We start from the raw sequence: 144,179 nt of genomic DNA on the forward strand, positions 1-144,179 counted from the left end.
ATCCACAAGGTCATTTATGTATATTGTGAATAGCAACGGTACTATGACACTCCCCTGCGGCACACCAGAAATCACTGTTACTTCGGAAGGCTTTTCTTCATTGAGAATGACATGCTGCTTTCTGTTATCTAGGAACTCTTCCATCCAATCACACAATTGGTCTGATAGACCATATGCTCTTACTTTGTTCATTAAACGACTGTGGGGAACTGTGTCGAACGCCTTGCGGAAGTCAAGAAACACGGCATCTACCTGTGAATCCGTGTCTATGGCCCTCCGAGTCTCGTGGACGAATAGCGCGAGCTGGGTTTCACACGACCGTCTTTTTCGAAACCCATGCTGATTCCTACAGAGTAGATTTCTAGTCTCCAGAAAAGTAGTTAGTATTGGTCAAAACTTGAAGAAAAATTCCAACAATGATACGACAAGTAACCGATGTCTGGTGAGATAGGGCCCACTCTGTCCTCAGATTCTCAGCTACATATAAGTACACGTGTGTTTCCAGGCTTTTGAGAGCATTACCCCAAAGTGTAATCAGATGTCAACTAGTACCCTCTCCAATATCCCCCCCTCGTAAATCGACATTCTAAACTGTCTCCAAACTCTGCAATGTCCGATGGTACTGACCGACCGCCATGTCATCCTCACCCAATTGGCATCACTGGAACAGGTCAGCACACCGCGGTCCATACCGTTGTCAGTTTTCGTGACTGGAGCCGCTGCTTCTCAGTCATGTAGCTCCTAAACTGGACTCACAATGGTTGAATGCAACCCACTTGCCAACAGCGCAAGGCGGACCCTCACGGTCACCCATCTAAATGCTTGCCACGCCTCCCAGCCATTAACTTTGGCTATCTGTTAGGCACTGGTGTCACCACTGCAACAAGGCCGTTGACCTTTACTGACTGCAGCCATCATGGTTAATCTTGAGAATTGAAAACTATTTCCTTTGAACACTACCATTTTTAACATTTTTAAAATGACGAAGCATAAATGATACTTACTTTTCGTAGATGTCTTACTAAATCACGAAGTAATGAGTCAGTGAGACAGTTCGTTACGAAATGATAACTCATTTTCGAGTGCATCACGAGTTATCACTACAGTCCCTCTCAGTCAAGAAAACGGTACACATTGACAGTAGACATTTGTAACAAAACACCACTTTTCTCCCTACCAACATTCGTTTCATCGACGCCCTGCAGCCCTTTGAATCAAATTAAAATGTGGGTGCAACAATTACACCAATGAATGTAAATCAGATAATCGCTGGACTCCTTGCTTTCGAACTGGAAGATACTGGAAGATTTTTGTTTCAAATACTTTGTGTCGGACCACTGACACTGATAATTGTAATAATAATAATAATAATGATAATAATACACTACGTGATCAAAAGTATCGGGACACCTAGCTGAAAATGACTTACAAGTTCTTGGCGCCCGCCATCGGTAATGCTGGAATGCAGTATGGTGTTGGCCCACCCATAGATTTGATGACAGCCTCCATTCTCGCAATCAGGTGCTGGAAGGTGTCTTGGCGAATGGCAGCCCATTCTTCACGAAGTGCCGCATTCAGAAGAGGTATCGATGTCGGTCAGTGAGCCCTGCCACAAAGTAGGTGTTCAATTACCCAAAGGTCTGCTAAAGGATTCAAGTCAGGACTTTGTCCAGGCCAGTCCATTACAGGGATGCTATTGTCGTGCAACCACTCCGCCAGAGGCCTTACCTTACGAACAGGTACTCGATGTTGAAATATGCAATCGTCATCCCCGAATTGCTCTTCAACAGTGGGAAGCAAGAAGGTGCTTAAAACATAAATGCAAACCTGTTCTGTGATAGTGCCACGCCTAACAACAAGGGGTACAAGGCGCCTCCATGAAAGACACGATTACACCATAACACCACCTCCTCTGAATTTTACTGTTGGCACGGCACACGCTGGCAGATGACGTTCACCGTGCATTCGCCATAACCACACCCTGCCATCGGATCGCCACAGTGTTGCGAAAGGAATAATGAAGTGATACATGATCAATTTTGGGAACTACATATAACTTGGAGAAGGCATTTTCGTGAGATATTTAATCATATGTGGTGTATATGTCTCAGTTTTACTGTTATAGTTGTATGGTACAATGTATGTGCGCAGAGAGTGTAGTAAGTGAGGAGGATATTTTCACATGTTTCTCCCACAAACTGTAATCCCCATCACATTTTGTATATCTAAAAATTTACTGTTATTGGTAATAGCCTGATGAAATAGTGATAATAGCAATGATTAAAAGTAATTTAGTTTCATGATTGGAACACATGTTAACGCTTTGGTATTCACCCCTCATAATATTACAGTTTACCATTCAGAGGGGAATTGCCTCAAGTTTGTGGGCAACTGAAGTAGACACTAAAGGCAGAACTGCATATGGTAACCTTGCGCCATGACACATGCTCTAGCTGCTCTTCGGTGTGAATCACGCACTCTTTCGATGACACGTGGCTCTATTCGGACTGTGGCGCGTGCAACAGGTCAAAGTCCCTGCACTTTGACTATTGGTTCGGCGAGCACCAGTGCTTTTAAATTTCCCGTACTTTGTGATGACGTCAACGAATAACATCGTCCATTAAAGAGTGAGGTATAGTAAGTTCGCGCGATCCACAGAAAATACTGTTGCGTTCAGCCATGCTCAAAAAACAGTCTTTGTCTTTCTGCAAGGGTAACGTACTGCAGTAGCGCTTGTTATTTATTGGGCAGCTTAGTATAACAATACGGCCTGAAATACCGAATACTGCAAGTATAATGGCCCCTATGTCAACACGTATTAGCTTCTCAACATTTAATTATAGAAACTTTTGTAGTAATAGGGCAGGTAGGTTAGAAAATTTAAAAAGGGAAACGGATAGGTTAAAGTTCGATATAGTGGGTATTAAAGAAGTTCGGTGGCAGGAGGAACAAGACTTTTGGTCAGGTGAATATAGGGCTATAAATACAAAATCAAATAGGGGAAATGCAGGAGTAGGTTTAATAATGAATAAAAAAATAGGAGTGCGGGTAAGCTACTACAAACAGCATAGTGAACGCATTATTGTGGCCAAGATAGACACGAAGCCCACGCCTACTACAGTAGTACAAGTTTATATGCCAACTAGCTCTGCAGATGATGAAGAAAATAATGAAATGTATGATGAGATAAAAGAAATTATTCAGGTAGTGAAAGGAGACGAAAATTTAATAGTCATGGGTGACTAGTAGGAAAAGGAAGAGAAGGAATCATAGTAGGTGAATATGGATTGGGGGTAAGAAAGGAAAGAGGAAGCCGCCTGGTAGAATTCTGCACAGAGCATAACGTAATCATAAATAATACTTGGTTCAAGAATCATAAAAGAAGGTTGTATAGATGGAAGAAACCTGGAGACACTATAAGGTATCAGATAGATTATATAACGTTAATTCAGAGATTTAGGAACAATGTTTTAAATTGTAAGACATTTCCAGGGGCAGATGTGGACTCTGACCACAAACTGTTGGTTATGAACTGTATATTAAAACTGAAGAAACTGCAAAAAGCTGGGAATTTAAGGAGATGTGACCTGGATAAACTGAAAGAACCAGAGGTTGTACAGAGCTTCAGTGAGAGCATAAGGGAACAATTGACAGGAATGGGGGGAAGAAATACAGTAGAAGAAGAATGGGTAGCTTTGAGGGATGAAATAGTGAAGGCAGCAGAGGGTCAAATACGTAAAAATGATATCGACAGGAAGTGCAAAATAGCTAAGCAGGGATGGCTAGAGGACAAATGTAAGGATGTAGAGGCTTATCTCACGAGGGGTAAGATAGATACTGCCTACAGGGAAATGAAAGAGACCTTTGCAGAAGAGAGATTCACTTGCATGAATATCAAGAGCTCAGATGTAAACCCAGTTCTAAGCAAAGAAGGGAAAGCAGAAATGTGGAAGGAGTGTATAGAGGGTCTATACAAGGGCGATGTACTTGAGGACAATATTATGGAAATGGAAGAGAATGTAGATGATGATGAAATGGAAGATTGATACTGCGTGAAGAGTTCGACAGAGTACTTAGTCGAAACAAGGCTGCGGGACTAGCCAAGATTCCACTAGAACTACTGACAGGCTTGGGAGAGCCAGTGCTGACAAAACCCTATCACATGGTGAGCAAGATGTATGACACAGGCGAAATACCCTCCGACTTCAAGAAGAATATAATAATTCCAATCCCAAAAAAAGCTGGTCTTGGCAGATGTTAAAATTACCGAATTATCAGTTTAATAAGTCACAGCTACAAAATATTGACGCGAATTCTTTACAGACGAATGGAAAAATGGTAGAAGCCGACCTCGGGGAAGATCAGTTTGGATTCCGTGGAAATGTTGGAACACGTGATGCAGTACTGACCCGACGAATTATCTTAGAAAATAGAATAAGGAAAGGCAAACCTAAGTGTCTAGCCTTTGTAGACTTAGAGAAAGCTTTGGGCAATGTTGACTGGAATACTCTCTTTCAAATTCTAAAGTTGGCAGGGCTAAAATACAGGGAGCGAAAGGCTATTTACAGTTTGTACAGAAAGCAGATGGCAGTTATAAGAGTCGAGGGGCACGGAAGGAAAGCAGTGGTTGGGAAGGAAGTGAGACAGGGTTGTAGCCTCTCCCCGACGTTATTCAATCTGTATACTGAGCAAACAGTAAAGTAAACAAAAGAAAAATTTGGAGTACGTTTGAAAATACTTAGAGAAGAAAAAAAACACTTGGAGTTTGACCGATGACATTGTAATTCTGTCAAAGGCAGCAAAGGACTTCGAAGGGCAGTTTAACGGAATGGACAGTCTCTTGAAAGGAGGATATACGATGAACCTCAACAAAAGCAAAACGAGGATAGTAGAATGTAGTCGAGTTAACTAGGGTGATACTGGGGGAATTAGATTAGGAAATGAGACACTTAAAGTAGTAAAGGAGTTTTGCTATTTGGGGAGCAAAATAACTGATGATGGTCGAAGTAGACAGGATATAAAATGTAGACTGGCATTAGCAAGTAAAGCGTTTCTGAAGAAGAGAAATTTTATTTAACATCGAGTATAGATTTAAGTATCAGGAAGTCGTTTCTGAAAGTATTTCTATGGAGTGTAGGCATGTGTGGAAATGAAACATGGACGATAAATGGTTTGGACAAGAAGAGAATAGAAGCTTTCAAAATGTGGTGCTGCAGAAGAATGCTGAAGATTAGATGGGTAGATCACATATCTAATGAGGATGTATTGAATAGAATTGGGGAGAAGAGGAGTTTGTGGCACAACTTGACAACAAGAAGGGATCGGTTGGTAGGACATGTTCTGAGGCATCAAGGAATCACCGATTTAGTATTACAGGGCAGCGTGGAGGGTAAAAATCGTAGAGGGAGACCAAGAGATGAATACACCAAGCAGATTCATAAGGATGTAGGGTGCAGTAGTTGCTCAGAGATGAAGAAGCTTGCACAGGATAGAGTAGAATGGAGAGCTGCATCAAGCCAGTCTCAGGACTGAAGACCACAACAATAACAACAATGTATGACAATTTATCTTATAACAGGCTGTATTAATTGAATAATGCCACAAGTATGAAAGTAGTCAAGTACGAATTGGGTAGGAATTGATGTGTTGGCAGATGTGCCAACACCTTGTAGTTAGAGGAGGCCGAAATGCACGCTATAATCTAACGCAGACTGGCGTGAGGTCTGGAACAGGATATGTAATGAATGCTATAAAGAAAAGTACGTAGTTGCTGGAATACTTAACTTTAATCCATCATTTGTATACAGCATTCTTGATGATACAAGTGAGACTCTCTCTAGCAATGGTTAATGGCGCCTTGCTAGGTCATAGCCATGGACTTAGCTGAAGGCTATTCTAACTATCTCTCGGCTAATGAGAGAAAGGCTTCGTCAGTGTAGTCGCTAGCAAAGTCGTCGTACAACTGGGCGAGTGCTAGTACGTCTCTCTAGACCTGCCGTGTGGTGGCGCTCGGTCTGCAATTACTGACAGTGGCGACACGCAGGTCCGACATGTACTAATGGACCGCGGCCGATTTAAAGCTACCACCTAGCAAGTGTGGTGTCTGGCGGTGACACCACAGGAATACTTCCCACTTCTGCGGCACTATTTTACACTTTAGCGCAGCCTATGTCGAAGACGCACACAATTTTACAGAAGTGATATCGGTTCTTGCCGCCGACTTGTTAGCAACAGGCTGTTAAAGCAGTTCTGTGAGCCGAGTGTGCGTCAATATTTGCTGCCCACGACCGGATAATAGTCTGTGTGCCTGGAGCGACGTTAATAACGGGACAATGTGGATGGTCGCTGCAGCACACAACGGCGGGTGCCTCCAGCTGCGAAGCTGCGCTGCCGGGACGGCACACAAAACCGGCGACTGCGATTATGTAAATTTCGGCAGGAATCGGATATTCGAGCAGCGGGCGGGGGTGGCGGCGGCGGCGGCGGTGGCGGCGGCGGCGCATCTCCATTGTCCAGTCGATAAACAGCGCCGACAAACTCGGCGCTGCATACCGCAAACAGCGCCACGTGAGCGGCATTCACGAGCTGGCCGGCGCCCAGCCTAGCCTAGCCTAGACCAGCCTGGGCTAGCCTAGACGAGCTGCTTGCGTGGCCGTCCTGCCGGCCAGGAATCGATACGGCGTGGAGTGCCACGGCTTGGTGCGGTGTGGTGTAGCGTGTTGTGTGACGTGGCGCGGGGCAGGGCAAGGGACCAGCAGTGACTAACCTGGAGCGCTGGCTGCAGGTACCTGCTCAGCAAGACGCGCTCATCTTCATGTGCGGGGAAACTACGAGGACCATGAAACACTTTAACAAATCAGTATAGTAAACTTTCCTTTACCTCACGTCTATGGTAACAAATTGTTTTGTCATCAGATTACCGGTTTCGGTCTGTAATGACCATCTTCAGATCTGTTTTATAAAAACACGTCCTAATATACTGGAGCCATGGTGGCATCGTCAAAAGCTAAACACAAAATCAGCACCACCATCGTCAAATATATATGAGGTGCTGAGTTTGTGTTTAACTTTTAAGATGTCACTGTGGCTCCAGTATATTAGGACGTGTTTTTATAAAACAGATATGAAGACGGTAAATATAGGCCGAAACCGATAGTCTGAGGACAAAAAATTTGCCACCATAGACGTGAAGTAAAGGAAATTTATTCTATATTCGGGTCGCTGTTTTATTCGCTATCATGTCGCAGCTTCTGATTATAGTAAACTCTCGATTATCTGCGGTAATTGCGGCCTTGAAAACCGCAGATAATCGAATTTAGCGGATAACAAGCGCGGCGGCGCGGTTTTTTCCGTCCCTTTCCGACGGACCTGCACCTACCTGTGAACATTGTCTCAGCAGATTATCAGTAGGAAAGCCGAGTCAAACCTACTGTACTTCGACGTGAACCAGGCTGCAATTCAAGTCACTAATCTACGTTTAGGGAGACACACGAGATGAAAGTTTGGAAATTTTGTCCTCAATTAATATATTCTGAAACTTAGGTGAACAAGTATAACTGCCAAGCCCGTGCTAGTCTTAACACAGTCACTCACAATCCCTTTCACTCACGTTAGCAAGTTTATGGTGTTGCATTTCCCAAAAACGTAATAGCTACAAAAATACTGATTGTTTTAGATCGATAATGCCAAATAATAAGTCTGTCGGTACCAAATGTAGTCACAGTTTTTATCCACCGACATGCTCAAAACGCCCCGCGGAATTTATGTCTTTTCTCGTCATAAAATTGTTAAACAGGTTGCGTTAAACAATTATTTTCATATTAACCTTTAACCACACTCACGCATCATTCATACTGCTAAAACACATTTATAACATTTTACATACACAAAAAGAAATAATAACACTTTATAAAAATACTAGAACAGTTTATGAAAAACATTCTATTAATTTAGTGCACTCTAGTGGTCACAATCGAAACTATAATCACAGTCCCCCTATCCAATATTGTCCTCTATCGGCTGATACATAAACTACGTGCGCGTCCAGTCTCGCGTCACCATCTGTCACTCTCCAGCTCTGAGACACATCTCCCACTTAACCGCCTCCAAGGAAGGATCGGTATACTGCGCAACGCCTCACAAGGAATTAAAAGTACACAGTAATGTGCCATTAGCACTACACAACACAGCAATCTCATCTTTGCTTGATTTATAACCAGGTGCATTAAGCTCTGTCTAGAAAGCTATAGTCTTTTTTGCTAGACCATTCCAAAAAAGCTGGTTTCATCGGTATTTCATATTTCCTGCAGCTCTAAGTTTCCTCGTGCAATGACCCTGTGGAAATCGTTAGAAAATTCAGAAGCAGCCTTACTGTCCTCTCTTGACCGTTCTCCTTGGACTGAAACCTCCTGATTACCATGACGCTGTTTAAATCTTCTTAACCAGCCGGAAGATGCATTAAAATCTCCCTCTCTCTGGCACATTTTGGGCGAGATACTTGCGTGCCCTTTGCTCTTTTCTATTCAAACAAATCCAACATGGCTTTATCCAGTTCTGCGTTCTTACAGCCTTCCGCTTTAGAAAACTTTTAGTTGAGCATGAACAGGAAGCAGATTGAATTGGTTTGTCTCTTTGAACGTCACTGACCGTAGTTCCACCCAGACAGTACATCACTGCCACTTTTCGCGTACAGTGCCTTCTTCGACTTTCTGTATTCGTTTCACTTTCTGGTGTATATAATGTTCAGATCTATCAGAAACCAATGACTGTCTTCCGCAACACTCAATTTCTAGCGCTTGCAATGTTTGGACAACACATTGTTTACTACATTTCACAGTTAAATAAAAACTTTCAGCAGAAAAAAAGAGCCTGGGAGAAATATGCCACAGATAATCCACAATATGGATGATACATCCGCTTTTGATCGGAAGTTTATGTACAAGTAAAAGGTTAAACATGACGTAGCAAATAATACAGCACGTAAATGACATATTATCAAAGTTTTTATTCAATGCCGTGTCGAGAAGTTAGATCGGAAAAGCTCCAAAAAGTACGCCACCGACTTTACTAGCTGAAAATGATGATGAATTCGGCACAGAATACACTTCGTGTGCCGGAAGTTGCCCATTTCAAAACGCTAGTGAGCGTAGAAAGAGGTTTCGTGCCAAGTTTCACAAGACACCACCTCTTTAAAACAGCATGGTGAAGTATTACAAGAAATCCGAGGAGTATGGTTAATCGTGCGATGCAAGATATTCGGTCTGTCCGTGCTCGTCAGAAGAGATAGTGAACCTGGGCTGTTGCACATATACCGACCGCCACGCTTTTCGTATCCCATCCGGCCTGAATGAAAAGAGCTTGTCCCAGTTAGAGGGCTAAAAACATGCTGATAGGCTGTTGAGATCTGACGTTGCTATTCTACCCAGTATAAGACCTTGGGAAGGCATGGACTCTGCCATTGGGTCAGTGGTCTTTACTGTGTTTTTGCGCTCATCAAGACCACGAAGATGCCGCTTTGAACTGAATCAATTTATCCGCTGCCGCTGTACTGAACAATTTATTAATTTCTCTAAAAATGACGACAGCTGAAGTCTGTACGTAGAGAATTGTTACAATGTATCTTTCGCTTCTGGAATTATTTTGTTGCTTTAATTCGCCGTTGAATCTTCAGATACTTCCAAATAAAACTTATATGCAAATTCGGGGAGAGCAGAGGTTCGTTCATCACCGAAAAGTCCCGACTCTGTTACCTGATTTCTTATTCTATTATTACTTCTAGATTGATCCATTCTTTCCAGCGTTGTGTGACCACCTGCGCACTCTTCACTGCTCATGGTGTTGTTGACTTCGTGACATGATGTGTTGTAGACCATCGAGCTGGTGCAGAACGATCTTCCCTCATCCAGTAGTGTGGAGAATCTTTCGTAAGCGATTAAGTGTGAAGCGTCTTAAAGAAGACAAGCGCAGCCTCCACTTGTGAATTTACAAGCAGAACGATTTTGAAAATGACGACTTGGCAAGCAAATTAATCTTCAGTGACGAAGTCACTTTTCATCTTTGGGGAAACGTCAACCACTTGGGGAACAGAAAATCAACAAGCAACTGCCAAACACGTTCTGTATTCCGATAACGTTGACGTGTTCTGTGCGGTGTCCAGCCTATGGAACCAATGTGCTACCTAAAATGTTTGCCCATTGTATTTATTGTAAATATGACGCACTTGTTTCATGCTGTAAATCTTTACATACTGCGTGTTAATTAGAAATGTGTCAAGTGCTGTAATCTGTATAAATTATTTTGTATTATGATGTATTTACTCTGGATTAATGCCGTTACGCAAAGATAGGAAACAAATGTCGTTGGCAGAGAGTAAAGACGCGTAGGAGCGCTGTCTCTGGACGCGAATGTGACGTCAGAGCAGGGGGCGCAGAAGAATTAACTTCGTTGTGGAGGTAAGAGTGAACACAGATTCACACACACAAGCGCTCTCGCTCTCTCTCTCTCTCTCTCACACACACACACACACACACTCTCTCTCTCTCTCTCTCTCTCTCTCTCACACACACACACACACACACACACACACACACACACACACACATCGAGTGCAGTGCCGGGCCTGTGTGTGGTCAACTGTGTTACTAGCGACGCAACAAGAGCATGACGAGTGTGAGCATTTTGAAGAGCCTCCATAACATTGAGATACTGCCTCCACAATGGTCAATACGAATCGAGGTGTGCCCGCAGTATTATACGAAGCAATGGGAGCACTGTCGTCGACAACGAAGACGAAGGCTTAACATCTGCACTGAACTGTAATGTTCTCTCATTTTTGTTCACGTTAGAAACTTTGTGAGACATTATGCAGTGACATTTTCATTGAATTTTATGTCTATATTAAGTGTTGCACGTAAAAGCTGTAGGTAGCTGATCTTGTCATTATCCTCGATCATTGTCGCGCACTTAGGATCCTGCTCCTTTCCATTTATGGAGTACCCGAGTGAGGATGTTTAAATAGGTAAATGGAAAGTATTAACAAGATATTATTGCCAGTTTTGTTCGTTAGCTAAAAATTAAATTGGAAGTAATAATGAAGCCTCAATGAGTTAACAGTGTTGTTCAGTGACATTTAGAGGCAAAGTCAATCTTGCTGAATGGGAAGAAAGTAAAGTTAACTTAAAATTAGAGTAATGTAGGCAATTTCAAAACCAAGAAAAGAATAAATTAAGTTCATGTTGTTGTGACTTGGCAAGACAGCCAAGTCACTATGCGAGGATGCCGAAATGCACGCGCATAGCTCACGCAGGCTTGCGTGAGGTCTGGAACAGTGTAAAGTAGTTAATATAGCAAATAAAGTACGTAGTTGATGTAATACTTAACTTTATTCCATAACTGGAGAACATCGGTCTTGATGATACATAAGTGCAATCTCAATATACTGGTAATGGCGCCTTGCTAGGTCGTAGCAATTGACGTAGCTGAAGGCTATGCTAACTATCGTCTCGCCAAATGAGAGCGTATTTGTCAGTGTAGCTTCGCTACCAAAGTCGGCTGTACAACTGGGGCGAGTACTAGGAAGTCTCTCTAGACCTGCCGTGTGGCGGCGCTCGGTCTGTAATCACTGACAGTGGCGACACGCGGGTCCGTCGTATACTAGCGGACCGCGGCCGATTTAAAGGCTACCACCTAGCAAGTGTGGTGTCTGGCGGTGACACCCCACATGTATTTCACATGTGCGATTATTGTAAAAAATGCTATTGTGTACTGGCGTGGTTAGTATTTCGGTGTTTTGTACCTACTGAAAGCCAACAGTTACGTATTTGGTACAGTGACATTTCGTAGTAACTACACTCCATCCAAAATACATAGCTCGTGCCCCCTCGTAACCACAGCCCTTCCGTCCAGCAGCCCATGCGTGCTGCCAGTGGTACCGGCGTGTTCACGCACGGCACGGACCTGGCACCTCCTGAGTCCCCAACCGAACTGCAACACTCACACGACACGGAAAAACAACGACATCGACACGAAAATAGGTCACCGGTTACTACACATCGATAACCGTCGCTGCTGCCACTAGCAGACAGGCAACGCTTACGAAATGAGTGACGCCAGTAAACATGAGGAGTAGACAAACAAACGCAAGCATGCCAACTAAACGATACCGTCCGGCTTCCAACAGAGGGCAGAAACCTACAAACAGTATCAACGTGAGCCTCAGCACGGCTCTAACTCCCCCTCTCAAGGAAAAACTCGAGGGCTGTGCTAGAAGACTCAACTAGAGGCCCAACAAAATTTGATTAAGGTAGACCCGGTATTGTTTACCAGTACGGTTGTCCTTAACCTGAACATTAACTGGACCTAAAATCCGCATAATAGTACACGGACCCAGCAAACGAGCAATAAACTCGCCAAGGCAGCCAACACGCACCTCCCGCCAGGAAAAATTACGGATGTACTTCTGATCTCCCGGCTTACCCCTGAGGGTTCGTCGATTAAGGTTATAGCGACCAGCTTGTCTGTTGTGGACTCTGAGAATATTGCGCCTCGCACGATTCTTGTTTTCTTTGACGACCTGAGGGGTGATCTCCGCAGGAATTAGATCTTGAACCGCCCATAAGTTCGAAAGGCGGGAATTATCAGGATAAGCAAACATCAAGGAAACCAGAGTAGTGTTTAAAGCCTCGTGGCTGGCGGTATTGAAGGCAAAGCTAAGCCAAGGCAGACTAAAATCTCACTTACTGGGAGACTTCTGATGAAAGATAATTAGTGCAGATTTAAGGTTACGATTGACCCTTTCAGCAAAGGACCCCCGCGGATAATATGGAGTGATAGTCACATGGCTAACACCGTTTTGAATGCAGAAGGCCTTGAAGGGAGCCGACAGAAAGGCCGATTTGCTTAGGAGGTCCAAAAACACTAAATACGTTAGTTAAATGGGCCATGGTGGTGGCAGGATTCACATTACGACTCGGAAGAAGCCAGGCAAACCTCGAAAACGCGTTAATAATAACTAATACATAGCAATGGCCTCTTTTGGTGCGAGGTAAAGACCCACACAATCGATATAGCGCTTGTCCATGGGGAAAGATTCACGCTCAGAGATGAGGGACCAGTGTTGAAGATCGTTATTCGGTTTCGCCGCACGACACAATTGACACCGAGATACCATTTCTCTAACGTCTCGGTCCATAGACGGCCACGTCAGATGCTCCCTAATCGCCTGCAACGTCTTATAGATTCATAAATGGCCGAAAATCAACGAGTTGTGAAAATAATGGAAAACGGTGCGTACCAGGATGCCTGGTAGGCAGATCTTAATTTCCTTGGTACGTCCCACCCTTTTACACTGTAAGTAGGCTGTTTAGGTTCTTATATTGGTAACGCCGCCGCCACGTAGCGCTCTCTGTATGAAAATCTCTGGCTGTGCTGTGTGCAGTCTGTGGCTACTTTGCATTGTTGTCTGCCATTGTAGTGTTGGGCAGCTGGACGTTAACAGCGCGTAGCGTTGCGCAGTTGGAGGTGAGCCGCCAGCAGTGGTGGATGTGGGGAGAGGGATGGCGGAGTTTTGAAATTTGTAACACTGGATGTCATGAACTACTATATATATTATGACTGTTAAGGTAAATACATTGTTTGTTCTCTATTAACATCTTTGAATTACTAACTATGCCTATCAGTAGTTAGTGCCTTCTGTAGTTTGAATCTTTTATTTAGCTGGCAGTAGTGGCGCTCGCCGTATTACAGTAGCTTGAGTAACGAAGATTTTTGTGAGGTAAGTGATTTGTGAAAGGTACAGGTTAATGTTAGTCAGGGCCATTCCTTTGTAGGGATTTCTGAAAGTCAGATTGCGTTGCGCTAAAAAATATGTGTGTCAGTTTAAGCACAGTCATGTATAATTGATCTAAGGGGACGTTTCAACACAAAATGCGTTTCCGGATAATGTTGTTCCGGGACTAGTTGTATTTACTTAATTGCAACATAAAATGCACCATACTGATACGACTCCTTTACTAGAAAATTAAGCAACTGACCAGCATAAAAACAAGTGAGGAAACGTAAGTGAGAGACTGCGCCAGAGATAATAATTACAAATGGCAATCATTCGCACACAGCACTACACTGCACGTAACGCTGCACTTCGGTGTATTCATCCAAACGCACCCCCGCTGAAAGCAGTTCCTTAACGGGTCCCCAAGTGGGGTCCTCATCTTGACGGTCTGCAATGTCACTTAACAAATGAGGAGTACCGTCCAACACGACACAACTAAGATTGCCTTCCGATACTTCTTGGGTGCCCTCAATAGATGGCTGTTCAGCAAACATACGGCTGAGGACGTCCGCGAGCACATTCTCAGTGCCTCTAATGTGCTGAATCTCGAATTGAAACGCCGAAATGCGTACCGCCCACCTCGCGACACTGCCAGTTTTACGCGGTCTGGCTAGCACCCAGCTTTAAGGCTTGATTGTCAGTCTCTAGCTGAAATACTCTATGTTCGAGATAAAACCGGTACTTATCCAGTGTGAACAAGACGGCCAATGCCTCACATTCGTAAACAGATTATTTAAGCTCGGCGCTAGTTAACCGATGAGACGCGTACGCTAATGGCTGCCTTTGACCCTCGAACTCCTGTAGGAGGACGGCCGAAATTCCCGCATTAGATGCGTCGGTTCGGACAATAAATTTCTTATTAAAATCAGGCACTCCGAGAACCGGAGGATTGGCTGTAGCCGCCCTAATGTGCTCAAACGCAGGCTCTTGAGCAGGTCACCACTCAAAATGCACCCCGTTTCGGCGCTGTTCATTTAAAGGAGCCGCCAGCTGAGCAAAATTAGGGACAAAACTCCTAAAATAATTCGCCATCCCTATGAAGTTGGCAATCCCTCGGTTATCAGTGGGCGGCGGAAGGGCTCTCAAGGCCTTAGTCCGCTCCTGATCGATGCGAATACTGTCGCCTGATACTAGGTGACTTAAGAAGGATACCTGCTGACTGGCTAATGTCACCTTATTGGTTTTAACAGTCAAACCGGCTCCCTGAAACCTACTAAAAACTTGCTGAATATGTTCCAAATGGCCGGCCGTTGTGGTCGAGCGGTTCTAGGCGCTTCAGTCTGGATCCGCGCAACCGCTGCGGTCGCAGGTTCGAATCCTGCCTCGGGCATGGATGTGTGTGATGTAATTAGGTTAGTTAGGTTTAAGTCGTTGTAAGTTCTAGAGGATGTTAAGTCCCCCTCAGATGTTTAGTCCCATAGTGCTCAGAGCCATTTGAACAATTTTTTTGTTCCAAATGCTCTTGAAACGAACGACTATAAATTACCAAATCGTCCAGGTAATTGTAAACACAGACTAATTTCAAGTCTCCAAGAATATTATCCAGCAAACGAGTAAGAACGGCTGCTTCAGTGGCCAAACCAAAGGGGACCCTATTAAAAATGTTGTACAAAATTCTGTAACCTGTTTACATTCTTCGGCTAAGGGAATCTGATAATAGGCTTGATTCAGGTCCAGCACAGTAAACCAATTAGCCCCGGCAAACCAAGTAAAAGAGTTATGAAGATCAAGTAAAGGAACTGATTCGAGGATAACCTTCTTATGTAGGCGACGGTGGTCAACAACAGGCCGAAATTCCCGCGCCTGATCCTTAGGGCCGAGGAATATGGGGGAGGCATAAGCGGATGTGGAAGGACTAATAACTCCCTGCTCAAGCGTTTTGGAGATCTTGCCCCTTAGTATCTTCATCTTAGGAGGTGAGAGACGATATGGGGACTATAATCAATTATTGAAAACGACAGTTACAATCGCAATATTTATTTTGCCGCGATTGTGACTGTCGTTTTGAATAATTGATTATAAGTACATTAATCGCTGTTTATTTCCATACAACTATGTTCTCTAAAAAATAAAAATAATATGGGGATTGCCTGACGGGAATATGGTCAGACAGACGAATATGGTAGTTAAGAACATTAGTAACCCCCAGTCTATCACAGAGAAGCTCTGGGAACCTTTCCTACAAACCCCCTAGTTCAGAATCTTGCTGGGAAGAAAAATGGGTGATATTAAACTCACTAACGTTAGCATCAACAGCGAGCATTCGAGCATCTCGATCCACATTAGGTTTAGTACGCTCACAGAACACAAATTTCTGACCAGAAGCGAACTTAAAGATAAAGGTGTACCCCGAGTAATCCAAGACAAGACCAGTTTTACCGATAAAATCACATCCCAAATTCAAATCGACCTGCAGCTCCTTAACCAAGGCCAAAGACAAGGGCCAGGAGGAATCCCCGACCGAGATACTCCCTCGAACCCAACCATGCAGAGGCACCACCTGCCCACTGGCAATCCGACATCTCTGCACCGAAGAAGAGACTGGCCTAAGTCTCGCAAGATGACCAAATTCAAGAAACCATTCCAAGCTCAACAATGAAAGGAGCTACCAGAATCCAAAACACAAAAAGGTTCACCAGCTAATCGAGAAAAAAAACACTCCTGGAAATTAGAATAAGAACACCGTGAATTCATTGTCCCAGGAAGGGGAAACTTTATTGACACATTCCTGGGGTCAGATACATCACATGATCACACTGACAGAACCACAGGCACATAGACACAGGCAACAGAGCATGCACAATGTCGGCACTAGTACAGTGTATATCCACCTTTCGCAGCAATGCAGGCTGCTATTCTCCCATGGCGACGATCGTAGAGATGCTGGATGTAGTCCTGTGGAACGGCTTGCCATGCCATTTCCACCTGGCGCCTCAGTTGGACCAGCGTTCGTGCTGGACGTGCAGACCGCGTGAGACGACGCTTCATCCAGTCCCAAACATGCTCAATGGGGGACAGATCCGGAGATCTTGCTGGCCAGGGTAGTTGACTTACACCTTCTAGAGCACGTTGGGTGGCACGGGATACATGCGGACGTGCATTGTCCTGTTGGAACAGCAAGTTCCCTTGCCGGTCTAGGAATGGTAGAACGATGGGTTCGATGACGGTTTGGATGTACCGTGCACTATTCAGTGTCCCCTCGACGATCACCAGTGGTGTACGGCCAGTGTAGGAGATCGCTCCTCACACCATGATGCCGGGTGTTGGCCCTGTGTGCCTCGGTCGTATGCAGTCCTGATTGTGGCGCTCACCTGCACGGCGCCAAACACGCATACGACCATCATTGGCACCAAGGCAGAAGCGACACTCATCGCTGAAGACGACACGTCTCCATTCGTCCCTCCATTCACGCCTGTCGCGACACCACTGGAGGCGGGATGCACGATGTTGGGGCGTGAGCGGAAGACGGCCTAACGGTGTGCGGGACCGTAGCCCAGCTTCGTGGAGACGGTTGCGAATGGTCCTCGCCGATACCCCAGGAGCAACAGTGTCCCTAATTTGCTGGGAAGTGGCGGTGCGGTCCCCTACGGCACTGCGTAGGATCCTACGGTCTTGGCGTGCATCCGTGCGTCGCTGCGGTCCGGTCCCAGGTCGACGGGCACGTGCACCTTCCGCCGACCACTGGCGACAACATCGATGTACTGTGGAGACCTCACGCCCCACGTGTTGAGCAATTCGGCGGTACGTCCCCCCGGCCTCCCGCATGCCCACTATACGCCCTCGCTCAAAGTCCGTCAACTGCACATACGGTTCACGTCCACGCTGTCGCGGCATGCTACCAGTGTTAAAGACTGCGATGAGCTCCGTATGCCACGGCAAACTGGCTGACACTGACGGCGGCGGTGCTCAAATGCTGCGCAGCTAGCGCCATTCGACGGCCAACACCGCGGTTCCTGGTGTGTCCGCTGTGCCGTGCGTGTGATCATTGCTTGTACAGCCCTCTCGCAGTGTCCGGAGCAAGTATGGTGGGTCTGACACACCGGTGTCAATGTGTTCTTTTTTCCATTTCCAGGAGTGTATGTACTAATATAGTTATTTTGTGCCTACAGATCCAGTCAATTAGAAATTTATGATTTACTTCCAAGAAAACGAGGGCACATAAATAGACATTTCCCTTCACAGGAATTGCATAAATAATTTCTTTACGATTTGGTAACTTATCTGCTAGTGTAAGTTCTCGTGATGCATCACTCTAGTGTTAAGATGTGACATAGGTATTAAACACGGCCATTTTACTGTAATATTTTTTCTGCTTGAGCCAATGTGCAGTAACAAGAAAAATAAGTCATTAGTAAAACTAGCTTAACAGTGTTACACAATTTAAAATTCAGTAGCACTATGCCTGGCAAACAGCAGCAGAAAATATAAAAAATATAAAACTTATATCTATAATTCCAAAAAACTTTGTGAGTGCACAAGTGGTGGTTATGGACTTGCTATATTAACTGCAAGACTCTTCAATGCCGATTGTGCACCTGCACAGTCACAACAGATGGCTGCTGGCCATCTCTACAAGGAGTGCAGTGGGTCTACACCTATGATGACTCACCAGTACGACAATTTCTACAAGGACTACAGTGGGTCTGCACCTCTGGTGGCCCACCAAAAACCGTAACCTCTACCAGGACTACAGTGGGTCTGCTCTGTGATGACCTACCTACCAATCTTCTTCAAAACGTCGAATGACTCTGCTGTGGGTTTGCTCTGTTGTGGCCCATTACCTGTCAGCATGTCAAGAGTCAGCACTGTCTTTCCGTTGGAAGGACAACACTACTTCTTCAAGACTGCATGGAAATTCCCTACTTCTGTGTGCATTTCATTTAACTGCTCAGACTTTGAGAAAAACACTGCAATTTTACTGTGATGAATGATCAGGACTGTCTTTATGGACTGTGAGAAAATATTAGCCTTTGATCAACATTGTATTGATAAGTGTGTGCATTTAATTTCTTTGTTATTGTAATTATGAAAATTTTTTTCAAATATGTATTGGCCACTGCCCAAAACAATTTGTAAAATTTTTTGTGGGGAGCATGGGGGCTATGTAAGTAGATTGCATAGGTTTTTTTATTGGTAACGCCACATAGCGCTCTGTATGAAAATCACTGGCTGTGCTGTGTGCAGTCTGTGGTTGGTTTGCATTGTTGATGGCTATTGTAGTGTTGGGCAGTTGGCTGTTAACTGCGCGTAGCATTCCGCAGTTGGAGGTGAGCCGCCAGCAGTGGTGGATGTGGGGAGCGAAATGGCGGAGTTTTGAAATTTGTAAAAATGGATGTCATGAGCTGCTGTATATATTATGACTTTTGATGACTATTAAGGTAAATACATTGTTTGTTCTCTATTAAAATCTTTCATTTGCTAACTATGCCTATCAGTAGTTAGTGCCTTCAGTAGTTTGAATCTTTTATTTAGCTGGCAGTAGTGGCGCTCGCCGTATTGCAGTAGTTCGAGTAACGAAGATTTTTGTGAGGTAAGTGATTTGTGAAAGGTATAGGTTAATGTTAGTCAGGGCCATTCTTTTGTAGGGATTTTTTAAAGTCAGATTGCGTTGCGCTAAAAAATATTGTGTGTTAGTTTAAGCACAGTCGTGTATAACTGTTCTAAGGGGACGTTTCACAAGGGAACCTCCCCATCGCACCCCCCTCAGATTTAGTTCTAATTTCGCACAGTGGATAGGCCTTGAAAAACTGAACACGGATCAATCGAGAAGACAGGAAGAAGTTGTGTGGAACTATGAAAAAATAAACAAAATATACAAACAGAGTAGTCCATGGGCGACATAGGCCACATCAATGATGATGTGAGCACAGGAGTGTCGTGGTCCGGTGGTTGGCGTGAGCAGGTGCGGAGCGAGAGGTCCTTGGTTCAAGTCTTCCCTCGAGCGAAAACTTTAATTACTTTATTTTTGCAAAGTTTAGATCTGTCCGTTCGTTCGTTGACGTCTCTGTTCACTGTAATAAGTTTAGTGTCTGTGTTTTGCGACCGCACCGCAAAACTGTGCGATTAGTAGACGCAAGGACGTGCCTCTCCAATGGGAAACAAAAACATTTGATCCAGGAAAACACGTCTGATATATTCCATACGACACTGGTGACGGCATGTGCGTCACATGAAAGGAATATGTCGTCGACCCACCTAACTTGCACACTTGGCGAATGGGTAAAAAGATTCTTCTACCTTGCCCGATTTAGGTTTTGTTGTGGATGTGATAATCACTCCCAAAAAGGTGATAAAAACATAAGAGTGTGTCACATAAACTGCAACAAATGAATGCAACAGTTTCACAGTCGCACAGTTTTCTCTGTGCTCTGTCAAAACATGTTTTTAACGTTTTCGAATTTTTCCGTGTGTAGACTGTCAAATCCTGCATATGTCTAAGCAAATCTGAACATGTCCTGGAATTTTGGAGAGCGAAGTGGATTATGTGTGAGTGCCTGAAGTCTGATAATTGTCTGAAAATAAAAATTTAAGATTTTCACTGGAGGGAAGACTTGAACCAAGGACCTCTCGTTCCGCACCTGCTCACGCTAACCACGGGACCACGGCGCTCCTGAACTCACATTATCCTTGATGTGGCCTATGTTGCCCATGGACTACTCAGTTTGTATATTTTGCTTATTTTTTCATTGTTCCACACAACTTCTTCCTGTTTTCTCGATGGATCTGTGTTCAGTTTTTCAAGGCCTATCCACTGTGCCAACTTATAACTAAATGTGAGGGGGGTGCGATGGGGAGGTTCCCTTGTAAGGTATAGTAACTCGCAGACCAGATAGATATAGACGAAGCTGACCGGTCCCTCTGGTACGCACCTATTAATGCATTCTGACTACCGAATCCGGGAGGAAATACACATAAATTAACAAGCCTGTACAGAAATGTTGTTGGTCAAATACGCAATAAGTCGATGTATATATTAGACAAAATTTCGTTACGAGGCCAGTTTTCTCTGATACTGTCACAGAATACATAGTCTAAGACAAAAAGATGCCGCACGACGAAGGAATTATCAGAATGAGACTGAAATCGGTAGATGTAACGTACAGTTGCAGACTACAATTTCACAATAATTGGACGAGTTACTCAAGAGAAGGAGCGTCACAAACTGAGCAAGTCAATAACGCGTTGGTCCACCTCTGCGCCTCATGCAAGCAGTTATTCGGTTCGGCATTGACTGTCGGAGTTGTTGGATATCCTGCTGAGGGATATCGTGCCAGATCCTGTCCAACTGGCATGTTACATGGTCAAGATCCCGATAACGCTGGAGGGCCCTGCCCGTAGTGCTCCAAAAGTTCTCCAACTGGCAGAGATCCAGGGATGTGGCTGGGCACGGTAGCGATTGCCTAGAAACTGTTGCCGTGTGTCGACGGGCATTATCCTACTGAAATGTAAGACCAGGATAGCTTAACCACCGAGGGCAACAAAAATGGAAGTATAATATCGTTGACGTACAGCTGTGCCATAAGAACGCCGTGGATGTGAGTCAAAGGTGTCCCGCTATGGAAACAAATAGCACTCCTGTTGTAAGTCGGCTGTTTATGTTTTCTTTATGTAAGTAGGCTGTTTATGGCTGTGCTGTGTGCAGTCTGTGGCTAGTTTGCATTGTTGTCTGCCATTGCAGAGGGGCAGCTGGATGTTAACAGCGCGTAGCGTTGGGCAGTTGGAGGTGAGCCGCCAGCAGTGGTGGATGTGGGGAGAGAGATGGCGGAGTTTTGTAATTTGTCATGAACTGCTGTATATATATTATGACTATTAAGGTAAATACAGTGTTTGTTCTCTATTAAAATCTTTCATTTGCTAACTATCCCTATCAGTAGTTAGTGACTTCCGTAGTTTGAATCTTTTATTTAGCTGGCAATAGTGGCGCTCGCTGTATTGCAGTAGCTCGAGTAATGAAGATTTTTGTGAGGTAAGTTATTTGTGAAAGGTATAGTTGAATGTTACTCAGGGCCATTCTTTTGCAGGGATCTTTGATAGCCAGATTGCGTTGCGCTAAAAATATTGTGTGTCAGTTTAAGCATAGTCTTGTTCGTCCTCACCGTTTTCTCAAATGAGTCAAGACACATTTTCTGCTTGTCAAAATGTAAATGTTGCCGTTGAAAATGCACTGCCAAAAAGCATAGAGAAACAGATTCCAGACACTAATACATTATTATTGCAATTAATGCAACAAATGGAACAAAATCAGAGACAAATGGGATAAAATCTTCAAAAGTTAGACACAATGGAACAGAATCTTCTAAAGTTAGACACAATGGAACAAAATCAGAGACAAACACAGCAAAAGCTTCAAAAGTTAGACACAATGGAACAAAATCTTCACACCACACTTGAACAAACACGTGAAGATTTAACTACTGAGTTACATAACATTGAATCGAAATGTCAAAAAGTCTGTAATGACGTAAAAACACAAATTTGTGAGCATTTTCAACCTATTTTTTCGCGGCATGAAAATGCATTTGCTAATGTGAACACTTTCTGTCAACAGATCTATTAAGTAATTATTTTATGATCCACATTCTTTAAAAAAGGAGCACTTGGAAAGGAAAGAACAATTAGAAGGAACTAGTAACAGTAACTGGACACATAATTTTCTTTTCAAGTACATGGTAATATTTTTTTACAATAACTTGTTGTGGTGCACCACTTTAATTACATAGACATTAAGATGTGAACATACATTTCCCTTATATGCATTGTTGTTTTTACTGTAATATTTTTTCTGCTTGAGCTATGTCATGTTTAGGTATAAGTTGCTGCTGTTTGCCAGGCATAGTGCTATTGAATTTGACTTTGTATTATTCTGTTAAGCCAGTTTTACTAATAATTTATTTTTATTGTTTGCTGCTCATTGCCTTACATTAGTTGTAATATTACTATTGCTTTGCTAATTTCTTAATGCTGCTTGCTTCGCAAATCTGCGTTTTTCTCATTGCTGTTTATATTAATTGTTTTATGTGATGCTGCATTGCCTCGTCCCTTAGTTTAGCATCTGAGCTCAGTAGATTGCTTAAGAGGGGTAGACTATATAAGACACTGACTATGATGACTTGGAAGAAATGTATTGAGAAGCTATATGAAAATGATTTGGGCAAAAAAAAAGGATACTGTACAGTGGAGAAAAACTATTTTTTGACAGAGGATGTGGACAGAATACAGAAAGCAGGCTTAAGTAGGACTTTTGGGAATAATTATGAACGAAGGGAGATCTCCATGCAAAATACTGCAGTATAACAAACCCTGTCCTTTCCTTTTGTGTCATCCCTCTATATGTTTGTGTACCCTTGTTTATTTGTGTTTGTCCTGTCTTTATGTGTTTAGCTGATGAGAGCTATGTTGTAGAATTTTTCTAATACTCCGCTACATGAACTATGATGAGGAATACTGTTATCCTCAAATATAATTTGCATTAATAATATGTTATTTACTTTGTAAAGATGTTTAGACATTATGTCTTCTGTTTTATTTTAATGCTCATGTGTAAAGTTGATGTTTCAAAAGTGTTTCTGATCTTTTATGTATGTACTCATGTCATAATTCCTGTAACACTGATGTATATGTTTATTTCTATTCTGTTGTAAAGCCTGTACTACAAATGTTATCTGTATTGTTATGTTCTTTAATGATGTATTTTGTAACTTTGTAATTGTATTCTCATGTTATAATATTGTAATTGACACCAGTTCATCAAATTAAGTAACGTGTAAGCATTCATTTCACTGCACACATTTCTGTTGGTCATAGTATATGGACATTATGTGAGAAGTAGGGACTGATAGTGTTTGCACATGTGTTAATAATTCAGCAAGGGACTGGATAACAGCATTGCTGGTTCTAAGGACAATTCCAAAAACTTTGTGAGTGCACAAGTGGTGGTTATGGACTTGCTATATTAACTGCAAGACTCTTCAATGGTGATTGTGCACCTGCACAGTCACAACAGATGGCTGCTGGCCATCTCTACAAGGACTTCAGTGGGTCTGAATCTTTGATGACTCACCAATACCATTATTTCTACGAGGACTACAGTGGGTCTACACCTTTGCTGACTCACCAATACCATTATTTCTACAAGGACTGCAGTGGGTCTGCACCTCTGGTGGCCCACCAATACCACAATCTCTACCAGGACTACAGTGGGTCTACTCTGTGATGACCTACCTACCAATATTCATCAACTTCGACTGACTCTGCTGTGGGTTTGCTCTGTTGTGGCCCATTACCTGTCAGCATGTCAAGTATCAGCACTGTCTTTCCGTTGGAAGGACAACACTACTTCTTCAAGACTGCATGGAAATCCACTACTTCTGTGTGCAATTTCTTTTACTAATGAGACTTTGTGAAAAACAAAAACTGTAATTACTATTATGATGAATGATCAGGACCGTCTTTATGGACTGTGAGCAAATTTTAGCTTTTAACCAACATTGTATTACTAAGTGTGTGCATTTTATATCTTTCTTACTGTAATTATGAAAAAAATTTTCAAATCTGTATTGGCCACTGCCCAAAAAAATTAGTAAAATTTTTTGTGGGGAGCGTGGGGGCTATGTAAGTCGGCTGTTTATGTTTTCTTTATGTAAGTAGGCTGTTTATGGCTGTGCTGTGTGCAGTCTGTGGCTAGTTTGCATTGTTGTCTGCCATTGCAGAGGGGCAGCTGGATGTTAACAGCGCGTAGCGTTGGGCAGTTGGAGGTGAGCCGCCAGCAGTGGTGGATGTGGGGAGAAAGATGGCGGTAGTTTTGAAATTGAACTGCTATATATATTATGATTATTAAGGTAAATACAGTGTTTGTTCTCTATTAAAATCTTTCATTTGCTAACTATCCCTATCAGTAGTTAGTGACTTCTGTAGTTTGAATCTTTTATTTAGCTGGCAATAGTGGCGCTCGCTGTATTGCAGTAGTTCGAGTAATGAAGATTTTTGTGAGGTAAGTTATTTGTGAAAGGTATAGTTGAATGTTACTCAGGGCCATTCTTTTGCAGGGATCTTTGATAGTCAGATTGCGTTGCGCTAAAAATATTGTGTGTCAGTTTAAGCACAGTCTTGTACAATTGTTCTAAGGGGACGTTTCACTGTTTGTCGGGGCCATACGGTGGGCGACACTCATGTTGGTGCCCATCGCTGTGGGGGCCTCTCCAGACACCTCTTGCGACCGAAATCTCACTGACGGGTGTAGAATTGTCTTCAGTGACGAGGCCCGGTTCCGTTTGAGCAGCAACGACCAGCAAAGACTTATCTAAAGAGGCCGTGGACGGCACTGGGCTATGACTGTTGCCCGCCATACGGCACAACAACCAAAATGGTTCAAATGGCTCTGAGCACTATGGGACTAAACTTCTGAGGTCATCAGTCCCCTATAACTTAGAACTACTGAAACCTAACCAACCTAAAACATCACACACATCCATGCCCGAGGCAGGATTCGAACCTGCGACCGAAGCGGTCGCGCGGTTCCCGGCTGTAGCAGCTAGATCCGCTCGGCCACCCCGACCGGCCGCAACAACCAGGAGTGATGGTCGGGGGTCCCATTTCTTCTCACAGAGGTCTCCTTATGTTGTCATTCGCGGAACTCTTACTGCACAGCGGCACATCAAGGACATTCTACGCCCTGTTTTACTGCCATTCATGGCAAGCCATCCTGGGTCTCCATGTCAGCAAAATAATGCCTTCCCGGATAAGGCGAGGGAAAATCTTATGCTCATTACCTCTACGAATGTAGCCGATCTCTGACGCATGCCTCGTAACTGCAGACCATATTCAGCATTACTAGTGGCTCTCTTGTTTGTTGACTTATTTTTATTTTTATTTTTCAGTGAAGACAAGGGACAGCACAGCTGAGTCTACACGCTGGCTAGGAAAGGTAAGTCTTCTTAATGGAAACAGGCCACCTTAAAAATGTTGGTAGTCTGAGCTCAGGTAACCAACACAACATTCAGTTCCCCCAGCCCATGCAGACTGGGTAGCGGATAGGAAGACTTTTACCGCCGTAAAAAGAGCTGTATTCTTCGCAGAATCCTGTAGAAAGATAGTGAAACTATTGTCACGTGTCAATCTCCAGAGACTGCTGTGTTGACAGGCTTTTGCTTCCGCAGCTATGCTACAAAATAACGTTTAGTTTAAATTTCAGGAACAAATGTTCTGGTTGCTGTTACTTTCCATAGAGCACTCGCTCTGTCCGTATGTGTTGTGTCTCATAAATCCGTTTCAGAATTGTAGCATGGACTCGGAGATATTTTCTGCCTTCCTCCCCACCCCTGGCCACTAATAGTGAAATACAGAAAATATCCAAAAGAATAGGAGAGTGTTTAACCTTTTTACTTGAGTTTTACTGAGCGGAACTCGAAAATTCTGCCACCATTGGCTGGCGAGGTCAATGGTCTGACAAAAACACCGAAGTTTCAGAGCGATTTATTTGGATACACTGCCGATGCAAGATCACGAGGTAAAGACTTGCCATTGGGTGGTTGGTGAGCCGAGTCTTTCCGTCACACACAAAGATGTCGCCACTTGAGTGCTGAGTACAGTGAGCGAACTGAACTCACAGTCTTTAACCAATCGCGCAATTGAAAAGCAGCTACTTTTGCCTAGTAGTGGAAAGCGTCAGGATAAGATGGGGTACCTTTAAGATTCTAGAAAGAATTTGTGAAAGAACTTGCTCCCTTTCTACCAGTAATTTATCGTAGATCTCTAGAGCAACGAAAGGTTGGCTAACGACTGAACGACTGGAAAACAGCGCAGGTAATTCCCGTTTTTAAGAAAGGCCGTAAGACAGATCCACACATTCCTACACCTATATCGTTGACGTCAATCTGTTATAGACTTATGGAACATGTTTTATGCTTTTCGTTTTTGGAAAATAAACATCTATAAAAATCAACATGGATTCCGCAAACTGAGATGCTGCGAATTGATGCCGTGTTCCTTGATTTCAGTAAGGCATTTGACACCGTCCCGTGTTGTCGTTTAATGAAAGAAATAAGAGCTTACGGAGTATCGGAGCAGACTTGCGATTGGATTCAAGACTTTCTTGACGATAGAACTCATCACGACGCTCTTAACGGAACAAAATCGATAGATCTAAAGGTAATATCCGGAGTACCACAGGGAAGTATCATAGGACCGTTGATGTTTACAATATATGTAAATGACCTAGTAGAAAGCGTCGGATGTTCTTTAAGGCTATTCGCAGATGATGCAATTGTCTATACTAAAATAGCAACGCCAGAAGGTAGTAAGAATTTTGTAACGCCGGAAGTGCATATCCTCCTATTTCCATCCATTGTACTACAAATTTGTTTTCCTTATTTTTGTTACCTGAATATATGACATTTCTGTGTCTTTACATATTGTAATTGTTTTACTATTTGTACATATTTTATGTCAATGTATAATTGGTTTGTTTTGTAAATATTATTTGTATTTTTACGCTGGGTCTTGCCTAGGGAAAACTGCTATCGAACGATTACATCGATAGGTCGTGTGAAGAATCGAAGTGTTTAGGATCGTTGGTAGTGTTAACGCTGTCGCGTGCAGCGCGGGCAGAGGGAGAGTCTGGCTGGAGTAGTGCAGTGGAGCAGGTGTGTTGTGTGACGCTCCCGCGAGTTGCCGCGCTTTCAGGGTTTGGCAGCATGTAATTGCGCTCGACTTGCGATGATAGTTTCTGACATGGTGTCGCCGACGGGAAGCATTAGCTGGCGCACATCAAGAGCCCGTTTCGTCTCGTTACCGTGTCGAGAAGAAGGCGCGCCAACATCCAGCTTCTGCAACAGCGACGCCCGACAATGAGTGACTGTCGCCATCTCCTCGATCTACGGCTTCAAACCTTCAATCAACCAACAAGGAAGACTGGAAGCACGTTAAGTTTTAGAACTGTATGGCAGACCTCAGCTTTTCAAACTGTACGATTTTCGTAACTATAATTACAGCAACTTAGCATGAACCTTTGTTGCTCATTGTCCCAATTGCATTACCAAGCAGGATCCCTTCCTTTCCCGGAATCAACCCGAGTGTCGTTGAAATTCAGACGCCAGCATTAAAGTAACATGATTTCACTGCTTTAATTTCAAAGTTCAGTTAAGTTATTCATAGCTGGCTACAATATTTAGATTACGCAAGCACAAATTAAGAATGCAAGTTTTGTTACCGTGTTTTAGCTTACCCGTGACTACAGCTCAGCTTGTTACGTACTAAATTTTACTATGGTTATTTGTTCAGAATCATTTAATTCAAGTTCAAAGTTAAATCTCTTATTTCTAAATTGCGTAGATTCAAGTAGCTTTTGATATGATTGTTGAGGTAGTCCCAGACTAACCGTATTTTACTGAATTTCGATGTGCTTCAGAAATAAAGCTCACTATTAACTTCAGTCACTAAATTAACTTTCGATTTTCCTGTTTTATTAATTCTTTTGCTAAATTAAGTCAGAGTGTAGCGAAATTTATTGCTTCTGACAAACTTTCAGTTTTCACACTACACGTGTCAACCTTCAGTTGCCACACTTCTAGTGCTAATTATATGTGTAATAACCTTTCTTTTTCAGTTACTATAGTAATTGTCCTCAGGACTGGCGACCATAATTTCCCCCAAATCTCAAATATCTAATTACCGCTAGTTGATTGTTAACGTAATGGCCGGAAATTTACTTCCTTTATTAACTTTACCTCTTTTCAAAATTAATTTCCACCAGTTTCATTTGCATTTTTCCTTTCATTTAGATGTAGCCCTCTCCTCCCTCTTTACCGACAGGTTAACTTCGGTGACGATTGCTTTTCCCAAATTTCCATTAGGTACACGCGGTTTAATTTTTCACTGTCATTAAGGTCGATAAGTGAGGGGGAGGTTACAATTTGCAGAACGACCTACAAAGAATTGATGAATGGTGCAGGCTCTGGTAGTTGACCCTGAACGTAAATAAATGTAACATATTGCTCATACGTAGGAAAATAAATCCACTACTCTACAACTACAGTACTGATGACAAACAACCTGGAGACAGAGCCTGCTGTAAAATATCTAGGCGTAACTATCCAGAACGACCTTAAGTGGAATAACAACATAAAACAGAAAGTGGGAAAAGCAGATATCAGATTCATCGGAAGAATCGTAAGGAAATGTAACCCATCCACGAAAGAAGTGGCTTATGAGGCGCTTGTTCGGCCTATTCTTGAGTATTGTTCATCTGTCTGGGCTCCCTGCCACACACGACCAATAGAGGAGATAGAGGTGATACAACGAAGAGCGGCGCGTTTCGTCACGGGATCGTTTAGCTGGTGAGAGAGTGTTACGGAGATGCTAAACAAACTCCACTGTCAGACGTAACAGGAGACGCTTTGTCCATCACGGAGAGATTAACTGTCGAAATTTCGGGACAAAAAAAATGGTTCAAATGGCTCTGAGCACTATGGGACTCAACATCTTAGGTCATAAGTCCCCTAGAACTTAGAACTACTTAAACCTAACTAACCTAAGGACATCACACACACCCATGCCCGAGGCAGGATTCGAACCGGCGACCGTAGCAGTCCCACGGATGTAGATCTACTGCCGCTGCCTTCTGTATTTACGCCACAAACTCAGGTAAGATGGGCCAGCGTAGCAGCAATCGAGTCCATAGGGACGTGCTATCAGTTCGCTTACTTCAGGAGGCAGTTACTCAGTTTTAATGCTTCGTAACCAAGTAGTTTCTTTAGATATGCAGTTTCGTGATGTTACTGGCGTTCGAACCCACTTCTCTACGTTGTTCTCGTAATTCACTTTCCATGCTTACAGTCACTGGTCATATTCGTGTACTTTTCGCACAACTTTGTGTTCATCACGCTGACCAAACTTTGCCACAGTTAAGAGTTCACCATTAGAACCCCTTGTCCAAGTATTAGATGTTCATTTGTTTAACTCAGTGGGTAACTCGCGTGTTTCACTTTCCGATGAAAAACCAGAGTCTTATAATGACCATTTGTTTCTGTTTCACGTTGGACGATCCCTCTTCTCATTAACGTGTCTATGAACACAGTGTGGTAACCGTATCGTCATGCTTCGTTGGCCCACCTGTTACTTAGCTTTCACTAAAACGTTTCCATTAAGTTACATTGTCGTTTGCGTTATTAACGTGCATGGTCATATTGGGTACCTTCCGTTCTCTGTAGGTCACCACATATCGAAATCTATGTCATAAGGGGTAACCCACAATGTACACTTTCAAGGAAGGGATCACTTCCTCTAGTTCTCAGAGAATTTAAAACTGTAGTATGTCTGTTTTCATGAGCTTAAAATATCTGTGAATTGTCGTATAGCAATTGTGTAACATGATCGTCTTAAAAGTGTAATCAATTCGCAGTGAATCAGTCACATCGTTCATTCTGAAAGCAGAATTAACTTTACAAAAGTCAGTGAGACATCAAAATATGGTCTCAAAATAAGGTTGATCCTTAAATTAATTGCAGTAAACCATGACACATAGATTATTGCACTTAGAAACTGATATTTTTGTTCTTGAGTGATACTTTTGTGACAGACCGAAGGGCTGATCATGACAACCACCAACCAGTCATCCCCCCAGCGACTGCAAAAGTTTTTCAGTACATCAACTATGTCATCTTGGTAGCTCTCTCCCTAATTGCCGTTGATATTTTGACACTTTGGAGTCATAATACCACAGTACAGGCATTTACGTTGATGTGTATTTATATTCTGTACCATTTTGTCTACTTGTCACTGGTTTTGTACTTATCCTGTCACTCTCTGTTCTTCAGTGTTACTTAACTTACTAAACATAAGAATCTCATGTTCATATTTTTTCTGACTTTATCACTGCGGAGAAACTGACGATATAATTTCAGTTTTGATTTTCTTGGGAAGTTTCTAACAAAAGTGTAACTTAGATGGAAGTGTTTGTAGCCGGCCGGAGTGGCCGAGCGGTTCTAGGCGCTACAGTCTGGAACCGCGCGACCGCTACGGTCGCAGGTTCGAATCCTGCCTCGGGCATGGATGTGTGTGATGTCCTTAGGTTAGTTAGGTTTAAGTAGTTCTAAGTTCTAGGGGACAGATGACTTCAGCTGTTAAGTCCCATAGTGCTCAGAGCCATTTGAACCATTTTTTGAAAGTGTTCGTGAAACTGAAATAATATACCGGACTGGTATTAGGATACAATAGTTTCAGATTTCGAGATCACTGGTTATGCTTCAAGAATACCTACAATAATCATGTTGAAGTTGGAGCTCTTCTGTCCGTCTCTGTTTATAAATAATTTTTTTTTTTGCGAAGGGTTCTCCTTGAGCAAAACACGGTAATTTTTCGTTTATTATCCAGATATGATTTCTAAAGTTTCAGCACTATCAATCGACGTTTATTTCGTTTCTATTAAAGAACAGGAAAAATCCTCTTTACTGGCTATACGAGGGTCACTCCAAAAGAAATGCACAATATATATTTTTTAATCCATCTTTTATTCTACTCGTTTGAAGGTTTTACAGTGTGTAGATACATCCTTTTCTCCACATAATTTAAATCCCTCTCAACTGCATTACGCCATCTTGGAACCAGCGCCTGTATACCCACATGGTAAAATTCTGGATCAACCTGTTGGAGCCACTGTTTGGCAGCGTGCACTATCATCTTCAAACCTTGTTCCACGGAGAGAGTCTTTCAGTTTCCCAAAGAGATGATAGTCACATGGAGCCAGGTCAGGACTGTAAGGCGGGTGTTTCAGTGTTGTCCATCCGAGTTTTGTGATCGCTTCCATGGTTTTGTGACTGACATGTGGCCGTGCATTGTCGTGCAACAGCAAAGCATCCTGCTTTTGCCGATGTGGTCGAACACGACTCAGTCGAGCTTGAAGTTTCTTCAGCGTCGTCACATACGCGTCTGTCAGCAGTCACCAATTCGTTAACTCTCTGCACATTGTCTGGAGTGTATGCAGTACGAGGCCTGTTACTGCAAGGACAATCCTCAGTATTGCCGTGCCCGCTTTAATCACGTAACCAGCTTGCCTACCGACTAACTGTACTGCGATCGACAGCAGCATCTCCATACACCGTTTTCAACCTCTTGTGGATGTTTCCCACTGTCTCGTTTTTACAGCACAGGAATTCTATGACAGCACGTTGCTTCTGACGAACGTCAAGTGTAGCAGCCATCTTGAAGACATGCTCTGACGGCGCCACTCACGGGAACAGGTTGAGCTGTTTGAAAACAAGCGGGAAGGATGTATCTACACACTGTAAAACTTTCACACATGCAGAATGAAAGCTGTATTTTTACAAAAATAGTGTACATTTCTTTTGGAGTGATCCTCGTATGTATACAAATTCAAGCTTTCAAGGAACTATTTACGTTTTGCTGTAGGTGGACCATTTCTAAAAACAAATACCTACAGTGATTCAACAATAGCTCCCGCAACATTTACATATGCTAAATCTCAATTATAATACACCTTGCCTTTGTTGTTGTGGTCTTCAGTCCAGAGACTGGTTTGATGCAGCTCTCCACGCAACTTTTCCTTCATGCGGAATAATTTACAAGACATAAGACTTTAATCGGGCTCATGTGTACGCTCTACCTTGGCCTTTCCTTGTCTCGAGCCGGCAGCCTTTACCGGCGTCCTTTGCAGGATAAGGGGAACTGTGCCGCTCTGCGAATCGCACGTCCGGCAACGCTATTAATTAAGCGGCGGTCAAAGAGAATTCGAGAGCAGCAACAGTGCGAGCTTCATTTTGTTTCCGCGCATCTGGCCGTGGACTCCACAAAAGCCGGCCAGGCCTGTTAATTAGTCTTTTGTTCTTTCATCCACGTTTGCCATTAGCTGCTTCGGAATATTCCGACCATCTCTTTGCGCAGCAGTTGCGATATTCCGAAAGAACTGTACGGTACAATTTTGAACGTAAAACAGCAGACAACTACATAAAGTTCGGAAGCGTTTCCATTGAAACTGCTTTGGATTATGAATACGAACGCTCTGATCTGGAACAGAAGTCAAACAGCTTGTAACAAAAACCATGTACTGAAATTGTCACTTCTATCCCTAGTTCTGGAAATGGTGATTGGTGAAGAGGGGAGGGAGGGGTGCGACGAGGTGTGGCAGGACCAACCGGTACTGGAGTCCAGAAAGCCTCTGGTACGATTCTGCGAATTCGTTTAGTCAACAGGAGCGCCTGCGATGATGTACTCAACGACAAACCTGGGTGCACGAATGGCAAACTGTCGTTTTTTCGGATGAATCTAGGTTCTGTTTACAGCATCATGATGGTCACATCCGTGTTTGGCGACATCACGGTGAACGCACATTGGAAGCGTGTATTCGTCATCGCCGTATCACCCGGAATGAAGGTATGGGGTGCCATTGGTTACACGTCTCGGTCACCTCTTGTTTGCATTGACGGCACTTTGAACAGTGGACGTTACATTTCAGATGTGTTACGACCCGTGGCTCTTCCCTTCATTCGATCCTTACGGAACCCTACATTTCAGCAGGATAATGCACGACCGCACGTTGCAGGTCCTCTACGGTCCTTTCTGGATACAGAAAATCTTCGACTGCTGCCCTGGCCAGCACATTCTCCAGATCTCTCACCAATTGGAAACGTCTGGTCAATGGTGGCCGAGCAACTGGCCCGTCACAATACGCCAGTCACTACTCTTGATGAACTGTGATATCGTGTTGAATCTGCATGGGCAGCTGTACCTGTACACGCCATCCAAGCTCTGTTTGACTCAATGCCTAGGCGTATCAAGGCCTTTATTACGGCCAGAGGTGGTTGTTCAGTGAACTGATTTCTCAGGATCTATGCACCCAAATTGCGTGAAAATGTAATCACATGCCAGTTCTAGAATAATATATTCGTCCAATGAATACCCGTTTATCATCTGCATTTCTTCTTGCTGTAACAATTTTAATGGCCAGTAGTGTAGTTTATTAATGCAGACAGACACGGAGACGACCAGCGCTTTGTGCAAAGACTGACAGCAGACAGTCTCACATAGGTGTTGTTTCACAGTTAATGGCGAACAGTGAAGTGGGGGAGAGTGTACGACAATAGAAACAGAAACTTCCTGTACACATGGATCAGCCAGTGAGCCGTTTACGAGGTAACTGGGTATGTATGGTAAAGAATAGCTTTAGTATGAAGTGTATGACTTCACTAAATACTCTCATGTCCAGAAAAAAAATAACACCTTGGACGACTAGCGACAGGGCGTTCATATTCGCAGGACATTTACATTAGTATGTTCTCCAGAAATGATTAGCATTTCAACCATGTCAGCCAGCGGTTTCAAGGTCAACATCTATATCGCGGCGCAACCCCAGCTACTGGAAAAATGTGCCTGCAGCTTTCGTTGTCGCTGTAAACCGAAGGTAACTGTTCGCTTTCAAAATTATTCTATAGTAAGGGAAGACCGTCTCGATGGGTGGGGCGGCGTAGCTATATTGGTAAAAACGTCGCTGCCGCATCGACCACACCCGTTACACGTACCTGTCACCAACCTTGAATTAGTTGCTGTGGAGATACGAACTGCCCACAAAACCTTTACAGTTGTCTCGTTGTATAACGCTCCCCACCACAGTATCGTGGAAGATGACTGGAGACAATTAATAAGTCAGCTTCGTCCTCCATTTATCGTTGCTGGAGACGTGAATGCCCACCATGTAGCGTGGGGAGGAGACGTGACAGACACGAACGGCAGGACCTTGATAAGCGTTATCGAAGATAACCTAGTGATACACAACGATGGCTCTCCTACTATGATAACATCACCTCTCCGTAGACCCTCCGCAGTTGATGTAACTCTTTGCACCCCCTGCTTTACTGAAATATGTAATTGGTGCGTTAAAAAGGATTCAATGGGATCCGATCATCTCCCAATAGAGTTTCACATTAGCATCAACGTCGGTACTACGCACATCTGTTACTCTAATAGTAAGTGGAAAATCAAGGAAGCCAATTGGGCCTCTTATAAGGAAACGGTTCGGCGGGCATACGAGACGTGACTTACGGGACGAAGATGCATACCCAGTTTTACTCAATGCTATGAGCGTCGCAGCTGGCATCAGCATCCCTAAGAAAAAAGAGTTTACAGTAATGAAGCACCGTTCTCCTCCTTGGTGGAATTCTGAATGCTCTCGGGAAGTTGCGAAGCGACGACTCGCCTTGAAAACCTATCGTCAGAATCCTTCATTGGCTGTGCAAAAAGTGAATGCGCGAGTTAACAAATTCCTGAAGAAAACCAAGAAGGACAGTTGGAAACAATTTTGCCTGTCCCTAAATAACGAAACCAGTATGGCAAGCATCTGGCATAAAATAAAAGCTTTTAGAACAACAACACTGTCTTCCTCCCCTCCTGCTACCACGGCCTGGTTAGAAGAATTCATAGATACAATCGCTCCTCCCACGGTACCATTTTTAAACCATAGGTTCCCTGCTGAAGAAGACCGCTATCATGTTCTCCTTCGTCCTTTCTCTAAAGAAGTACTCAACGAAGCTATTAAAGGATCGAGCGACAGTTGCCCTGGCATTGATCATATACACTACTCTATGCTTGCACACCTGCCTATAGAAGTGAAAGACTTTCTCTTGAACATTTTTAATCAGTCCTGGATGAAGAAAGACCTGATATCAACATGGAAGACGCAAGTAATAATTCCAATTCTCAAAAGTGGTAAAGATCCAAATGTCGGTACTAATTATAGACCTATTGCGTTGTCGTCGTGTGTTGCAAAAACACTGGAACGAATGGTAAAATGGAGACAATGGTGGCTTGAAAAAAGTAATTTGTTGCCTCGGACTCAATACGGCTTCAGAAAAGGCAAAGGGACCATGGATAACCTGTTTTTGCATAATGTGGATATCACGTCAGCCTTTCAAACGAAAGAGACAGTAGTGGCAGCTTTTCTTGACGTTAAGGGTGCATATGATGACGTACAAATACCGTTACTCTTGGACAGTCTGGCAGGATTCGGAATTCCTTCACGGACGATCTACGGTATCAGTACCCTGACTACTCAAAGAACGATCTACGTCCGTTTCAAAGGCACCATGATCGGACCTTTGTATGTCTCCCAGGGCTTGCCGCAAGGTGCAATTTTAAGTCCTCTCCTGTATACTCTAAATACGCACGACCTAGAACGTATACTTACTCCCCCCACAAAACTCCTACAGTATGCTGATCATATATGTGTTTATTCTACTGCTGCTTCATATTTTCAGGCAAAAACGGCATTAACCACAACCATCGCACGGTACCAAACGTGAAGAAGGTTTAAATGTAATCAGATCACTCACTCGTGTCTGGTGGGGAGCGCACCAGAGTGTTTTACTCACCCTGTACCGAGGGATAATTCGATCTCGATTGGACTATGGCTGTCAATTCTACCACACTGCGTCAAAGATTCATCTCTCCAAATTAGATACTCTTCGATATAGAGCCATTCTTACCTGTCTTGGAGCCATGCGATCGACGCCCACCAACGCCCTTTTAATAGAAGCAGGGGAAATGCCCTTGAGCATTAGGCGCCAAATGTTATCGGACAAATTCTACATTCAAGGCATGGCCATTATGGACAGTTCCGTCTATCAAAGTAGAGACTGCATTTATCGACTGTAGATTGCATCCCACAGAAGGAATAAAGTGCCAGCCGTTTGTGCCAGCTTTGACACTTGGTCACCTGTCATACATTCTATACGGCGTTCAGCGCATCTACCTGTTTTTGAATATGATCTTCAAACACTCTGCTCCCAGATCCCAGTCCATTATTTAAGCACGACCTGGCTGGACAGTACTAATGTCAACGTTGGCTTCAATCGTCTCGTTCTAGCACAATGGCCGGGTTTTCTCTGTGTATATACCGATGGCTCCAAAATTCCGCAAGACGAGTGTACAGGATGCGCTTTTTTCTGCCTTCAGATCCAGATGCGCAAAACCTTCAAACTGCCTACGAGCACTTCTATTTTTACGGTGGAGACAGTGGCAGTTTTGGTAGCACTTAAGTTTGTCTCTAGCATTCCTTCCCCAAGATATTGATAGTATCTGACACGCAAAGCGTTCTTAAAAACATTCAGTACAGTCGATGGAACAAAACAACCAACAGTTATACCTTGGATGTGATATCTGAATATATTCGCAGCACACGCACGGGCCGGACGATCCATTTTTTGTGGGTACCTTCCCACTCTGGTATCCTCCATAATGATGAAGTTGACGCATTAGCCAAACAAGCACCGTCCTGGATCTGCACCTTCCTTATACAGACTACTTACGTGAAGTCAAGGAGCATGCAAGACAACAACGGCAGCAAATGTGGAACGTTTCTCAACAGACAAAAGTCGGTTATTACGCAGTGCTACAACCTCGGATTCCTTCACAGCTGTGGTTCATGAGGACACATCTGGACCGATCCACGATTTATACCATCATAAGACTCCGCTTCAACCAAGCCTCTTTCCCACAACGTTCACAGCTCACCAGCATGTGAGTGTGATCCTGAGTCGGAAGCTGATGTCAACCACATCTTATTTATGTGCCCCAAATCTGACCGTGAACGGTTGGTCCTTCTGAAAACATTGCTGAGTATGGGCTACCATCTGCCTCAATCAGCTTCTTGTCTTCTGTGTACTAAAGACGTTCGTCTATATAAAGTGATAGTTTGTAACCTCCCCCTCACTTATCGACCTTAATGACAGTGAAAAATTAAACCGCGTGTACCTAATGGAAATTTGGGAAAAGCAATCGTCACCGAGGTTAATTTGTCGGTAAAGAGGGAGGAAAGGGTTACATCTAAATGAAAGGAAAAATGCTAATGAAACTGGTGGAAATTAATTTTGAAATAGGGGTAAAGTTAACAAAGTACGTAAATGTGCGGCCGTTACGTTAACAATCAACTAGCGGTAATTAGATATTTGAGATTTGGGGGAAATTACGGTCGCCAGTCCTAAGGACAATTACTGTAGTAACTGAAAAACAAAGATTATTACACATATAATTAGCACTAGAAGCGTGGCAACTGAAGGTTGACAAGTGTAGTGTGAAAACTGAAAGTTTGTCAGAAGTAATAAATTTCGCTACACTCTGACTTAATTTAGCAAGAGAATTAATAAAACCGGAAAATCGAAAGTTAATTTAGTGACTGAAGTTAATAGTGAGCTTTCTTTCTGAAGCACATCGAAATTCCGTAAAATACGGTTAGTCTTGGACTACCTCAACAATCTTTTCAAAAGCTACTTGAATCTACGCAATTTAGAAATAAGAGATTTAACTTTGAACTTGAATTAAATGATTCTGAACAATTAACAATATTAAAATTTAGTACGTACCAAGCTGAGCTGCAATCACAGGTAAGCTAAAATACGGTAACAAAACTCACACTCTTAATTTGTGCTTGTGTAATCTCACTATTGCAGCCAGCTATAAATACTTTAACTGAACTTTTAAATTAAAGCAGTGAAATAGAATATTACTTTAATGCTGGCGTTTGAATTTCAATGACACTCGGGTTCATTTCGGGAAAGGAAGGGACCCTGCTTGGCAATACAATTGGGACAATGAGCAACAAAGGTTCATGCTAAGTTGCTGTAATTTTGTGATGCAACAATTTTAAAAGTTTGAAAAGCTGAGGTCTGCCATACAGTTCTAAGACTTTACGTGCTTCCAGTCTCCCTTGTTGGTTGATTGAAGGTTTGAAGCCTTCGATCGAGGAGGTGGCGACAGTCACACATTGTCGGCCGTCGCTGTTGCAGAAGCTGGATGTTGGTGCGCCCTCTTCTCGACACAGTCACCAGACGAAACGGGCTCTTGATGTGTGCCAGCTAATGCTTCCCTTCCGCGACACCATGTCAGAAACTATCATCGCAAGTCGAGAGCAATTACATGCTGCCAAACCCCGAAAGCGCGGCAACTCGCGGGAGCTTCACACAACACACCTGCTACACTCGCTACTCCAGCCAGACTCTCTCTGCCCGCGCTCCACGCGGCAGAGTTAACCCTACCAAAGTTCCTACACACTTTGATTCTTCACACGACCTATCGATGTAATCGTTCGATAGCAGTTTTCCCTAGGCAAGACCCTGCGTAAAAATACAAATAATATTTACGAAACAAACCAATTATACATCGACATAAATGCATAAATATATATATACAAACAGTAAAACAATTACAATATATAAAGAGACAGAAATGTCATATCTTGAGGTAACAAAACGAGGAAAAAATTATAGTACAATAGATGGAAATAGGAGGATATGCATTTCCGGCGTTACAAGTTAACTTCATCAAGATTACTGGTTACAATCTGTAAGTTTTAATCGTGTATGTAAATTATAAATATGTCTTGCTGATGAAGATATTTCAGAATTGGTGTCAATTGTAAGCCAAGACACTTTTAATTATTTTCCAATGAATTCAATTGAATTTTTAAAACATTATGTACAAAACTGTAACAGGTAAGCTTTGTATTCTTGTAAATATGCATTTCTGTATTTGTTTATTCGTTTATGTGCACATTGTCACTATCTGTTGCCGATGTCTAAATTGAGTAAACACTCAAAGGCCAAATAAACAAAACAAAACAAAAACCGAAAGTAATGGATCAGCGTGGCTTAAGCAGACGTGTAGCGGGTCTCACTTACGTATGCGCGTACCGTACCGTCAGATCAGTGAGTTTGAGAGAGGGCTTATTATTGGCACGAGAGAATGTGATGCATCCCCGCGGGAAACTGCTGCTAGTGTGGGAAGGAGTGTTTCTGCATTGCAACAGGTATGCGCAGAATTGTTGACGGGAGGCCGTAGAACACAACGAGATGTGTGAGGTCGCGCCACCCAGACCACACGCAGACATGATCGACGCCTCATTCGAATGGCATTGGAGGATAGATCTGCGTCTTCGCCCACTCTGGCGCAACAGTGGAACAGTTGTAAGTAGGCAGTTTATATGTGTGTATGTTGGCAGCGCGACAGATTGCATTAATAACTCTGACAGCGCTGTGCGCACTCTGTGAGAGACTCTCTGTGGCTGGTCGGACCAGCAGTTGGAGGTGAACTGCCAGCAGTGATGGAAGTTGGGAGTGAGTAGTCAGCAGTGATGAAGGTTAGAGGTTAGTAATTAGCAGTGTTGGAGGTTTTCAGTATTAGGGCGACGGTCTGAATGTGTATCCGTCATGGAGATTTATTACTGATTCTTTTTTATTATGAATTTGGCCAGCTATGGACCGCATACAACTGAAGACTTATGGTGTTTCTTTTTCTTCCGTTCTTCCCAGTACTTCTTCATTTTCTCGCCAACTGCTCGTCTCTGCTCATCTGTCCACACTCTCTTGGGTCGATGTTTTGGCGCATCTTCTTCATAGTTTGCGCTTTCTGTAAGTAGCCTAAAGTAATTCCTGTCACGTATAATTTCTTCTGTAACACCTACTTTGTTGGCGTCTTTCTTTACTGCTTCTAGCCATTCTACAGTGTTTTTCAGCTTACTAACGTAATTAAAAATTTTCTTTCTAATCCGTGTTTCTTCCATTCCTTTTAAATGTCCATAAAATTTTAGCCGTCTCTTCCTAATTGTATCTGTGATCTTTTCTGTATTTTTGTATAGGTCTTCATTTCTCCTTTTAATCCACCTATTTTCCTTGTTTTTCTCAGGACCTAGAATTTTTCTTAATATTTTTGTCTCTATTTTTTCCAGTTCTCTTAATTTGCCTTTCTTATTCAATGTTAGGCACTCTGATCCATATGTTGCTTGTGTCCTAATAATTGAATTATAATGTTTAATCTTTGCTTGTATGGATATTGATTTTTTATTGTAGTAGTTTTGTGTTAATTTATATGCAAATTCCAACCTTTTTGTTCTTTCTTTATTTGTTGTGTTATCCAGTCCATTGGCTTGGATCCACTCCCCCAGGTATTTGAATCTATCAACTCTTTTAATTTTTCCATACTTTGTTTTCATAAACTTTTCTGTATTATGTTTGTGTTCTATATACTCGGTTTTTTCGTAGGATTTTTTAGCCCAGTCTTTTCAGCAATCTCGTGTAACATATCAAGCATAACTGTTGCGTCTGTTCGGTTTTCAGTTATCAATGCCATATCATCCGCAAAGGCTAAACATTTTACTTCAAATATGTTCTTTCCTTGGCCCATGCTTATACCTTTTGTGCCTCTGCTTTTAATGTGTTTTCCCACGTTTTTACTACTTTATCTAAAACCAAGTTAAAGAGAATTGGGGACAGTCCGTCACCTTGTCGAACTCCTCTTTTGATTTTGAATGGTTCAGAAATTTCGCCTTGGAACTTAATTCTTGATGTTGTATCGGTGAGCGTTTGTTCTACAAGTCTTCTGGTGTTTTCATCTATCCCTGATTCATAAAGTATCTGGAATAGTGTTTGTCTGTCAACTGAGTCGTAGGCCTTCTTGAAGTCTACGAAAGTAACTACTGTATTTTTATTTTGTATAGCTCTCACTCTCAAAATTGTTTTCAAATTAAGAATCTGTTCTGCACATGATCTACCTTTTCTAAATCCTGCTTGATAATCTCCTATATTAGGTCCTGCTTGTTCCTCTATTCTATTTAAAAGTGCTTTAGAAAGTATTTTGTATGTCACTGGTAACAAGGATATGCCCCTGTAGTTGTTGGTGTCTGTTTTATCTCCTTTTTTATGGAGAGGGTGGATCAATGCTTGTTTCCAGTCACTGGGTATGATTCCTTTTGTCCAAATGTCTTTAATTACTTTGTGAATTTTCTGACATGCGGATAAGCCCCCTAGTTTCCACATTTCTGCCACTATCCCATCCTCACCTGGTGCTTTGTTATTCTTCAATGCTTTGATAATCTTTTCTATTTCTTCTATGGTAGGTGGTTCCGACGGTGGATTTTCATGTTGTGGTTTTTGAAATTTTTTTTGAACTGGTTGTTACTTGATTAGGGTAAAAATCTGCTAAATACATTGTTTGCTGTGCAACAAAATCTTTCTTTTGGTAACCACATGCTTATTAGTAGTTACAACCTTCAGTATTTAAATCTTTTATTTAGCTGGCTTTATTGATGTTTGCTGCATTGCTGCAGTTGGTGTAATGGAGATTTTCTGTGAGGTAAGTTACTTATGGAATGTATAGGTTATTGTTAGAATTTCTTCTAATTAAGGGTCATTCTTTTGTATTATTTATTTGAAGTCAGGTTATTATTTTTGAGCAGTTGCGCTAGGATATTGTGGGTCAGGCATGAATAGAATATCTTTGAGCTGCATTTGTTAGGCAAGAGTTCTGTAGGTCAGTGTTCAAATGATAATGACGAGCAAAGTGACAGTATAGTCAATTTCACTCAGCAGTTTAAGTAAAAATCTTTATTAAGAACTTTCACAGTTTACCACATTGTACACTATCAGGGGTGACAGACCATCGCCGACTATTACGGTATGGGTTACGTGCGCGTCATCCACTTCTCCACGTACCTTTGACGATCGTGTAGAAATATGCTAGACGGAATTGCTGTATGGAATGACGTCACTTGGGGCAGAAATTGCACCAGATAGTGTTTTCTGAAGAATTTAGGTTCTGCTTCTTTGGAAATGATGGCCACTTTTGGTTTCGCTGCAGACAGGGGGGAGCGGCCTCACAGTGACTGCATGCGCACAAGACATACAGCGCCAACTCGAGGCCTTGTAGTGCGTGGAGCTATTGGTGCGTGTCCAGGGCACTATGAGCAGCGTGACCTACGTGAATGACATCCTGCGACCCGTATCCGTACCCTAACTCCACAACACACCAGATGCCGTTTTTCAGTAAGAGATCGCACGACCACATGTTGCTGCACGAACACGTGCCTCCTTGGTGTCACAGGATATCAGCCTTTTGCCCCGGTCCGTCCTGTCTCCACACCTGTCGCCAACAGAAAAGGTGTGGGATATGGTGAAACGAGGTGCAGCGCTGTGACCCAATACCAACCACCACAGATGAACTTTGGAACAGGTGAGTACAGCATGGGTTGCTATACCACTGGACGCCATTCGCGCCTTATACGCATCGATGCCGTAACGTGTGGAACAAGTTATCAGGGCCCGTGGCGGAGCCTGTGCCTGCTAGGCAACAGGATACTTGATGAACCAAGGTGACTGAAATGCTCATAGTTTCTGCGGAACTTACTAATGTACATGTCCTGTGAAAATGAACGTTCTATCTATAGTCGTTCAAGGTGTTTTACTTTTTTCTGAAGGTGGATGCTGTTAGTACTGTCTTTTCCACTAGTGACACGTAGTACCAACCACATTAAAGGCTAGGACAATAACTAGTACAAATGTGATTGAAATGTAAGTTCCAACTTGACGTAAGTCCTCTTACTGTTGACGAGCCATTGCATCAGTAACATTGATAACTGAATGTGTGACCGAGGGTACTAAATAATCACATTAGAGTCGCAAACTAGCAAAATGTGAAGTACAGTTGAAGGTTCGGTATCTGCGGCAGGATCTTCTAGTATTGCTTTAGGACGTTCCCCCTACGCAACGTTAAGAAATGCGCATGCTTGATGGATCGATGCTACATTTCTTTGCTGACATAAGACATCTAAATTACCTACACAACGAAACAAACACAAGCGAACGTGCAGCGCCGAACGAATATTCTCCCTGTTGTTAACGCTAGGCACGCGTCAACAAACAGTAGAGATAGGTTCGCATTCGCTCGTGTTCGTGCGTGCTCCGCTGAGGTTCGCTGCGTTAATTCCGCTTCGGCGCTACAACTACTGAAATATTCGTCTGCTCTCCTGTCTGTTGTCGTTCTTGACATAAGTTGCGTCAATGATGAAATGGTGCTAAGGGCGTATAGCAGTGTTGCTGTGTTCCAAGAGAGCCACAGCACAGATGCTGAAGAAAAGGAAATCTGACGTGCAAAAAACTACCCAAATACACTCCTGGAAATTGAAATAAGAACACCGTGAATTCATTGTCCCAGGAAGGGGAAACTTTATTGACACATTCCTGGGGTCAGATACATCACATGATCACACTGACAGAACCACAGGCACATAGACACAGGCAACAGAGCATGCACAATGTTTTTTTTTTTAAAAAAAGAGGTGGAGCCCCTCCACGCCCACACCGGCATGATGGCCAACACAAAAGGTCTACTGCCATCTCTGCATAAGGGTTAGTATTCACTAAAGTGAGGTGTCGCAGGATGTGGGTACTGCGATGTTTGCGTACGTCTGGTTAGGATTAACCATTAATACGCGCTCATCTGGAGATAGATTGGTCGAAATCTGACGAAGGGTAGCGGTTTGAAGGGCAGAGGAAAAACAGTGCCAAGGCAAGAGCCAAGGGAAAAAACCTCTGCGAAAGTTAGGTCGGGCGGCAAGAGCAGTAGCGGTTATCTTGCTGCCTGCGATAGGTTGTGCAAGGATAGGCTTTGTTAGTAGTGGGTATCATGCATGTCGATACCTTGACGTTGTGCGCTTGTGCTGCTCGGCGGCTGGCGCTGGGTGCTGGTACAGAGTCCTCGTTCAGCGTCCTGCAACCTGCAACAGTTATGTTTGTTATCGGTCTTGTGTCCGATAGGTCATATACCGGAGGCACAGTGTGAGGGAGTGTTGGGAGATTGTTCGTGCGTCTGTGGGCGAGCTCGTCAGTGTCCCTGCTGTGGCCCGTTGGTCGGCTCTAATAGCAGCTGGTAGTTGCCAGTCAGTATTGCTGAAATGCAGGGGCTTACCGACGTTTGTCGCTGTTTGCGTATGTTAGTTTACCATAGGTGGTTATGCCCTAGCTAGCAGTGTCTTTGGACGCTTGTGTTTCCACCTGTGGTTGTGATCGTAGTTTCCCAGAGTGAGGATGAAAGGATTGTTCGAGTGTCTCGAGTTCCTGTATAGTCGTGTGGCGTGTTTCTTGAATACTTCCTTGAGGGTATCAAGGCGATATTCATGGTTAAGATCCACGGTGCGTGTGTAGCGTGGAGCATTGCTAATGATTCGTAGCACTTTGTTCTGTATGATCTGCAGGCGGCGCAGTCGTGTGGGAGCTGCATATCCCCAGACGGGAGCTGCGTACGTCATCAGAGGTCTAATCAGTGTCGTGTATAAGGACCTCGACACCCTCCTATTCAGTGTGCTTTCCCTGTTGAGCATTGGGTAGAGCTGTTTGAGCCTCGCGTGCGCTCGGTTGGCAACGTATTCGATGTGGTCCCCCCGTGTAAGTTTCCGGTCCAGCCAGACACCAAGGTATCTGACTTTCTCTCGGAAACGTATTGGGCGTGTATGTAGTGTTATCGGTCTACAGTGTTGGTGTTTGCGCAGTAGTTTCGGTCTGCGTGTGAACAGAACTGCTTCGCACTTGTCGACGTTTACTTTAATACGCCATCGCTCCAGCCAAGGCTCAGCTGTTCTGAGTGCTGTCTGTATTCGTGAGTTGATGTTCGACGGTTTCCAGTCTTGCGCGAGGATGGCGGTGTCATCCGCGTAGACGGCTAACGTCGTGTTTCGTGTCGCTGGGTAGTCATTAATGTACAGGTTAAACAAGATGGGCCCCAGGATGCTTCCTTGGGGTACTCCAGCTTGGATACCGTGTTGTGTTGATTGTTTATCCTGCACGTTAGTGTTGAAACTTCTGTTCGTGAGATATGAGTGTATGAGACGTACGAGTCCGTCCGGGAAACCAGCTTCGCTTAGTTTGCGTATGAGTCCGTTGTGCCAGAGACGATCGAAAGCCTTTTCGATGTCTAGGAACACGGCCCCTGTGGCTTTGTTCATGTTGTAGCCGTGTGTTATATGTTCGACTACGCGGAGGAGTTGTTGTGTTGTCGAGTGGTGATTCCTAAAACCGAATTGCTCCGGTCTTAGGGTGTCGTTGGCGATGCAATGCCTAGTGATACGTTTTAATATTACCTTCTCAACAATCTTGCTGAGCGAGCACAGCAGGCTGATGGGTCGGTAATTTTGTGGGAGGGAGTGGTCTTTCCCTGGCTTCCTGAACATCAGGACCTTGGCCGCCTTCCAAAAGTCAGGGAAGTGTTGGTGTGTCAGGATGGCATTCGTTAGGTGTGTGAGGTATTCTACGGCTTTATCCGTGAACTCCTGGAGGACACGGTTTTGAATGCCATCAGGCCCAGGGGCTTTTCTAGCGTTGGTGTGCTTGATAGCCCATGTGACTTCATTTGTGCTAGCACGTCTGATTTCGTCGCGCGAGGGCTGGGCTACAAGTCGTGTAACCTCCTGGTCCGTTTCAAGTGTGAATGCTGGGTCTGAAGGAACCAGATTCGGCATGAAGGACGCTGCAAGTGTTGTGGCCATAAGCTCTGCCTTCTCCGTCGCGGAGTAGGCCGGGCCGTCTGGTCCTTGTAACGTGGGGATGTAATGTTTCTCCCTGGTGAAGTGTCTGGCCAGCTGCCACACGCCAGGACGTGTGGTATCCAGCCGAGAGAGTTTCTGTCCCCATTGTTCGTTTCTGAATGTTTGGATTTTATTCCGTATTATGCCCTGGAGTCTGTTGACGTGCAGTTTATAGAACGGGCGCCTGGTACGCTGCCAGTATCTCCTGAGGCGGTTCCTCATTGAGATAAGGCCCAGGATTTCCTGGGGCAGGGCCGTCGAGTGTTGTCTTGGTGTTGTAAATGGAATGGCGTCAGTCATTGCGTCTTGGACGGCAGTTGTGAGAGCCTCCACAGCCTCATCGATTTGCTGTGTGTTGTTAATTTCGTGGGTGTCAGGAATGCGACTATCAAGCGTTTCCTTGAACAGTGTCCAGTTCGCACGCTTGTAGTTAAGCATCCTGCGTGGTTCGATGTCCTGCAGTGTCTCTTCCATGTGCAGTATTACAGGCATGTGGTCTGAGTCCAGATCGTTTTCAACCGTTAGGTTGAGTGTGCATGTGATGCCCTTTATGAGGGCTATGTCTAACACGTCTGGCCTATGTCGGGCCTGTGTAGGCACGAACGTGGGAACGTCCGGCCCAAGTATAATGTAGTTTCGGCCTAGTGCGTGTTCGTACAGTTTCTTGCCGTTGGAGGTTCGTATTCTTGAGTTCCAATCAGGGTGTTTTGCGTTGAGGTCTCCAGCGGCTATTACCCGCGGTGCTATGTTGAGTACTGTGCTGATATCGCGTGTTACTATGTGATTAGGTGGATTGTATAGCGATACCAGTGTGGTGTTGGCTCCGTTGAACTTGACCCTGACGGCCGTAGCCTCTAGTCTTTCAAGTGCTGGGAGCTCGATGTTCGTGTGATCTATGTCTCTGTGTATAATGATTGCCGTGCCGCCTCCCCTCCTGCCATCCGCTCGGTCGGTACGATAGACGCAATAACCTGGGAGGTTTAGTTGTTTGCGAGGCGTAAGCAGTGTTTCGTTCACAAGAGCGATTCGGATACCCTTTCGCTCCATGAACGCGGCCATCTCGGCTTTTTTGTTTGCGATCCCGTTGGCATTCCAAAACAGGATCTGTGTGATTGTGTTTAAGTCTGCGTTTCGGGGCTGGTGTGGTGTATTATCCATGTATTAGTGTAAAGAGTGGTGTGATAGTGGCTTGGAAGCTAGTCCAGTTGAGCGTACCCGACATGAACTGCATGAAGAGTTGTGAGACACACCCCATAATCTTCGTGACTATTTCGGTGGTCGTGCGTCCGGGGAATAATGTTTCCATTATTCTGTGGAATGTTGTTGTAATGTTGGTCATGTCGGCCTGGGAGTTGTTGGTCGTGTTAGCGGCCGCTTGTTCCAGTGTCGGCGTTTGGTGAGGGCTGGCCTGCGAGTCGTTTGTTCGTGTGGCAGTTGTGGGCGCCTGTGTATTTTCTGTGGTGTGTGGGTGTGTTATGTGGGTTGTTGAGTTGGTGTCCGGGATGTGTTCGTGGGTGTTGGTGTTCTGTTGACTGTGTACTTGTTGTGGTGCGGTCGTGTTCCTCGTGCTGCGGTAGTTTCTCCTTCTCCTCCTCCTCTGGCGCTGTGGTTGTCCCTGTGTGGGTGCATTTTCTGTAGCCTGTGGTGGGCTGCAGTTCGCGATCTCAGGGGGTAGGGTGGTGTTGTTGCTAGTTTCGTGTGGTGTGCCCGGTGCGGGTGTGGTGTCATTTGTTGTGTTTGTCTGTTGTGTGTCTGTTGCTGGGGGTGTTTGCTGAGCGTGTTCTGAGCTCTGGGGCTCCTCTGACCGTCCCGCGCTGCTGGGGCTGCCAGCGACCGCTCCAGCGAAGGATATTCCACTTCTTACTGGGCGCGGGGGCGGTTTTGGAACTGTGATGGCGGTTGGTTTCGCATGTTTCGCGATTTTGCGCCTCAGAGCTGCTTTGTATGCAATGCACCCTCTGTAGTTTGCCGGATGGGCAGCACCACAGTTGGCGCACTTGCGAGGTGCTGTATTGGGGAGTTTGCAGCGTTGGGTCGTGTGACCGCCAGCGCAAATGCGGCAGCGGGGTGCGAGACCGCATCTGATACCCGCGTGCGCATAGCGCTGGCAGTTGTGGCATTGTTGGGGGGTGCGCGGCGTGTTGTACACCTCTACATTAACGACCATGTGAAGAAATAATTTTAACTTCAGCAGGTCGCGGGATTTGGCCGTGTCGGCCAGCTCCGCCATGTAGTTATGTGACGGTCTCGCTGTGCCGAACTCCGACATCCGGTTTACCCGAATGCACTCCCACCCGAGAGCAGAGAGTTCGTTGTGTACCGTGTCTGTCGGGGTTCGTGAGTCTATCCCCTTAATCACGTACTGCTGTGTTTTTTCCAAGACTGTCCTGTACGTGAAGTGTTCTACCTTCCTTTCTTTGAGAAAGTCCAGTAGATTCGTGTAGTCTGCCTTGTTCGCCACGTACAGTGCGGCGTGTTCCCCGGTGAGTTTAGAGTAGTATGTTGTGGGGCTGTGCTTATTGCTAAATTCTTTGTTTAGGAGACTTAGGTCTCCATAGTTATGAATGATGACCGGTGGGAAGCCAGTCGCGGTGTTGTTTGTGTTCTGCGTAGCTGCGTGTATGTTTGCGGTGGTTGCAGTCGCAGGGTTGTTTGTGTTGGTCCCTGTGTTGTTATTGTTTGTTCGCGGCGTGGATGGTGTTGGCAGCAGCGCTCGGCCGTTGCCTCGTGAGTTTGTGGGCTCACTTGTTTGCGTAGTTGGCTGCTGTTTGCGCCTTGGGCCGACCTGCTGCCACGGCCCGTCTTGTTCTGTGTTTGTTGTTTCCTCTGTCGGCTCTGGATCCGGTTCCGTCGGTGCCTGGGCCGCCAGAGGTGAAATAGGGGGCATGTCCTTCTGTTGTTCAGCAGGTGCCTGTGTGTGTGGTGTGGGTGTTCCTGTTCGTGTGTTTTCGCTGCCCATCAGCTCTGCGATCAGCTCCAGCTGTTCCGCGATCTGCCGGTCCTTCAGGGCAACCTGCTCCTGGAAGGTGGACAGTGGGACGGAAATGATGGCGGGAGTAGCCGGCATTACCGCCTCTTGTGCTGCAGCTTTGCTGCGGGTGAGTGGTGGGGAAGCACAGGAAAGATCGGACATTTTTGCTGTTTCGGGAGTATTTATTTATTTGGATAGGGAAGGATGGAACACGACAATTTTGCTCTTTTTAAGGAGCGACAATATTTGCTTTTTAGCGAAAGCGCTGTGTACCTTGTTCCTACAGAAGAGGGGTGTCCCTACGACCTATCTGCGCGGAGTGCAATGCGCGGCGCAAGAGAGCGCGGGTTGAAGAGAGTGGCCTACAGTGCGCGGGGTTATCCGACGTGAACGGGCCCCTGACACTGAGATTACCCTACCAAAGAACGGGAGAGTCCCGCTGGGGAGATTTGCAACCGAAGTTGCAGGAAGTAGAGCCGAAGCTCTTGCCACTTAGCGCCCGAAAGCGTTAAGCAGCTTGCGCGGGTTCGTGCCGCTCAGAAGAGCGTCACTGGCAGCTACGCCAGTTGCAGCTTATTAAGAGACCACTCCAAGGAGCTATCCCGGGCAGCTACGCCAGGTGCAGAGAGCAGCGTTCCGCTCGGGTCGGCTGCTCGACTGCGAGTGCACAATGTCGGCACTAGTACAGTGTATATCCACCTTTCGCAGCAATGCAGGCTGCTATTCTTCCATGGAGACGATCGTAGAGATGCTGGATGTAGTCCTGTGGAACGGCTTGCCATGCCATTTCCACCTGGCGCCTCAGTTGGACCAGCGTTCGTGCTGGACGTGCAGACCGCGTGAGACGACGCTTCATCCAGTCCCAAACATGCTCATTGGGGGACAGATCCGGAGATCTTGCTGGCCAGGGTAGTTGACTTACACCATCTAGAGCACGTTGGGTGGCACGGAATACATGCGGACGTGCATTGTTCTGTTGGAACAGCAAGTTCCCTTGCCGGTCAAGGAATGGTAGAACGATGGGTTCGATGACGGTTTGGATGTACCGTGCACTATTCAGTGTCCCCTCGACGATCACCAGTGGTGTACGGCCAGTGTAGGAGATCGCTCCCCACACCATGATGCCGGGTGTTGGCCCTGTGTGCCTCGGTCGTATGCAGTCCTGATTGTGGCGCTCACCTGCACGGCGCCAAACACGCATACGACCATCATTGGCACCAAGGCAGAAGCGACTCTCATCGCTCATCGCTGAAGACGACACGTCTCCATTCGTCCCTCCATTCACGCCTGTCGCGACACCACTGGAGGCGGGCTGCACGATGTTGGGGCGTGAGCGGAAGACGGCCTAACGGTGTGCGGGACCGTAGCCCAGCTTCATGGAGACGGTTGCGAATGGTCCTCGCCGATACCCCAGGAGCAACAGTGTCCCTAATTTGCTGGGAAGTGGCGGTGCGGTCCCCTACGGCACTGCGTAGGATCCTACGGTCTTGGCGTGCATCCGTGCGTTGCTGCGGTCCGGTCCCAGGTCGACGGGCACGTGCACCTTCCGCCGACCACTGGCGACAACATCGATGTACTGTGGAGACCTGACGCCCCACGTGTTGAGCAATTCGGCGGTAGGTCCACCTTGCCTCCCGCATGCCCACCATACGCCCTCGCTCAAAGTCCGTCAACTGCACGTACGGTTCACGTCCACGCTGTCGCGGCATGCTACCAGTGTTAAAGACTGCGATGGAGCTCCGTATGCCACGGCAAACTGGCTGACACTGACGGCGGCGGTGCACAAATGCTGCGCAGCTAGCGCCATTCGACGGCCAACACCGCGGTTCCTGGTGTGTCCGCTGTGCCGTGCGTGTGATCATTGCTTGTACAGCCCTCTCGCAGTGTCCGGAGCAAGTATGGTGGGTCTGACACACCGGTGTCAATGTGTTCTTTTTTCCATTTCCAGAGTGTACATTAGATGATAACTGCTTTTAAAACAAATGAAGGAGACAGTTATGAAACTACATTGCTATTGACCAGAATCTCGGTGTCGCTAGCAAATCATCTTCCTCTGTGCAAGATGCAGGACACAGTTGATAATCCAATAATTTCTCCATGATCTGTAGTTCTCCACTGCCAGAGCTGGTGGTTTCCGCAGCGAAGTCACGTTACTGGAGGCTTCTCCTGGATCTGATCTTCCAACTCCAGAATGAACGCGGCCGAGTAATCTCGGCACCATCCAGTCCTGCTCGTGCTCCTGTGGGAGGGTTTCCGGAGGGAGAGCCCACGCAGGAGTACTCTCAAATCGGGAAATCGACAATTGTTTCCTTGTTGTAGCTTCTGTTGTTTGTATGGCAGATGTGATTTAAGAAAACTTCTTCTTGATCGCAACATAATGGCTGCTGGAGCGTTTATCATGGCTGGTTTTCCTATTGAGGATGTTTTGTTCTCTCCGCATTGGCAGGTACTTCTCGTCGAATGTCACGCAGGGCGATGCTAGGGAACTGGTCAAGTTTTACAAGGGGTGCGGTTTCAGACAACCTATAACGAGCCTAGAAGTTTCGCTTAGCGCCTCGGCAACTATGGTTGCGGGGTTGGATTAGTACAAGGCTGGCTACTAATACTCCACAGCACTGTAGCATCTTGTTACTATTGTAGATCGCACCGTTTTGTGGTCGAGAGTCCTACGTGCCGCCGGTGATATTGCGAAAGATGTTATTTCTGGCTTCCAACTTCATTCTCGTATCTCAAAATGCTGCTTGAAAGTCAGAGTACGATCCTATGTGAGCCCCAGATGTTTTGGATGGGTCGTTTGTACTTACTGTTTCCCGTGCCATGTGATTTTAAATTTTCTACTTGGCTGATAGTGTTGAAGATGAAACGCACACATTTGTGTCTTACATGGGTCTGAACGAAGATGACTGTAGAGTAACAGCTTCCTCAGCGCTCCTATCAAGTGGATTTGAACTCCTTCAAAAGATTTCCCATGACACGCTGGTGCAAGATCGTCAGCATAACGCCAATTCCTTGGTCAACGGAAGCGGTTGGTCACTGGTACAGATGTGAAATAACATTGATGAAGAATCACTTACTGATGGTAAGTAATTTCTTTGACGTCTCCAGCAATTACGCTCTCCCTAGATCTCCACATAAAATCCCTCTGTTTTGCAGTAAACATAGAGTAATTTTTGGCGAATCCGTTATCTTCTGTTATCACGTAGATGTTCCGAGAAATTACACGGTGATCAACAGTGTCACAACCAGCCTTCACTATGATGAAAGCTGCTCCTGAAGCATACCGGGTTTCAAAGTTAGCTTCGATTAATTCTGTGAGAATGAGGACCTGAGATGGTACAGTTTTTTCCTTGTCTAAAGCAGAAGTCAACAAGTGCGCATATGTATCTGTCATGCTGGTTACGATGTAAAGTGTTGAATTTTTCCTTCTCGTCAATGAAACCTGCTTCTCGAATCGCTAGACGATAATTCAAGGCAAATCGTATTAATGGGTTTCATTACAGAAAGTAAATGACAATACTTAACTCTGAGAGATAGAGATGTCTCGTAAGCAAAGGGCGACATGCAAAATAAACAATGTTCTTCAGTATACCTATACAATTCCTAAGTTGCTGGTCCTGAAGTGCCTAATCTTGATGCTGCTGCGGAAGGAGTCGGCGGGCCGCTCATGTCCTCTTCGCATAGAAATCGCTGCTGTCGCGTTATCGTCCTGTAGAGGGGTCGGTCAGCGTGCAGATGGCTGACATCTTCTTCACAGCACTCTCTGATCTCTCGTTCCCGACTGGCGTACCGACGTTTGACTTTACCCCGTAACATAAAGTGCCCATTTTCTTTGTTGGTATTCGTAGTAACTACAGGGTGTTTCAAAAATGACTAAACGAGCAGCGATAGAAATACACCGTTTGTTGCAATATGCTTGGGACAACAGTACATTTTCAGGCGGACAAACTTTCGAAATTACAGTATTTACAATTTTCAACAACAGATGGCGCTGCAAGTGATGTGAAAGATATAGAAGACAACGCAGTCTGTGGGTGCGCCATTCTGTACGTCGTCTTTCTGCTGTAAGCGTGTGCTGTTCACAACGTGCAAGTGTGCTGTAGACAACATGGTTTATTCCTTAGAACAGAGGATTTTTCTGGTGTTGGAATTCCACCGCCTACAACACAGTGTTGTTGCAACAAGACGAAGTTTTCAACGGAGGTTTAATGTAACCAAAGGACCAAAAAGCGATACAATAAAGGATCTGTTTGAAAAATTTCAACGGACTGGGAACGTGACGGATGAACGTGCTAGAAAGATAGGGCGACCGCGTACGGTAACCACAGAGGGCAACGCGCAGCTAGTGCAGCAGGTGATCCAACAGCGGCCTCGGGTTTCCGTTCGGCGTGTTGCAGCTGCGGTCCAAATGACGCCAACGTCCACGTATCGTCTCATGCGCAATGGTTTACACCTCTATCCGTACAAAATTCAAACGCGGCAACCCCTCAGCGCCGCTACCATTGCTGCACGAGAGACATTCGCTAACGATATAGTGCGCAGGATTGATGACGGCGATATGCATGTGGGCAGGATTTGGTTTACTGACGAAGCTTATTTTTACCTGGACGGCTTCGTCAATAAACAGAACTGGCGCATATGGAGAACCGAAAAGCCCCATGTTGCAGTCCCATCGTCCCTGCATCCTCAAAAAGTACTGGTCTGGGCCGCCATTTCTTCCAAAGGAATCATTGGCCCATTTTTCAGATCCGAAACGATTACTGCATCACGCTATCTGGACATTCTTCGTGAATTTGTGGCGGTACAAACTGCCTTAGACGACACTGCGAACACCTCGTGGTTTATGCAAGATGGTGCCCGGCCACATCGCACGGCCGACGTCTTTAATTTCCTGAATGAATATTTCGATGATCGTGTGATTGCTTTGGGCTATCCGAAACATACAGGAGGCGGCGTGGATTGGCCTCCCTATTCGCCAGACATGAACCCCTGTGACTTCTTTCTGTGGGGAAACTTGAAAGACCAGGTGTACCGCCAGAATCCAGAAACAATTGAACAGCTGAAGCAGTACATCTCAGCTGCATGTGAAGCCATTCCGCCAGACACGTTGTCAAAGGTTTCGGGTAATTTCATTCAGAGACTACGCCATATTATTGCTACGCATGGTGGATATGTGGAAAATATCGTACTATAGAGTTTCCCAGACCGCAGCGCCATCTGTTGTTGAAACTTGTAACTACTGTAATTTCGAAAGTTTGTCCGCCTGAAAATGTACTGTTGTCCCAAGCATATTGCAACAAACGGTGTATTTCTATCGCTGCTCGTTTAGTTTTTATTGCCGTTTCAAATATACCGGTCATTTTTCAAACACCCTGTATATTTACATGGCATATGTATCAGTTTTATGTTGGAGATTCCTGATGACAAAAATTGTCTATCCGGATCACGCTGTCTACCCTTTAACAGACTATAGAACAGATTTCAGCCAGTAAGCTACGTGATAGGTCGTTACTGCTATTATCTTTCTTATACTTACTTTCATCAAATCCCCAGATTTCTTCACGTGTGTCACTGTAGACATCTTAGACCAGCGTCTAAGTGTTCTTCTCCTTTCCGCCATCCATGCTCACAATGAAAAAGTGTCGATATTCGTTTCCAGAACTGATATCGCAACACAGTCAGCTGCAACCGTGCCAGGACAAGCGCGGCTTGAATACAGCACGCAGGAGGCGGGGTTTTAACATTTTTCGATGAGTGGCCATTCGCTATGAAGCCGCAACCTGATACTCATAACTAAACGGGGTACTTTTACACCAGTAATCGTTATAAAAATGAGTGTTTTCACTGCGATGGAGATTCGAAACATTGAAACGAAGTGGATGATCCAAGAGCAGCACATGATTTGTGGTTCTCCAAATGCCTGTTTCTGTTTCTAGTAAAAGACGTTGATATTGTGGGTAACATCTAGTAAACGAGGAACGAAATAATTACAGCAAACGACGTGTCTAATATTAAACTTACACCAAATGCTCCGAAAAAAGAGGTGTCATCAGAAAAAGCATTTGATTGAGAGGACTCACTTGTGTAAAATTTGCTTATGAGATGAGGTGGGTGCGATATTCAATCCTTGTGGACATGCTACTCCATGTATTAAATGTGCACCCTCCATTTCATTGTGCGTTGTGTGCTGGAAGCCTATAGAATCTACAGTGAGAGTAATTATTTGATGTATTTAAGACAGTGTCAGCAAATAGTTTTTAATTTGCAGCATGTAAACTCCACCGTTAACAATTTATTATCAATCTGTGAATATTACTTTTCTTTTTGTTTTTGTTAAGCACCGAACGTTAAGCGCAATAAATGTGTTTTGTAACAAAATTCACGCATGTAGCTGCATGCAGTTCAAAACACAAAACACTAACCACCTAAACGACGGTCGACGTGCAATTGACGTTATAGCAGCTTTAGCGTACAATACACACATTAGTACAAGACAGCTCGAATGCTAAGGTGGCATCGCTCATCGAAATCTTCTGCGAGTACTATTTTCCAACAAATGTCACTCATACAACATATCACTTGATAATGAGCTCCATGACAATAACTTTCGATGAAGGGTAAAGTTCTCCGTATGGGGCCGCTTGAATCTGCGAACAAAAAATGGTTCAAATGGCTCTGAGCATTATGGGACTTAACATCTGAGGTCATCAGTCCCCTAGAACTCAGTACTACTTAAACCTAACTAACCTAAGGACGTCACGCACATCCATGCCCGAGGCAGGATTCGAACCTGCGACGGTAGTGGTCGCGCAGTTCCAGACTGACGCGCCTAGAACCGCTCGGCCACATTGGCCAGCCAATCTGCGAACAGATGACATGTTTCTCACCAAGTCGTTATTTACACATGAAGCGTCATTTACAAACAGTTGCCGTATTGATCTTCGCAACGCGCCCTCCTGGTCCTCTGACAGCCCACACTGGCTTAGAGAACTGGACAAACAAAGACCTTTACCAGTCAAGGTATGGTGCGAGCTTCTAATTAATTCGACTTTATTTTATTGATGGAAACTTCAATAGTGCGAGGTATTTCGATTTTTTGACGAAGATACTGCAACTATTACTAGAAAATGTCCCACTGGACTTATGAGAAGCCATATGGTGCCAACACGATTGATGTCCCGCACATTCTGAACAACAGATGTGAAGATTGTTGGGTGGCTTGCACGTTCGTCAGATCTAAGACCTCTGGACATTCACTCGTGGGGTGGACTGGAGAACAGTTTCACAATTAAACGAGTTTGTTGTGTTACAATATCGGCTGAAATTTAAGATGCAGTATTGACCATATCCAGTCGTGTTACAGCAAGTATGGCTTCTAATGGTCAATACGTATTATAACAACATTATCTGACGTTATTAAATTACCTGCTGTACATTATGCCCTGATCTCATAGCAGCATTTCAAAATGCAGTTGTGAAAGGTCAGTATTGTTATACGATGTAATACGAAGTTACTTGGTCAGAGAAAAGACCCGCAAAATTACGGACCAATATCCTAACTTCGAATTGTTGCAGAATCCTTGAACATATTGTCAGTTCGAATATAATAAGTTTTCTTGAGACTGAAAAGCTTATGACCACGAATCAGCATCGTTTCAGAAAGCATCGCTCGAGCGAAACTCAGCTTGCCCTTTTCTCACATAATACGTTGCGAACTATGGATGAAGGCTAACGGGCAGAGATTCCATGGTTCTAGATTTCCGGAAAGCATCGGCCACGGTGACCCACTGCAGGCTGTTAACGAAGGTACGAACATATGCAGTAAGTTCACAGATACGTGAGTGGATCGAAGACTTCTTAACTAATAAAATCTGGTATGTTGTTCTCGACGGCGAGTGTTCATCAGACACAAGGGTATCGCAGGAGTGCTACAGGGAAGTGTGATAGGACCGCTGTTGTTCTGTATGTACATAAATGATTTGGCTGACAGGGAGGGCAGCAATCCGCGATAGTTTGGTGATGATGCTGCGGAGTACGGTAAGATGTCGAAGCTGGGTTACTGCACGAAGATACGAGACAGACATAATATCTTGTTCGTGTGACGAATGGTAGCTTGCTCAAAAAGTGGGAAAATCTAAGTTAATGCGGATGAATAGGAAAACCAAACCCTAAACGTTAGTAATGATGGTTAAATATCTGGACGTAACGTTGCAAAGCGATATGAAATGGAACAAGTGCGTGAGGACTATAGTAGGGAAGAAGAATACTCGTCTTCGGTTTACAGGGAGAATTTTAGGATAGCCAGTTCATCTATCAAGGAGAGCGCATATGGGACGCTGGTGCGACCTATTCTTCTATACTGCTCGAGTGTTTGGGATCCGTACCAGATCGGATTGAAAGAGGACATCGAAGCAGTTCAGAGGCGGGCTGCTAGATTTGTTACCGATAGTTTCGAACAACGCTTAAGTGTTCCGGAAATGCTTCGGAAACTGAAATGACAATCCCTGAAGGTAAGGCGATGTTCTTATCGTAGAACACTACTGACAAGCATTAGAGAATCAGCATTTGAAGCTACCTTCCGAATGATTCTACTGCCACCAACATGCATTGCGCGTCAGGACCACAAAGATAGGATACGAAAAATTAGGGTTCATGTGGAGGCATATACACTCCTGGAAATTGAAATAAGAACACCGTGAATTCATTGTCCCAGGAAGGGGAAACTTTATTGACACATTCCTGGGGTCAGATACATCACATGATCACACTGACAGAACCACAGGCACATAGACACAGGCAACAGAGCATGCACAATGTCGGCACTAGTACAGTGTATATCCACCTTTCACAGCAATGCAGGCTGCTATTCTCCCATGGAGACGATCGTAGAGATGCTGGATGTAGTCCTGTGGAACGGCTTGCCATGCCATTTCCACCTGGCGCCTCAGTTGGACCAGGGTTCGTGCTGGACGTGCAGACCGCGTGAGACGACGCTTCATCCAGTCCCAAACATGCTCAATGGGGGACAGATCCGGAGATCTTGCTGGCCAGGGTAGTTGACTTACACCTTCTAGAGCACGTTGGGTGGCACGGGATACATGCGGACGTGCATTGTCCTGTTGGAACAGCAAGTTCCCTTGCCGGTCTAGGAATGGTAGAACGATGGGTTCGATGACGGTTTGGATGTACCGTGCACTATTCAGTGTCCCCTCGACGATCACCAGTGGTGTACGGCCAGTGTAGGAGATCGCTCCCCACACCATGATGCCGGGTGTTGGCCCTGTGTGCCTCAGTCGTTTGCAGTCCTGATTGTGGCGCTCACCTGCACGGCGCCAAACACGCATACGACCATCATTGGCACCGAGGCAGAAGAGACTCTCATCGCTGAAGACGACACGTCTCCATTCGTTCCTCCATTCACGCCTGTCGTGACGCCACTGGAGGCGGGCTGCACGATGTTGGGGCGTGAGCGGAAGACGGCCTAACGGTGTGCGGGACCGTAACCCAGCTTCATGGAGACGGTTGCGAATGGTCCTCGCCGATACCCCAGGAGCAACAGTGTCCCTAATTTGCTGGGAAGTGGCGGTGCGGTCCCCTACGGCACTGCGTGGGATCCTACGGTCTTGGCGTGCATCCGTGCGTCGCTGCGGTCCGGTCCCAGGTCGATGGGCACGTGCACCTTCCGCCGACCACTGGCGACAACATCGATGTACTGTGGAGACCTCACGCCCCACGTGTTGAGCAATTCGGCGGTACGTCCACCCGGCCTCCCGCATGCCCACTATACGCCCTAGCTCAAAGTCCGTTAACTGCACATACGGGTCACGTCCACGCTGTCGCGGCATGCTACCAGTGTTAAAGACTGCGATGGAGCTTCGTATGCCACGGCAAACTGGCTGACACTGACGGCGGCGGTGCACAAATGCTGCGCAGCTAGCGCCATTCGAGGGCCAACGCCGCGGTTCCTGTTGTGTCCGCTGTGCCGTGCGTGTGATCATTGCTTGTACAGCCCTCTCGCAGTGTCCGGAGCAAGAATGGTGGGTCTGACACACCGGTATCAATGTGTTCTTTTTTCCATTTCCAGGAGTGTAGTTTTTTCCCTCGCTCTGTTTGCTAGGAATGGAAGTGACCAGTGGCCGTACGGGTTACCCTCCACCACGCACTGTACGGTGGCTTGAGGAGTATCATTGTAGATATACTGTACAGTCTAATGTATTTTACGTGACTTCATGCGTATTATTAAAAGGTAACACGCCAATCAATTTAAGATAACAAACATTTGTATCACATCTGTTCTACCCCTCTATCTAGGGAAAAATACTCAACTATACATTATGTCAAGCTAAGCAGCGTTTGTTTGAAAGATTTTCACCTATCACTTAAAGTGCTGAGTTACCCCGGTGGCCTGTCTTAGGTCCCTCGGCCTGTATTTACGTTGTAACTTCAAATACGTGTAGCTACAACAATACGTAACATACAATTTATCTTTAATCAATGGTAGAGCCATCGTTCATGATTGAAAATACGCTGTATTAATATACAGTAGGGTATATCTCCTTAACATTATTAGAAAGAAATACAAAATGGAAAGAACGAGTGACATGAGGTACGTAATTTCTAGGAAGGTGAGATGTTTATCCGAAGGCAACCACAGACGAGACGCTAAAGCGCCGCAGATAGAGTTTTGTTCTTGCTTGCGTGTTACTTATTAAAATCAGACACGCTCTGCGAGTATTATGGTAGGTGAGTAATCTAATTGAAAAAAAGAATCTTAGGAATAAAGGTGGCGTGTTCCTCGCGAAACCGTGTTGGGTGTACCTGGGAAGCCTGTAACGAAAGAAGGCTGAGTAACAGACCTACTGCCTGCGTAATACGTCTCACGTAATTGGCGTGAGAATAGGATAAGAGAGATTAATCTGCGTACCGAGCCATCCGTCACTTTTCACTTGCTTCAAATGCGAAAGTAACAAAACAACAAAACGATAATACTTGTAACAATTACCGCCCACCGTGAACACTGGAGTACTTTCCGGAATACATACATATTTTATTATGCAAGAGGTAACCATCTATACAGACATTCGTACGTCCATAATTAAACTGGATGAAGGTGGAACACAGCTGGTATAATTTTTATTGAAAATGAAATTCCTCCAGCTGTACTTAACAGTTTATACTTCCTTCGCTACTAGTTTTGCCGCTGCGTCAACGCCATCTTTAGGCCCGTACACTTTGATGAACTTCACGCTAGTTACTGCCCGCCATCCATGTGGAGCACGTGTTGGTCTCACCGCGGACTGCTAGACTGAGCCACACACAACTGATTTCATCAGAGTGTAGGAGCCTGAAGATGGCGTTGACGCAACGTCGAAACTAGTAGCGAAATAATTATAAAATGTTAAGTACAGCTGGAGGAATTTCATTTTTAATAAAAACCTATACAGACGTCTTGAGATCACGAAAACGTTGTGGTGACTTGGTACAGGTGTTCAGCGATTTATTTACCCTCACGTATGGTCTTCAGTGACGCACAAAATTGTCATCATCTCTCATTTAATCCATCCAGTGAAATTATGCATTCCTCTAAGTTCCTGGAGTTAGTTCCTACTTAGAAAGTAATTAATAGCATTCATTAAACATCCATGCTTGCTAGCGTCATCAGCGTTCATAACTCTAACAGCGTGTTATTTTTTCTTGTTTCGTACTGCCACTGGATAGACCGTTTCCTCTCTTGTTTTAGTGTGACTGTGCTGGAAAGCTGTAATGATTGACTGCTGAGTTCGGGCGGGGGGGAGGGGGGGATTTTTTGGATAATACTTCCCCTAGTGACAACTAACTGTTAGTGGTGCAAACTGTTAGTAAGATTATCTTTATAATGTAAATAAGGAAATATCCATTTTTGAAAGTAAATATTTTATTTGTTTCTAAGCAAAAGTGTTTTCACTTCTATTCATAGTAGGCGTCATCAGTGGCCTGTGATAGAAAGAAAATTATTTAAAAATACAAAGGGCGATTCAGGAGGAATGTCAAAAAATTTGTGAGACGATTCTACATGTGCAAGTGAACCGAAAAAGTTCTGTGAACATGTGTGCGATTTTCGACCGTTACGGAACTGGAGTGGGTCAAAGACATGCATGAGTATTACTGTGGTGGACGGAATGATGGCGGGACAGATGACTGAACCATCCTACAAGATGTGTTTAAAAGTCCCCCATCCCAGTGCACATATCAACATGTTGCGGGGTATGTTGTGTTGCACGTTGATCAGTACCTCCGTGGGCTTTAATGTGGGCAACACCGTCGGTGATGCGAGGGACAAGTTCTTCACGTGTCTCCAGCTTCGCAGCTTACACATCCCCCTTGGACCAACGCCATGAACCGAAGTCTAATGGTGTTAGGTTGGGTGAACTGGCAGGCTGGTTTAGTGGGTCCGCCACAGTCAATCCGCCGTTGATGAAAACATGTCATTAAGATGTGAGTATACTTATTGGGTACAGTGAATCGGTGATCCATCACATGGCAGGTACATTTTCCATCGCGGCTCTAATGTCACATCTTCCAAAAGTGCAGGTAGGTCTTCTACCAGGGAATATGTTCATGCTGTGACTGTCATGCAATTCGACAGGAACACATGCCCTATGAACAGGTAGTGAATCATTCCACACCAGGCGTTCTCTGGGAACGTAACTTGGAATCTCGTTTCCCAACTGTCATGTGAGTTCCCCATCGCCAAAATTTGCGAATTGCGGGTGTTCACGATGCCACTGCGCGTAAAAATAGCCTAATCTATAAATAAAATGTATTGCACTATGTGTCCGATTACAGTCTACCGTTCATTAAATTGTTGTATGCTTACTGGTATACCTGGATGTAGAAGTTGCGCAGCTGCACGTGTAATTTGTACAAGCCTTCGGAATGTAACGTACACCGCACTGTCGTTTGTGGAATATCGAGCTGACGGATAATGCGCCGTTTACAGGTGCTAGGACTCCGTTGTATCATTCCAATAATCTCTTCTCTTTCTTCAACTTGTAACAACACTAACGTTATCCTACTGTATATGTAATAATTTTTTTTTCTTCTGAATTTCAATAAATTAGTATAATCGATGTTCTGATTTCATTTCTTTTTTGTTTCATGACATTATGTTGAAAAAGCTATAAACAATTTTCGATGTAAATTTTAATATTTTATGTCAAATTTCAAGCAATATTGTAATCAAAGGGAAGTGTACCTAATGTTGAAACTATTGTAAGATGTGAAAGTTGTATTTGTACGCCTGGTCCATACGTAGGCAATGTATTAGAATATGTGGAATGTAAGACCTTTGGTGAATACCCTGTCTGTAGGGGAGCAGGAAAAGGTGGAGGTAGGCGAGCGCGGGAAAATGCACACGGGCACGGTACGGCATAACGGGCTCAGCAGTAGTAGTCGGAGTTGGGCATCGATCTGAGAAACACATGCTGGGTCGAGGAGGCTCTCCTGGAAAAAGTGGTTCCGTTGAGCCTCGGATGCGCTGTTTCCGACGTCTATACAGCATGACAATATTCCATAGGCACTAAATGGAAAAGCATTGCGACGCCATGAAGAAGTAAAGTGCCGATATTTCATGAGCCATTGCTGTAATTGCACGTGTGCTTTGTGCCTCGCCATCTCGCCGCCTGCCGACCGCCTCATCGATACGAACAGGTTGAAACTTTCAGTACTGTATTCGTGTGGACCAGTGTCACTTTTGCTACATACTGTTCAATAATAACTTAAATTTTACCAGAACTGTCCTATCAATTAATTATCCTCACAACTAACCTAGACAGGGTCTTTTCCACATATTGTCCAATCCGAGTATCCCAAGATGAAGATTTAAACTTTATGTTAATAATAATTATCTGCAGACCTATCTGTGTTAGAATGATGTTTGATGAACTTTGTTGTTAATGAAATACTGGACGAATAATATAGGTCTGACCAAGTTGGTAGATAATATTGAAAGTGGTTTAGTAATGAAGTTTATTTAAATTGAGACAAAAATAACGGTAGTTAAATGAGCAGGAAATACGACAAAAAGAGTGGTAAATCATATATTGGAAATCTAGAATGCTTAAGGCTCTCAATGATCAAACTTTCACTACAGTGATCATAACAGTTTCAGCCCCCCCCTTCTCTTTTCTTTCTTTTCTATTCATTTTAATCCTGAAGTGTACTCAACTGCTTTGACCAGCAAAGTTAAAGTCAATATAGAACCTAAATTTGTCAGTGTTTTCCCTTCTTAAAATTGACTTTGTATGTGTGTTTCAAAAGTGCTATTTCTAGGGTAATCTACGCCTGATTTCAGTCGGATCAAAAGACAAAACGCAGGTTGTAGTAAACATTATAGTGTATTGTTGTGTATTTATGGTGTGTCCCTATTAGTACAGAAAGTGAGATTCTTAGTTCAGTAGATTTTTCTGGTTCTAAAATTTACCATATAATGCAGTATTACTACGTGTTGTTATACTTGAACGTACTTCCTCTTGCACAGGGAAGAAACTCAGTTTATGCCTAACTACGCTGGCGACTGTATTATTAACAATTGGTAGCATCTGCTGTATATGTTTCTTGTCCATCCTAATGTGCAGTTGCACTTTAGACTTGCTTGACGTATCATTGTTGTTGCTGAGTGGGTGTAAGTCTGATTTTGCCTCCATTCAGGTACACGCGGTCAACATATTTACTAAAATCCTTTCTTATAAGGTGAAGCCCGTCAACTTACCATAGTACAGGCTTTAAAGAGTTAACGTACGCCAGAGCGTAGACGTTTCAAGTGGCTTCCCGGTGACAGGACATCCAGTTGTTGTCGGTCACAAATTAATGTGAATACCGAACAGTTGATGTTCAGTGGCACGAATTGCAATATTAGTCATTAAAATAAATAGCAGTGAACGCCAAGTACGGTAGGGTGGTGTAATTTGCATTCAGTATGGACAGGAAAGTAGACAGGGTAGATCTGCCGAGCGTAATGGAAGATGCGCGTGGCAATAGCAGAAGTTTAAGCGGCCAGATAACAGATGGCGTTAGCGGAAGACAGTTGGCATACATACAATATCATGAACATGTTAATGAACAGATTGAAATGTCGAGATTGCCTCGAACACAGCAAGGGATAAAACAAGAAGTAGGGGATGATTTTGTAGATGATAGTGGGTACGTGAACGAATCCACTGACATGTTTGATTCTCCACAGAGGAAGAAAGAACCGAAAGAAAATTTTGAAGTAGGATCGGAACACACCGATTCCGTAGAACAAGACAGTGTGAAAATTTTAACCATGAACGATTTATTTGAACAATTAACTAAACAAATTGCAGGACTGAATGATCAGCTTAAAACACACGTTGCAGAGCAGCTCAAAACACAGAATGATCAACTTAAAAGACAGGTTAGTCAGCTTAAAACACACGTTGACGAGCAGCTTAAAACACAAAGTAATCAGATCAAAACACAAAATGATCAGCTCAAAGTACAGGTCGAAGAACAAGGAATTAAAATTAGTAAACAAATAGAACAGGTAGAACAAAAAGTGGGTAGTTTAAGCTCTGTAGTAAATACTATGAAATTTGAAATTGACACAATTAACAAAAATATGGATACTATGCAGGGGGAAATTGACAACATTAACAGTAGGTTTTATGTTGAAATTCTCAGCATCCAAGAGAAAGTAGAACCTCTGGTTGAAACCAAAGTAGACGAAAAAGTTTTCGGTCTTAAAACTGAGATCGTAAACGAATGTCAACACGGAATATCACAGTTGAAAAAGGCAGTTTCAGACACTGAAAGAGAATTAGGCGAAAAGGTGACCGGATGTGTACTAAAGTGTGAACAAAATACATCGAAAATTCAAGGCAAAATTTTCGATCTTGAGGGTAAAATTAAAGATAGGTCTGGTGTTGTCTGTAATGGCACACCACTTATGAAGCTGTTGGAAGGTGAGGAACTCTTCGATCCCGCCAAGAAACATAACGGATGGCATCCGTTAGATTTCATCAAAAATTGTGAGAGAATATTTCCTGAGCACTTGTCTGATCAGGAAAAGATAAACGTAGTAATTAGCGCCTTGGCAGGTGACGCTAAGCGCTAGGGAATTAATTTGAATACCGAACGAATGAAGTTCAAAGAATTTAAGCAAAAGTTTACGGAAGAATATTGGTCCGAACAAAAACAGGATCATTTGTGGCGCGAGTTTATCATGGCCAAACTTCATGATAACAGGGGCAGGAATTCTTTAAAAGATTTCTGCGAATATTGGTACCGAAAGTTGATACATTTAATAGGAAGAAGATCTGATTCTGAAATCATATGGGAGCTATATAAAAAGCTTCCAGAAGATTCAAAGAGATATGTGGGAAGCAATCATCGTAGCTTCCAAACATTTCTTGAAAGGGTCGAAGACGAAGACCACTGGCGCGAAAGTCGTGCCAATTCTCAGAATTTTGGTAACAGAAATAATCGTAATAGTGACGAGAGAAATGACGGCGAAGGGTTTCGCGTCAATATGATACAAAGAGGAAGAGGTAGAGGAAGAGGAAGTTATATAGGTCGCGGTAGAGGGTACACTGCACAAAATAATAATGATGCGGGAAACTGATTTCCGTGAACGTTGCGGGCCAAACGGAAGCGGACAATACATACCGGCCCCGATTTAAGAAAAAGTACCGAACTGACAATAATGTTCTGAAGCAGGTTTATTGACAGGCGTGGAACGAAGCAACGTGTAGCTGCGGGCCAAGCGCCAGGTGCGTGCGCTAGTGAGTCATCTGCGCCGCGCAGAGTGCTACATGTTAACAGGCGAGTGGAGCATCAGAGGGCAACGGCCCAGCCTAGCAGAACAGCTGTTCAGAGAGAAGCCGCTAGCAATGCGGCAGCATTAGATATGAACATTGCCGTAAGAACTGATGAATACATTACGGGTGGTAATTCCGTGGTGAAGGAAATAGTAGATGAAACGGTGGAGACACAGAGAGGCGCGGTTAGCAGTGTTAGCAAAAAAGTAAATGGCGAGAATGATCTAGCAGAAGTAACTGATTGGTGTGTGCAGATCGACGATCTGTACAAGCGCCTAAAGCAATGTGAGTGGGAGGACTTTAAGAAGGAGTATGAGGCAAGGAAGTTGATTAGTGAAAAAGGGGATAATAGGGGCGTCGATAAGGTGACGTGGCCCAAAGTTGAAGAGGAGAGAGTAAATAGCGCCGCGCAAAGTACGCGTGCTGACGATAGGACGATGATTAAAGATAGGAAGGAATTGGAGGATGAAATCCTAAGCATTGACGAGGAAGTAACTTCTGTTAACGATCTGCCAACAGTACAAGCTGCTACCAAAAGGCACCGTGAGGAAGAGGCAGGTAATTACCTAAAAGTAATTGAAGTCCACGAGGATTACACTAAATATGAAGTAACAGTAGATGTGAGTAAAGCTGATAGTGAGGACGTTTTGCCGAAAGAGGAGATTGAGTTAAAATTAAAAAAAGACGAAAATGCAGAAGGAGAACTTAGTGCCTGTCTGAGAAAAGCTTTTATGTTAGAACCTGAAAGCAATCCAGAATGGTCGGATTCGGACGACAGTTCAGAGGACGAGTATTTCGGTACTAGTGGAAATAATGGAAATATAGTTAATTGCGATATTATACCTAATGATGACGAAGTTTCAAAACAAAATCCAGATGTTGAGACCGAACAAAGAAAGAAAGAGCCACCTGACGACTCAGGGTCTATTTTACAAAGAGTTCGAGTAATCAATGACTTTGAACTCCCGGAACCAAAGAAATGGCCAGATATAGGTGAGGTGAATGTTAAAATCATATCTTGGGACGAAGTTATCGTCGACCCGGATTTGCTTAGGGAAGATCACAACAATGAAAAACATTCGACGGTGAAACAAACTATAATACCAGTTGAAATTTATAATGTGAAATTGCAGGTACTTCTTGATACGGGATCTCAGATAAGCACAATCTCCCAGTCGTTTTTCGAACACATTTGTGATGAGCCTGGAATAGTAATTATGTCAGTGACGGGTGTAAAAATTGTTGGTGCTACTGGCAAGACTAGCAAGCCGGTAAAGAACCAGATTTTGGTTGAATTTAGTATAAAAGGACAAAACTTTGAACACGATTTTTTGATTGTGCCAGACTTGAGTACTGAAAAGATTCTGGGAATAGATTGGTTGGATAAAGAAAAGGTTATTATTGATTGTAGCCAGGAAGTGATCAAAACTGATAGTGCATCTAGGAATTTAGAAGTAAAATTGAGGAATATGGGAAGGTGTTCGATTCAGAAGTTGATTCTTTATTGTTGGAGATTGACCAAGGGAATGATGGTTTGACAAACAAGTATGAGGTGTACCATGTCCAGAGGTTAATAAGTGAGAGTGACAAGCAGGGGCACGATTTTAAAGAAATGGTGGAAAATTTGAAGGAAATATCTCCCGAACAGAAAACAGAATTGCTTGATATTTTAGAAAGTAACAGCACCGTATTTTCGGACAAACCTGGCCTAGTTAGGAACTTTGAATACCAGATTGAGACAATAGAGCATAAACCATTCTTTGTAAGACCGTTTTCGATACCCATATCAAAGAGGCAGGCTGTGCAAGTGGAAATAGATAAAATGATAGAATGGGGTGTAATCGAACGGAGTAGCAGCGAATATAATAGCCCCCTTATCATCGTGAACAAAAGGGATGGGGGAGTAAGAGTAGTTACTGACGCCAGGACTTTGAACAAAATTGTAAAAAAGGAATTAGACAGACCTCAAAATCTGGACGAAATGCTTCAAAAATTTTATAATGTGAAGTATTTAATCAGTCTGGAGATGACCGCCAGATACTGGCAAATTCCTTTGAGTAAAGAATCCCGTAAATATACCGCTTTTCTATTTGCCGGGAAATGCTATCAGTATAAAGTAGTACCATTTGGGCTTAGCACTTCGGTGGCAGTGTTTATTAGGGCACTGGACTTTGTATTAGGGAGAGAATTGAGATTCCGGCTAACCATTTATGTAGATGATTTACTGATTGCTACAGAAGAATGGCAAGAGCATTGTGAATTATTGTAGAAAGTTTTTGTTGCTCTACAAGTAGGTGGCATGACGCTTAAGTGGAAGAAATGTGAATTTGTAAAGTCGGAAATAAAGTTCCTGGGGCACATAATTACTACTACCGGTATTGGCAAGGATCCGGAAAAGTTAAGTGCGATAGCAGAGTGTCCAGCTCCTAGGAATAGAAAACAGTTGAAAGCCTTTTTGGGTTTATGTGGGTTCTATAGAAAATTCGTCAAGGGGCAAGTTTTTAATAGCCCTCATTTGAATAATCTACTTAAGAAAAATAGTGCTTTTGTGTGGACCGAAGGGTGCGCGAGAGATTTTGAAAATTTAAAAAGTGAACTTTTGAATGACAATATTTTGCATCACCCCATACTGTCAAAACCTTTCCATATGAGTACTGACAGCAGTGCTTATGGAATTGGTATAGAAGTTTTCCAAGAAATCTCGAAGTCGAACACAGGACTATCGCGTTTGCAAGTAGAGCTCTGACAAAATACGAGAGAAACTACACTATATCGGAAAAGGAAGCTTTAGCCATTATATGGGGGTTAAAGAAATTCAGAAATTATTTGTGGGGCCATAAACTCATCATACATACTGACCACAAAGCTTTAACTTTTCTTAAAGATTGTCGTTTACTTAATGGCAGGCTAACTCGTTGGGCTTTGTACCTGCAACAATTTGATTACGAGATTTGGTATGTTAAGGGTACTGAGAATTATGTGGCAGATGCTTTATCTCGATTGCCTAATGGTATGAGTGAAGTGCCCAATGAAAATGGTGAAGAGGGTACTTTTCAGATAAGGTATATGAAAGACGTTTCAGGAAAGAGGAAAATTGAACAAATATGTAAAAATATGAGATACCATCAGAATGAGGATCCAACATGGAAATCTGTGAAGGTAAATTTTGACAGTGTGCAGTATCCTCAGATTAAGAAGTATTACAAAATCTTTAAAGGCATTTTATATAGGAGGAAAGCATTAGCCACTGAGGAATGGAGAGTATGTTGGCCACACCAGTTCGATACCGAGGTCATAGACTATTTTCATTTAGCATTGGGGCATAGTGGTCCAAAGAAATGTTTGGATAAATTGAATAATGTAGTAGTGATTGCTGGTAGTGTCGGTAAGAGGGTAAAGGAACGAATTAAGTCGTGTGATGTCTGTCAAAGGGCCAAAGTACCGAACAGGACTAATAGAGGTCCAATGCAAAATACATTACCTGAAGACACCTTAGAATTATTATCGGTAGATTTATATGGTCCCCTCCCAAAGACTTCGGGAAATTGCACATATATTTTAGTAATTTTGGAAGTCTTCTCAAAGTTTGTGAAATTGTACCCCTTGAAAAGAGCAACAGCAAATGCTGTATTTAATAGGATGGTCGAATACTTCAGAACCATCGGGAAACCCAAGGCAGTACTATCTGACAATGGACCGCAGTTCATATCCAAAATTTGGAAAGAAGGAATGGAGCAAAATGGTGTGGAGGTTAAATATATATCAGCTTATCATCCTGCTAGCAACCCGGTTGAAAGGTACATGCGAGAAATCGGAAGATTGTGTAGAACGTACTGCAGTCATAACCATAGGGCCTGGGGCAAGTTTATATCGGACTTTGAGACTGTCATGAACACATTACATCATGAATCTACTGGGTTCCCACCGGAAGAAATTTTGTTAGACAGCAGAAGTAAAAGTTTAATTGAGGAAAAACCAGAGTTTCCACCTTGTACAAGTTTGGGGTTGAGTCAAAAGAAAGAATTAGTCAGAAAAAGGGCAAAGCAAAAAGCTGAATCGAGATCTAAAAGACATGATAAAAATCTGAAAGTTTCAAAATTTAAAATTGGAGATTATGTTCTTTTAAAAACCCACGAAAAATCTAGTGAACTGAACCACGAAATTTCCAAATTTAAATATATTTATAGTGGACCATATATAATACAGAACATTCCACACGATTATGCTTACTACCTGATATACCCAAAATCCAAAAGACCTTTAGCTGTAAGAAATGTTGTGGACCTGAAACTGTATGTTCCTAGAAGTGAGTGAATTAAGTACAATCAGAAAACAATTTACAGTAATTATGCTGTATATTATGCTGAAGCTAATTTATGCCAAATGTAACAAACCTTTGTAACATAGATAGACCAATATCAGTGTACTAATGTAATTATGTGAGTTTCAGATTACCAATTGTACTATAAATGTAAAGAGGTATGGAGAAAAAGGGCTAAAAAGAAAGGATAAATATTGTCAGCCAGATAAAAGATGGGACTGTCAAAAATGAAAATGGGCAGTGTATGAGCCATAATATAAAGGACTGCCAAACACCAATGAGGGCAGATAAATAGTCAAAGGAGAATTGTAAGTGTGATACAGGAGATGTGACAATATGAGGTGAAAAGGACTGCCCAAATCTGAATAATAGGCAGCAAATGTGTGTAGTAATTTTCTAAATATTATTGTGTGTGTTTTTTTAGTAAATAAGGAAATGGACTGCCATTTAATGCAAGCAGCAACAAATTGTTTTATAGTGTATATAGATATTTGTATTTGCTTTTGTAAATAAGTGTTTGTGTTCCAAATTTGGTTTTTATTTGTCTGAGAAATTGAACAATGATGAGTAGTTTGCTACCTAAATAATGTTGTGATAGGAGGTTGAACTGTGCCAAAGGCACTTAAGCAAACGATAGGTAATGTTCTTGATATGAAAAAAAAAAATTTATAGACTTATGTAAAGTGAGTGAAAAGAAGTTTGTGGTATAATTTTTTTTTTTTTTTTGATGGGACAATCACACAAAGATTCAGAACCACTGTGTAAATATAAAGTTCAGTGTTCCCATCAAATTTGCACTTAGTGAAATTTAATGGAAACAGGGGCATGTGTAACAACACTAACGTTATCCTACTGTATATGTAATAAATTTTTTTTCTTCTGAATTTCAATAAACTAGTATAATCGATGTTCTGATTTCATTTCTTTTTTGTTTCATGACATTATGTTGAAAAAGCTATAAACAATTTTCGATGTAAATTTTAATATTTTATGCCAAATTTCAAGCAATGTTGTAATCAAAGGGAAGTGTACCTAATGTTGAAACTATTGTAAGATGTGAAAGTTGTATTTGTACGCCTGGTCCATACGTAGGCAATGTATTAGAATATGTGGAATGTAAAACCTTTGGTGAATACCCTGTCTGTAGGGGAGCAGGAAAAGGTGGAGGTAGGCGAGCGCGGGAAAATGCACACGGGCACGGTACGGCATAACGGGCTCAGCAGCAGTAGTCGGAGTTGGGCATCGATCTGAGAAACACGTGCCGGATCGAGGAGGCTCTCCTGGAAAAAGTGGTTTCGTTGAGCCCCGGATACGCTGTTTCCGACGCCTACACAGCATGGCAATATTCCATAGACACTAAATAGAAAAGTATTGCGACGCTATGAAGAAGTGAAGTGCCAATATTTCATGAGCCATTGCTGTAATTGCCTGTGTGCTTTGTGCCTCGCCATCTCGCCGCCTGCCGACCGCCTCATCGATACGAACAGGTTGAAACTTTCAGTACTGTATTCGTGTGGACCAGTGTCACTTTTGCTACATACTGTTCAATAATAACTTAAATTTTTCCAGAACTGTCCTATCAATTAATTATCCTCACAACTAACCTAGACAGGGTCTTTTCCACATATTGTCCAATCCGAGTATCCCAAGATGAAGATTTAAACTTTATGTTAATAATAATTATCTGCAGACCTATCTATGTTAGAATGATGTTTAATGAACTTTGTTGTTAATGAAATACTGGACGAATAATATAGGTCTGACCAAGTTGGTAGATAATATTGAAAGTGGTTTAGTAATGAAGTTTATTTAAATTGAGACAAAAATAACGGTAGTTAAATGAGCAGGAAATAAGACAAAAAGAGTGGTAAATCATATATTGGAAATCTAGAATGCTTAAGGCTCTCAATGATCAAACTTTCACTACAGTGATCATAACAGTTTCAGCCCCCCCCCCCCCTTCTCTTTTCTTTCTTTTCTATTCATTTTAATCCTGAAGTGTACTGAACTGCTTTGACCAGCAAAGTTAAAGTCAATATAAAACCTAAATTTATCAGTGTTTTCCCTTCTTAAAATTGACTTTGTATGTGTGTTTCAAAAGCGGTATTTCTAGGGTAATCTATGCCCGATTTCAGTCGGATCAAAAGACAAAACGCAGGTTGTAGTAAACATTATAGTGTATTGTTGTGTATTTATGGTGTGTCCCTATTAGTACAGAAAGTGAGATTCTTAGTTCAGTAGATTTTTCTGGTTCTAAAATTTACCATATAATGCAGTATTACTACGTGTTGTTATACTTGAACGTACTTCCTCTTGTACAGGGAAGAAACTCAGTTAATGCCTAACCAGGCTGGCGACCGTATTATTAAAAATTGGTAGCATCTGCTGTGTATGTTTCTTGTCCGTCCTAACGTGCAGTTGCACTTTAGACTTGCTTGACGTATCATTGTTGTTACTGAGTGGGTGTAAGTCTGATTTTGCCTCCATTCACGTACACGCGGTCAACATATTTACTAAAATCCTTTCTTATAAGGTGAAGCCCGTCAACTTACCATAGTACAGGCCTTAAAGAGTTAACGTCCGCCCGAGCGTAGACGTTACAAACTGACTAGGCGTCCTTATGTTCAGGTATTATGTGTACACCGTACAGTGTTCTAGATTCAAGTAATGTGTGAAAAACCCTTGGACAGGTGGTTCGTCCATCAGCCACACGGGCACTGCCATCACAGTACCCCTACACAACCAACATGTCTGCGTATTCTGTATGGATGAATGTATGTGGCATGTTGGTATTCAAGGACACAACAGACTTGCTCCTTTAATCACTCCTGCACGATACGCACACGGCCTCACAACTGCTCACTGATCCAACCCACGACTGCACACTGTGTACGCTTGCAGCTGTTGTCTCAGTTGGGCGTCACAGTGCCACCATCTGTTGGAGAACACCCACACGTCTTGGAGGATGGATCAGTCATGTGTCCCACCATTATTCTGTCTGCCTACAGCGCCTGTACAGCGTTTCCATAAATAATATTCACAATTGTTTCCATATTTATTCATGGATATGTGTAGGCTTCAACCCATTCCAGTTCCATAACGATCGCAAATCGGACTCAAGTTCATACGAACTTGTCGGTGTATTTTCACATGTAGAGTCACCTCACAAGTTACGTGACATGTCTCATGAATCACCGTGCATATTTGGTTAGAGACTGATTCTACATCTACATCTACATCCATACTCCGCAAGCCACATGACGGTGTGTGGCGGAGGGTACCTTGAGTACCTCTATCAGTTCTCCCTTCTATTCCAGTTTCGTATTGTTCGTGGAAATAAAGATTGTCGCTATATATCTGTGTAGGCTCTAATCTCCCTCATTTTATCCCCATAGTATCCTCGCGATATACACGTAGGTGGGAGCAATATACTGCTGGACTCCTCGGTGAACGTATGTTCTCGAAACTTTAACAAAAGCCCGTACCGAGCTACTGAGCGTTTCTCCTGCAGAGTCTTCCACTGGAGTTTATCTGTCATCTCCGTAACGCTTTCGCGATTACTAAATGATCCTCTAACGAAGCGCGCTGCTCTCCGTTGGATCTTCTCTATCTCTTCTATCAACCCTATCTGGTACGGATCCCACACCGGTGAGCAATATTCAAAGAGTGGGCGAACAATTGTACTGTAACCTACTTCCTTTGTTTTCGGACTGCATTTCCTTAGAATTTTTCCAATGAATCTCAGTCTGGCATCTGTTTTACCGACGATTATTTTTATATGGTCATTCCATTTTAAATCACTCCTAATGCCTACTCACAGATAATTTATGGAATGAACTGCTTCCAGTTGCTGACCTGCTATATTGTAGCTAAATGATAAAGGATCTTTCCTTCTATGTATTCGCAGCACATTACACTTGTCCACGTTGAGACTCAATTGCCATTCCCTGTACCATGCGTCATTCGTTGCAGATCCTCCTGCATTTCAGTACAATTTTCCATTGTTACAACCTCTCGATATACCACAGCATCATCCGCAAAAAGCCTCAGTGAACTTCCGATGTTATCCACAAGGTCATTTATATATATTGTGAATAGCAACGGTCCTACGACACTCCTCTGTGGCACACCTGAAGTCCCTCTTCCTTCGGAAGAGGTCTCTCCATTGAGAATGACGTTCTGAGTTCTAGGAACTCTTCAATCCAATCACACAATTGGTCTGATAGTCCATATGCTCTTATTTTGTTCATTAAACGACTGTGGGTAACTATATCAAACTCCTTGCAAAAGTCAGGAAACACGTCATCTACATGGGAACCTGTGTCTATGGCCGTTTGAATCTCGTGCACGAATAACGCGAGCTGAGTTCCACACGTTCGTCTTTTTCGAAACCCATGCTGATTCCTACAGAGTAGATTTCTACTCTTCAGAAAAGTCATTATACTCGAACATAATACGTGTTCCAAAATTCTACAATTGATCGAGGTTAGAGATATAGGTCTATAGTTTTGCACATCTGTTCGACGTCCCATCTTGAAAACGGGGCTGACCTGTGCCCTTTCCAATCCTTTGCTGCGCTCTTCTAGGGACCTACGGTACACCACTGCAAGAAGGGGGGCAAGTTCCTTCGCGTACTCTGTGTAAAGTCGAACTGGTATCCCATCAGGTGCAGCGGCCTTTCCTCTTTTGATCGACTTTTATTGTTTTTCTATCCTTCTGTCATCTGTTTCGATATCTACCATTTTATCATGTGTGCGACAATGTAGAGAAGGATCTACAGTACTGTCTTCCTCTGTGAAACAGCTTTGGAAAAAGACATTTAGTATTTCGGCCTTTAGTCTGTCATCCTCCGTTTCAGTACCGTTTTGGTCACAGAGTGTCTGGACCTTTTGTTATGATGCACCTAATGCTTTGGCATAAGACCAAAATTTCTTAGGATTTCCTGCCAAGTCAGTACATAGAACTCTACTTTAGAATTCGTTGAACGCCTCTCGCGTAGCCCTCCTCACACTACATTTCGCTTCGTGTAATTTTTGTTTGTCTGCAAGGCTTTGGGTATGTTTGTGTTTCCTGTGAAATTCCCTTTGCTTCCGTAGCAGTTTTCTAACTCTGTTGTTGTACCACGGTGGCTCTTTTCCATCTCTTACGATCTTTTTTGGCACATACTCATCTAATTCATATTGTACGATGGTTTTGAACTTTGTCCACTGGTCCTCAACACTATCTGTACTTGAGATAAAACTTTTGTGTTGAGCCTTCATGTAATCTGAAATCTGCTCTTTGTCACTTTTGCTAAAGACAAAAATCTTCCTGCCTTTTTCAATATTTCTGTTTACATAATTTTGTAGATGGCTGCACGTTCAGAGACCGTGAATAGTTACAATTGAAAGAAAACAGCCCTCTGTCACTATTTTTAACGAATTAACCGGGTTTCAACATTGCTAGGAGTGCTGAAACCCTGTTAATTCATTAAAAATAGTGACCGAGGACTGTTTTCTTTTAATTATTTCTATTTACTGCTGAAAGCACCGGTGCTGTAACCGATTTATGATCGCTGATTCCCTGTTCTGCGTTAACTGTTTCAAATAGTTCTGGTCTGTTTGTCACCAGAAGGTCTAATATGATATAGCCACGAGTCGGTTCTCTGTTTAACTGCTCAAGGTACTTTTCAGATAATCCAGTTAAACAAAATCGCTGCATTCTTTGTCCCTGCCACCCATTATAAGCGTTTGAGTCTCCGAGTCTATATATGGTAAATTAAAATCTCCACCCAAAACTATAACATGGTCGGGAAATGTAGTCGAAATATTTTCCAAATTTTCCTTCAGGTGTTCCGCCACAACAGCTGCTGAGCCAAGGGGCCGATAGAGACATCCTGTTACCACGTTTGAGCCTGCTTTAACCGTGACCTTCACCCAAATTATTTCACTTTTCGGATCTCCGTCAATTTCCTTCTATACTATTGCACTTTTTATCTCTGTAAACACGCCTGCCCCTTCAGTGTCCAGCCTGTCTCTGCGGTATACTTTCTAATCCGAATTTAGAATTTCATACTGTTTACCTTTGGTTTCAACCAACTTTCCGACCCCATACTACGCGGGCACTGTGACCGTTTATTAATGAGACCAGTTCTGGCACCTTTCTATAGACGCTCCTGCAGTTAACTGTTACCACATCAATATTGTCATTCCCTGTTGCGTTTTGCCTACTGCTACCTTGTCGCCACCTCATTTAGATTATCTAACTCCTGACGAATATATAGCTGTGATTTATCACTTACTGTCAGTTTTCTGTCGTTTTCATGTACCTATGTGTCTTCTCTAGGGACTATAAGCTCACGTAGTTGTTTGCAATTCATAGTACTCAGGGCATCTAGTACCTAAAGAAGAAACAAGGATGAAGTATAGAAAAATGAGAGAGACAGTTCACTACTACGTATATGTACATAGTTTGACAACATAAACGAGCTATCAAGAATTATACACATCCTCTAATAAAACATATATAATTTTAAAAAATCTGATGGTGCCTAACACGAATAGGGAAAACGTATGTGGAGAGGTAGAATCGAAACATTCAGTTAAAAGAGACGGGATTTTTTTTTCATCTACATGATAACTGCATAGAAATGAAACTGAGGAAGAATGCAAATATTAACAAAGTTGCTGTGGTTCCCACAGATATTTTGTTTCTTTTTACACACATATACGGTGTTAACATTCTGTGGGCGAAACGAAATAGATCACAAAAAAAATGAAGTCCACGGAACTAAGTAAATGAGTCTGACTTCTGTTCGTAGCATTTGCATCAGGAAGGGAAGGGCCAGAATTATACAGGAATATCGGCTGAAGTTCGATAAGCAGAATTTCCTCATCTGCCGATGTAACGGCACGTCTTGTCACCGGAGTTTTGCATTTCATCTCTGGCCGAGCGTCGCGCCAGCTCCAGAGACTTCATTGTCTCCGCCGGTGAGGGCGGCCGCATAATCAGGAATGTCAACTCAATCGGTGAACTTTGCATATTCCATTTCCCCGCGAGTCCCGCGGAAATTGTCTCCACGGTTCTTCAGCTTCACCACGAATACTTCACGGCACACACCTAAACATATTAGATACGTAATTTCCGTTTTGTAAAACGCGACCCTAAATCTGTTATGAGGAACACAGACTGTTCCCAGGGGGGCATCGAAACGAAACAGTGAACTCTCCTCGGCTACGCGCACGGTGCCTTTTCGAGAAGATGATCTCAAAGGAAATCATACGCCTGGAAACGAAGCGGAAAACATCTTAAACAACACCGGTCTGTTCCGAAGCGGAATGAGGAGAATACCAGTTCTTTAGAGTTACAATATGTGCCGTAGTTAGTTAATGTTTCGTAAATAAGGTGTTAAAATAACAATCCTTCGTTTTCAATAATGATATGCATATGAAAGAAGCATGATAATTTGCCGTAGAGGCTAGTTCTCGCATCCACCAGTTGATAGACGACGTCCCATAACATTCTTACTTCCGGGTTTCAATCCCAGTTTCTCGGATGAAGGGACGAAGTACTCACAGTTTCATCCTGACAGAGTACTTCAGTTCTCCCAGCATATAAACTAACCTCAGGTTCACTTCCTAAAACATGAAATTCTTTGTTCATAACTATTGCTCTCTTGCGCCCATTCAACTTCTTTTATGCTGAATACTTCTCTCGGAAGACGGCTACAGCAGGAGACGTGGATAACCGTGAACCAACAGAACATTAGACATTAACGATCGAAATTGTTTATCAGAAATAAACATATGTTCAATATATGTGTACGCCATTCTGCAGCAACATATTGTATAAAATGCGTTGTAATGCAGCTGCTTTTTTATATAACTTCTTTATTTATTTCTACCGATTTCGAGTACGCCTTATTTTCAAGTGGTACCTAAATATAATGAGCTATGTAAAATATTTTTCAGCAGTAAAGTTTTGTTTTGATGCGTCTTCACAAGGTCATTATACTATAGGTGTGTCAGGGATATACTTTGTTTTTAAACTTTTATCTTTGATGAAAACTTATTTACATCGTACATAAAATTCAGGATTGCCTTTTGTTCTGATTTATCTGTCACAAATCAGAATTTCGTCAAATTTTTCAGTGTACTGTGTGTCCCAGAAGTCTTTGCCTGATTACAAACACGCATAAGGCAGACAATAGCGGACGTCAGGCTATAATGACATGCCGGGGTAAAATGACATAGCAAGGCTGTGGCTAAAACCAATTGAATGGCGCCAACTCCACTAAGTTTTATAGAAAGGTCGACTGGCAACCCTGTTCCTACGTACACTACATGATCAAAAGTATCCGGACACCTGGCTGAAAATGACTTGCAAGTTCGTGGGGCCCTCCATCGGTAATGCTGGAATTCAGTATTGTGTGGCCCACCCATAACCTTGATGACATCTTCCGCTCTCGTAGGCACGGGCTGTTCCCAGGGTGGCATCGAAACGAAACAGCGCACGGTGCCTTTTCGAGAAGATGATCTCAGAGGAAACCATACGCCTGGAAACCAAGCGGAAAACAGCTTTACAACACCGGTCGTGCCGAAGAGGAATGAGAAGAATACCAGTTTTTTGGAGTTACAATATGTACCGAATGAGAAGAATACCAGTTCTTTAGAGTTACAATATGTGCCGTAGATAGTAATGTTACTGTTTCGTGCAACAGCAATTGAGAGACTCATTCCTCATAAATTGGTAAGAGATGGAACTGATCCCCCATGGTACACAAAACAGGTCCGAACGCTGTTGCAGAGGCAACGGAAAAAGCATGCGAATTTCAGAAGAACGCGAAATCCCGAAGATTGGCTAAAATTTACAGACGGGCGATATTTGACATGGACTTCAATGCGAGATGCCTTTAATAGGTTCCACAACGAAACATTGTCTCGAAGTTTGGTAGAAAATCCGAAGAAATTCTGGTCGTGTGTAAAGTACACAAGCGGCAAGACGCAGTCAATACCTTCGCTGCGCAGTGCCGATGGTACTGTTATCGACGAGTGTGCTGCTAAAGCGGAGTTATTGAACGCAGTTTTCCGAAATTCCTTCACCAGGGAAGACGAATGGAATATTCCAGAATTTGAAACACGAACAGCAGCTACCATGAGTTTCTTAGAAGTAGATACCTTAGGGGTTGCGAAGCAACTCAAATCGCTTGATACGGGCAAGTCTTAAGGTCAAGATTTACACCGATTTGGTTCCTTTCAGATTACGCTGATACAATAGCTCCCTACTTAGCAATCATATACAACCGCTCGCTCACCGATAGATCTGTACCTACAGATTGGAAAATTCCGCAGGTCGCACCAGTGTTTAAGAAGGGTAGTAGGAGTAATCCGTTGAACTACAAACCTATATCATTGACGTCGGTTTGCAGTAGGGTTTTGGAGCATATACTGTATTCAAACATTATCAATCACCTCGAAGGGAACGATCTATTGATATGTAATCAGCATGGTTTCAGAAAACATCGTTCTTGTGCAACGCAGCTAGCTCTTTATTCGCACGAAGTAATGGCCGCTATCGACAGGGGATCTCAAGTTGATTCCGTATTTCTAGATTTCCGGAAAGCTTTTGACACCGTTCCTCACAAGCGACGTCTAATCAAGCTGCGGGCCTATGGGGTATCGTCTCAGTTGTGCGACTGGATTCGTGATTTCCTGTCAGGAAGGTCGCAGTTCATGGTAATAGACAGAAAATCATCGAGTAAAACTGAAGTGATATCAGGTGTTCCCCAGGGAAGCGTCCTGGGACCTCTGCAGTTGACGCTAAATAACGAAAATGTGAGGTGATCCACATGAGTTCCAAAAGAAATCCGTTGGAATTCGATTACTCGATAAATAGTACAATTCTCAAGGCTGTCAATTCAACTAAGTACCTGGGTGCTAAAATTACGAACAATTTCACTTGGAAAGACCACATAGATAATATTGTGGGGAAGGCGAGCGAAAGGTTGCGTTTCATTGGCAGGCCACTTAGAAGATGCAACAAGTCCACTAAAGAGACAGCTTACACTACACTCGTTCGTCCTCTGTTAGAATGTTGCTGCGCGGGATCCTTACCAGGTGGGATTGATGGAGGACATCGAAAGGGTTCAAAAAAGGGCAGCTCGTTTTGTATTATCACGTAATAGGGGAGAGAGTGTGTCAGATATGATACGCGAGTTGGGATGGAAGTTATTAAAGGAAAGACGTTTTTCGTCGCGGCGAGATCTATTTAAGAAATTTTGTTGAGCCCAACCTACATAGGTAGGAATGATAATCAAAATAAAATAAGAGAAATCAGAGCTCGAACAGAAAGGTTTAGGTGTTCGTTTTTCCCGCGCGCTGTTCAGGAGTGGAATGGTAGAGAGATAGTATGATTGTGGTTCGATGAACCCTCTGCCATGCACTTAAATGTGAATTGCAGAGTAATCATGTAGATGTAGATGTAGGCATGTGCTGGAAGGTTTCTTGGGGTATGGCAGCCCATTTTTCACGGAGTGCTGCACTGAGGAGAAGTGAAGTCTGGCACGAAGTCGGCGTTTTAAAACGTCCCAGTATAGCTCTATAGGATTCAGATCAGGACTATGTGTAGGCCAGTCCGTTACAGGGATGATACTGTCGTCTAACAACTCCGCCACAGGCCGTGCATTATGAACAGGAACTCGGTCGTGTTGAAAGATGCAATCACCATCCCCGAATTGCTCTTCAACAGTGGGAAGCACGAACGTGCTTCAAACATCAATGTAGGCCTGTGCTGTGATAGTGCCACGCAAAACAATGGGTGCAAGCCCCCTCCATGAAAAACACGGCCACACCGTCACACCACCGCCTTCGAATTTTGCTGTTGGCACTATACACACTGGCAGATGACGTTCACCGGGCATTCGCCATACCCACAACCTGCCATCGGATCGCCACGTTGTGTACCGAGATTTGTCACTCCACACAACGTTTTTCCACTGTTCAATCGTCCAATGTTTACGCTCCTTCTACAAAGCGAGGCGTCGTTTGGCAATTACCGGCGTGATGTATGGCTTATGAAATCCATGGTTTCTCACGTCCCGCCTAACTTTCATAGTACTTGTAGTGGGTCCTGATGCAGTTTGGAATTCCTGGGTGATTGTCTGGGTAGATGTCTGCCTATTGCACGTTACGACCCTCTTCAACTGTCGACGGTCTCTGTTAGTCAACAGACGAGGTCGGCCTGTACGTTTTTGCGCTGTACGTGTCCCTTCACGTTTCCACTTCACTATCACTTTGGAAACAGTGGACTTAGGGATGTTTAGGAGCTTGGAAATCTCGCGTACAGACGTATGACACAAGTGACACCCAATCACCTGACCACGTTCGAAATCCGTGAGTTCCGCGCAGCGCCCCATTCTGCTCTCTCGCGATGTGTAACGATTACTGATGTCGCTGATATGGACTACATGGCAGTAGGTGGCAGCACAATGCACCTGATATGAAAAACGTATGTTGTTGGGGGTTTTCGGATACTTTTGATCACATAATGTATATGGCGACGAGCTACCACCTTCCGTCTTGTTGCTGTGAACTAAAAACTCATACGTAAACCCCAATCATTTACTTTTACTCACATGTATTCAGTCATTAGTGCTGTAGATAATTACATGTATGAGAAAAGTGTAAGTTATCTTGTAAAGCATTTTGAAAGATAGGAAGTTCTGCTAGAGCACACAGCTGTTTTACGTTTTGAATGAATCATTGAAGGCGTTTTAGACCGCTTTGATATTCAATGTGTGAGGATTCAAAAAAATGGTTCAAATGGCTCTGAGCACTATGGGACACAACATCTTAGGTCATAAGTCCCCTAGAACTTAGAACTACCCAAACCTAACCAATCTAAGGACATGACACACACCCATGCCCGAGGCAGGACTCGAACCTGCGACCGCAGCAGTCCCGCGGTTCCGAATGTGTGAGGATAAAATGACGCAGTGTATCATTTTGACCCGATGTGGATTCTAGTTCTATTCTGTGTGATCTGTGATATTAATTAAGCTATTTATTTTACGTATCTGTTTAAATTTAACAAGAGAAATAGGTCACTCCATAATAAAATAAATTAAACTAAACCAATAAAGTGAACTGATACATGCGCAGTGCTACATATATGCAATGAATTTACGTAGGGCAGATATAAGTACCTTAATTTCCTCTTTCAGATAGCAAGCAATAAAGTGAGGAAATCGTCAAGACAGTCTTGGGATGCGGTTCAGACGCAGCAGGCTGTAGATTCTGTTACCAGAGGCGATATGGAATGGCTGCAGGCATCGAAATCTACGCTTAGAAGTCGACCTAGAAATACGAACAAAATCTTCAGTGGTGTTCAGAAAGGACTGGATAGATTCCAGTTAACTTTCAGTACTGCATCGGAGCGTGAACTGGTACAACAACTGAAACCATTGGAGTCACGCATGTTTGGTATGAACTATGACGTAGATGAGAGGACTTGCATTTGAAATACCCGAGAAAAGTTGTATTGAGCACAGATTCGACATGGAAAAGGAGATGTCTGTGTGGGATTGGGTTTCTTCTGGCTTCTTCAAGCGAAATCCAACATTAGCGTACGTAAACCTGTAGCAGCATCTGTGGCTAAGGTAACCGGTTTTCACAATCTTGTTGTCTAAAAATTCTTTTCGGTTTTTGAAGAAGCAATGGACAGTGAAGGTATTGCACCATGTAACATTTTTAATGTTGATGAATTTGATCTCAATAGTGTCCAGAAACCTCTGGAAGCATTTGCAAAGAGAGGAAAAATAGAGGTAGATGCAATAACCACTGCAGAAAGAGGTGTTATGTCCAGTGATTGTGGAAGCAGGTTGATGAGACCACCACACCAGACCCATCTTCCCGAAACTGTATCCAAGTAGTCGTGAACATCTAAACCCAATTGTGGGTCGGCTGGTGGATGGTTGTAGTTATATAAAAATGTAATGTAACTGCAGTAAAGATGCTTTTCCCTGCCGTTTAACCATATGTGGGGCGGCAGGTGGAATTAATTCTTATATAAATGTCCCTATTATTTATGCTGTCTTTTGCCGTTCTCAACACTGGCTCTCTAACTACTATATTGACAACCAGAAAGTGATTAACAAAACGTGAAGCCTGTAATTAGAATTCCTAGTGCCCACTTCATCTGAGAAATACACTTATAGCTACAGCTTATAGCTCTGAGGAATTAGGAGATTGTGTGGGATTCATAATCAAAAACGATCGTGAAAAAACGTTCGATATATTCTGAAAGTCACAGATGAAAAAAAAGAATCCACACAATCCAACTACCAGAGCAGTTCAGAGTCTAATGCGCTGATACAACTATAACTGTTCAAATTAAATGTATAAGTGAATGCTCGCCATAATTTGATGATAATGTTCATTAAACGCCACGCTAAATAATGGTAGAATGTTTGTCGCGCGGCGGCACGTGAAAATACGACATACGCAAACTGAAGATAGAGCATTAAAGTCATCCCAGAATTAACACTTCACTCGAAAATGATTTCATGGTTACGCGTATCCCGAGTAACTTAGTACGGCATCTGAGGCTGTTTATAGCAATGATACCGACGCGACGCGGCTCCCAACACAGGTGGTGTGCTATTCAGCGTCTGGAGAAGTCTGGAGAGAACTGGGGTCTTTCTTTCTCGCGCAGCGTTCTTATATATAAAGCCGCGGTGCGGACGGCTAAGGGAACGCCTGATCAAATCGGCTCTCCCAACAAGCCGCTGGGCTAGTAATGCACCACTTTAAGTTATTGAATAAATCATTGCTTCTTTTGCTGATGGCCGATGAAGCTCTCAATTTAAATGTGCATTCAGCACACAGGTAAGTAATCATAATAAAAGTCTGACGTGGCTAAGTAAAATATTTTGGGCGAGAGAATTAATTTAATTACACTACATGCAGTAGACGAGCTCTGAACTTGCCCTTTGGAGATACGCTATCGCTATAGTTTTATAGTTATTCAATTGAAATTTTCATGTCTTTATGATTATAGAGGATCTCCATTCTACTTAAATTTAAACATCCTAGCCTTATTTATTCGCCTACTTAATCTATCTTGCTTCCTTAATTTTTAAGACAAAAACCAGCAAATATTGAATTTCAACTAAAATCTTAATTTTTTAGATCCAAAGTACTGTCTCTATTAAATTATTGTGAAACAGGAATCTAAATATAAATTTTTAAGTCTCTAGCTCTTTTGTGTTGCGCCAATGATTTTCACAGAAAAACGTCCAAATTTCGAAAATGGTTAAAGTTATTGAACTGACATTCAACACATATTAATTTAGTATTACTCCAGACATGCTAGAAACGTTTCAGGTTATTTACTCGATTTTTAAAGTATTGCGCAACATTTGTGATGTCAGAGCTAGTTACAGCGGACTAGGCTGGCACACAATGGAAAGACTGACGAGAATTTTATACGGCGTGAGTAGGCTGCTTCCCTAGACAATGAGGTAGTGCACCATGCTGTTGGAAAATTAAGTCTGGAATGACCTGAATCTGCGCCATGACAAATAACTGTAACATATCAAGATTGCTATGGCCATGATAGTCGTTTCACAGAAGAAAAAGAGTCCTATGATTTATAGTGTATAAGCCATCGCCACACGTTCAACTCAGGGCTGTCTCCGATGCTCTCAAAGGCAGTTTGGGGATTATCGGACTCCCAGTTCCTTCTTAGTGACGGCTGACAACTGAAATATGATAGTCATCATCTTCCTCGTCCGCCCCTGGTAGCTGAGTGGTCAGGACGATGGAGTATCATACCTAACGGCCCGGGTTCGATTTCCGGTTCAGTCGAAGATTTTCTCAGCCCGGGGATTGGGTGTTGTGTTGTCCTTGTCAACATCATTTCATCCCCATCGACACGCAAGTCTCCGAAGTGACGTCAACTCGAAAGATTTGCACGAGGCGAACGGTCTGCCCGACAGGAGTCTCTAGCCACACGGCATTTCCATTTATAATCTTCCTTAGTGTCAACCAGCATGGCAACAGCAAAGTCATAACGAGCATTTGAATCCTGGAATCCGTCAGTTGGAGGGACTGCACGATCTGGACCCTGTACACACGCCAAAGAGGTTCTGCGTGTTGCATGCGGTGCTCTGATGTCTTTGGAATCTGCAGCTCGCGTGAGACTCTGCGGACCGAGTTCTGGGGACTTGGCACGAAAGTGTCTCTGAAGGCATGTCTGAACTGTCTGCGCACTAGGTCCAGGCCTGCCTGCTCTGGGAAGCCCACGGACGCTCCCTCTTCCCTTAAATTTCGCATACCGCATATTCATGCTTTTAGCATCCGGTGCCTGTCTATGGCAAGCCATCCTGAGATTTCTCTGGACTGCTTAGTGACTGTGTCTTGTGGTACCAAAGGACACACCCTGTTGCTCCTGGTTTGACTACAAGTTGCTTGCAAATTGTTTCCGAGTCCGTTGTTGTTACGTCGCTGTGCTCTGCATGAAACAAAGTATGTATGTAGAGAAAAACCTCAATATGTGACATCCAAAATAAAAATTATTCTTCTTATGTGTCATATTTTATGCCGCATGAATGTATGCAACCAGGGAAAGACTTTTGGCACACCCCGTAATTTTTTTATTTCTGAGTTAATTTTGTTCATTTGAGATGATAGGTCATATGATTCGAGTTCCGCCTACTAAAGAAAATACAAAGACCCAATTATGTAAGTTAAAAGTGTAGTCGCAAATAACGCTTATAATGCAAATATAGTCGATAAAACATTCAGGAACAAAGCTAGGGCCGGCCGGTGTGACCGAGCGGTTCTTGTCGCTTCAGTTTGGAACCGCGCGACCGCTACGGTCGCAGGTTCGAATCCTGCCTTGCGCATGGATGTGTGTGATGTCCTTAAGTTAGTTAGGTTTAAGTAGTTCTAAGTTCTAGGGGACTGATGACCTCAGGTGTTAAGTCCCATAGTGCTCAGAGCCATTTGAACCATTTTTTTAAAGAAAGTTAGGGACCAATGAAGTGATAACAGTAGTGAAATAAAAAACGAAAGAAGACAGAAAGACTTGTTATTCTGTCATATATGGCAAATATCTCAGAAGAAATAAGTAACATAATTGGTAACTCTAAAATTAGCTTCTGTCCAGAGAATAAATAAGGAATGAAGAAAATACACAAAAAAGAGCTCGGAGATAAGACCAATGAAGAATACACAAAATTAATTGCAGTAACTGTGAAAAGACCTGGATTGGAGAAACAGGACATAAATTTACAATAAGATACACAAAGCATATAAACAAAAGAGAAAACAACCTTTCCACAATTAGTATGTATCTTAGAGAAAATCATCTCTCTACAGTAGATGTAAACATTAATCTCTCTATTCTTCATACATGTAACGGAACTTAGAAAAAAAATGGTAATATTTACCTCATTAAAGTTTAAAGATTATTTTTGAAACAATAAACTAAAAGATTTAAGTTATATTCAGAAAAGGGAAGACAGAACACGATCACAGGAGTTGGAGGAAAAATATTGGTATTTTAAGAGTAAACCAAGGGTGACAGAAGAAATACTTGAGTTGATGACCGAAACAAGGAGGTACAAATGTGTTCAATGAAATTCAGAAATATAGAAATACATGTTACTTAGGAATTAAATATGTGGGTAGTGTATTGATGCCATGGCGAAATAGCTACTTGAAGAACGTTAAGAAGTCGAAAAAGAAACGATTGTCGAAAGGACAGATTCAGCGCACAGAAAAGTCAAAACAACCTACGGTGAAATTAAAAGCTAGTGTGGTAACATTAACAGTGCAATGGAAATTCCACTATTAAATGCAGAGGAGAGAGCGAACTGTTGGAAGGAGTCCCTCGAAGGCCTCTATAAGAAGGAGGACTTGTCTAATGACGTTACAAAAGAAAAAAAGGAGTCGATACAGAAGCGATAGGAGATGCAATGTTAGAATCACAATTCAAGAGAGCTCAGAAAAACTTAAGATCAGATAACGCAGAATGGACTGATAACATTCCAACGGAATTTCTAAAATAATTAGGGGAAGTGATAGCGAAAGGATTGTTATTGTTGGTCTTTAGAGTGTATGAAACTGGTAGTATACAAACAGGTTTTAGGAAAAACATCATCCACACAATTCCGAAGATTGAAAGAGCCAATACATGCGAGAGATGTCGAAAAATCGCCTTAACAGCTCATGCAGCCAAGTTGGTGACACGTATAATATGTAAACGAATGAAAAAGAAAACTGGGGATGTGTTTGACGATTGTCAAATCGGTTTGGCTTTGGGACCGGTAGAGGAATTAGAGAGGCAGTTGTGAAGTTGCGGTTGAGATTGGAAACAAGTCTGAAGAAAAATCAAGATATGGTCACAGGATTTGTCAACCGGGAAAAAGTGCTTCACGATGTAAAACTGTACAAGATTTTCCAAATGATCAGAATAATAGGTGTAATCTATAGGGAAAGAAGGGTTATGTACAATATGTATAAAATCAAGAGTGGACAATAAGAGTGGGAGACCAAGGACGAGGGGCTAGAATTAAAAAAGGTGTAAGAAGGGGATTTTATCTTCGACTCCTACTGTTCAATCCATGCATAGAAGAAGCTATGACGGATATAAAAGAAAGGTTCAAGATTGGGAATAAAATTCATGGTGAAAGGATATCAATGATAAGGTTCGTTGATGAAATTGCTAACCTCAGTGAAGGTTAAGAAGACTTACAGTATCTGCTGTATAGAAAGAATAGTCTAATGAGTACAGAGTACTGATGGAGAGTAAATCGTAGACACACGGATGTAATGAGAAGTAGCAGAAACGAGAACAACTATTAACTTCACATCAGAGCTCACGAAGTAGACCAAGTTAAGGAATTCTCCAACCCAGGCAGCATCATTACCATTGAAAGATGGAGCAAGTATTTCATAACGTCTAATTGGAAACCCCATTCGCAACGTTGCAATCTTCCGACGTATTCCGACATATCGACGCACCGCCGTGGCCGTGTAGCGAACTACGACGTATCATAACAGGTAGTACAGTGCGACCGGAGCTCACGTATACTGCAGACGTCAGACAGACAAGCGGCTCTAAACATAACAACACGTGCGCCGTGTTTATTTCCTGCAAAACTACCTATCATTTGGAGGATAGACGTACAAGTGGACTATGAATGCTGCAACCACAGAAGAAAAAATTGAAATGATCCTGATTTATGGATAATATAGGAGAAATGAGGCTTTTGTTGTCTTGTGTGCCGAGAGTTTTCCAGAGAAAGCTCGCTCTCGTTTGTTCTTTAACATGGTTGTGAATACATTTATGTCTAACAGCAGTGTACAGACCGGGAAAAAGGTTATCCCTCCAAAACCCAGGCGATTATTGTGGGCAAACCCACCCCTTCCTTTCGCCTCCTTGATTTCTATCTCACTATCTATGGCCGTCCTATCACCCTCACTCCCACCCTTAAGTACCTTGGCGTCACCCTCGACCGTCGCCTCTCCTGGACTCCCCACCTCCGGACAATCCAAGCCACGGCACGCTCCCGACTCAATCTCCTCAAGCTCATCTCCGGCCGTACGTTGGGTCTGGACCCCTCCACCATCCTCCACACCTATAAGTCCCTCATCCGCCGTATCCTTTGTTATGCCCATCCGGCTTGGATCTCCGCCCCCCCCCCCTACCTTTTATAAATCCCTCCAAATCCTTGAACATCATGCACTCCGCCTCGCCTATCGCATCTGTCTCCCCTCCCCCATGCGGATCCTGTACGATCTCATCCCCTTCCCCCACCTCCTCCTTTTCCTTGAAAGGATATGGATCCTGTACACCTCCCGCAAACTCGATCCTCCTCACTCGCTCGTCTCCTCGCTCCTCTCCCACCCCCGCCCGCTGCCGCGCCTGTATTCCCACGTCCCACCGGGTCTCCATCTCTCCACCCTCCTTACCCTCTCCCAAGGTGGCTTCCGCCAGCTCCCCCTCCCTGATGATGTCCTCCTCCCCTCCATCTACCCCGCCTACCAACTTTGATCCTCCCTCCCTCTTCCTGTATCTGTTCCTTTGGGCACCCTCCATCCCTCCCCCCTCCTCCCCACTTCTCCCCCAGGCCTCCCCTCCCCTGTCCTTCTCCTCCTCCTCCCCTCTCCTCAGCCATTGGCATCTCTGTTCTCCCCTCTCCACCCTCTCCACCCACCCTCACCCTGCTTCCCCTCTTGGCAGGTCCCCGGACTCGCACACGCTACGTGGACTTTCGCGCGCCGGAGATCATCGCCATCTGTGTCTCGTGTGTGTGACGTCGTTTCGTGTTTTTAGTGTCCGCCGTCACGCTTCTCCGTTCACTTGTGCCATCGGATTCATCAGTGTTCTGTGCACCGTATCAACGTGTTTTCAGTGTCTTTCTCGTCGAGTGTGAATGGCTCCGTGTTTTTTGTGTGACTGTGACCACTGTTTTTTGCCCGTCACTGTGTTCATTTTCATTCTCCATTTTTTGTACTGTGATTGTCAGCTCTCTGGCTGAAGAGCGGCGTAGCATGCCGCTGCCAGCCTACCTGTTTTGTTCAGGTGTTAAAATAACAATAAAGTAAAAAAAAAAACGGAAAAAGGAAACGAGGCAAACGTGTTACAGGAGAAGCTAATGAAATATCTGTACTAGCGGCAGTGAACCACGACCCACGGCTAAACACCCAGCAATTACACCGCGATTCCAGTACTGTCACAATACTGCATCGTCATTAGCATCAACCATACCACGTGTCACAGCATCAAGAACTTCGTGGCGCCGATTTCTATAACCGGGTAATATTTTGTGAATGCGTAAGACAAACAAATGCAAACGACCCCCACGTTTTTTTTTTCCGAGGTAATACTTTCCGATAAGCGTACATCCACTAACTATGGTGGCGTTAACCTTCATAACATGCGTTACTGGAACGTTGACAATCCCCACTTGTTGTGACAAGTTGACCAACAACGTCCTTAGTCGGTTAACGAATGGTGTGGCCTCACGGGGAACGAACTCATTGGTCCATAATTTATCGACGGTCCGACGAGTGGACGCAAATATCGGAAGTTTTTGTAACAGGAACTAGGGGTACTATAGCAGAATGTTGTCCTGGACATTTGATAACGTATATGGTTTCAGCACGACGGTTTCTCAGCGCATTACGCATTTGATGCACGGGAGATATTAGTTCATGTTTACACTGGCTGGTGGATCGGCGGAGGTGGCTCTATTAATTGTCCACCTAGGTCGCCGGAATTCTTTCTGTGTGTACAGATAATGTGTACCAGCAAGTACCAACAGGCCATGAGGACATGGTTGACCGCATTAGAAAAGGCTGTATTTACGTTCCCGCAAATATGATTCTGTCCTGTGTAAGGTCATTTGAAAAGGGGGTCACTAAGTGTATTGAAGCTGGCGGTACTACGTCTGACCACTTACTGTAATTGGAAAAGTGGTGCAGCGTTCGCCTCGAGCCATAGCCACGGTGGCGCTTCGAGTCGTCCCCTGTTCGATATGTCGGAGGAATACGACGTTGCGAATGGGGTTTCCAATCAGAAGTTATGAAATACTGGCCCGTCCTACCCTCGCAGCATGTAGGTAAGGTCCCACGTGCCATTGGATATTCGAGGGCCATTAAGTAGCACGTCGTAAATTACGATTGTGCACCCATTTCTGTTTCTTTTATTACAGCACCATCTCGAGCGAAACAGAGAAAATGTTTCAGACAAACGGTATGTAGATTTTGCCGCAGAATCGTAATTAGCAATAGAAAACGCGGGCTCCCATTGAAAATTTCAAACTTCTCCTCCGCGACACACGCACGCTGTGGAGTGGGAATTCGAGTATGGTATCGTTGGATGCACCCCTCTGAGACAAACAAATTGGAATTATAACTTTTTTGGACCGATGTATAGTTTTCGAGATATTTAAATGCCTTCGGTCAAAATGGAAGCCCCTAGATGGTACAGGCAAAATAATGTGAACAGTAGCAGTAATGGTACGAATGTGTGTGACGGTCAACATCGCAGGTAAGGCACGTGTCGCGCTGGACTGTGCGTGTTCAGTACGGACTAGGCGTCAATGCGTATTACTTACGAGTAGTGCACACCTCGTATTTGTAACCACAGGCCGAGGTCGACGTACAATGAAAGACCTAACAGAGTTCCAAAGAGGGCAGATAGTGGGGGCCCGATTAGCTGGAGCATCCAAAGACATCCAAATTATTGAGAGTTTCAAGAGGAACTGTTTCAACAGTCATGACAGCCTACACGAAACATGGGAAAACATCATCGTGTAAACGTAGTAGTGGGTGTAAATCAAAACTAGATGACAGAAATCGTCGTACGCTAACACTAGTTGTGTCAAAACAACACAAAAATACGGCGGCCAAAGTGACTGGAGAACTCAATAGCCATACGAGGGACCCAGTATTTATCGACACTGCCCGCCGAGAACTCCATAAAGCGAATATTCATGGACGAGCTACTATATTGAACTCACTAGTGATGACAAGCAACGCAAAGAAGCATAAAACATGGTGTCAGTAGCCACACACTGTAAGGTGGCTCGCGGAGTATAGATGTAGATGTAGATGTAAATCCTGGACGGCTGGACTGTGGTAACACATCGTATGGTCCGACGAGTCAACGTCTTAGATATGTCCAACATCGGGCCGGGTTTACGTTTGGAGAACGCCGAAAGAAGCCTACAATCCTGATTGGTTGATTCCAACGGTTAATCATGGAGGTGGAAGTGTGATGCTGTGGGCTACCATATAATGGCACTCTGCTGGTCCCATCATTACTTTCAAAGGCCGTGTTACAGCCAACGGCTATGTGAACATTATAGGCGATCAGATGCACCCCATGATTATAAAGTTTTTGACAAACTAAGATGCCATATTTCAGGCCGATAATGCACCCATTTACACAGCCATGACACTACAATCGTGGTGTGAGTAACATGCAGCTGAACTGCAGCGTCTTGCCTGGCCAGCACAGTCCCCGGACTTGAAGATTATGGAACCCTTGTGGTCGGTATTGGAGTGCAGACTCCGGAGCAGATTTCCGCCTCCATCGTCACTACAAGAGTTAGATGAGGTTCTGATCGAAGAGTGGCATAACATGCCACTGGAGACTATACAATCATTATATGCCGGTATTACAAGGAGAATCGCTGCTGTATTACGGGCAAATGGGGTCCAACATCTTACTAATGAACCGTTCCCAATTAAGTACAGATGTTCCTATTATTTAACCCCTGTACATATCTGTTCCTTCCGACATGTCATCATTGTTTATGTCATTTATCTTACAGGTTTTACCCAGGACATCAGACGACTGAGCGCACCGCGACACAACACCAAAATGGCGGGAACCACGGAAGTAGTCCGTAGAGGAAAACAAGTTCACACCAGCACCATAGATATATAAATCGCCCTATGCTTTTAGATCGTATAAAAATGATAATTTTACTGTTTGTTAATTCCTGACAAGTACAGATTTTAACTTTGACATCTACATATTTTAGCCAAATATTTTTAAATATAAAAAAGAATACAGTATGTACAAATGGAATGTAACAAATGTACCAGACGCCACCTGTCGGTAATAGTGCTATAATCAATATAAATGACGTGCACTCTGCCAACCAATTTTATGTGACGTAGCATGTGAAAGTTGCTGGATTTGGACGGGTTACTCCTGTAACTGAAATATCAGGTACGTTCTGGTACATTTGATGTTGATTAGATAGGATGAAAAACATTTGCTTCTGTGAAATGGTAAATTAGTATAATTATTTTTACAGATCTGAAGATGGTTCTGAATGAACCGCAACCGGTCATATGAATAATAAAAAAATTTTTTGCAATCAAGACGGATTTTAAGCAACATTATAAAATCACTGATTGCTGTTATCCCATAAGACATTATGTCTGTTTTTGCAAATAATTAGGTCGTGTGTTTCCCACTTACAAGGAGACGGCACGAGCGTGGGGTCGGGGATTTGTCCGAAATTTTGTGTGGTGAAAGAGGACCCCTAACACCTCATGTGGTCAAAATATTAGGACGCACTACCCAGAAAATCCCGGGAAAAATCGATCCAAAGTTTCTTAGGTGCCTTATGAGCATAAAATGTTATTCCACTGCCGAGCCGCCATCTGGCCAAGATGTTAGCCTGCACGGTAGCTCAGCGTGTTCGGTCAGAGGGTTAGCTGCTCTCTGTAGTAAGAAAACTCAGTTAATGGATCAACGGCTAACTGAAACGGGTGTCTTGCGACGTCCGCCCCGAGCAGATACAACGAACCAAAGCGAACAAAATGAGATTTAAAAAAAAGAAAATATTCTTTAGGGCTCGGACTCTTACGTCAGAGGTCTCGGGTTCTGTTCCTCCTCTGGCACCTTTCCTTCTGTTTCACTTTCTTTTGTTAGTCCGCCAATTACTGAGAAAGTGTCCCAAACCTACATTATCTTTAACAAATTAGTTACATTATTGAATAAAAATTATTTTCTTTTTGTCCAACAACATGATTTATTTCATTGTAAGGCATATAAGGAGAATCATTGGGTTTTTAATCAGAATAACAAATTGGATTGGGAAACATTCAATTTTTATACATATAATAATTATAAACAAGAACCGCAGTGGTAATTATCGTAAAACCAAACAAAGCCATAATTTTTGCGACATCTTGCTCAACCTATAAAAGCGGATTTTTTACAATCACAGGGCGTTTGCAATAAATTTGTATAAAAATATGCCCCCTTAACACCTACGAAAATGTTTTGAGTTTCTGATAATTTTGAGCCAAATCAGGCATATTGAATCGTGTCTCCGAATATTGGTGACGATAACTGATGGTGAATTATAGAATGAATTTTTATACAGTCTCCCTGGGAATTAATTTCACGACTCTCCTGTAACAGTGCGCTGCAATTTTGCAAGCAACAGAAGAGAAAAAAAAAAGGTGCCAGAGGAGGAATCGAACCAGAGACCTCAGGCGTAAGAGTCCGACTGCTAACCGTGTAGGCCAGACGGCTGCTCGGCAATGGACTAACATTTTATACTCATAAGCCACCTAGGAAACTTTGGATCGATTTTTCTCGGGATTTTCCTACTAGTGCGTCCTAATATTTTAACAACGTGAGGTGTTGGGGGTTCTCTTTCACCACACAAAATTTCGGACAAATCCAGGACCCCAGGGTCGTGCCGTCTCCTTATCAGACTCGGGCGTGTAAACCGCCGGTGCGGTTGTCACAGCTGTAAGGGGTTCACCACAATGCTGGAGCAAATGTAACTCGATGTATTGCTCGCTTGCTAGAACGACAATTTTCTGGCACTGCCTGAGATAGAAAATATCTTTTCCCCTGTCAAAAAGAGAGCTGCAATAGATTCGCAGGTGAGAGAAGTCTCTACGGCAGTTGCAGTCGCTCGCTGCTACAGTATAGTTTGCAGGCTGTCGCTGGTACAGCGCAGTTTACTATTAGTAGTTGTTAAAGTCACAGTGCAGAACAGATTGTAAAATTTTGTTATATGGAACTGAATAATAATTGTGATCAGCCACAGAGCTAAATAGTACTATGAAATGAGATGATGATGAACAAATGAATAATTGTTAATATAATGAAAAATCAACAGTGTGATTGAGCCAACCATCTATTGTAAGGTAAATTTTATTATTTTTGTTGGCACGCGCGTCGTTAAGTAACTTGTCTGAGATGTTAATATGAATTTGTTTCAATCTTTTCTTTTGCGATTCGTCAGTACCAGTTGACCCAGATTTGTAATATATTCAATTTTCCCGTGTAATGGATTGTAGGTCTTCATCAATAACGTAAAAAAAAAATATTCAGAATATAATTGTTTTTACCGGCCAACTGTAAAAGTATAATTTCCCCTTAAGTCGTGGCCAGTCCCAATCTAAATTACAGTATTCCAGAATTTTTGTTAGATCATAGTCATGTGCTCTTTAGTAATCAGACGACCAGCTGCGCAGGTGTGTCACTAAGTAAAGTCTGTTTTTCTAGTAATTCAGATCTCAGACAAATGTCATCCAGTGTTAGTAGACAGGCCAGCGTTGCACTAAGCTGTGCCATTTACGAGCAGATATATAGACAGCGTTATCCGGCGACACCATCACGAGGTAAGAATTTTTCAGTTTATTTCTCACGGACAGATTCAGATTCATTTCACAGGGTCATGGCGTACTGCTGCTTACGTCAAAATTTATCAGTTTACCATGAGTTAAGATTTATCAGTTTTCATTCGTCAGAGTTTTACTATCCAAATTCTATTATTTTTATTTTCTGTTTGGGAAGGTTACACAACATAATTATTTTTTATTTTTTTATTTTTTTATTTTTTATTTATTTATTTTTTTTTAATACGGGAAGGTTACACAGCACCGCGGCGGACGCGGCGTTCAATCTGCGGAATTGAAGCCAACTGCCGCCAACATCAAATCTTACTGACTAAAATGGGAGCTAATCCCCGTAATAGCGGAGCATTAGCGGTATTGACGTGGTCACTGCCATCAGCGCAAATAGCTACCGCATTGTCCGCGGGTGCCTTCGGTCGATTGATACCTGTCGCCATTCGAACACGGACTGCACACGGAGACCACGCTCGTTACTGATGGGTGTTTTTAGGTTGATTCGCAGAGAAGGGAAACGAGAGTTGTCGTTTTCTACAATAACAGACCGTTTTCTACTGCACCACCAGTATTTACTGACAGATATACGTGAAAACCGCGCGACTGAAATGGGAATTTTATCTGCAGGAAGCACGTCCCACAACACCCTTTTATCGATCTTAATTTTCCTTTCCTCTCTTCGCCACCATCTGAAATTATTTGTTGCTGTCTTCAACCTCTTTCTCTCTTCTATCAAACGTAAATTTTAGCATCTTCTACGTATAAGGTCTCCAATAATTGCTTCCCAGTTTTCTGTTGACTCTACTATAACAAGTTTTATATAGAGCCACAGCAACTGGATTGTGGACGAAGCCAACAAAAGTATAGTAATGCTGACAAGAAAATGAAAACGATAACAATACTTTTTTACATTGAATGTCTGCAACCCGCTATTGAAAATTCTTATGCGAAAAAAAAGTGCGATAAAGTGGCCTATTAACTAATATTTGGCAATATGAACTAAATAAATTTCATAACATACCTGTTTATATTTTGCATTGACAATGATTCACTATTGTCTTGGCCGGCCGGAATGGCCGAGCGGTTCTAGGCGATACAGTCTGGAACTGCGCGACCGCTATGGTCGCAGGTTCGAATCCTGCCTCGGGCATGGATGTGTGTGATGTCCTTAGGTTAGCTAGGTTTAAGTAGTTCTAAGTTCTAGGGGACTGGTGACCTCAGCTGTTAAGTCCCATAGTGCTCAGAGCCATTTGAACCATTTGAACTATTGTCTTGGACTGCGTTGACACTCGCCAAACTAAACGCATTGTATTATGTGCACTCCACAGCTGTTTCTCTTTTCTTGCATTGCCCAGTAGCCCTGCCACCTATTTTCAAAGTCGTGACCCAAATGTTAAAATTCTTCCGTCGCTTTACACTTTCCTAGTTGTGCGTTCTCCAGATACATTTCCAAAAACATTTTCGTTGACTCTTTGTCAACATTCGCTATCGGCGGAGCACCTTCTCTTAAGAATACAGTACCTCTGTTAGTACCAATATTCTCTTCACCTTTGCCTTGCTTCACTGTTTTCCTACCGTCCCTTACTACAGGGTTTTTCAGGAGCAATGGTCAACATTCAAGCATATGACAGGAATAATAATTCGAAACAAAAAAATCAAGTAAACATGGGGTCTAAAACGCATACCTTGAGAGCTATGACCAATTTTAGATCTTTGATACTGTGAAACAAATCTCTTCTTCTGGAAGCTCTTTGCTTTCCATATTTTGGGAAGTGGTAGCATGAACTAAAACAAGAAGAAGAGTCCAGTAAATATTTGCCCTAAATCGCGTAACTTAAGAGCTATCAGCACCTGTTCACCTTCGCTATTCTGAAACACAACACTTCTAATGAACAGGTGCTCATAACTTTTAAGGTATGCATTTTCGAGCACATGTTTACTGGACATCCTTTTGTTTTTCTGATCATACCACCACTTCAAAAAATATGGAAAGCAAAGAGCCTGTACTAGAAGAGGTTTGTTTAATAGTATCTAAGATCAAGAATTGCTCATAATTCATAAAGTATGACCCCTTGTTTACTTGACTTTTTAGTTTCAAATGATCATTCCTGTTATATCCCTGAATATTGACCACCACTTCCCTAACACCCTGTAACGTGCGCGTGGGGCAGACAATACTCGTTAAAGCCTGTACTGTAGTAAGTGAGCGGGGTTCATCTTATGAGAAAGGATTTTTGTATAGATATCGACCGCGTGTACCTGAATGATGGCAAATCAGACTTACACCCACTCTGTAACAACAATGATCCGTCAAGTAAGTTCAAAATGCAATTACACGTCAGTATGTACCAAAAGCAACACTGAAGATGCTACCAATTTGATAATAATACGGTCGCCAGCCTAATTAGGCATTAACTGAGTTTCTTCCCTGTACAAGTTGATGTATATTCATGCAAAACAACACGTAGTAACACTGCGTAATATAGTAAAATTTTAGAACCAGAAAATCTATTGAACTGATAGTTTCACGTTCTGTACTGATATGGAACAACCATAAATACATGACACTACACTATAATGTATACTACAAAACTTAGTACTGTCTATTGATCTGAGTAAAATCGGGCATAGGTTACCCTAGAAATAGCACTTTCGAGTCACACACAAAATGCCAATTTTGATAAAGATAAAACACTGATAAATTTTGGCTTTTATATTGGCTTTAACTTTTGCTGGTCAAATCAATTTAGAACGCTTCAATGAAATAGAACTCTTCCAATGAATAAAAAATAGAGGGGGGGGGGGGAACACTGAAACTGTTATGATGACTGTATTAAAAAAATTGATTACTGAAATTATTATACGTTCAAGATTTCCAGTATATGAGTTACTACTCTTTTTATCTTATTTACTACTGATTTAAATACCTTTATACCTGTCTCGAAATAATTAAACTTCATTAATATGTTGTTGTTGCGGTCTTCAGTCCTGAGACTGGTTTGATGCAGCTCTCCATGCTACTCTATCCTGTGCAAGCTTCTTCATCTCCCAGTATCTACTGCAACCTACATCCTTCTGAATCTGCTTAGTGTATTCATCTCTTGGTCTCCCTCTACGATTTTTACCCTCCACACTGCCCTCCAATGCTAAATTTGTGATCCCTTGATGCCTCAAAACATGTCCTACCAACCGATCCCTTCATCTAGTTAAGTTGTGCCACAAACTTCTCTTCTCCCCAATCCTATTCAATACGTCCTCAATAGTTACGTGATCTACCCACCTTATCTTCAGCATTCTTCTGTAGCACCACATTTCGAAAGCTTCTATTCTCTTCTTGTCGAAACTAGTTATCGTCCATGTTTCACTTCCATACATGGCTACACTCCATACAAATTCTTTCAGAAACGACTTCCTGACACTTAAATCTATACTCGATGTTAACAAATTCCTCTTCTTGAGAAACGCTTTCCTTGCCATTGCCAGTCTACATTTTATTTCCTCTCTACTTCGACCATCATCGGTTATTTTACTCCCTAAATAGCAAAACTCCTTTACTACTTTAAGTGTCTCATTTCCTAATCTAATTCCCTCAGCATCACCCAACTTAATTTGACTACATTCCTTTATCCTCGTTTTGCTTTTGTTGATGTTCATCTTACATCCTCCTTTCAAGACACTGTCCATTCCGTTCAACTGCTCTTCCAAGTCCTTTGCTGTCTCTGACAGAATTACAATGTCATCGGCGAACTTCAAAGTTTTTACTTATTCTCCATGAATTTTAATACCTACTTCGAATTTTTCTTTTGTTTCCTTTACTGCTTGCTCAATATACAGATTGAATAACATCGGGGAGAGGCTACAACCCTGTCTTACTCCTTTCCCAACCACTGCTTCCCTTTCATGCCCCTCGACTCTTATAACTGCCATCTGGTTTCTGTACAAACTGTAAATAGCCTTTCGCTCCCTGTAGTTTACCCTTGCCACCTTCAGAATTTGAAAGAGAGTATTCCAGTTAACATTGTCAAAAGCTTTCTCTAAGTCTACAAATGCTAGAAACGTAGGTTTGCCTTTTCTTAATCTTTCTTCTAAGATAAGTCGTAAGGTCAGTATTGCCTCACGTGTACCAACATTTCTACGGAATCCAAACTGATCTTCCCCGAGATCGGCTTCTACCAGTTTTTCCATTCGTCTGTAAAGAAATCGCGTTAGTATTTTGCAGCTGTGACTTAATAAACTGATAGTTCGGTAATTTTCACATCTGTCAACACCTGCTTTCTTTGGGATTGGAATTATTATATTCTTCTTGAAGTCTGAGGGTATTTCGCCTGTCTCATACATCGTGCTCACCAGATGGTAGAGTTTTGTCATGACTGGCTCTCCCGAGGCCATCAGTAGTTCAAATGGAATGTTGTCTACACCCGGGGCCTTGTTTCGACTCAGGTCTTTCAGTGCTCTGTCAAACTCATCACGCAGTATCTTATCTCCCATTTCGTCTTCATCTACATCCTCTTCCATTTCCATAATATTCTCCTCAAGTACATCGCCCTTGTATAAACCCTCTATATACTCCTTCCACCTTTCTGCCTTCCCTTCTTTGCTTAGAACTGGGTTGCCATCTGTGCTCTTGATATTCATACAAGTGGTTCTCTTCTCTCCAAAGGTCTCTTTAATTTTCCTGTAGGCAGTATCTACCTTACCCCTAGTGAGACAAGCCTCTACATCCTTACATTTGTCCTCTAGCCATCCCTGCTTAGCCATTTTGCACTTCCTGTCGATATCATTTTTGAGACGTTTGTATTCCCTTTTGCCTGCTTCATTAACTGCATTTTTATATTTTCTCCTTTCATTAATTAAATTCACTATTTCTTCTCTTACCCAAGGATTTCTATTAGCCCTCGTCTTTTTACCTACTTGATTCTCTGCTGCCTTCACTACTTTATCCCTGAGGGCTACCCATTCTTCTTCTACTGTATTTCTTTCCCTCATTCCTGTCAATTGTTCCCTTATGCTCTCCCTGAAACTCTCTACAACCTCTGGTTCTTTCAGTTTATCCAGGTCCCATCTCCTTAAATTCCCACCTTTTTGCAGTTTCTTTAGTTTCAATCTGCAGTTCATAACCAATAGATTGTGGTCAGAATCCACATCTGCCCCAGGAAATGTCTTACAATCTGATACCTTTTAGTATCTCCAGGATTCTTCCAGGTATATAACCTTCTTTTATAATTCTTGAACCAAGTGTTGGCTATGATTAAGATATGCTCTGTGCAAAGTTCTACAAGGCGGCTTTCTCTTTCATTTCTTCCCCCCAATCCATATTCACCTACTTCTTTCCTTCTCTCCCTTTTCCTACTGACGAATTCCAGTCACCCATGACTATTAAATTTTCGTCTCCCTTCACTACCTGAATAATTTCTTTTATCTCGTCAAACATTTCATCTATTTCTTCATCATCTGCAGAGGTAGTTGGCATATAAACTTGTACGACTGTAGTAGCCATGGGCTTTGTGTCTATCTTGGCCACAATAATGCGTTCACTATGCTGTTTGTAGTAGCTAACCCGCACTCCTATTTTTTTTATTCATTATTAAACCTACTCCTGCATTACCCCTATTTGATTTTGTATTTATAACCCTGTAATCACATGACCAAATGTCTTGTTCCTCCTGCCACCGAACTTCACTAATTCCCACTATATCTAACTTTAACCTATCCATTTCCCTTTTTAAATTTTCTAACCTACCTGCCCGATTAAGGGATCTGACATTCCACGCTCCGATCCGTAGAACGCCAGTTTTCTTTCTCCTGATAACGACGTCCTCCTGAGTAGTCCCCTCCCGGAGATCCGAATGGGGGACTATTTTACCTCCGGAATATTTTACCCAAGAGGACGCCATCATCATTTAATCATACAGTAGAGCTGTATGTCCTCGGGAAAAATTACGGTTGTAGTTTCCCCTTGCTTTCAGCCTTTCGCAGTACCAGCACAGCAAGGCCGTTTTGGTTAATGTTACAAGGCCAGATCAGTCAATCATCCAGACTGTTGCCCGTGCAACTACTGAAAAGGCTGCTGCCCCTCTTCAGGAACCACATGTTTGTCTGGCTTCTCAACAGATACCCCTCCGTTGTGGTTGCACCTACGGTACGGCCATCTGTATCGCTGAGGCACGCAAGCCTCCCCACCAACGGCAAGGTCCATGGTTCATGGTTCATTACTATATCAAAATTAAAGTTATCTTTCAATTTCATTACACCTTCGTTATTCATTTACTGGTTGCTTAACAAAACAGTTCTTTAAACACCATTCTAACATAGCTTGGTCTGCAAGTAATTATTCTTAACACAAAATTTAATTTTTCATTTCGGAACTCTCGCATTGCACAACATTTGGAAAGGACCCTGTGTAGGTTAGTTGTGAGGATAATTAAATGAGGGGAAAGATCTGGTAAAATTTGGGTTATTATTGAACAGTTCACTTTACGGTCCATACGAATACAGTACTATAAGTTTCAACCTGCTTGTATCGATGCGGCGGTTGGCAAGCGGCGACATGGCGAGGCACAGAGCACACATACAACCACAGCTATGGCTCTTGGCGTATCGGCACTTTAATTCTTCTTAGCGACGCAATACTTTTCCATTTAGTGCCTACGGAATTTTGCCATGCTGTGAGGGCATTGGAACAGCATACCCGAGGCTCAGTGAAACTACGTCTTCCAGGAGAGCCTCCTCGCTCCAGAAGGTGTTGCTCAGACCAATGCCAAACTCCAACTACTACTGCTGAGCCCGTTGTGCCGTGCAGCGCCCGTGCGCATTTCCCCGCGCTCGCCTGCCATCCACCTTTTACCGCTCCCTTACAGACAGGGTATTCACCCGAGGTTTTGCATTCTACATATCCTAACACATTGCCTGCGTATGGACCAGACGCACAGTTACAATTTTAAACATCTTACAACAATAAACACTTCCGGGCTAAGTTGCCGTGGTCGATCTGTAGAACATCTCCCTGACGTTTCGTTCTCAACTACGGAGAACATCTTCGGAGGTGAGTCAACGGCTGGCTGCTAGGAGCTGGGGCCGCCGCTAATACGGATATCGTAGAGGGCGCCATCGCACGTCACGTGGCGTAGATGTGCAGCTATCTCTGTCTGTTCTCTCGATTGCAGGCAATCGATTGTCACGTGATTGATGCAATGTCGACCGCCATATCCTTCTTCATTACGATTAAAATTGTATTGATGTTTGTGGATTTCAATTGCCTCTCTATACATACGGGTATAATAATGCGACGTCCTCGCTAGCACGCTTGTTTCACCAAATTTTATTTCGTGATCTCCAACCTTAAAAACATGTTCCGCTACTGCCGATTTGTCGATATGTCTCAAGCGACAGTTTCTTTTGTGCTCCGTCAACCGTGTATTGATGCTCCTTTTTGTAGTTCCTATGTAAACCCTGCCACAACTACACGGAATTTTATATACCCCTGGGGTGGCTAGGGGGTGACGAGCATCTTTTGTTGATCTTAGGCATTCACTAATTTTCTTAGTAGGTCTGAAAATGGTCTCTACGTGAAACTTGGCTAGTACTTTCCCAATGCGTTCCATGATATTATGGATGGACGGAAGAAATACTTTTCCAGCTGAAGGTTGTTGCTGTCTCCTATTTTTAGACATTTTTCTATTTGGGTGAAGTGCTCGGTTGATCTCGTTTTTCGTATAACCATTTTTCGCAAAGGCCATTCGTAAATGATTTAGTTCTTCTTGTAAGTAGCCTGGTTCACAAATATTATTAGCCCTATCCACTAGTGTTTTTATGACCCCCCTCTTTTGCCTAGGGTGGTGGTTTGAGTTGTTATGGAGGTAGCGATCAGTATGTGTACCTTTCCTGTAGACCTTATGGCCTAAGGTCCCATCCGCCCGTTTGATAACTGATACATCCAAGAAGTTAAGTTGTCCGTTCTTCTCCTTCTCCATAATAAATTTAATCTTTGCGTTGATGCTATTTAAGTGTACCAGGAATCATTCAAGTCTTCTTCCTCATGATTCCAAATTACAAAGGTATCATCCACATACCGATACCACTTCGAGGGGCTTTTTTTGGCCGACTGCAGTGCTTTATTTTCAAAATATTCCATGAATAAATTCGCAATTGCGCGACTTAGGGGGCTTCCCATGGCTACCCCATCGATCTGTTCATAAAATTCACCATTGTACTGGAAATAGGTCGAGGATAGACAGTGTTGGAACAAGGCTCTACATCAGTAGGGAACATATCGGCTATATGGGAGAGAGCTTCATCAACTGGAACCATCGTGAACAAAGACACTATATCAAAACTGACAAGTATGTCATTAGGACCGACAGTAATTTCCCTCAATGAAGTGTAGAGAGTTAGCTGCACATCGACGCCACGTGACGTGCGGTGGCGCCCTCTACGATACCCATATAAGCGGTGGCCCCAGCTCCTAGCAGCCAGTCGTCGACTCACCTCGGAAGATGTTCTCCGTAGTTGAGAACGAAACGTCAGGAAGAAGAAGTTCTATAGATCGACCACGGCAACTTAGCCCGGAGGTGTTTATTGATGAAGACGCCTGCCGTGAAAGCCTACATGGAATGATCTTACACCAGTCTCAACATTTGTTACATTTCAATTCTATTACAATATTGCTTGACATTTGACATAAACATTAATATTCACAAAGAAAATTGTTTACACTTTTCTTAACACAATGGCATGAAACAAAAAAGAAATGAAATCAGAACATCAATTACACTAATTTATAGAAAAATCAGATGGAAAAAAGTTTTACTTATATGTACAATAGTATAACGTCGTTGTTGTTACACATGCCCCTGTTTCCAGTAAATTTCAATAAGTGCAAATTTGATGGGAACACTGAATTTTATATTTATACAGGGGTTCTGAATGTTTGTGTGAATGTACCATCATAAAATTTTGTATCACTAAACTTCCTTTCACTCACATTACATAGGTCTATACTTTTTAACATATCAGGAACATTTACCTATCATTTGCTCAAGTGCCGTTGGCACAGTCCAACCTCTTATCACAACATGATTTAAATAGCAAATTACTTATTATTAAATTTCTCATAGAAATAAATTCAAAATCTGAAACACAAACACTTAACTACAAAGCATATACAAATACCTATACCTATAAAACAACTTGTTGCTGCTTGCATTGAATGGCAGTCATTTCCTTATCTACTAATAAACACAAAATATTATTTAGAAAAATCCCTACATATATTTGCTGCCTATTATTCAGATTTGGGCAGTCCATTTCGCATCATTTTATCACATCACCTGTACCACACTTACAATTCTCCTTTGACTATTTATTTGCCCTCTTTGATTTTTGGCAGTCCCATCTTTTACTTGTCTTGCAGCATTTACCCTTTCTTTTCAGCCCTTTTCTCCATACATCTTTACATTTATAGTACATTTGGTAATCTGAAACTCACATAAGTACATTAGCACACTGACATTGGTATACATACATTTACGAAGATTTGTTACATTTAGAATAAAATAGTTTCAGCATAAGATACAGCACATTTACAGCAGATTGCTTTCTGATTGTACTTAGGTCACTCACTCCTAGGAACATACAGTTTCAGGTCCACAACGTTTCTTACACCTAAAGGTCTCTTGTATTTTGGGTAGATCAGGTAGTAAGCATTATCGTGTGGAATGTTCTGTATTACATATGGTCCATTATAAATATATTTAAATTTGGAAATTTTATGGTTCAGTTCACTGGATTTTTCGAGGGTTTTTAAAAGAACATAATCCCCAATTTTAGATTTTGAAACTTTCAGGTTTTTATCATGTCTTTTAGATCTAGATTCAGCTTTTTGCTTTGCCCTTTTTCTGACTAATTCTTTCTTTCGACTCAACCCCAAGCTTGTACAAGGTCGAAACTCTAGTTTTACCTCAATTAAACTTTTACTTCCGCTGCCTAACATAATTTCTTCCGGTGGGAACCCAGTAGTTTCATGATGTAATGTGTTCATGACATTCTCAAATTCCGATATAAACCTGCCCCAGGCTCTATGGTTATGAATGCAGTACGTTCTACACAATCTCCCGATTTCTCGCATGTACCTTTCAACCGGGTTGCTATCTGGGTAGTAGGCTGAGATATATTTAACCTCCACACCAATTTGCTCCATTCCTTCTTTCCAAATTTTGGGTATGAACTGGGGTCCATTATCAGATAGGGGTGCCTTGGGTTTCACGATGGTTCTGAAGTATTCGACCATCCTTCTGAATACAGCTTTTGCTGTTGCCTTTTTCAAGGGTTATAATTTCACAAACTTCGAGAATACTTCCAAAATTACTAAAATATATACACAATTTCCCGAAGCCCTTGGGAGGCGACCATACAAATCTAATGATAATAATTCTAGGGTGTCCTCAGGTAATGTACTTTGCATTGGACCTCTACTAGTTCTGTTCGGTACTTTGGCCCTTTGTCAGACATCACACGACTTAATTCGTTCATTTACCTTCTTACTGACAGTACCAGCAATCACTATTACATTATTCAATTTATCCAAACATTTCTTTGGCCCACTATGCCCCAATGCTAAATGAAAATAGTCTATGACATCAGTATCAAACTGGTGTGGTCAACATACTCTCCATTCCTCAGTGACTAAATCTTTCCTCCAATATAAAATGCCTTTAAGGGGCTCCGGAACGCCATATACTTGCAATGCTAAAATGACGCTTATAAATAGCATCTTTCCTCACAAAGTATTTGAGGTAGGAAGTTCAACTTTTTACAGATTATTTATTGGAATATGGGCTACAACTTAATACAGGGATTTTACAAAATTTTAGTTCAGTTATTAAAGATGATTGTTTTTCAATTGTAATGAAAATTCACAACATTTTTTTTCAATTTTTATTTATATATTCAAAAATATACAGTTTTAGGAAAAAGGCTGTGTTAAATTATGCAGAAGGTACTGTGTAACATTTACTGAAAGTTTGAAACAAATATGTTTGGAAGATCCTTAGAAAACATGTAATTAGTATGAGAAAATAAAAGTTTTGGGAATCGAGCGACAAAGGTTGGATTAACTTTTTAGTGCATTCCAGGTCCATAGGATGGATTATCTTCATCCTCTGCAAACTCCGCCTCCAGCTTCCACTTGTTTCTCCTCCTGTTTACTCTTGCTTATATTTCTAGACTCTTTACAGCCCTGTCTGCAGCCCGAAGGCGTTCCTTGTCTAAAGCAAGCATCACTCGTACCATGTTAGAACCTATCTTCATTCCCATATTTCTAAATACCTTTGGCTTTCCAACATTTCTCCTTTTCTTAAAAGCCTTCAGAGGATTTCTAATAACTTTACTTTTACTCATTATTATACTTCAACAAAGCAGAGACTCAAGAAACAGAATTAATTACGAATATTTTCGAGATAACGACAGAGTAAATAAACATGAAACAATCGACAATCACACCAGCGATAAATATTGAACCATCACAAGTTAGCCACAACACATACTTTATCTCACAACACAAAAATGTACCTGATGAACACGGACGTTAATAATAACACCATTTGACAGCAGTTTAACAGCGCCACAGTGGGTCACGCCCATGTAGAACACATTTCAAAAAAAATTTAAAAATAGTTGTAGTCTTCGGAATTGAATAAATTATATATCTATTAAAAGGTAATAGTCTGCAGATTCAGAAAACGCAAAAAAGTTAAATTTGAACTTTTCATGATTTTAGCCTTTCCAGAGCCCCTGAAAGATTTTGTAATATTTCTTAATTTGAGGATTTGCACACTGTCAAAATTTACCTTCACGGATTTCCATGTCTGATCCTCATTCTGATGGTACCTCATGTTTTTACATATTTTCTCAATTTTCCTTCTTCCTGAAACTTCTTTCATATACCTTATCTGGAAAGTACCCTCTTCACCATTTTCATTGGGCACTTCACTCATACCATTAGGCAATCGAGATAAAGCATCTGCCACGTAATTCTCAGTACCCTTAACATAGAAAATCTCATAATAAAACTGCTACAGGTACAAAGCCCAACGAGTTAGCCTGCCATTAAGTAAATGACAATCTTTAAGAAAAGTTAAAGCTTTGTGGTCAGTATGTATGATGAGCTTATGGCCCCACAGATAATTCCTGAATTTCTTTAATTCCCATATAATGCCTAAAGCCTCCTTTTCCGATATAGTGTAATTTCTCTCGTATTTTGTTAGAGTTCTACTTGCAAACACGATAGTCCTGTGTTCGGTTTCCTTGCCATCACAAATTTCTTGGAAAATTTCTATACCAATCCCATAAGCACTACTGTCAGTACTCATGTGGAAAGGTTCTATCAGCATGGGGTGATGCAAAATTTTGTCATTCAAGAGTTCACTTTTTAAATTTTCAATATCTCTCATGCACCCTTCAGTCCAAACAAAAGCACTATTTTTCTTAAGTAGATTATTCAAATGAGGACTATTAAAAACTTCCCCCTTGACGAATTTTCTATAGAACCCAAATAAACCTAAAAAGACTTTCAACTGTTTTCTATTTCTAGGAGATGGACACCCTGCTATTGCACTTAATTTTTCCAGGTCCTTGCCAATACCGGTCGTAATTATAATGTGCCCCAAAAACTTTATTTCCGACTTCACGAATTCACATTTCTTCCACTTAAGTGTCATGCCCCCTGCTTGTAGAGCAACAAAAACTTTCTGCAGTAATTCACAATGCTCTTGCCATTCCTCAGTAGCAATCAGTAAGTCATCTACATAAATGGTTAGCTGGGAACTCAATTCTCTCCCTAATACAAAGTCCAGTGGCCTAATAAATACCGCCACAGAAGTGCTAAGCCCAAATGGCACTACTTTATACTGATAGCATTTCCCGGCGAATAGAAAAGCGGTATATTTACGGGATTCTTTGCTCAATGGGATTTACCAGTATCCGGCGGTCATGTCCAGACTGGTTAAATACTTCACATTATTAAACTTTTGGAGCATTTCGTCCAGATTTTCAGGTCTGTCTATTTCCTTCTTTACAATTTTGTTCAAAGTCCTGGCGTCAATGACTACTCTTACTCCCCCATCCCTTTTATTCACGATGATAAGGGGACTACTATATTCGCTGCTACTCCGTTCGTTTACACCCCATTCTATCATTTTATCTATTTCCACTTGAGCAGCCTGCCTCTTTGATATGGGTACCGAAAACGGTCTTACAAAGAAAGGTTTATGATCTAATGTCTCAATCTGGCATTCGAAGTTCTTAACGAGGACAGGTTTGTCCGAAAATACGGTGCTATTACTTTCTAAAAGATCAAGCAATTCTATTTTCTGTTCAGGAGATATCTCCTTCAAATTTTCCACAATTTCTTTAAAATCATGCCCCTGCTTGTCACTCTCATCTATTAACCTCTTGACATGGTACATTTCATACATGTTTGTCAAACCATCATTCCCTTGGTTGATCTCCAACAATAAAGAACCAATTTCTGAATCGACCACCTTCCCATTTTCCTCAAATTTTATTTCCAAATTCGTAGATGCATTATTAATTTTGACCACTTCCCGGCTACAATCAATAATAACTTTTTCTTTATCTAGCCAATCTATAACTAGAATCATTTCAGTACTCAAGTCTGGCACAACCAAAAAATCGTGCTCAAACTTTTGTCCTTTTATACTAAATTCAACCAATATCTGGTTCAATACTGGCTTGCTAGCCTTGCCAGTAGCACCAACAATTTTTACACCAGTCACTGACATAATTACTAGTCCAGGCTTCTCACAGATGTGTTCAAAACCGATTGGGAGATAGCACTTATCTGAGATCCAGTATCAAGAAGTACTTGCAATTTCACATTATAAATTTCAACTGGTATTATAGTTTGTTTAACCATCAAATGATTTTCATTGCTGTGATCTTCCCTAAGCAAATCCGGGTCGACGATAACATCGTCCCAGGATATGCTCTTGATCTGCACATCACCTATATCTGGCGGTTTCTTTGGTTCCAGGAGTTCAAAGTCATTAAATACTTGAACTCTTTCTAACATTGACACTGAGTCATCCAGTGGCTCCTTTTACCTGTGTTCAGTCTCAACATCTGGGTTTTGTTTTGAAACTTCGTCATTAGTAGGTAAAATATCGCAATTAGCTGTATTCCAATAATTTTCACTAGTACCGAAATACTCGTCATCTGAAACATCGTCAGAATCCGACCATTCTGGATCGCTTTCAGGTTCTAACATAAAAGCTTTTCTGAGACAAGCACTAAATTCTTCCTCTGCATTTTTGTCAGGCTTTGATTTTAACTCAATATCCTCTTTAGGCAAAACGACCTCATTGTCAGCTTTACTCACATCCACTTACTTCATATTTAGTGTAATCCTTGTGGACTTCAATTACTCTTAGGTAATTACCTGCCCCTTTCCCATGGTGCCTCTCGGTAACAGCTTGTACTGTTGGCGGATCGTTAACAGAAGTTACTTCCTTGTCAGTGCTTAGGATTTCATCCTCCAGTTCCTTCCTATCTTTAACCATTATCCTATCGGTGGCACGCGTACTTTGCGCAGCAATATTTACTCTCTCCTCTTTAAATTCGGGCCACTTCACCTTATCGACGTCCCTACTATTTCCTTTTTCACTAATTAACCTCCTTGCCTCATATTCCTTCTTAAAATCCTCCCACTCATATTGCTTGAGGCCCTTGTACAGATCGTCGATCTGCACACGCCAGTCAGTTACTTCTGCTAATTCATTCTCGCCTTTACTTCATTGCTAACACTGCTAACCGCACCTCTCTGTGTATCCTCTGTTCCATCTACTATTTCCTTCGCCACGGAATTACCACTCGTAATGTATTCACCAGCTCTTACGGCAATGTTTGTACCCAATTCTGCCGCCTTGCTAGCGACTTCTCTCTGAACAGCTGTTCTGCTAGGCTGGGCCGTTGCCCTCTGATGCTCCACTCGCCTGTTAACATGTATCGCTCTGCGGGGCGAAGATGACTCATCTACGCACGCACCTGACGCTTGCTTCGCCACAACACGCTGCGTCGTTCCACGCCTGTCCCTAATCTGTCTCATAACTTCACTGTCAGTCCGGTAATGTTTCTTAAATCGGGGCCAGTACGTTCTGTCCGCTTCCGTTTGGCCCGCAACGTTCGCGGAAATCAGTTTTCCGCGTCGTTATTATTTTGCGCGGTATACCCTCTACCGCGACCTGGATAACTCCCTCTTCCTCTTCCTCTATCTCTACCTCTCTGTACCATGTTGACGCGAAAACCATCGCCGTCATTCCTCCCATCATTATTGCGGTTATTCCTGTTACTAAAATTCTGATAATCGGCACGACTTTCGCGCCAGTGGTCTTCGTCTTCGACCCTTTCGAGAAACACTTGGAAGCTGCGATGATTGCTTCCCACATATCTCTTCGAATCTTCTGGAAGCTTTTTATATAGCTCCCATACGATTTCAGAATCGGATCTTCTCCCTCTTAAATGTGTCAACTTTCGGTACCAATACTCGCAGAAATCTTTCAAAGAGTTCCTGCCCCTGTTATCATGAAGTTTGGCCACGTTAATTTCGCGCCACAAATGTTCCTGTTTTTGTATGACCAGTACACTCGTTCGACCTATACTTGAGTATTGCTCATCAGTGTGGGATCCGTACCAGATCGGGTTGACGGAGGAGATAGAGAAGATCCAAAGAAGAGCGGCGCGTTTCGTCACAGGGTTATTTGGTAACCGTGATAGCGTTACGGAGATGTTTAACAAACTCAAGTGGCAGACCCTGCAAGAGAGGCGCTCTGCATCGCGGTGTAGCTTGCTCGCCAGGTTTCGAGAGGGTGCGTTTCTGGATGAGGTATCGAATATGTTGCTTCCCCCTACTTATACCTCCCGAGGAGATCACGAATGTAAAATTAGAGAGATTAGAGCGCGCACAGAGGCTTTCAGACAGTCGTTCTTCCCGCGAACCATACGCGACTGGAACAGGAAAGGGAGATAATGACAGTGGCACGTAAAGTGCCCTCCGCCACACACCGTTGGGTGGCTTGCGGAGTATAAATGTAGATGTAGATGTAGATGTAAACTTTTGTTTAAACTCTTCGAACGTCATTAGTTCGGTATTCAAGTTAATTCCCCAGCGCTTAGTGTCACCTGCTAAGGCGCTAATTACTACGTTCATCTTCTACTGACCAGACAGGTGTTCAGGAACCATCCTCTCGCAATTTTTGATGAAATCCAACGGATGCCATCCGTTATGTTTTTTGGCGGGATCGAAGCGCTCCTCACCTTCCAACAGCTTCGTAAGTGGCGTGCCATTACAGACAACACCAGGCCTATCTTTGATTTTACTCTCGAGATCGAAAACTTTGCCTTGAATTTTCGATGTAGTTTGTTCACACTTTTGCACACACACAATAACTTTTTCGCCTAAATTTCTTTCAGTATCTGAAACTGCCTTTATCAACTGTGAGATTCCATGTTGGCATTCGTTTACGATCTCAGTTTTAAGACCGAAAACTTTTTCGTCTACTTTTGTTTCAACTAGGCCCTACTTTCCCTTGGATGTTGAGAATTTCAACATAAAACCTACTGTTAATGTCGTCAACTTCCCCCTGCATAGTATTCATATTTTTATTAATTGCGTCAATTTTAGACTTCATAGTATTTACTGCAGAACTTAAATTACCCACTTGTTGTTCTACCTCTTCTATTTGTTTACTAATTTTAATTCCTTGTTCTTTGACATGTGCTTTAAGCTGACCAACTTGTGTTTTAAGCTGCTCGTCAACGTGTGTTTTAAGTTGATCGTTCTGTGTTTTGAGCTGATTACTTTGTGTTTCAAGCTGCTTGTCAACGTGTGTTTTAAGCTGATCATTCTGTGTTTTGAGCTGCTCACTCTGTCCTGCAATTTGTTTGGTTAATTGTTCAAATAAATCGTTCATGCTTAAAATTTTGACACTGTTTTGTTCTACGAAATCGGTGTGTTCAGATCCTACATCAAAATTTTCTTTCAGTTCTTTCTTTACCTGTGGTGAATCAAACATGTCAGTGGATTCGTTCACATACCCACTATCATCTACAATGTCATCCTCTAGTTCCTGTCTTATTCCTTGCTGTGTTCTAGGCAATCTCGACATTTCAATCTGTTCGTTAACATGTTCGTGGTATTGTATGTACGCCAAATGTCTACCGCTAACGCCTTCTGTTATCTGGTCGCGTAAACTCCAATCATTGCCAGCCACATCTTCCATTACGCTCGGCACATCTACTGTTTTTACATTCTTGTCCATACCGAACGCAAGCTACACCTCACTACCGTACTTGACGTTCACTGCTATTTACTTCACTGAATATTATTGCAATTCGTGTATCTGAACATCCACTGTTCGGTATTCACGTTAATTTGTGACCGACAACAACTGGATGTCCTGTCACCGGGAGCCACTTGTAACGTGCACGTGGGGCAGACAATACTCGTTAAAGCCTGTACTGTAGTAAGTGAGCGGGGTTCATCTTATGAGAAAGGATTTTTGTATAGATATCGACCGCGTGTACCTGAATGGTGGCAAATCAGACTTACACCCACTCTGTAATAACAATGATCCGTCAAGTAAGTTCAAAATGCGATTACACGTCAGTATGTACCAAAAGCAACACTGAGGATGCTACCAATTTGATAATAATACGGTCGCCAGCCCAATTAGGCATTAACTGAGTTTGTTCCCTGTTCAAGTTGATGTATATTCATGCAAAACAACACGTAGTAACACTGCGTAATACAGTAAAATTTTAAAACCAGAAAATCTATTGAACTGATAGTTTCACGTTCTGTACTGATATGAAAACACCATGAATACATAACACTACACTATAATGTATACTACAAAACTTCGTACTGTTGATCTGATTAAAATCGGGCATAGGTTACCCTAGCAATAGCACTTTCGTCACACACACAAAATGTCAATTTTGATAAAGATAAAACACTGATAAATTTTGACTTATATATTGACTTTAACTTTAGCTGGTCAAACCAGTTTAGAACACTTCAGAATTCAAATGAAAGAAAAGGTGGGGGGGGGGGGGCTGGAAACTGTTATGATCACTGTATTAAAAAAATTGATTACTGAAATTATTATGCGTTCAAGATTTCCAGTATTAGAGTTACTACTCTTTTTATCTTATTTACTACTCATTTAAATACCTTAATACCTGTCTAGAAATGATTAAGCTTCATTACTATATCAATATTAAAGTTATCTTTCAACTTCATTAGCCCTTCGTTATTCATTTACTGGTTCATAAACAAAACAGTTCTTTAAACACCATTCTAACATAGCTAGGTCTGCAAGTAATTATTCTTAACACAAAATTTAATTTTTCGTTTCGGGACACTCGGATTGCACAACATTTGGAAAGGACCCTGTCTAGGTTAGTTGTGAGGATAATTAAATGAGGGGAAAGTTCTGGTAAAATTTAGGTTATTATTGAACAGTTCACTCTACGGTCCATACGAATACAGTGCTAAAAGTTTCAACCTGCTTGTATCGATGCGGCGGTTGGCAAGCGGCGAGATGGCGAGGCACAGAGCACACATACAACCACAGCTATGGCTCTTGACGTATCGGCACTTTAATTCTTCTTAGCGTCGCAATACTTTTCCATTTAGTGCCTATGGAATATTGCCAAGCTGTGTGGGCGTTGGAACGGCATACCCGAGGCTCAGTGAAACCACGTCTTCCATGAGAGCCTCCTCGCTCCAGAAGGTGATGATCAGACCAGTGCCAAACTCCAACTACCACTACTCAACCCGTTCTGCCGTGCAGTGCCGTGCGCATTTCCCCGCGCTCGCCTTCCATCCACCTTTTACCGCTTCTTACAGACAGGGTATTCACCCGAGGTTTTGCATTCTACATATCCTAACACATGGCCTACGTATGGACCAGACGCACAGTTACAATTTTAAACATCTTACAACAGTCTCAACATTTGTTACATTTTAATTCTATTACAATATTGCATGACATTTGACATAAACATTAATATTCACAAAGAAAATTGTTTACAGTTTTCTTAACACAATGGCATGAAACAAAAGAGAAATGAAATCAGAACATCAATTACACTAATTTATCGAAAAATCAGATGGAAAAAAATTTTACTTACATGTACAATAGTATAACGTCGTTGTAGTTACAACCCTCTATATAAAGGCACTTTGCAATCATTTTCTTGTCTAGCAGTATTTATTTTCATTTCTGTTACATCTTCTTCTTCCCTGTATTTCTCTCCGACACTAATTCTTCTCACTTTAAACTAGAATAATTTTGACTTCGGATAAACGTGCTCGCGCTTCTTGTCTTTTTATTTTTACCAGTATTCCAAACAATTTAGTCGCTGCTTTCTCGGTTCACAAATTTCAGATGGGCCCTTATTTCCAACATTGTTACCCCGAGATTCTAAGGATATATCTAAACTGTTGGTCAATGGATTTAAATTCCTTTTTTTCACTGGATTTTTAACTTATTTTTGCACAGTACATTATTGAATGTTTTCTTTAGATCAGAAACGTCGTGACAGCATCCAAGCTACTGTTACTTTTCCTCCCGGTAATGAACAATAATTCTGCGGCTATACTTCCAAAAATATCAGTAGATAAACGAGGCTGTGCTTGTTAACGAAGTTCATGCGGTATATATACAGGGTGTTTCAAAAATGACCGGTATATTTGAAACGGCAATAAAAACTAAACGAGCAGCGATAGAAATACACCGTTTGTTGCAATATGCTTGGGACAACAGTACATTTTCAGGCGGACCAACTTTCGAAATTACAGTAGTTACAATTTTCAACAACAGATGGCGCTGCAAGTGATGTAAAAGATACAGAAGACAACGCAGTCTGTGGGTGCGCCATTCTGTACGTCGTCTTTCTGCTGTAAGCGTGTCTGTTCACAACGTGCAAGTGTGCTGTGGACAACATGGTTTATTCCTTAGAACAGAGGATTTTTCTGGTGTTGGAATTCCACCGCCTAGAACACAGTGTTGTTGCAACAAAACGAAGTTTTCAACGGAGGTTTAATGTAACCAAAGGACCGAAAAGCGATACAATAAAGGACCTGTTTGAAAAATTTGAACGGACTGGGAACGTGATGGATGAACGTGCTGGAAAGGTAGGGCGACCGCGTACGGCAACCACAGAGGGCAACACGCAGCTAGTGCAGCAGGTGATCCGACAGCGGCCTCGGGTTTCCGTTCGCCGTGTTGCAGCTGCGGTCCAAATGACGCCAACGTCCACGTATCGTCTCATGCGCCAGAGTTTACACCTCTATCCGTACAAAATTCAAACGCGGCAACCCCTCAGCGCCGCTACCATTGCTGCACGAGAGACATTCGCTAACGATATAGTGCACAGGATTGATGACGGCGATATGCATGTGGGCAGCATTTGGTTTACTGACAAAGCTTATTTTTACCTGGACGGCTTCGTCAATAAACAGAACTGGCGCATATGGGGAACCGAAAAGCCCCATGTTGCAGTCCCATCGTCCCTGCACCCTCAAAAAGTACTGGTCTGGGCCGCCATTTCTTCCAAAGGAATCATTGGCCCATTTTTCAGATCCGAAACGATTACTGCATCACGCTATCTGGACATTCTTCGTGAATTTGTGGCGGTACAAACTGCCTTAGACGACACTGCGAACACCTCGTGGTTTATGCCCGGCCACATCGCACGGCGGACGTCTTTAATTTCCTGAATGAATATTTCGATGATCGTGTGATTGCTTTGGGCTATCCGAAACATACAGGAGGCGGCGTGGATTGGCCTCCCTATTCGCCAGACATGAACCCCTGTGACTTCTTTCTGTAGGGACACTTGAAAGACCAGGTGTACCGCCAGAATCCAGAAACAATTGAACAGCTGAAGCAGTACATCTCCTCTGCATGTGAAGCCATTCCGCCAGACACGTTGTCAAAGGTTTCGGGTAATTTCATTCAGAGACTACGCCATATTATTGCTACGCATGGTGGATATGTGGAAAATATCGTACTATAGAGTTTCCCAGACCGCAGCGCCATCTGTTGTTGACAATTGTAACTATTGTAATTTCGAAAGTTTGTCCGCCTGAAAATGTACTGTTGTCCCAAGCATATTGCAACAAACGGTGTATTTCTATCGCTGCTCGTTTAATTTTTATTGCCGTTTCAAATATACCGGTCATTTTTGAAACACCCTGTAGGAAAACCATACTACAGAAGGCCGCCCGGCTAGCGGCGCGGTGTAGCGCGCTGCTTCCCGAGCGGGTGATTGCTCCGCCAACACTGTCTCCAGGTGCGCGTACACTATTATTACTCTACCACGCAAACACTGGGTATACACTCGTCTTGTCTGTGACGTTCCCAGGGGCGGCCGGGGGGGGGGGGGGGGGGGTATGGGGCTTCCACTAGGTGCCAATCCGCACAGTAATCCTGGATACTGGATTCGTTGTGGGACGGCGGTGAGATGGATGGACTGCTGCGGCCTGTTGTGGGGTTGTGAACCACCGAGTGCTGTGGTAGGACGAAGCCTGTCCGTCGTTTCTAGGTCCCCGGTTCAATACACAATACACACTACAGAACATCATCTTAGAAATGAAGATACTGCTGTACTTTTTCAACAAGACTAACATTAGTTTATTTATTCAGCTGTTATTTCTTTCACGTAGAAGAATGTTGCTTTACTTTAGAAGTAACATAACCTTCATGATGTAAAGGTCGCCTGGTCGTAGATACAGCTAATTGCTATAATCGCACTATTTCAGTCCCATTTACGGAGCTTGTTAGCACTTGATGTTAGGTTGGCGCCATTAAAATGCATTGTGTTGTGGTAATCGCTGCTACTTGCTGGATCGCTGCTGTGTCTCGATGCTGATGCTGGCTCTAAATCTGGTTGTCTAGGGTTAAAAACATGAGGTCCCGTGTTTTTTATCTGCTTTTGATGATAAAGAACGAGCGAATCCAACAAATATGTAAACTTCAAATATTTATTACTCTGGTGGCCATCTTAATTCCACTGTCCACCAAAGACCATGACTCTACACAAAGTAGTACTTCCGTTACATGTTCTTTGCATTGTTTATCCACCTCAAACAATAACACACAAACACACTTTACCAAAGTGACATTCCGACTGCCTCCCGACCGTTCTTGCAGCTTGTATTTATAACATTGTCAAAGAACTACTAAAAAGAGATATAGTTTACAAGTCACATGTACATCTGTTATCATAATTTGTGCAGAAAAGTTATTAATTTGCATCGAGTGACATAATTTAACGTGTTATTAAAATGACAGACAGATTTGTTGACTTGACAGAATAATTCTTTGTTACAAAAAGGCCGTTTTTTAGAAGTTTGTCAATTTACTTCTCTAATTTGCATAGATAAGTAAGTAACATGAATTATTAAGAATTACATTGGTTTTCGTCTAAAATAGAATTGATTTCGTGAATACTGAGTGAAAACGCTGCTAGTGAACAAATAGGTTTCACTGGGTGATTTTTATTTAAGGAGATCCAAAATACCTAAGTTGGCCACTATTTTTCGTACTTCATATTAATTATTTAAGATGAACTTAGTGTTTTTACATGATGACATTTGCTGTATCAGTGATCAAGTGATATAAACTTTTGTGTGGGTCAGTTACTCAGTATAATTTAATGGGTTGACTGTTTATGCAGACATGTTATGCAATCATTGTTAACATACACAATAACTTTTCTATAATCATAAATACTCGTTGAACTGGTTGAATTTGGAGGGTATCGCATACTTCGGTACAGTAAAGCCTTTAATATGTTCCGTTACAATGACTAGCAACATTCCAAAATAATGTGGCGAATAAATCTTTCACTGAAGTGCACTAGTGTTCTAATTTCAGGGAAGAAAAATTTTTCGCATTTTTATTGTACCTATGTCAATGACGAACAGCGTCAGTCTTCAGTTTGAAGGAAAACAGTACGTGTTTGCGTGGGCTTCAGTACCGACATTATAATAAATTATGCAAAGAAAGAATTTGCTCTCGTTTATGTAAGCGAAGACAGTCAAAACCAGCGATTATGATGTAAGGGACTATAACTAATCGTTTATCTCACTACGACGCACAGATGTCATACATCGATAAGGTTTTATACACACAGAAAATTTAAAGTCGATTACTCAACTGAAAGAGCATGCTCTACACAACTCACGAAGGACCATTAATCCCTAGACATGTACACTGCATGTGCTGTGGATAAGAAATGTTATGCATCCTATATTTCTATGACATTCTGCAACCGCTCGTATTATCTCATAAATCGACAACAATATGCGGTGTAGACAGCCACTGTGAGTGTTGAAGCCCATCACAGTCATACGCAAAAGGAAACTGCAATCTTATCAGCTCTCAGGACTAGACGAAGGATTATCTAAAACGTCTCGTTGAACACTACTCGATACGATTCTGAGAGATGTAAGACAAAGGTAGGGAAGCGTGCAGACAACATAATACATGATTTTCGAAATAAAATCACTGTCAGAGAAGTGAAAGAAAACATAACTGCGTGCTCACGAGAAAGGGAAAACGATTGGAAAAGACAGAAGAAGCACGAACTTGTACGCAGGACACGTCGTACGAAATAACTGATGCTTAACATGGTATATAGTTGATCGGTTGGGCACCAAGAGGAGGCAGCTGTACTAATGCCCTGTGGTTTCCTGTGTATATGACACACACGCAATAATTGTAATATTCTGTAACACCTTTTTCTCAGACGAAACACCACTTTAAAAAATTATTTTGTCTGATCTAACTACTTAAGAACACTAGTTATCAGTTTAGTTATAGTAATACTTGATCAATATTTGCTGCACCATGAGAAAGTATCTTCAGGTATCTGTTAGCTGCCAATCCTTGCGTTGCTTCCACTGTTCGTATTAAATCTTCAATTCTTTATTTAATGGAAATATTTTTTTTTCTCATTTGACTTTGTATCTACTGTGCTTAATTAATTCAGTACTCAGTCGTACTTTATTCTTCTGGTTATCTTTCTGTAAAAAACCAGCATTTGCCATTGTTCTGAATGACAAGATATTTGCGACTTTGATCACAATAGTTTTGTTCATTGGTTAATCAGTTAGAATAAATATTTCTGGCGTTTTGCAAGGCTGTTTGCACAGTAATACTTTTGGCCTGTGCTTCAAACTCATTATTTTTCCAACATTCCATTCCTTCTTTTATTGTCAGTAGACAATGCAGGGTCGGTATGTAACAAATTTAGTTCATATTATTTTATTCATACGATATTTTAACCTCCACCTCACTTCCTAAGACACCTGATGTTCAGTCAAAGCTTAATTACTGGAACTTCACGGTACCCACTCAGTTACGTAAATGATGTGGCTTGAGAACCTTTTAATTTAATTCTGACATTATCAGTCACACTACATACCTGTTGACGAAGTCTGTTATTTAAATTTTGTAAAATCTGATTTGTGAGATAAAACACTACATGTTCCGTGCAAAGACCCTTTTAAAATCCAAACTGAGAGATTAATTAGTCTCTTATTTTAAGAGAAGTGTTTTACGGTGGTTTACTAGGACCTTCGAGAGGAACGTTAATAATGAGACTAGTTGGTAATTACTAATACCTATCTTAGTAACTTTTTTGTAAAGAGGACTGACAATAATATATTTCAGTCCGTGCAGAAATATCCCTTGTAACAGTGACGTAACAAGTATGTCACTGTTTAGATTGTCTGTATGTGAAGACTAGGCATCTACTACTGTACGTGAGTTACAACCAGTGGCTTAAGAGTTTTCGTTAGGGAGTGAGTCAGTTACAGTAATTTCTGTGTCACGGCATACAATAATTGTGAGGTAATCGTATGGGTGTGGCACTGCTTCTTGATTAAAAATGAACACAGTTCTCATTCGAATGAGCTTATTTTGTGACGTATTGAGTTGTGAACATAGCTTCCATCACCGGAATCAATAATAAAATTGACGTGTAGCGACTCCTCCAGTGATGAATGAAAATATTTAAAAGGCAAAGTAATGAGAAAGTTATTAGATCCTGTGTGTCATCCAAGGCTGCTAAAATTTGAGATCAGAAATACAGTAATGTTAACTTCCTGTTTTTAACCCCCGACGCAGACAGAGAGGTGTTACCAGTTTAACGTGTGAATATGTGTATCTGTGTATCTCTATGTGGCACAGTAGCCCCAAGGGAAAAGCCCGATTTCAATGCTGTGTTACTTCTTTTTTATTTTTTTAAATTCTAAATCTGGTTTAATCGCAATTGTTCTCAGCTGTGTTTCATGATAGTCTGGTCAGCAGTTTAAATTTCGTCAGCTAATTTAAATGAAAGTGTTTTCTGCCAGCTCGTTCTCCTGATATACATTCCGTAATATATAAAAGCTACAAGTTACGTAGTACCACACCGTAGGGCACAAGAAGATCTACACAAAAGTCCGCAAGAACATTTGTTTCTCTTTTACGGCTCGTCAGCAATGATTATTTTCGCATTTTGAAACCACCCGCTTCATCACCTGCAAAGTGGAAAAAGAGAGATTGTGTGTAAATTGTAAAACATAAACATATGTTCTCACAGAGTTTTTTTATAGTTCTTCTTGCGATCCACAATCAGTACTAAATCAAATGATTTTACCCTAATAGTTTAGGCAGTCCAATGGTTGAGACCGCGATGGCAGCCCACTTTCAACCGACTTCATGTAAAATTATCGCTTATTGCTACCTCAATTAGCTAAATATGTAATAAAGAAGTAAATATTTGTTTTGAATTAAAAAAAGATAGCTCATAAATCGAATAAAAGTGATAATGTTAAAATTAGATCAGAGTGTTTAATGTAACGCATTTTCTTTGGTAGAATTTTGCACAGAGCATAACTTAATCATAGCTAACACTTGGTTCAAGAATCATGAAAGAAGGTTGTATACATGGAAGAATCCTGGAACTATTAGTAGGTATCAGATACATTATATAATGGTAAGACAGAGATTTAGGAACCAGGTTTTAAATTGTAAGACATTTCCAGGGGCAGATGTGGACTCTGACCACAATTTATTGGTTATGAACTGTAAATTAGAACTGAAGAAACTGCAAAAAGGTGGGAATTTAAGGAGGTGGGACCTGGATAAACTGACTAAACCAGAGGTTGTACAGAGTTTCAGGGAGAGCATAAGGAAACAATTGACAGGAATGGGGGACAGAAATACAGTAGACGAAGAATGGGTAGCTCTGAGGGATGAAGTAGTGAAGCCAGCAGAGGATCAAGTTGGTAAAAAGACGAGGGCAGGTAGAAATCCTTGGGTAACAAAAGAAATATTGAATTTAACTGATGAAAGGAGAAAATATAAAAATGCAGTAAATGAAGCAGGCAAAAAGGATTACAAACGTCTCAAACATGAGATCGACAGGAAGTGCAAAAGTGGCTAAGCAGAGATGGCTAGAGGAAAAATGTAAGGATGTAGCGGCTTATCTCACTAGGGGTAAGATAGATACTGCCTACAGAAAAATTACAGAGACCTTTGGAGAAAAGAGAACCACTTGTATGAATATCAAGAGCTCAGATGGAAACCCAGTTCTAAGCAAAGAGGGGAAAGCGGAAAGGTGGAAGGAGTATATAGCTGGTCTATACAAGGGCGATGTACTTGAGGACAATATTATGGAAATGGAAGAGATGTAGATGAAGATAAAATTGGAGATACGATACTGCGTGAAGAGTTTGACAGAGCACTGAAAGACCTGAGTCGAAACAAGGCCCCGGGAGTAGACAACATTCGATTAGAACTACTGACGGCCTTGGGAGAGCCAGTCATGAGAAAACTCTACCATCTGGTGAGCAATGTGACAGGCAAAATGAGCTCATATTTCAAGAAGAATATAATAATTCCAATCCCAAAGCAAGCAGGTGTTGACAGATGTGAAATTACCGAACTATTAGTTTAATAAGTCACAGCTGCAAAATACTAACTCTAATTCTTTACAGACGAATGGAAAAACTAGTAGAAGCCGACCTCGGGGAAGATCAGTTTGGATTCCGTAGAAATACTGGAACACGTGAGGCAATACTGACCTTACGACTTATCTTAGAACAAAGATTAAGCAAAGGCAAACCTACGGTTCTAGCATTTGTAGACTTAGAGAAAACTTTTGACAATGTTGACTGGAATACTCTCTTTCAAATTCTAAAGGTGGCAGTGGTAAAATACAGGGAGCGAATGGCTATTTACAATTTGTACAGAAACCAGATGGCAGTTATAAGAGTCGAGGGACATGAAAGGGAAGCACTGGTTGGGAAGGGAGTGAGACAGGGTTGTAGCCTCTCCGCGATGTTATTCAATCTGTATATTGAGCAAGCAGTAAAGGAAGCAAAAGAAAAATTCGGAGTTGGTATTAAAATTCATGGAGAAGAAATAAAAACTTTGTGGTTCGCCGATGAAATTGTAATTCTGTCGGAGACAGCAAAGGACTTGGAAGAGCAGTTGAACGGAATGGACAGTGTCTTCAAAGGAGGATATAAGATGAACATCAACAAAAGCAGAACGAGGATAATGGAATGTAGTCGAATGAAGTCGGGTGATGCTGAGGGAATTAGATTAGGAAATGAGACACTTAAAGAAGTAAAGGAGATTTGCTAGTTGTGGAGCAAAATAACTGACGATGGTCGAAGTAGAGAGGATATAAAATGTAAACTGGCAATGGCAAGGAAAGCGTTTCTGAAGAAGAGAAATTTGTTAACATCGAGTATAGATTTAAGTGTCAGGTAGTCGTTTCTGAAAGTATTTGTATGGAGTGTAGCCATGTATGGAAGTGAAACATGGACGATAAATAGTTTAGACAAGAAGAGAATAGAAGCTTTCGAAATGTGGTGCTACAGAAGAATGCTGACGATAATATGGGTAGATCACATAACTAACGAGGAGTTATTGAATAGAATTGGGGAGAAGAGGAGTTTGTGGCACAACTTGACAAGAACAAGGGACCGGTTCGTAGGACATGTTCTGAGGCGTCAAGGGATCGCAAATTTAGCATTGGAGGGCAGCGTGGAGGGTAAAATTCGTAGAGGGAGACCAAGAGATGAATACACTAAGCAGATTCAGAAGGATGTAGGTTGCAGTAAGTGCTGAGAGAGGAAGAAGCTTGCACAGGATAGAGTAGCATGGAGAGCTGCATCAAACCAGTCACAGGACTGAAGACCACAACAACAATAACAATGCATTTTCATTGCTAATAGTAGCTCAAAACCACACGTGTGAAATTGCACTGTAATAATATTTACGAAAATACCTGTACTGTTACATAGAATACGCAGATTTCGTCGAGGCAAGATCTCGTGCGTAAGATTTCGTACTTCGTCCTGGAAAATGTTTGTGTGAATTTGGAATAGTGTCTATCGTGACGTGTCTACTAGTAAAATATAATGTTTAGAAAAGTGTAAAATAAAAATAAATAAATTTTAAGCTCCCTGACACAAAAAATTCTCCGTAGCACAAAAGGAAATGTATTGCCACCTTCAATATAAGTAGTAACGTTCTAATATAAGCGTCGTCTCGTTTATGGATCGCTAAGTAAATAAAATAAAAACACAATAAATTTGAAAATGATAAAGTGTTGTTGTTGTTGCGGTCTTCAATCCAGAGACTGGTTTGATGCAGCTCTCCATGCTACTCTATCCTGTGCAGGCTTCTTCATCTCTGAGTTCCTACTGCAGCCTACATCCTTCTGAATCTGCTTAGTGTATTCATCTCTTGGTCTCCCTCTACGGTTTTTACCATCTACGCTGCCCTCCAATACCAAATTTGTGATCCCTCGATGTCTCAGAACATGTCCTACTATCAGATCCCTTCTTCTAGTCAAGTTGTGCCACAAGCTCCTCAGTTCTATTCAATACCTCCTCATTAATTATGTGATCTACCCAACTAATCTTCAGCATTCTTCTGTAGCACCACATTTCGAAAGCTTCTATTCTCTTCTTGTCTAAACTATTTATCGTCCACGTTTCACTTCCATACATGGCTATACTCCATAAAAATAGTTTCAGAAACAACTTCCTGACATTTAAATCTATACTCAAAGTTAACAAATTTTTCTTCTTCAGAAACGCTTTCCTTGCCATTGCCAATCTACATTTTATATCCTCTCTACCTCGACCATCGTCAGTTATTTTGTTCCCCAAATAGCAAAACTCCTTTTCTACTTTAAGTGTCTCATTTCCTAATCTAATTCCCTCAGCATCACCCGACTTAATTCGACTACATTACATTATCATCGTTTTGCTTTTGTTGATGTTCATCTTATACCCCCCTTTCAAGACACTGTCCATTCCGTTCAGCTGCTCTTCCAAGTCCTTTGCTGTCTCCGACAGAATTACAATTTCATCGGCGAACCTCAAAGCTTTTATTTCTTCTCCATGGATTTTCATACCTACTCCGAACTTTTCTTTTGTTTCCTTTACTGCTTGCTCAATATACAGATTGCACATCATCGGGGAGGGGCTACAACCCTGTCTCACTCCCTTCCCAACCAGTGCTTCCCTTTCATGTCCCTCGACTCTTATAATTGCCATCTGGTTTCTGTACAAATTGTAAATAGCCTTTCGCTCCCTGTATTTTACCCCTGCCACCTTCAGAATTTGAAAGAGAGTATTCCAAAATTTTCAAAAGCTTTCTCTAAGTCTACAAATGCTAGAAACGTAGGTTTGCCTTTCCTTAATCTTTCTTCTAAGATAAGTTGTAGGGTCAGTATTGCCTCACGTGTTCCAACATTTCTACGGAATCAAAACTGATCTTCCCCGAGGTCGGCTTCTATCAGTTTTTCCATTCCTCTGTAAAGAATTCGTGTTAGTATTTGGCAGCTGTGACTCATTAAACTGATAGTTTGGTAATTTCCACATCTGTCATCACCTGCTTTCTTTGCGATTGGAATAATTATATTCTTCTTGAAGTCTGAGGGTATTTCGCCTGTCTCATACATCTTGCTCACCAGAAGGTAGAGTTTTGTCGGTACTGGCTCTCCCAAGGCTGTCAGTAGTTCTAATGGAATGTTGTCTACTCCTGGGGCCTTGTTTTGACTCAGGTCTTTCAGTGCTCTGTCAAACTCTCTACGCAATATCATATCTCCCATTTCATCTTCTTCTATATCCTTCTCCATTTCCATAATATTGTCCTCAAGTACGTCGCCCTTGTATAGACCCTCTATGTACTCCTTCCACCTTTCTGCTATCCCTTCTTTGCTTAGAACTGGGCTTCCATCTGAGCTCTTTATTTTCATACAAGTGGTTTTCCTTTCTCCAAAGGTCTCTTTAATTTTCCTGTAAGCAGTATCTATTTTACCCCTAGTGAGATAAGCCTCTACATGTGTCCTCTACATTTGTCCTCTAGCCATCCCTGCTTAGCCATTTTGCACTTCCTGTCGATCTTATTTTTGAGACGTTTGTAATTCTTTTTGCCTGCTTCATTTACTGCATTTTTATATTTTCTCCTTTCATCAATTAAATTTCATATTTCTTCTGTTACCCAAGGGTTTCTACTAGCCCTCGTCTTTTAACCTATTTGATCCTCTGCTGCCTTCACTATTTCATCCCTCAAAGCTATCCATTCTTCTTCTACTGTATTTCTTCCCCCATTCCTGTCAATTGTTCCCTTATGCTGTCCCTGAAACTCTGTACAACCTCTGGTTTATTCAGTTTATCCAGGTCCCATCTCCTTAAATTCCCACCTTTTTGCAGTTTCTTCAGTTTTAATCTACAGTTCACAACCAACATATTGTGTTCAGAGTCCACATCTGCCCCTGGAAATGTTTTACAATTTAAAACCTGGTTCCTAAATCTCTGTCTTACCATTATATAGACTATGCGATACCTTTTAGTATCTCCAGGGTTGTTCCACGTATACAACCTTCTTTCATAACAACCTTCTCATAAAGTATGAGGTGTAAATACAAATAGGCTACCTAGGCAACATTGGTAAATACCAAAACAACGGTATCAAATAGTTGAGTATTAAGTCTTAGTTAATGTACTCCGAAAAATTCGCAATATGTTTACGCGACCGTCAGTGGCGCCTGTCGTCACTTCACGCTACTGCCCTTTCGGGCCGACCCACCTGGTTGGTCACGTGACGACCCGTGCGCCGCACACCTTGCATCAGCGGCTCGTGCCCGCGGCTTCATGAAGCGTCAGTTAGTCTAGTACACTGTCATCAAACCACTGCAGGATGTAGGCCTCGTCAGACAGATTAATGCACGGAACTAAGTTCGTACGTAATTATGTAAAAAAATTGATGAAAAATAAATAGGTAACTCTATTCCGTATCAACGTTAGGTTAATTAAACACAGTTTGGTTGTCACATTTTATATAATAAGTAGTCAAAATTTCAGTGCAGATTTTGAGGTGTGAATGCGGAACACGTAGCACTGGAAGAGTTGACTCTAACCATAGGAGGCCTATAACCAGCACTAACGAAAGTTTGCTGTTCCACAAACGATAGCTGCTGTTAAATTCTTTTTTCTTCCACTTAGATGGTGATTCAACCAAAATACGAAGGTTGTTTTTTAAGTAAGGGCCGTTTTTATTTTTAAAGAAAGATACAAATACTTTTGTAAAAAAACTTTTATTTTCTGATTCTACACAGTTTTACCTATTTTTCTACATAGTTGCCTTGTTTATTTAAACACTTGTCATACCGTACAACTAAGTTTTTAATTCCCTCTTCAAAGAATTCGACCGCCTGCTCCGACAGCCAAGAGTTCACGGCCGCTTTCACTTCATCGTCGTCATTGAAGCGCTGCCCGCCAAGACGGTGTTTCAGGTACCGGAAAAGGTGAAAATCGCTAGGAGCAACGTCGGGGCTGTATGGTGCATGGTCCAAAACTTCCCAGCCAAAAGAATCAATCAAATCCCGAGTCTTGTGACGGCCATTTTTAAACTCTCTAGCCCATGGACGCACTTTACCTTCACTCATTGCATTCAAGCCATAAACGTCTGTTAACTGACGATGAATTTCTGCAGCTGATAGGCTTCTCGCGGTCAAGAAACGTATCACTGACCGTATCTCACACGCGGCGGGCTATTCAATAATCGTAAACATTATAAAGTAGCACAGCGATGTGTACACGTCAGCTACAGAGCTGCAACTTGCATCAGTGTGAACGGGAAGGATGCCGGCAAGTGGCGCGGTGGCTTGTGGCGACGTCCGCGCGAACTACGGGACTATGCGCGCGAACGGCCCTTACTTAAAAAACAACCCTCGTGTTATTACTTATATTCAACTTAAAGTGCGTTACATACATCGTTGTTTACTTCTTATAGGTTTCCCTGTATCAAGGTTTTTTAGAAATTTTAAGTTTAACAGTCAAATGAGGTCGCTTTTGACAATTTATCTAAGAAGCACAGACTTCAATGCGAGATGCCTATAACAGTTTCCACAACGAAACTTTGTTTCGAAACCTGGCAGAAATTCCAAAGAAATTCTGGTCGTACGTGAAGTATGTTAGCGGAAAGAAATAATCAATGCCTTCGCTGCGCGATAGCAATGGAGATACTATAGAAGACAGTGCTGCCAAAGCAGAGTTACTAAACGCAGCCTTCCGAAATGCCTTCACAAAAGAAGACGAAGTAAATATTCCAGAATTCGAATCGAGAACAGCTGCCAACATGAGTAACGTAGAAGTAGATATCCTCGGAGTTGTGAAGCAACTTAAATAACTTAATAAAAGCCAGTTTTCTGGTCCAGACTGTATACGAATTAGGTTCCTTTCGCAGTATGCTGATGCAGTAGCTCCATACTTAACATATACAACCGTACCCAACGACTGGAAAGTTGCACAGATCACACCAATATTCAAGAAAGGTAGTAGGAGTAATCCACTAAATCTCAGGCCCATATCGTTAACGTCGATATGCAGCAGCATTTTGGAACATATAGTGTGTTCGAACATTATGAATTACGTCGAAGAAAACGGTCTGTAGACACAGAGTCAACATGGGTTTAGAAAACATCGATCCTGTGAAACACAACTAGCCTTTTATTCACATGAAGTGTTGAGTGCAATTGACAAGGGATTTCAGATCGATTCCGTATTTCTGGATTTCCGGAAGGCTTTTGACACTGTACCTCACAAGCGGCTCGTAGTGAAATTGCGTGCTTATGGAATATCGTCTCAGTTATATGACTGGATTTGTGATTTCCTGTCTGAGAGGTCACAGTTCATAGTAATTGACGGAAAGTCATCGAATAAAACAGAAGTGATTTCTGGCGCTCCCCAAGCTAGTGTTATAGGCCCCTCGCTCTTCGTTATCTATATAAACAATTTGGAAGGCACTCTGAGCAACCGTCTTCAGTTGTTTGCAGATGACGCTGTCGTTTATTGACTAATAAAATCATCAGAAGATCGAAACCAACTGCAAAACGATTTAGAAAAGATATCTGAATGGTGAGAAAATTGGCAGTTGAGTCTAACTAACGAAAAGTGTGAGGTCATCCACAATTTGTATAGAAACCAAATGGCAGTTATAAGAGTTGAGGGGCATGAAAGGGAAACAGTGGTTGGGAACGGAGTGAGACAGGGTTGTGGCCTCTCCTCGATGTTATTCAATCTGTATATTGAGCATGCAGTGAAGGAAATGAAAGAAAAATTCGGAGTAGGTATTGAAATCCATGGAGAAGAAATAAATACTTTGAGGCTCGCAGATGACATTGTAATTCTGTCTGAGACAGAAAAGGACTTGGAAGAGCAGTTGAACGGAATGGACAGTGTCTTGAAAGGAGGATATAAGATGAACATCAACAAAAGCAAAACGAGGATGATGGAATGTAGTCGAATTAAGTCGGGTGATGCACAGGGAATTAGATTAGGAAACGAGACACTTTAAGTAGTAAAGGAGTTTTGCTATTTCGGATGCAAAATAACTGATGATGGTCGAAGTAGAGAGGATATAAAATGTAAACTGGCAATGCCAAGGAAAGCGTTTCTGAAGAAGAGAAATTTGTTAACATCGAGTATAGATTTAAGTGTCAGGAAGTAGTTTCTGAAAGTATTTGTATGGAGTGTAGCCATGTATGGAAGTGAAACATGGACGATAAATAGCTTAGACAAGAAGAGGATAGAAGATTTTGTGATGTGGTGCTACAGAAGAATGCTGAAGATTAGATGGGTAGATCACATAACTAACGAGGACTTATTGAATAGAATTGGGGAGAAGATGAGTTTGTGGCACAACTTTACAAGAAGAAGGGACCGGTTGGTAAGACATGTTTAAGGCATCAAGGGATCACAAATTTAGCATTGGAGGGCAGCGTGGAGGGTAAAAATCGTAGAGGGAGACCAAGAGATGAATACACCAAGCAGATTCAGAAGGATGTAGATTGCAGTAGGTACTGGGAGATGAAGAGGCTTGCACAGGATAGAGTAGCATGGGGAGCTGCATCAAACCAGTCTCAGGACTGAAGACCACAACAACAACATCCAAATGAGTGCTAAACGGAACTAGTTCAACTTCGGTTACACGATAAATCAGTCCAATCTAAAAGCCGTAAATTGAACTAAATATCTAGGTATCACAATTACGAACAACTTAAATTGTAAGGAACACGTAGAATATGTTCTGGGGAAGGCTAACCAAGGGCTGCGTTTTATTGGCAGGACACTTAGAAAATGTAACAGATCTACTAAGGAGACTGCCTACACTACGCCTGTCCGTCCTCTTTTAGAATACTGCTGCGCGGTGTGGGATCCTTACCAGATAGGACTGACGGAGAACATCGAAGAAGTTCTTAGAAATGCAGCACGTTTTGTATTATCGCGAAATATGATAGTGTCACTGAAATGATACAGAATTTGGGCTAGAAATCATGAAAAGAAAGGCATTTTTCGTTGCGACGGAATCTTCTCACGAAATTCCAATCACCAACTTTCTCCTCCGAATGCGAAAATATTTTGTTGACACCTACCTACATACGGGAAATCAGAGCTCCTACGGAAAGATATAGGTGTTCATTCTTTCCACGCACTATACGAGATTTGAATAATAGAGAATTGTGAAGGTGGTTCGATGAACACACTGCTAGGCACTTGAATGTGATTTGCAGAGGATCCGTGTAGATGCAGATGTAGATGTAGAAGAGACTTTGTAAGTTAATCTTATAAGTTAATTCATTTTGTCCTGTGTGAGGCGAGAGGCTCTGCTCTGACTTGTTGGTGTGTAAACAACGTTTCATACTGTCAGGTCACCCGGGTCCATGTACTCTAAGTGATGTAAATGCCAAAAAATGTCATTAAATCCCATGGAGGCATTGTTTGAAAATGTCATGCAAGTGACTTTGGTGTAATTTCTATGGTGATTCAAAGGTTGTTGACTATTGCTGAGTGCTTGTGTCAAAAATGTAGTATGCAGTACGCGGGCTGAATTGTGAGTCTGTGCAATCGAATCATTATGCTCTGGTACTCTTTACTACAGTAACTTCGCGCTGAAATACTTAGATATCGAATCTAGCTAAATGTATTAATTGCAGAAGAAGCAGTGTGAACAACAGCTTCGAGCATTTTTACTCAAATCCTGTTTAGGCGTTCTGCCTATGTATAGAGAATGTTTGTGGGAAGGCACAGAACAATTTGAATTCGTTAACAGGATGCAAACTACACAGTGAAAGGGACGAGCTGTTTGATGTACCGCCTAGTCTGGATTCCCATCATGAGCTCCACATACATTCGTTCAAAATGGAATTTTCGCGTAGTTCTATTTCCCTACACGAAATTTATGTATTTCGATAGCAAAATATGTTTTACATATTCCTCAGATACCAACTTGAAAGTTACGAATAAGAGTTCAAATACATAAGAAACTTACAACATTGAAAATATACATGAATACTTAAAATATTTTTGTGTCACTGAGCAACAATACATCAGTTTGTTAAGATAAACATATTTATTCTATACGAGTTGTATGTGGTTCACAAAGTGTATGAAATTAACTATTTTGCACAAGACAAAGACACTGAAAGAAATGACATTGTGTACGTCAGAGGAAAACCTTTAATTAAATTGTCTTAAGAATTACTTCTATTAAACAAATCCCAGTTAAATGTAATTATCTTCAGAATTAATGCCATCAAATACATGCCTGTTACGCATAGTCTGTTTCGAAATAGATGTCCAACGGGTGTGCTTTGCTTCTTCTTTACTTATTTTTCTTTTCTACTTTGCACTTATTTTGGGGTCACAGCCTCATTCCCAAGCAAACATTCCTACGATTAGCTGAGCCGACAGGTAGGAATCTTGCAGTAATACTGGTCGCAGGCAAGCTAAATTTGTGTTGAAATTCATACTGTATTTTTCCAGCTCTGAAATAAATTCCTGCTGATATTCGTTACCATCATAATTCGCGTGTTTGGTAATCACGTGCATCCGACCATGGGAAAATTTCTTTCACAAGTGGCCAGGTAGGCATCGATTCACTCCATTGCTTAGTTGTTCCACACTGCCTCTGCCTTCTCTAGGAATGGTCTCTTCGCGTGTCCAGGGGAACAACATAGCGTGTAAGAACAAGCCACTTGCCGACTAACACCTATGGGGTCACATCCAAGCACAGATATTATTTCACAATCGGTTATCAATTATTGAAGTAAGTCGGTAGCTACACCTAACAGACTACACCCTAAACTGATATCATGCAAATTTAATTTTTGTACATGAGGTAGATTACTGAAAACAGCACAACTTTACAGATTGCTTGATCATCCCATAGATATCACACACTCCTTCTAAAATTAAAATCTGTGTAGGTAACTACCAAAAGATGTTAGATATTTATATTAAAAAAAGACAGGTAATTGGCATATACGCTCCTGGCAGTTGCCTGTCAAGAGTCATGAGTGTAATTGCAACTATCTGAGTTTTTCTATACATTGTCAAAGTATGGTTATCTTAAATTTCACCTTCCTTCGATGTTACATTTGGTACACGAAAGTGTCTTCTATGAGACATATCCATTTTTCAACCTATAGATGATATAATTCGTCTTTCAGTTGATGATGGTTGATATAGTTGCTACTGGTCAAAATTAATACTTTTGATCGCGTGGCCATCTTCCGCGGCAACTGTTAAAATCTGTTACTATTTTCTATCCGTCTTGAACTGACTGCAGCCTAATTAAAAAGATTTCCACCAGACGCGTTTCGCTTTTATTTATCAAAAATCTTCTGTGATTATTCTGCCAATTCGACACATATGTTTGTAAATTTTTGGTTGTTTTAGGTAAAAAAAGAAGCCTTATGTTTATAAAGTTGGTGTGCAAGTTACTTATGGTGTATCTTTATATACACATGAAAAAGTTTTGCGTCACCACAGTTCCCAGAACTCCTGAAGATAGTCATTCACTGTAGATATTGTATCACAGACACAGTCCCTTTGACTATTCAGAGAACTCACTAAACCCGCACAAAAATGTAAACAACGATGCATGAGCAGCGCCTATTAGACGGAGGGGGCCCGACAGCCGATCATTTCCAGTCATTCCACCAGGAAGGAGGTACACGGCTCGCGTTGTCTGTAGTTCAACCATGCCTAGACGGTCAATACCGCGGTCCTGTCGCGTCCGCATTGTTACTATGTACTATGTATGTTGTTGTAACGGCTGTACGATACGTGAATTCCATCCTCCGACCGACAGTGCAACCATATCGGCAGCATATCGGCGAGGCATTCGTGTTCTGAACGACTTACTTCATGATAAAGACATCGTTCGACTAGAGTGGCCAGCATGTTGTCCAGACATGAACCCTATCGACCAAGCCTGGGATAGATTGTAAAGGGCTGTTTATAGACGAAGTGACCCACCAAACACTCTTAGGGATCTGCGTCGGATCGCCGTTGAGGAGTGGGACAATCTGGACCCACAGTACCTTGATGAACTTCTGGATAGTATGCCACGATGAATACAGGCATGCTTCAATGCAAGAGGACGTGCTACTGGGTATTAGAGGTACCGGTGTGTACAGCAATCTGGACCACCACCTCTGAAGGTCTCTCTGTATGGTGATACAACAAGCAACGTGTGGGTTTCATGAGCAATAAAAACGGCGGAAATGATGTTTATGATGATCTGTATTCCAAATTTCTGTACAGGTTCCGGGAGTCTCGGAACCTAGGTGATGCAAACCTTTTTTGATGTGTGTATATTCCACTCCTTCCCTCGTTGCTGGCAGCTGTTGACGTCTAAGGACTGTGATACATATTTCCAGTTGGCTGTTTTTACCTGTGTGTGTATGTGTGTGTGTGTCTTCGTTCGTGTGCGTGAGTTAGTGAAAATTTGTGAAATTGTCTTGTGTGTTAGGTGGAGACGTGGGGGTTGGGGAGTGGGGATGGGCCTGGATGGTGATTGTAGGACAGTTATATGTGAATATTAAGTGATCAATCAGTTTAAAGTGCGTGTGATTTTCCAAGTTAGTCTGATCAATTATGAGTTCATCTTGTTCTGTTATGATTTTTTGGATGTGGTGGTTTTATTGTAAGGTAAGGAGGCTTTTTTGTTGTTGTTGATCCTTATGAGTTTCATATCCGTGTTCTGGCTGTAACTTTACGTTGGTGGTGGTGTAAGAATTCTCCAAAAGTTGAATGATTTGTCCTTTGATTAAATGCTTTTACATGTTCTTTGTATCAGGTGTCAAGTGTCCTCCTGGTTTGACCTATCTATCTTCCATCACATGTATTGCATTTTGGTTGGTATATTCCTGATTTCTGATGTACATCAGTTTTTTTATTGTTTTTGGGAAGTATTTCTGAATCGAGTTGTTGGTTTGGTGGGCTATGTTTATGCCCTGTAATTTTGAAAGTATTGATTATTCTGTGTGTGAATTTGTGGTTGTACATCATTGTGTACCATATTTTACTTTCTGTTTCTTCCACATTTTGTGTCATTCCTATTCTTGTGTTTTGTGTATTTGTTTGTATGTGACTTTGTCCTTGTATTGATGACAGCAGGGACTCCGTTCTTTTCTGTTTCTCGATTCTCTACTAGCAAGGACGGAAGGAGCAGAATATGCAGAGAAACACCGTAAGTAACTTGCAAACTAACTCTATAAACAAAACACTGTTTTTAACCTAAAACAACAAAAATGTACAAACGTATGCATCCAATTTGCAGAATAACCACGGAAGATGCTTTATAAATAAAAGCGAAACGCGTCTAGCGTAATTCTTTTTAATTAAATTGCAGTCGGCTGAAGAGGATAACCAACAGTAATAGATTGTCAACAATAGATTTAACATATCTAGCTGATGGCAAATAAAAATGGTTTTCTATAACTCTTCTAAAATTGTATTTCAGGATTACTATAAGAAATCCATATTTAGAATGCTGAAACCAACTCCGTAGTTTGGCACCCTGAACTGAGGACCTATAACAAATAAAAACGATAAGAGGATTTCATAGGGGAGCAGCTCATCTGGCTAATTTTTCACATGTTAGCAAAGTACACCATGATGCAGTATTCAATCATTCGACTGTTTCCAAAAGTAAACCTCATCAAGTAACTCTGGAGGCCAACAAATCATGCTTCACTCACAGAACTATAATCCAGGCTCATAATACTAACGTATTAATCATAATACTAAATTCTCAACGACTACACAAATATTAAAACACGAATAATTTACGACCGGTTTTAGATTCCTTCAACAATTGGAATTTCACCATTCATTTTGCAATCGTTTTAAATTTTATAAAAATTACATTAATTGTGTTTTGCTAAGATTGCAGTATGGTCTGTGCAAAGAACAGTAGACTCAAGCATTGTTATCAGCTCATTGGTTTATACTTCTACAAGTTTTAATATGCAACTGAAACACTCCTGTAAGATAACATTAATTTAAATTTAAATGGCGCTAGCCTCCTGGAAGCTTAATTCTACTTTGAAATATACATTTATGTTTAGCTTATGTTACCTAATATCCTTGAACTTTAGAGACTTGCCAAGAGGTAGTCCGTGTGAGTTGATGCTGTGGGCAATTGTGTTAACTTAAGATGTTTTTCTTTCTGTGAATACAAATCATAATTGAGGTTGACAATGATTCGGAAACATGGTCGACGGTTTTTGTTAGTATACATTTTTTGGTACCTGTGTTTATGTAATTAATATTACGTTATGGAGACGTGTTTTCTTTTCTTAATATTTACATGGCACATCACACAAGTGTGCTCAGAAACAAAACTGTAGAATGTACTGGAGCCCGTTTCATTCATGATACGCTTTTGGCGAAATCCGTAAGTTAGATTTTCTGTGTGGTTGAATGGGGGCTCAGAATTTAATTTCCTTAACTTCTTCAGGCATAGAAAACTCCATAACCTGCATCAGAATATGGAATAATGTCACATGCAAATAGGAAAACAAACATAGAATAATATCTGAACACGTTTACTTCACTATTTATTTATTGCTTATTTAGGGCCTCGCTTACATCTGACTAAGAAGTAAACATACAAAACCTATTATATAGCAGTCACAATAATAATATTTGCTTTATTAGTAAAACTAATAACTGGCAATAACAAAAATAATGATAATAATAATAACAACAGTAGTAACATTAACAATGACGATAAAACAATGTAGGAATGAAGAGCAATGTTCATTGTTATTACATAACAAACTCAATATAATAATTTCCATTATTAATAAAAAGTAATAACCTGGAATTGTAATAATGATAATAATAATAACAACAATAATAATAATCATAAAAATGGAGGAATTAAAAATGACATTGATTAATTTAGCGCTTTTCAAGCTTTGTTTGTTATGAAAAGAAGTGGAAGCGAGAATCAAAGAGGAGACTGTTGAAATGAAAGTGACACTGGCTGCTAGGAAAGAAGAGAATTTCAATAGGAACTCTGTAGATAAGAGGAGGGGGGGAGTGTGAGGGGGAGGGAGGATGGATGAGTGTGAACTGCAAAAGTAAATACCTATTATGATAGAAGGTGGACCGTTACGACATTGAGCCACCGTAGCTTCTATAACCTTCATACATCAATAGATTTTTCTGTGTGTAATTCAGTATTAATACATTTTGTCTGCTGTTGACGGTCTAAACACCAGACTGGCCGGAGAAAGACCAGACGGAAGGTTTGTGCCCGTTCAAAGACTTAACTTAGGTACCTAGGATATTTTTGCTGATTTTTCTCTAAGATTTGACTGAGGGGATTGTTATAGTCTAGGCGGTTAGACCATCTGATAGATGTACGGAATACTGTGAAAAACTGCTCTCCCACTTTCTTTATATCCTTTAGTGTGATAAGTAATGTTGTAACTTTCAAAGGGCGTCTCATTACTTTACTGGCCACATATTTCAAGAGCATTTTATGATGTAGAGGAACAGTATTTTACTACTCAGCGTGGTGCAAGCTAAAAAGAATAGTCTAACTTTTATCGTATGTGAAATATAATTAACTTCTTTCATGTTGGTGACTTTAATCTCGATATTCAGATGCTGCATAAATTAACTGATTTCACATGGGCTACGAAAGGGACTATATCATGAATAACTCGGTAGTGGTTAGTTTTTGAACAAAGAATGATTAGGATTTCATTTCTTCCCAAAGAGCTGACTGACACGGTTTTAGATTGATAATCTTGAGTCATTACAAGATGATTGCTGTGATGTCAAGTGGTGATATTTCTATGCAGAAGCGAGTCCTGAAAGTTGGCGATCTTTCCTTGCTGAAAGTAGGGTTGCGCGAAGTTCTTTGTTCCATGCATCTGAAGGGAAGGGTGTTCTACATCGCTAGCAGGAAGTGTTAGAGTCTTGGACAATATATTTCTATATTTGTCGGCCTGAAGTACTTATTTTCCCTTTATCTTTTACGTAGAGTGGGAACGGATATTAGATCTACTGAACGCGAGTGACCTTTTCGCCTTCCCGTTGATTTTGTTGTGACTTTGGTGTCTATCGTTGTTGTAACAGCACCATTGCAGCTAACCCCTGTCTCTCTGTAGTCACTTGTGTAAAGGTAAAACGTCAAGAGTCTGAAATAATTCTCTCGCATTTCGGTTGTCAGGCTAATTGTAGTAAAGTACTTTTTTGTGATTGTCAGCTATAATAAAGATGAAGTTTTTCCAGCCGATACTAGGGGAGTTAAGGTAACTCCATGATATTACTGTTTCGTGGGATTATTTCCATGCTTTGAAATTAGCCCTGTCACCGAGTAACTATATTGCAGATTTGAATCTGGCGGTCAGTAGGAGCATTCGTTCATTAATCCACGTACACAACAGTGCAATATTTTCGTCATTATGTAACAAGAGATCTATTCTGGATCTAATGTTTCAACTTGCCACCGCAGCATATCACTTCTAGAGGATTCTAGTCTCACATTCAGACATATATTCCACACGATGTTGTAAATTTTCCTACTTTCTTCCTCGGTGTTTGCTGACTCACAGTTCCTAAGATCATGCTATAGCAGCCACTTTCTAGCAGAGGGGCAACATCTGAGAGCTTTTCCTTGAAAGTTTGGTTGTTAACATGCAGTATTTTAATGCTTCCACTCTCTGAATTTGATATATGATTACATGGTTTTGCTTGGGTATCTCTGAGCTGCACCTAATCAGATATTGGTAATTCCGCGCGTACTTTGACAACCGAGCGACAGATTCCTGCATAGCGGACGAACGCGAATTCCAACGATAAAATTTCGGTGGTTACTCAGGAATGTATTGTGAATATTTTGAAATAATGGACTGCTGTCTATGGTAGCGCATTATAGAATAATTGTCTTTCGTTCGATTTCTTACCCCCACTTAATTTTGTATTTGTATTAGACTGAAAACATCTCCACAATCGTATATGCTGTGTGCCTTTTATGGAAACAAACGTTCCAATCACTCTTGGTGCTTGCTCTCGACGACATTAATGTCCACTTCTCTTTGTCATGCAACCTTGCTTTCAGTACCGCTCGGATCTCTTTCCAGTAGGTTTTTCCGACAGTGTTAGCTGCACCTTAATAGTGATACAGAGCGGTATGAATAGGTTTACTGACTCAGAATTGGCGGACGTCAGCCTCGTGTTTGGGATCACTAAGTGCAATGGAAGATACGGAATATTGTCAAACGGGAGGCAGGAAAGGCACTCAGTGTACATACAACATGATTTACCAACTGAATTGTGTGACGCTCCTGTGACTGATAATTCAAAAATTGCGAAAACTTTTAACAATCTTTGTTAATATTTAAGAATGTTCCAACCGTTTTCCAGTAGAAGAAGTCTTATGAACTGAAGGGATATGCAGTGAATCAAACTGTTTTGTAGTCCTTTATTGGTAACACTACCGGTTTCATATCGATAAAGGTGCATCCTTAGGTGATTGGTCCTCAACCAATCTGGAAGATACGATGTACCACTGTTGAGGCTTAAAAATTATTAGCCATTATAGGCTGTTGTCAATAGTAAAACTGGCATTCAACAGTAGTAGGTGAATGTCGAACTGGAGACATGGGAGTCATAAGACGACTAAGCAAATGAGAAAACTACAACTGTCATTTATGCCAATGCTACGGACTGGTAATTGGTGGTTTTGTTTTGGAAGACGATCTTGGCTAACATTTATTCCGACTGGAAGTCTTCATTCACTTTGAATACCATTAATACGGAAATCTTTATCTAGTAGAAAAAAGAGCCTTAATTATTAACAACGTACATTTTTAGCTGTGGTTTCCCTATGTACAAATCAGTATGTTTTAACGATCACTATCTGAGTGTAGCAATAAAAATAGGATTAAATTAGTTCAGTTGAAAACGCAAGAGCCTCAGCTTTTAAGCAACTAGGAATAGCACCAACATACTTCGCTAAATCAATATTCCAATAAAGAGAAGCTTTTATGGTGTTGACGGAATTTCAAACAGAATTCAGAAAAGTCGTTTTAATAAGTAATGTCGTGGGTGATATATATGATACTGTAACGTTGTAACTTTAATTTGGTATACTGAGGTGTAATATTGTTACTTTAATTTTGGTATACTGAAATCGGTGCTAATTGACAATGAAAGTGGGTTAAAAGCCGAGATCTGTCTGGGGACGTTAACCGTGGATTACTGGGCAACTGTATCATCAGATATTTAGTCTAGGCTTACCAAGCAGACTAACATTAATGCATTAATGATAATCTTTTAATAGTCATACAAAACCGGTAATATATATATATATATATATATATATATATATAAAGGAGAATTTAAATAAAAGGAAAGAAATCAGTTTATATTTGGAAATTTATTTTAAGATTGTTCATTGAAATTTCAGCATATTATACGTGAGTTATAACTGAGCTGGTGCCTTATTTACGATTAAAAAAAATGTGAGATTGTAATTTTACGGAACACATAAAATATGGACCCAAGATTGGGAGACTGGATACAACACTGCATTCATAAAATAACACACGAAGAACATTGAAACATAAGCAAAAAGAAATTAACCACAACCAACAGATTCAGTTTTTACCCAAAGAAATTACGTTCATACCACAATCCTGTCCGTCATGTAATTACCACACACTGGTATACTAAATTCATATTAACTCTTTGTGAAGTCTTCGCAAAAAGAATAGCTGAGAGCTACTTTGATGATTACACCACATGCTTCACGTGGTCAACTTGGCTTACACAAAGCGTACAACTCCACAATAATTTTGATAATTAAAATACATTAGATCGAAAAGCAATTGACAAAAGAAAAACCTTGAACTGGTTACTAACGTCTTACTATTAACCTGATGGGTCAAACAGTTATATAAGCACGTGATAGTGGTCTCGCAAAGTACACCCCACGTGAGCTGAACATAAAGAAAAGTTGCTATATTGAAAATATAGTCAAGACGAGACGTTATAATCACACAAACATTCGCATTTAAGATTGATGAACTTAGTTAGAGTTACTGATCAACACGTGGTTCCACTTTACTCACAAAGTAGTAACAAAGCAACTACCGCAAAATAATCTGAATTTAACACGAGAATTACACTCCGCTGCACTTTAAGATAGCATTAGATATTTTAGAGCTAAACCTGAAATCAAGGTGATTAAATTTTCAGTTAGGCTGAACTTAAGAAATCCATTGTCCTACGGACTTAACAGACACGCGCTTAGCCGGAGATCTTACCACTTCAGACGCTCGCCACGGCCACACTGCAACTGCCTACTGCCGAGCGTGCTTCCTGAGGGGTGGCTCACAAAGACCAACGGAAGTGGCCAGAGGGGCAGCTTCCTATACCAACATGACAACGGACGGACAGGACCATACTGAGAATAGAAACCTCTTTGCTTTTAGGAAGCGTAGCTACCTGTTCCGACGTTGGTCATACTGTTCTCTAGCAGACAGCCTTGTCTGCTACCCTCAAGCATGCAACTAGAAATACATATGCTCATTCATCCTCTCACACAAAAGGGAAGGGGGATGACAGTATCTTATCATATACAGTATATAAAAGAAAGCGGATGTAGGTTCCGTATGAGACTGTGTGACATGAATTACATATAAGAATTACATATAAACTGTGCTTTAAAGTGTAGTAGTGTGACAGATCGTTCTTGTTTATGTGTAAAAGTAACACGTTCCACTGCTCAGTCTCCTCCCAGATAGTCAGAATCGCCACAGTACATTTAGAAGAGGAATTTATTCCATAAATGGCAACAGATTTAGGAAATTAAACATGAAAGGAATCCAACAGAGACCTTTCATAACCCCAACGCTCCGGGAAAAGACTGTGCAGGGAATTTTCTGGCCATGCTAGGACATTCCCAAGCAGGCTTCTCACACCCTACTTAAACCAAAAGTGTAAAAGAAAAGGCAAAAGGACACCAGCTAATTGCTAAAACACAATAATTTCAACACATCTTTAGAATCTACCAATTTCAAACAGAAAAAAAAGAACACAATCTGTGACACCTATTTAAAAGGTAGTGTAGACCTAATTCGGTCAGCAAGTAAAAACAATGGTTCCTGTGTCATTAATATGAAAACAATTTCTGGTTGTTACCCTTATGGAGTTCACCAGTATTTGCTCATTGCAAGAGCCAACTGATCACAGGAAAATTTATGACTGTTTATTAACAAGCAAAATGTATGAAAATAGCAAAGGTGCCACAGCAATTAAAAAAAAGAACATCAAATAACATCGGTATTAAAAAGCAGAACATAACAATGCTCAATCTGCAAAAGCAACAAAATGATAAGAGAAAAAAACATGTTTTACAAAGTGGTTATCGCAAAAAAATTATATATCGTATAAAACTAATAATCTGTAGAATTAAAATAACTATGTGGCACTCATTTAATCACTCTACTATATTTCAATTAGCTAGCAAACAATGAGCACTGTCATTATACTGAAACTACAATAATTATGTGATTGTTACCCTTAAGGGGTTCCTCACAGTAAATATGCCCCATGCAAAGGCTAATCGATCACAGTTCAATGAGAATAAAAAGCTATCTGACTGAGAAACGAAGCAATGCCACAGCAATGAATTTACGAAACAAAATATCACAAATCTAATACCTCACACAAAAACTAACATTGATAAATAAAGCAGTACAATAGTCAACATCTAAAACAAACAAAAAACCTATAAATAAAACACCTGCAAAATACAAGAGTCAAAGTCTAAAAAAGATAAATAGAACACCTGCAAAATACAAGAGTCAGTCTAATAAACACCAATAAATCGAACTCCTGCAAAACACACGAGTCAGAGTTTCTCTGACAGAAACACACGTATATGCACTGGACTATAAACCGTATAATCACTGTTCACTGACACACTCAGTACTTCCACTGTTCCGAGGCACAATATCAGAAGATTCCAGGTTCGAATCCTGGCAGGGTCGCCATGTGTAACGTTGTAACTTTAATTTGGTATACTGAGGTGTAATATTGTTACTTTAATTTTGGTATACTGAAATCGGTGCTAATTGACAATGAAAGTGGGTTAAAAGCCGAGATCTGTCTGGGGACGTTAACCGTGGATTACTGGGCAACTGTTTCATCAGATATTTAGTCTAGGCTTACCAAGCAGACTAACATTAATGCATTAATGATAATCTTTTAATAGTCATACAAAACCGGTAATATATATATATATATATATATATATATATATATATATATATATAATGGAGAATTTAATTAAAAGGAAAGAAATCAGTTTATATTTGGAAATTTATTTTAAGATTGTTCATTGAAATTTCAGCATATTATACGTGAGTTATAACTGAGCTGGTGCCTTATTTACGATTAAAAAAAATGTGAGATTGTAATTTTACGGAACACATAAAATATGGACCCAAGATTGGGAGACTGGATACAACACTGCATTCATAAAATAACACACGAAGAACATTGAAACATAAGCAAAAAGAAATTAACCACAACCAACAGATTCAGTTTTTACCCAAAGAAATTACGTTCATACCACAATCCTGTCCGTCATGTAATTACCACACACTGGTATACTAAATTCATATTAACTCTTTGTGAAGTCTTCGCAAAAAGAATAGCTGAGAGCTACTTTGATGATTACACCACATGCTTCACGTGGTCAACTTGGTTTACACAAAGCGTACAACTCCACAATAATTTTGATAATTAAAATACATTAGATCGAAAAGCAATTGACAAAAGAAAAACCTTGAACTGGTTACTAACGTCTTACTATTAACCTGATGGGTCAAACAGTTATATAAGCACGTGGTAGTGGTCTCGCAAAGTACACCCCACGTGAGCTGAACATAAAGAAAAGTTGCTATATTGAAAATATAGTCAAGACGAGACGTTATAATCACACAAACATTCGCATTTAAGATTGATGAACTTAGTTAGAGTTACTGATCAACACGTGGTTCCACTTTACTCACAAAGTAGTAACAAAGCAACTACCGCAAAATAATCTGAATTTAACACGAGAATTACACTCCGCTGCACTTTAAGATAGCATTAGATATTTTAGAGCTAAACCTGAAATCAAGGTGATTAAATTTTCAGTTAGGCTGAACTTAAGAAATCCATTGTCCTACGGACTTAACAGACACGCGCTTAGCCGGAGATCTTACCACTTCAGACGCTCGCCACGGCCACACTGCAACTGCCTACTGCCGAGCGTGCTTCCTGAGGGGTGGCTCACAAAGACCAACGGAAGTGGCCAGAGGGGCAGCTTCCTATACCAACATGACAACGGACGGACAGGACCATACTGAGAATAGAAACCTCTTTGCTTTTAGGAAGCGTAGCTACCTGTTCCGACGTTGGTCATACTGTTCTCTAGCAGACAGCCTTGTCTGCTACCCTCAAGCATGCAACTAGAAATACATATGCTCATTCATCCTCTCACACAAAAGGGAAGGGGGATGACAGTATCTTATCATATACAGTATATAAAAGAAAGCGGATGTAGGTTCCGTATGAGACTGTGTGACATGAATTACATATAAGAATTACATATAAACTGTGCTTTAAAGTGTAGTAGTGTGACAGATCGTTCTTGTTTATGTGTAAAAGTAACACGTTCCACTGCTCAGTCTCCTCCCAGATAGTCAGAAACGCCACAGTACATTTAGAAGAGGAATTTATTCCATAAATGGCAACAGATTTAGGAAATTAAA

This window comes from Schistocerca cancellata, unplaced genomic scaffold (assembly GCF_023864275.1).
Source record: "Schistocerca cancellata isolate TAMUIC-IGC-003103 unplaced genomic scaffold, iqSchCanc2.1 HiC_scaffold_1104, whole genome shotgun sequence".
NCBI classification, from domain to species: domain Eukaryota; kingdom Metazoa; phylum Arthropoda; class Insecta; order Orthoptera; family Acrididae; genus Schistocerca; species Schistocerca cancellata.